The following is a 129,728-nucleotide window of genomic DNA, read 5'->3' on the forward strand; positions in this document are numbered from 1 at the left end:
GGTGGAGAGGTTGTAGAGAGACTGGAACACTTACACACTATTGCTGGGAATGTAAAATGGTACAACCACTTTGGAAATCGATTTGGCACTTCCTCAAAAAGCTAGCAATAGAAGTATCATACGATCCAGCTATCCAGCTCCTTGGAATATATCCTAGAGAAATAAGAGCCGTCACACGAATAGATATACGCACACCCATGTTCACTGCAGTGCTCTTCACAATAGCAAAAAGATGGAAACAACCTAGACGCCCATCAACAGATGAATGGATAAACAAACTATGGTACGTACACACCGTGGAGTATTATGCAATGATAAAGAACAATGATGAAGCCGTGAAACATAACATGGAGGAAGCTGGAACTTATTATGCTGAGTGAACTTAGTCAATCACAGAAAGACAAATATTGTATAAGACCACTATTATAAGAACTCAAGAAAAGGTTTAAACACAGAAGAAAACATTCTTTGATGGTTAGGAGGGTGGGAGAGGGAGGGTTATTTACTGACTAGATAGTAGATAAGAATTATCTTAGGTGAAGGGAAGGACAGCACACACTACAGGGGAACTCAGCATAACTGGACTAAACCAAAGCTAAGAAGTTTCCTGAATACAATCGAACACTTTGAGGCACAAAGTAGCAGCGGTAGGGGTCTGGGGACTATGCTTTCAGGGGACATCTAAATCAATTGGCATAACAAAGCTTATTAAGAATATATTCTGCATCCTACTTTGGTGAGTAGCGTCTGGGGTCTTAAAAGCTTGCAAGCGGCCATCTAAGATGCATCAATTGGTCCCAACCACCTAGAGTAAAGGAGAATGAAGAATACCAAAGACACAAGGAAAGTATTAGCCCAACAGACAGAAAGGGCCACGTAAACCAGAGACTTCTCAGTCTGAGATCAGAAGAACTAGATGGTGCCTGGGTACCACCAATGACCGCCCTGACACGGAGCACAACAGAGAGTCCCAGATGGAGCAGGAGAAAGATGGGGTGCAGAACTCAAATTCTAGTAAGAAGACCAGGCTTAATGGTCTGACCAAGACTGGAGGAACCCCGGAAAGCATCACCCTTGGATTCTCTATCAGCCCAGAACTAAAACAATTTCCGAGGCCAACTCTTCAGACAGGGATTGGACTGGACTGTGGGACATAAAGTGATACTCGTAAGGAATGTGCCTCTTAGCTCAAGTAGATACAAGAGGCTAAACGGGCAGCTTCTGTCCGGAGGTGAGATGGAAAGGCAGAGAGGGTTAGGAGCTGGTTGAATGAACATGGGAATCAGGGGTGGAAAGAGGAGTGCTGTCACAGTATGGGGAGAGCAATTAGAGTCACATAACAATGTACATATGAATTTTTGTATGGGAAAAAAAATGGTCTCTCTTTTTTTAATTAGTATTTTTTTATAACTAGCGAAGCTGAACTCGCCCCATGTTTGTAAGCATTTGTATTCCCTACCCTTGAGTCATAAGCTGATGTACTTTGCACTTTTGTCTGTTGTAGACTTAATATTTTCTTATCCATTTGAATGAGCACATTATATGGTAAACATTTTTTACCCTTTTCCACAATATTTAAAAACACCAAAGGTTTAAAAAAATTCATCATCAAATTTATTGATTTGTTCTTTTGGAATTTATAGTTACTTTTACATTTAGAAAGATATCTTATTTCCAACACCAGAAAAATATTGATATATATGATTTTCTAAATTTACACTAAGCCCTTTAATCCATCATGAATATATTTTATAAAGTAAATTTCTAAATTAATGTTGTTTATTTTTTCCAAATAGTTAACAATTGTTCCAACACCATTTACCGGAGTATTTATCCCTTCTCCATTAATTTGTGTAGCATGGTTTATGCTATATTAAATTACTACCGATTTAGGGTTAATTTCTGAACTATCCTATTTGCCAATTCAGTCATCTTTTTTGTATTATTATATGTTATTTTCAGAGCAAATTATAACTTCTTTGAAAAAAGGGATTGGGTCTTACTGACCCTAGTAGTTTCTATAGGACCTATCACTTTACACACAGTAAATGTTCAATAAATATTTACATATTTATTAAATGAATGTTTAAATTAAATTTCCTGTGACTAACTTACAAAGAATTTCCTTACTATGTTAAAAGGTCACATTCTTCAAGGTGAAACGTGAAGTAATTTTGAAATTGGAGAAGGGGGCTGAGAATGGCAGTATTCCAAATGTAAAAATTCCATGTGAATTTGATTAGAATAATTTAAATTTTATAGTGACTTCATTCTCCAGAGGCTATGTGATCATGAGAAAATGCTGAGAGGGAGAATTTTAGTTGTCAGCTCACTCTGAGTTGTTAAAGTTCAGAAAGGCCTTCAGCTGTGTAACGATGTGCAATTCGGTCCACATACCATGGTGGCTCAACAGATGAACTATGTCAATGGTGAAATGTTGTCTTTATAGTGTCTGCTGATACCTCTATTTGAGAGAACCAGCTGTGGGCCCTTAACAGGCTGTACAGCTAGAGTCTTAAACACTAAAGCAATAACATTCAAAACTTGTTACATCTACATTTACTCTCCTGAATACATTTAACTTTCAACAAAATAAATACTAAATATAAGGCAGAATTAAATATGTTGTCCCTGTCATGTACAATTAAGTGAAACTTTCATATAGTTGTATATCAAACTGTACATGGATGACTTCAGGCTGAAAAGACTGCGGAACAATTTGGTTTGATTAAGGAGATAGAAAACTAGAATGTCACAAAGAATGCTAGGATTACATTCTTCTATATAAAGACATGCTCACTACATTTATTAATGCGAGTAAAGAATTGTATAGTTACCAGAAAAGGAAAGCTATGTATTCAACAAAACCAATGATATTCGATGTTATTTTTGTGCCAATAGTCAAGTCTTGAAATAAATATTCATGTATTTTCTAAGTTGTTTATATTGTGATACTTAAAAAATCCAAATTACCATTGCAAAAGCCCTTGGGATAATACATGGTAGACTCGAACATGTCTCATTGGTGATCTCTCCTGTGATTCTCATGATCATCTTATTTGGGAGCTATTTTAATATCTTCATTGAATAAATTAGTAAACCAAGGCCCAGGGATGTTAAATACCTTGCTGGTGATTCTACAGCTACCAAGTAGCAGATTGAAATTTAGTTTTTTCAGACTCCAGAGCCCTTGAGCTTTTTATTCTTTGGCTTGCCTTAAAGCTAGACAAGAATAGAATTCAAATCCACAGAGGTTAGATTAGTCATATTTATTACTTGTTTTAGTTTAGGATCCCCCAGAAGAGGAGCCTGAGACAAGGAAACAAACACCAGGGGCGACAGGGCAATGAGGGAGCAAAAGGTGGCCAATGAAGGATATGACTGAATCTAGTTGTCACTGTGGGCAACTGCAGCTTACTCCTACAGGGGAACTTGGGCAAAAGGGGTTCAGTGTTACTCGAAAACGTGGTATGTGACACTATCACTCCTTGAACTGTTTGAGACTGGTCCAGGATGAAGTATGTACAAAAATTAAAAGTACTTAGAAACTTTTATAGCAACTTGATATGTCTTTGGCCTAAAGATAATTTGAGAAGTACTAATATAGAATACAAGGTTCAAAGTGATTCCACACAAGGAGCAAGAGTTTCTCATCAGGTCAGTGTTCCTAGGTGGTGCAAAAGTTTAACATGTACGTCTGCTAACTAAAAGGTTGGCGGTTTGAGTCCACCCAGAGGTGCTTTAGAAGAAAGACCTGGCGATCCAATTCTGAAAAAATCAGCCACTGAAAATCCTATGGAGCACAATTCTACTCTGATACACACGAGGTCACCATAAATTGGAAACCACTCGACAGCAACTGATTTCCCATCAGGTCAGGTCAGTCTTTGGTTAAGACAGCTTCCAGCAGCGTTCATTCCCTAGCACTTCTAGCTGTGTGCAATGATGTGGTGAGCCTAGAGTGGCATGGGAAGGTCACTAATAGAGTCTGCTACAAATCTGATAAAGAATTTCACAAGCTAAGAAATGAATTCAAACACCATCTCATGTCTATAATCATTCTGATAATGAGTTACAAGCTAAATAAGCATTAGTTTGCTGTGTGCTATGAAAGGAAAATAGAAAGCTACGATTAGACTATCCACACATAAAATGTTTCCTTCAGTAGTAACCCTGTAGGTAAGGAATACTGCCAACCAAAGCATCTGCTAGTGGTCAGAGTAGATAAATTAAAGCAGTATCATTATTCGAAATCCAATTGTAATGCAAAGCAGGTTACCTAAGGAAACCAGGATAAGGAATAATAAACATTTGTCAGTTTATGGGGCTCCCTTTATCAAACTAAGACAATTATGTTTTATCTTATTGGAAAATAGTCTTACACTTTACAGCGGGAACTAAAACAAGACCTGCACCTTCACCATCTCCACCCCTAGAAACCTAGGGTACTGGCATGTGACTTAGGTTCAGGAAATTAAGACATTCCCAAGCAGAATTCTGAATCTTGAGCAGGTGGCCTGAAGATGAAACAATGGTTAGAACACATTCTTGTCTGCTGGCCACTTAGTCCTACTGGTTTACCTCCCTAGGTTTCTGGCCTGATTCAATCTTGTCTCTCAGCCTCCTGCTGATTCTGAGCTCTCAATTTCCTTCCAATAAATTCTTTTTTTTTTTTTAAACTTATGACAGCTACAGTCTGACTCTCCTGCTTGGAACCATATCATAGATATGAGGTAGTCGAGAAGAATCAGAGCCGTACTCAGTAACCCCCTTGAAGAAGTTAAGTTGCTCTCCTCACCTATTCAGGACTCAGTTACCACATTTGCAAAATGTGCTTCATGGAAAATAAGTCTGTGAGATAGTCCCTAAATAAAGGGTTCTCCATTTGCAGAATCCAATTGCACATTGGCCTATTTAAGTTTCTGCAAATTCCTCCAGTAAAGGATTTAGTTTAACTTTCACCCAGCACTTCCCAGACTTAACCATGGAAGTCTTGTTTCAGAAAATATTAACATCTCATAGAATTAATTATCCAGAGAATATCTTGGGAAGACCTGTGTGTGCCAGTTCATTTTTCTTTGAAATGTACCTGACACTGGAGTCTGTCATCAAGCACTCCTTAGGCTTTTGGGGATTCTCAGTATTAACCTATGAAAGCAGGGGTTCTTAAACTTCAGTGTATAAGACTCATTTAAGATCTGCTGGGGACTGCACCAGATCTACTAATTCAGAACATCCAGGAATATCAGTTAATCTGACTCACTCCATAGGTGATTGTGTTGCAGGGAGTCTTCAGTACAGAGTATGGGAGACATTATGTACTACTTCAGTGAAAAGTACTTTTTAGTGGTTCTGTTCTTTTTCATGGGAAGTAACTAGAAGCTATAGTCATAATAATACATCCTTCCCTCTGACCTGAGCATTCATCAACTCCTAAGAACTGTAGATGAAGCAAGGTCATAGAAAACTTGAAAACACCCATTTAAAGCCTATTGAATCTCTGACCTCAACTTTAGAAAAATATAATATTAAAAGTCGAATATGGCTTTAGCCACAACCATGAGGTCAGCAAGGAACCTATGATGCAATAATTAAGCACTTGCTGCTAACTGAAAGGTCAGTGATTCAAACCCACCAGTGGCTCTGAGGAAGAAAAGACCTGGCGATCTGCTCCTGTAAAGATTTACAGCCTAGGAAACCCTACGGGGTAGTTCTACTCTGTCATATATAATTGCTATAAGTCAAAATCAACTCTATGGCACACAACAGCATAAGGTCAGCAGATCCCTGGGTGGCACAAATGGTTTGCGCTTGACTACTAACCTGAAGGTTAGCAGTTCGAATCCACTGGGCCACAAATCAAAGGCCTGGCAATCTGCTTCTATAAAGATTACAACCAAGAAAACTCTATGGAGCAGTTCTACTCTATAAAAAATGGGGTTGCCATCCACTTGACAGCAACAGGTTTTTTTTTTGGTTTGTTTGTTTATAAGGTCAGTAATTTGGACAAAATCTAGTTAAAAGTCTGAGTACTCAATTGAAGGAACAGTCTCAAATGTCTCTCTGGCTCCCACTATCTGCCTATAGTTTATTCATTTCTCATTATAAACTGGATTAGTGAGAAATCAAGGTTTAAAGAGTAGGGAAGAAACAAGTCATCTGATTTTATGACTTATTAGCAACTCAAAGAGTTTAATAATAGAAAGCTGGAATGAATAACTAAAATGTTATTTTTAGACCGTGAATTTCATTTGCTCTCATTAGCACAAATGAGGAAAAGTTAGCTGTCAGAAATTTCAAAACAAGACAGTAGAACACACCAGAAATACAAGAATTAATCAAGTCACCATCTTTTGAAACATTTCTTTCTGTTAGAATTTTTCAGGTAATATGATGAAGGAAACAATGTTGCATTACTTTTCAATATCCTACGTATTTTCTTACAGGAAAAAGGATGGGTTATATGACTAGTAACATTTATTGGAAAAAAACAAACTTTTTGTTGCTGAGTCACTAGTTACATTTTTGGTAAGAAAACCCTATAGATGGTTTGCCGGGTTTCAGGAGAATTCACCTTTTCCTTTACAGCCCAAAATGCACAAATAATTTGTCTATAAATAACTTGTAGACATCACAGTCTCACATCAAGAATATTCTGTCATATGTTATTTCTACAACTAGAATTGCAACCTCTTTACTACTGGGAAGTGATGATAAATGGCACCATGCTTATTCTTCTATTCTCCATAAAACTGGTATCCTGACATGTATCTACATGGGCCTCATGTAACAAAAGATAAAGTCTTTCTATTTGAGGGGCTTCAGAACTTCCTGAAACAGACTTATAAATTTTATAAACATCATTTTAGTCCTCTTGCTGCATAGCTGGAGCTCTGGTGGCACAACGGTTAAGAGCTCAGCTGCCAACCAGAAGGTCAGCAGTTCAAATCCACTAGCTGCTCCTTGAAAACCCTACCGGGCAGTTCTACCCTGTCGTGTAGATTTGCTATGAGTTGGAATCAACTTGACAGCAATGCATTTTAGCTCAGTATATACAATATATCAACAACTAACAATATTAAAAATAACTAGTTGCTGTCAAGATGATTCCAACTCATGGCAGTCCCATGTCTGTCAGAGTAGAACTGTGCTCCATAGAGTTTTCAATGGCTAAATAATTTTTTGAAAATAGATCACCAGACCTTCTTCCAAGGCACATCTGGCTGGACTCACACCTCCAACCTTTCAGTTAGCAGCCAAGTGCTTCAACCATTTGCAACACCCAGGCACTCCATCTTAACAACATAAAATTACAAAAATCAATGCACACCTCTTCAATTTCACAAAACACATCCATATTATTTTAATAAGCTTCTATTTTACTGAATACTGTCATTCTTATCTGCAATCCAGCATCAAGAGTTAGATTTAGAAATATGTCATGAAACTCTGACGTGATAGTCACTTTGTAGTGTAGAGTAGACTTCCACACACATCACAATGACCTTGTTTGTTTACTGCAGCACTGTACCATCTCCAGGGTAACTAGGTATCTGAGGTCTGTGGAACAACCTCTGAAAAATATAGTACATGTTGCCCCATTAAAGAATCACTAACCAGCGCTTGTATGTGTTCATTTTGTGCTCAAATTTTCAAGTCCGTAAATCAGAATCAACTTGATGGGAATTGGTTTTTTAATATTGTTAGGTATTGATATATCTGTATACGGAGCTAAAACATCCTCATTTCTCATCCCAGCCACTTTCCAGGCCCTTCACTTTCAGACCACCAAAAACAAAACCATAACAGTTCAGACATGGAACTAAGGAAAGAAACAAATAATGAGGCTGAGTTGGATTAAATCCTGTTTAGAGTACATTGCCTGTTGTGTTAATTGTGTTTTTTACAAGTGTCAGTTTTTAAATTTTGGATCATGCCTTTGGTCTTTGAAAATGACCTGCTTTGTAGATCCAGGGGTCTTTTAATTTTCCAACTGGGCTCCTGGTTTGCTTAGCTAATTCTGTGGGCTCCAGTGTGCAGTCCACACCTGAAAAAGGGGGAGTTTTCATGTTGTGGATAATTAACCAGGTACTTTCCATTCACTCAGTTAACAATTAGAAAACAGAAAGAAAAAAAGAAAGCTCCTCCTACTTGTTTTTTTCCTCCAAATATGGAGATGGAAACTATTAAACAAATAAGAAGGGAAACTCCTGCATATTTCACTTGAGTCGACTGGTATGATACCTGCCAAGAGGCAAATGACCTACCCATGAGGTGGGCTAGGCTGCTACAGGAGAAATGAGGGGTCAGACTTCACCATGGAGAACCGCTTCTGCCCCTAGAGGAAAAAGAGAACCATCACTCAGTGTTTGAAAGCCTTGTCTGCAATCCGGCGGGAGAGGGGGCTGGGTTCCTTCCCTAGGCCTAGAGCGGTAGTGACGGGACCCGAGGAGGCGCGCTGCGTCCCAGACAGCTGCTCGGCACAGCACCCACTCCCCGATTGTGCCTAAATTTCTGAGCTGCAAGCAGGCAGAAGTGCCCTCCCATCTCCTCCTTAGCGTCTCTCTTCCCGTTCCGCCGCCGTCTGTAACTGCTTTGTTCCATTTATTGGGAAGGTGACGCTTAAGGTCAGACGACGCATTGTAGCAAAAGCTCGGAGCCACCACTAGACTCTGGGAAGAGTAAAGCTGTGGAGCCCATGGCTAAGGCACCGAGTCGAGAAGGAGCCGTGAGAAGTCTCGGGCCAGCAACTCTGGTTACAGCTCCTGCGGACTCGCCTAACTTTCCAAGGGCTGGGGGGACACCGGACAGCCTTGGGTTGGGACAGAGGTCGAGCTCCTAACTTCAAGTAAAGTGGGCAGCTTGCTCCCCAGGAGCGGAGGGTGTTGGGGGCGGGGAGAGGCCCCCGGACTCCACTTAGTATGCAGCAGCTGCAAGGCAGTGAGTAGCGCCGAAAAGGAGCGCGCAGCCGGGGGGTGAGAGGTTGGGGTTTGCGCGCAGCTGCCACTCGTGCTGAACGCGTCTCTACACCCGCTAGGCGAGCGTTGGGGTGCAAGGATTCGGGGGAGGATAAGAAACTGAACCCGGAGTGCGATTCCTGTTGCGCGGCTACGCATCAGGAGTTCTTGCGAACGATGAGAATGGCAACTATCAGAGCCAAGGGGGGAGAAAAAGAGCTAGAGTGTGCAAAACAAAGAGCGAATGTGGGCCGCGGTGACTTCATACCTCACCAATGTCCCGCCCACGCTGCTCCGAGCTGTAGCTGCTCTGCCGCCTGGGCCGCCGGTAGCGTGGGGCGGTTTCCTAGCAACTCCCGGCCAGGAGTGCGCCCAGCTAGGCTCTCGTTGAGAGACCCCCGGGAGGCCGCGGCAGGACCACTCCTCCTCCGCCCATCGCCGGCCTTCCCTCCCTCGCATCCTCGCCGGGTGCGCCCCAGAACGCGCCAGCTGCCCAGGCTCTCTGGGTGGCGGGACGCCCGAGCCGTGCACTGGAGCCAAGAGGACGAGGGCACGCAACCCCCGCCCCGCGAGGCCGGGCGCCTGCACCCGCGCGGAACCTCCCCTCCAGCGCTCGCGGCCGTCCACTCCACTCCCGGCCGAGTAGGGAGCGGCGATGTTTCGCGCGGTCCACGCAGGAGCCAACGGGCGCTTCTAGGGCGCTCCTGGAGCCACCTCCCCCGGCTGCTGGCACCCCAAGCTTCCTCCCTCGTCAGCCAGGACGCTGCCACCTCGTCTTTGCACGCGGCTCCGCTGACGAAGCTGCAAAGCTGCAACTAAGTGGAGCTAGCCTCCCTGCCCACCTGTGGAAGAAGCTCCCGCTTATTGATGCGCCATCGACTTTTTTTTCCTCTTCAGCCTCGCCAGCGTCCCCTCCCACAGAAACAGCATCACTCAGTGAATGTACATTAGGGTGGTTTTTCCCCCCAGCTTCGGGCTTTGTTTGGATTTGATTGTGTTTGGCTTTTTGCTAAGCTGATTTATGCAGCAGAAGCCCCACCGGCTGGAAAGAAACAAAAGCTCTTTTCTTTGTCCGGGAGCGGGTTGCGGAGCCCTCCCTCGCGTCGCCCCCGCGGGGCATCGGCCATCTGAGGAGGTGCTGCTCGTGAAGACAGTGGGACCCGCGGTGCCGAGCTGGGAGGGCCGCGGGGGCCCTGAGATGCCGAGGGGTGTCCAGGCCCGCGTACCTGCACCGGGAGCTCCGAGCCGCGGGGTCCGCCTGCTGGGCCTGCGGGAAACGTCCTAGCGAGACTCGGCCCGCGGGCCCCGAGGTGCGCCCGGGAGGCGCGAGCACGCGCCCCGAAAGCAGCGAGGCGGCGGGCGCGGTGCGAGCGACTGTGCATTATGTGTCGCTGGGCCCTGGCTTTTTTTACCGCCGCATTTGTCTGCCTGCAAAACTGCCGGCGAGGTCCTGCCCAGGCTCTTCGGACGGCCTGGGTGTTTTCACTTGTTCTTGGACTGAGCCAAAGTGGTAAGTTTTTTTGCTTTTTTGTTTTTCCCCCTTCTGTTACCCAAAGGGTGTCACGAAATTGCTGTCTGGCTAGAGCATCCTGGCCAGGTAAAGTTGTCGGTGTCAGCGTCGGTCTCCCAAAGAACTTTAGAGGAACAGGTATGTGGCAGGTCTTCGTTCGCAGGCTGCCCCAGGGAGGCCAAGTGTCAAGCATTTCCGCCCCAGAGTGATAGCAGTAACTAATTAAACGAGAAGACACTATGTGCTCCCTAACAAGGGTGTTGGGGAAGCGAAATAATAAAGGAGTTTGGAAGGGAGGAGGAGATAGGCTTACTTAGAGAAACCAGTGTAGGGATTCCACTCCATCCTTAAGGGCATTGTCTGTAGAGAATATATTCTCCGTCTTTCTAGTATTTGGGTCCACTAACCATTAACTTGCATTTGACTCGAGGCTATGGATAAAGTAGTTGGAATGGAAATGAGTCTTCCATTTCTAAGTCCATGAAAGAATAGGATGCAGCATACAAGTTTCTTCTACCATAGTGCTTAGCTTGAATGAATTAAAACACGAGGCATATTCTTGCTTTAAATCATCATCTTTTCAGATTTTTAAAAACTTTCCTAATTAGCCCCTCAGTGAGCTCAATCTCTGAGACTGAGAAACAGAGAGAATCCTGAACTAGGATTGACCTTCTGTCCAGGCAGGCCACTTCTGTCAGAATTACCTTGGGTTTGGAGAGGTTAAACTTTATTGTCTTCATCTGTAAAATGGGGATAATAATACTTGCACTCCCTAAATCACAAAAGGAAGCTCAAGTCAAATAGTGTATAAAAAGGTGTTTGGAGGATTTGCAGGGCTTTGTTCGAAAGAAGTAAAACGTACAATAATTAAGAGTAATGATCAATTTAGGATGAGTTCTCACTGGTTTTAAACATAGGTCAGACATTTATTTTTTGCAGTACAGTGATTATTGCCATACTTTTTTTTTTTTTTTTTGATTTACCTTATCTGTGTTTGGTGGTCACTGAGTCCTTACATTTTATTACAGACTGTCTCTGACCTCTCTGGTTCTAGGAGAGTTTAACTAATAATTGTACTTGTTTTGTAGACTAAAATTTACTCCTACGCTTTGAATTGATGTGCCAGGTTTCAGCCTGAAGCTAATTACAACAGTCAAGTCATAACCTTGTAAAAAAGGGTTTATAATGGAAACACCAAGCTAGCTTCACTTAATTGTTGCATATATAATTGTCTAATATTTGTTTCAGGGAGATTTACCTAGCTATGTGAAACCCTGGCAATTAGAGTAAATTTTTATGTTGTGGTTATTTTTGGCTTATATGTTGATTTCAAAATAAGTGAAACATAGAGCAAAGGAAAAAATAACATTCACTATCAATTATCTCTTAAATGGAACATGTATTTGTTGCAGCAGATTTTTTCCACAGAGTAAAATTCCATCCTGTTTCATAAATTAATGACAAAGTGTTTTTCTAGATTTAATAAACACATATACACATAATAACAAAATGATGAAGATCTGTCAGCGGGTATATTTTGTTTCTAAAAGGTAGGCAAAGGACAAAAAGCCCTACTTACTTTTAGAATTTGCTAATAATAGTAATAAGTTGTTTTTAATATCATTGTGTTTTGTAAATATTAATCAATCTCTCATGTAGTAGCACTGTGTTCCCATCAAGTGAATATAACTGATTTGAAGCAAATATTATGAATGGGCCCTGCACCTGCAGTCATGAAAAGAGAATGGTTATCTAAAATCAGAACAAGGCATCCTTTTCCCAGTCTCTGTCAATATGCAAATATTTCTGATGTATTCTGGTTTACACTGCAGTTAAAAACATGCAAAAAATTTAAATTATAGCCAATACAACTCAGAAAATTAGAGATCAGCGTAAACTGTTGTACTTTAGTGATACAGCTACAAGTCTTAAATTATATGTCTGCACAGTGCAAATTAGATGCTTAAAGCAGAATAGAAATTTAGGTATCAGTTACAAAGGAAATCTTGTTCCCTTGCTCAGTAGTTTACACCGAGGAAATGTTGAGGGCAATAAAGCCATACAAAAGGAAACTTAGAGTGCCCAAGAACAACAGAACTTTAATTTTGAAGTAGGATTTATAGGCCCCAAATACATAGTGAACATTTAATAATAAATGTGTAGTGAACAGGGGGTGCTATGAATAAAATAACTTTGTGGTGTAGAAAAAAATCATACGAGTTTGCTTTTCAACTTTCCCTGTGGAAATTACCAACAATGAGAGAAAAAAATAACACAATAAAATGGTTAAATGAGTAACTGGAAAACACTAAAGAATACCTAGCTGGTTAACATTTAAAGAGTTAATGCAGCAAATCAGTTGCTTCCACTGTTGCCTGATTTGAAAGATTAAAAATCTTTGTTACCTAAATTGTTACATAGAAATACAAGAGTGACAAAGTTCAAAGGTTACCATTTCTTTATAAAAGTGGTAATTATTATCACAATGAAATTTCACCTTCTGTGTATAATCAACTGTTTATTCTTTTCAGTAATAATCAAATGGGTTAGCATTGTTCTGTGGCTATAGCACATCTTTACCTCAAAACATGTTTCATAGCATAGAGAGCATAAGAGCAACAAAACTTCGGGTTTAATTTTTGAAGTGGGGTTTATCGGCCCTGTTCAGAATTGTTTATGTTTACCTAAAGTGAAAGGTTGTTTAAAAGAACCAAGACTTCATTTAAAAAAAAAATTCAGTCCTTCAAACTATTTGCCTGAATAGACATCCAGATTACTTTTATCTTAAAGCAACTGAGACACTTTCTGATCAGTTAAGAAGTCATCTATTCTTGCACAGTATATGAAAGTCAGGTAGCTGACATGATTTGGGAAATGCCAGAGAGATATCTGTGCCCCAGAATAGTTCCTTCACCTGTTACCAAATTATCTGAATAATTTCATCATTTAATTAATTTCTTTGCGTTAAGCACAATATTGACCTTATGTTTTGTTTGTTTGTTTGAATGTTGTATTATGGAAATTTTTAAGCAGAGAGAATGGTATAAGGAACAGCCATGTACCCATCACCTGGCTTCATCAGCTATCAATTCATGGCCAACTTCTTCCCTTTCTGCCCCTCCCAGTTCCTTTCCTTCTCTCAACTGGATTTTTTTAAAGTAAATCCCTCATGTCATTTTATCCTAAAATATTTCAGTAACTAGAAATACCACTAGAGGAGAAATATGCTGTTATTAATCCCACAACATGAATATTTCTATTTGATCACTTTCAGTAGAAATTTTGTTGTTAGCTGTTGTTGGGGTCAGCTCTGACTCATGATGACCTTACATACAACAGAACAAAACACTGCCCCCCCACCTACGTCATCCTCACCGTTGCTAACAGTATCAGTCCATCTCAGCAAGGGTCTCCCTCTCCTTCGCTGGCCCTCTATTCCATCAAACATGACATTCTCCTTTCTTGGTTGATCCCTCCTAATGATGTGTCCAAAGCAACTGAGTCAATCAAGATTCTGTTGTGATCCATACAGCTTTCATTGACTAAATTTTGGAAGTAGATTGTAAGCCTTTCTTCCCAATCTGTCTTAGTCTGGAAGCTTTGCTGAAACCTGTCCACCACAGGTGACCCTGATGGTATTTGAAATACCAGTGGCATAGCTTCCAGCATCACAGCAACTTGCAAGCCACCACAGTGCAACAAACTGACAGGTGGTGAAGTAGAAATTTAGGACCACACGGAGGATTGCAGAAGAGAGGGAGTCACGGAATGACAAAGATACAACTTCAACCATTCTGTCATGGTTCCATTAAAAAAATATTTTTCTTAAAAGTATGCACATGTAACAGCTTTTTGGTATGCATGTATATTAAGAAGAAAAAATAATATGAATAAGTCTTCTTACCCAGACGAACATTAATTTCTTTATCCCAAATGGAATCACAGAAAATATACCTTGTTTTAAGTTTCAGTTTTAAGGATTGTTCCTTTAAAACATCCCTTAAGATTTCATCATCAGTTTTTTCTCTTCTCTACTGGATCATTTAGATCAATATCTATACATGGTATAATATCTTCTATTTCTCACTCTCTTTAAGAGTGAAAGCCCTTGAAAGAGTTGTTCATACTTGCTGTCTCCAATTCTCCTTCTCCCCTTCTCTCTGAACTCATAGCAGTCAGGCTTTCTTTATCACCTTGGCAGTCACACAGATCTTGTTAAGATCATAGTGACCTTCCCATTGCCAAATGTGGTGGTCAGTTCTTAACCTTCATCTCGCCTGTCCTATCGTCTGTGAGTGAATGGACATTGTGGACCACTCCCTCCTTTGAAACACTTCTTTTAGCTTTCTGGACACCATGCTGTCTTGGCCTAATCTTCTTCATCTCTGATGCTGGTTCTTCCTCATCCAAATGTAGGAGGGGCCCAAGATTCAGTCCTTGGACTTTCTCTTCCAGTGCATATTCAGTCCTCAGGTGAACTGATGTAGTCTTCGATCTTAAATACCATTTCTGTGTTGACCAAACCAACCCCGTTGCTGTAATCTTATGGAATATCCTTGCGTGGCATGAACGGTTTGCATTTGGCTGCTAATCAAAAGGTTGGCTTTTTTAATTTACTCAGAGGTGCCTCAGAAGAAAGTCCTGGTGATCTACTTATGAAAAAGCAGCCATCAAAAACCCTATGGAGCACAGATGTTCCCACAGAGGGAAGGATACAGATTTGTGAATTAGAAGCATGGTTAAAGCATACTTTGTGTTGAATCCCCAGAGACTCTCAGCATACTTTAAATGTTCCTCACTATGGATGTTTTCATATCATAGTGAGAATGAGGAGAGAAGACATGTGGCTTTACAGGAGTAACCTGGATGGAATTGTGGACGGAACTCCCACAGTATTTCCAATGTGCTACAGATGTATATGACTTGTGGTTATGAGAGAGAAAGAAAGAGAAAGAGACTGACCTGCTAATTAGCTGGTAACCAGTCAGTTTAGTCAGAAATACTCAGTGGGACCAAGTCATGGTACATGAGTCAGATCATTGACCAACACGGGCTCGTCACATCCCTAGCTACTTGGAGCTCTTCTATAACTTAATGCCCCACATTGTTTCATATACTCATATTACTTTTATTACACACATTTTTACTAAGGTAGGCATTCCTTGGGCTGTTAAATATTTTTACTGATTAGCCATGTCTAGCAGTATTGGTCATTTAGAGTGTGGGATTTCTAGTATATGCTAGTCTAAAGGCATATACTGCTACACTTTCTTCAGGCAGCAGTTTGATGCTAAGGGATCAAAGGCTCAGTTCTAAGCAATGGGAATGCAGCAGAAAGTAAAACAAAGTCCCTGTTCGCTTGACACGTACATTATAACTGAGGAGAACAAATCTGTATATATGCACATATATGTGTATATCTATTGTATTTTACGCAAATAACGTGCTCCTTCTACATTTGTTTGCCAACTGCGCCCTCCCACTGTGAGTTATTTTTTGTAAGTGCTGCTATGCCAAATTTTTCTTTACAAAAGTACTTTGCAGAGGAGAGTACAGTTGGCAAACAAATGTAGAAGGCACATGTTATTTGGGTAAAAATATGTATAAGTGTGTATATGTATGTAATTTATTAGCAATTAAAAGAAGAAATTAAATAGAGTGAGGGGTCATAAATTAATGTGAGGAGCCTGGAGATCACCTTTCACCCAAATAATAGACCAGCCTGTAACATAAACAATAACACCCATGAGGAAAGCGCTCCTTAGAACAATCACCTATATGAGACCAAAAGGGCAATATCTGCCCCAAAACAAAGATGAGAAGACAGGAAGGGTCAGGAAAACTAGATGAATGGAAGTGGGAATCCCAGGGTGGTAATGGTGAGAGAGTTGACACATTGCAGATATTGCAACCAATATCATGGAACAATTTGTATATAAATTATTGACTGGGAAACTAATTTGCTCTATAAACTTTCACCTAAAGCACAAAAAAATGTTCAAAAAGAAAAGAACAATAATAATTAAAAAAAAAACAGGAAGTGGGGCAAATCCTCCTCCTCCAAAAAAGAAATTAATGTGAAGGGGACAGGCTGCTATTTTATACGGATGATCAGAACCGATCATCCTGATAAAGTTAAATTCTTCAGGTTAAACTTCATTAAGCTCCTTCATTAAACTTCAAACATTAAACTTCTTCAACTTTTACTTTCCACAGTCCACTTAAGGAATTTCGTGATCTTTCCTATAGTTTGCTGTGGAGTTGATTTTGATTCATGGCTACCCTGTGTGTGCTCCATAGGGTTTTCAGTGGATGATTTTTTGGAAGTAGATCTTCAAACCTTTCTTCCCAGGTGCCTCTGGGTGGACTTACACCTCGAATCTTTCTGTTAGCAGCTGAGCACGTTAACCACTTGCACCATCCAGGGACTCCATTTGAAGAAAAAGTCCCCATAAAATCCAGGTAATTGTTCTGCTGATTTAGAGTAACCAAGAGGTAGTTTTTGAAAAGGAAGTAGGTCACATATAAGATCCAGTCACTGTGGCAGAACCCTCTAATCCCTACAGCCTTTCTTCCATTTGTACCGCGCAGGGACTCCTCCTATAGTTTAACTTCCGGAAAAAGAAAAAAAAAGTTCCATTAGGATTTCCAGGTTAATAAGGTACTAGGAATTTTATTCTCCTTTGCTATTTTTGTTGTTTTTAGCCGCCATCGAGATGGCAATGGACTTAGTCAGCCCTGACACGTGGCTACCCAAGGTCATTACATTCTCACTTAGGGCTAGGTAGAAAAGAGTTTTAAGGCAGGGGAGGGGTGACAAGATGATAACTGCGTGGGTGATATGAGGTAAGAGATTTTCTTAACATTGACTCTTTGTCCTGGAGAGTTCCTGAAATCTATCTCCTTCTTTCAAGATATAATGCACTGCAGTAGAGAAGGCTCAAATTATCTTTTCATTTTATGTGCTTCCTAACCAGCCTGTCATTTCAAATCTTTGTCCACATTTTAACTCTTCATTCAAAACTTTTCCATAGTTCCCATTTTCTTTAGGCCTGTAGGCTGACATACAGAGCCCTTCCAGAGCACGCCTCCCCACTAGCCCTCTTTTGGGTGCCTTCCAGTGGTTTCGAAGGCTCATAGTGATCTCATGTGTCAGAGTAGAACTGCCCCATAGGATTTCCTAGGCTATAGATCTTTATGGGAGCAGATCACCAGGTGTTTCTCCTGTGGAGCTGCTGGATAGATTCTAAGGACCAACCTTTCAGTTAGCAGCCCAGTGCTTAACCTTTGCACCACCAACAGCACCCTGCCCCACCAGCCCTCTGGGGAATGTTTATGTGCTGTCTCCCCAACAGCCTGTGATCTGAGAGGAGAAACTGCCTGTTGTTTCTGTATTTCCAAAGCCTGATACATAGCAGATTCTATTAAATTATTTGAAGCGACTTAATGAATAAGGTGAGGACAGCAGTGAACAGTTTCACATTGGACAGCTAAGCAAATAAGCCCCATTCAGCTCTAATCCTGACCAGAATTTGAATTTAGGGAAATATATTTTTATTTTAAAAATGGATTCCACTATAAAAGGTTTAACGCTATAAAACACACTTATTTCTGCTTTCCCAGTTCAGAAAGTAGGTGCTTGCCCTTGTAGGCCAACCTTTGGCAGAGATAAAAAGTAGAGACTTAGCGTTCTTTAATCTTCTTGTAAAATCTGTATTACTTTAGAAATTTCTGTGACAGCTATCGTTTTCATTGTTGGTAGGTAATTAATCAAAAATAATTCTTTACCCTAAGTGTGTATGTTAAGATAGATTTCTATTCAGATTACAGAAACTAGAATTGATAGTAATTTTTAACTAAATACTGAAAATAATTATAAAAAGACAAAGTTTTGTAGTCTATTTCATCCCTTATTCTACTCATTGTGATTTCTTACAGCACCTGCTGCTTTGTGACAGGCGCTATACTGGGTTCTGGAGTTAAAAGAATAACAGTAGTTAACATTTGCATAGTATTTTCCGTATGCCAGGTACTCTTATGGACATATGGTATGAAAATATATCCTTTAATGCTCACAACTCTCTGAGGTATTTACTGTGATTTTCCCATTTTGCAGTTCAGCAAACCACTTAAAGAGCTGTTGTGTAACTTTTTCAAGATCTCTTAGCTAATAAGTGGTAGAACCAGAATTTAAATCTGTGTGGTTTGACTCCATGGCCTGCATTCTCAATGACCTTGAGAATAGAATAATAGGCCGTCTTCCTGGGTAAGAGGGTCCTCCGCTCTGGGCTTTGGAGGGTCTGCTCTGAGCCATAAAGAGTCTGTCACCCTCTTCTAGATCACCTCCGGAATTTTCTGCACAGAAAGGCCGACTTTCAGGGCCTTCCCCCTGCAGGCAGACGGTGCTACCTATGTGCCAAATCCCAGGTGAGAGTGGGAAGGGTCTGCTGATCCAGGGAAAGTAAACAGAGCTTGAACATGCAGGACAGAGTGTTCTGCAGGTCAGTGACAGGCTCCTTGCAGTGCAGGATGGAGCTGGAGTGGGGAGAGAAGAGGGCAGACCACGGGCTAACGGGAAAATGCTTCACACACCACCAGTTTCCCATCCAGAAAGCTAAGGAGGCTGACAATCTAAATTCAGACCTATCCTTCTAGGCCATTATGAGTACATGTTTATCAAGATATAGGACGATAGAATTTATTTTACTTAACAGTTTCTTAGCCTGGTTTGTAACTTTAAAATATTTATTCTTAGTACGCCACCACAATTGGTACTTTTGCTCTTGGCCCTGAAAAAGAGGCAGACTTGTCTAGAAATTCAGTTATTAATGGAGTGGGGATGGAGGAGCAAACAAAGCACCAGAGACTACCTCATAAGGAGAATTACCTCATGTCAAGGTGCTTTTCTATGTTAGTAGCTAAATCCCTTTGGGTAGGCTCCAAGATGTATATAGATATTTCACTGCATTCTATCTTCTTGCAAACAGGGTTATAGTGAGAGTCTGGTGGATGCATATTCTTAATTTACTTTTACTTTTTATTTCCCTCTATTAACTTAAACATGTCCCAGCAAAGAACACTCTACTGACATGAATAAACCAAATTGGGTTAAATTATTCAGCTGGCATATATTTAATATCTATAAGTGAGTGAATATGTATAAAAAACACTGTCATACTGGCTTCCCACCACTTGTCTGTCAGTTTGTCATATTTCAGATACCAGTAGGGTCACACATGGTGAACAGTCTTCAGTGGAGCTTCCAGATTAAAAAAGTCAAGAAGAAGGACCTGGTGGTCTACTTTTGAAAAAATTGGCCGGTGAAAACCTTATGAGTAGCAGTGGAACATTGTCTGATATAGTGCCAGAAGATAAGCCCCTCAGTTTGGAAGGCACTTAAAATACGACTGGGTAAGAGCTGCTTCCTCAAAGTAGAGTCGACCTTAATGACGTGGATGAAGTAAAGCTTTCGAGACCTTTATTTGCTAATACGGCATTACTCAAAATGAAAAGATACAGCTTTAAATATTTATTAATAGTCACAATATGGAATGTAAGAGGTATGAATCTAGGAAATTTGAAAGTCGTCAAAAATGAAATGGAATGCTTGAAGATCGATATCCTAGGCGTTAGTGACCTGAAATGGACTGGTATTGGCCATTTTGAATCATGCAATCATATGGTATGCTATGCCAGGAATGACAAAGAGGAATGTCATTGCATTCATTGTCAAAAAGAACATTTCAAGATCTATCCTGAAGTACAACTCTGTCAGTGATGGAATTATATCCATACACCCACAAGAAAGACCAGTTAATACAACTGTTATTCAGATTTATGCACCAATTACTAATGCCAAAGATGAAAAAATTGAAGATTTTTACCAACTTCTGCAGTCTGAAATTGAGCAAACATTTAAACAAGATGCACGGATAATTACTGGTAATTGGAGTGGGAAAATTGGAAACAAAGAGGAAGGATCAGTAGTTGTAAAATATGGCCTACGTGATAGAAAAGACACCAGAGATCACAAGACAGAATTTTGCAGGACTAGTGACCCATTCATTGGAAATACCTTTTCAACAACACAAATGGTGACTATACACATGAACCTCACCAGATGGAACACACACAAATCAAATCAACTACATCTGTGGAAAGAGATGATGGAGAAGCTCAATATCATCAGTCAGAACAAGGGCAGGGGCCAACTATGGAACAAACTATCAATTGCTCATATGTGAGTTCAAGTTGAGGCTGAAGAAAATGCAAACAAGTCCACGGGAGCCAAAGTATGACCTAGAGTATGTCTCACCTGAATTTAGAGACCATCTCAAGAATAGATTTGATGTCCTGAACACTAATGACTAAAGACCGGATGAGTTGTGGGATGACATCAAGGACATCATACATGAAGAAAGCAAAAGCTCATTAAAAAGACAGAAAAGGCCAAAATGGATGTCAGTAGAGACTCTGAAACTTGCTGTTGAACATCAAGTAGCTAAAGCAAATGGAAGAAATGTAAAAGAGCTGAACAGAAGATTTCAAAGGGCAGCTCGAGAAGACAGAGTATTATAATGAAATGTTCAAAGACCTAAAGATAGAAAACCAAAAGGGAAGAACACACTCGACATTTCTCAAACTGAAAGAACTGAAGAAAAAATTCAAGCCTCAAGTTGCAATATTGAAGGATTCTGGGGGGGGAGGGGAATATTAAAGAAGGCAGGAAGCATCAAAAGAAGATGGAAGGAATACACAGAGTCACTGTACCCAAACAAATTGGTCAACATTCAGCCATTTCAGGAGGTAGCATATGATCAAGAGTTGATGGTATTGAAGGAAGAAGTTCAGGCTGCATTGAAGGCAGTGGAAAAAACAAGGCTCCAGGAATTGACGGACTACCAATCGAGATGTTTCAGTAAATGGATGCAGTGCTGGAAGTGTTCATTGATCTATGCTAAGGAATTTGGAAGACAGCTACCTGGCCAGTGGACTGGAAGAGATCCATATTTGTGCCCATTCCAAAGAAAAGTGATCCAACAGAATGCAGAAATTATCGAACAGTATCATTAATATCACACAGAAGTAAAATTTTATTGAAGATAATTTAAAAACGATTGCAGCAGTACATCTACAGGGAACTACCAGAAATTCAAACTGGATTCAGAAGTGGATGTGCAAAGAGAGATATCATTGCTGATGTCAGGTGGATCTTTGCTGAAAGCAGAGAATAACAGAATAATGTTTACCTGTGTTTTATTGACTATGCAAAGGCATTCTAGTGTGTAGATCATAACAAATTATGGATAATATTGCAAATAATTGGAATTCCAGAACACTTAGTTGTGCTCATGTGGCACCCATACATAGACCAAGAGGCAGTCATTCAAACAAAACAAAGGGATACTGTGTGGTTTAAATTCAGGAGAGGTATGCATCAGAGTTGTATCCTTTCACCGTATTTATCTGTATGCTGAGCAAATAGTCTGAGAAGCTGGACTATATGAAGAAGAATGTGGCATCAGAATTAGACAGACTAATTAGCAACCTGCGATATGCAAATGACATAACTTTGCTTGGTGAAAGTGAAGAGGACTTGAAGCACTTACTGATGACAATCAGAGACTACAGCGTTCAATATGGATTTCACCTCAACATAAAGAAAAAAAAATCTTGATAACTGGACCAATAAGCAGCATCATGATAAATGGAGAAAAGATTGAAGTTGTCAAGGATTTCATTTTACTTGGACCCACAATCAATGCCCATGGAAGCAACAGTCAAGAAATCAAACGACACATTGCATTGGGCAAATCTGCTGTAAAAGACCTCTTTAAAGTGTTGAAAAGCAAAGATGTCACTCTGAGGACTAAGGTGCACCTTACCCAAGCCGTGGTATTTTCAGTCTCCTCATATACATGCAAAAGCTGGACAATGAATAAGAAAGACTGAAGAAAAACGGATGCATTTGAATTGTGTTGGCAAAGAATATTGAATATACCATGCACTGTCAAAAGAATGAACAAATTTGTGTTGGAAGAAGTGTAGCCAGAATGCTTCTTACTAGGAAAGATGGCAAGACTTTGTCTCAAGTACTTTGGACATGTTATCAGGAAGAGGAGAAGGGTATCATCCTTGGTAAAGTATAGAGTCAGCAAAAAAGAAGACCCTCAATGACATGGATTGGCCCAGTGGCTGCAATGATAGGCTCAAGCATAACAACGATTGAGAGGATGGCACAGGACCAGGCAGTGTTTTTGTTCTGTTGTATATAGGGTCGCTATGAGTCAGAACAGACTTGATGGCACCTAACAACAACATACTGGCTTCATGAACTAAAAGGATTTTTTCAGTTCAGAAACAATCTTAAAGTGACCTTCTTTCTCCTTTCACAGTAAGTTAATTAGTATAATTTACATATCAAAGATAAATATAATGAAAGTCAAAATGGTCATTATTGGGATTTTATAATTTAATTACTATAATTTTACCTTTTAACAAGAGTGCTGAGATTAATGCTTGCTAAGAAATTACTAACATTAAGCAGACGCAGTGTTGAAATTATCTTTCTTGAGTTATTTTGAAAGATTCTCAACTAAAATTAGTTTAGAAAATAAGAATAACATGATTAAGTTAAATTTACAGTGTTATAGTAGTCTTATCAGATCTATACAATTAATATGATATTAAAGAATGCTTTTATTTTGGGTGATGTTATTCAAAAGTACTAAAAGTTCATATTAAACTATATTTATATACATACGTATATAAATATATATATATATATGTAAATATAAAATCTTAAAAAGTGACCTTTCATGCTGACTTCATGAACCAGGTGTCATTACAATAGTGGTTTTGGAGATGTGTTATCACTCTTACTCTGGTAGTTGGTTGTTACTCTTGCTTTTTAGTTGAAAAATACTGCTACATTTGTTGAAGACAGTGTCCATTGCTGTTCTTTATCATTATTGGTACAGTTTGATTATTCTATGGAATTACACAAATGGTACAGAAAAAGGAATGAGAACAAGGGTGACTGTCAAGGGCTAATTCCAGCCAAAGTCCAAGGGAGAGACTGAATTTGGAAGTGGAGAGAAGGGTCAGTAATGAAGACAGTAGGATGGATGACCACAAACAATTCAGGTCTGAAGACATGTGCCAAATGTTTCTTATTGTTATGTGACCTGTGCAGTGGCTTTGGACCCAACTTTCTTTTAGAATAGGAAGGGTTGATATTTCACAACGTGCTGATTTACCAGTGGTAAAATGCAGCCACAGCTGAGAGTACTGTCCTGCAAGTTCATATGGTACCAGAGTTTTTTCCTTGGTATTGAACCACAAAGACTTTCCCAAATACAAGCATCTTTTCTAATTTCAATGGAGGCCACAAATTTAATCTAATTCACCTGTAATTGTTGCAGGTACTAGGTAGGGGAAGAGGCTAGATGGAAAGTTATGGTCAAAATGAGTTTTAAGATATTGTGAGGATGAACAAAGAAAATAATTAATAGAAAATAATTCAAGATTCTACAGGAACTGGTTTGACAGTAAGTACCTTAAGGAGTGCCAAGTGAGGGAATGTCTCTCCAGATTGCTAGGAGGCCAGGCTGGCTTTGCCTAGTGATGTCAGTTATTGATTGACTGTAGCAGAACAAACAACACAAGAAGTTTCAAGGTGGGCAAGAATTCTGTAGAACTGGCTGTTCCAGTTGGAAACAAAGAACTCATTGTAGTAGAACTGTATTACTGGCAGAAAAATGCCCTCGTCGGTCTCTTTCTTATTACAAGGAGTACCTCCCAAAGTATTACTCCATGGTCTTTTTGTGCATTTGATTTGGATTTTTAGTGGTGAATTGAAAGCAAAAGAAGCAGAATGTACAAAAGAGGACTCTCTAGAAGTAGTAGATGGGGCCCAAGTTCCAAGAGAATTCATCTGGATGATGGTGGCACTAAAAAAAAAAAAAAAAAACAAGAAAGGAGTCACAGTTTCAGGCATCTTGAGTTTTGGTTTAAAAGGTCAATCGTTTTAGTGCCAGAGCCCTAAGGTGAGAGCCAGGGTATATAATGACAGTAGCCTGATCTCTAAGATTGTTAATGGAAATACGAGGACTAATTGTTCACAGAATATAGCATGTTTGGTGCTTGTGAAGAATCCAAGGCCATGTGATTCTCTGATAGGACTGTGATGGGTAAGAGAAGGGGACGGAGCTCCTGAGCATGCACCTGTGCCCTCCTGAAGGCAGCATAGCACAACTGGAGGATGAATCCAATTCCCTATGTCACAGTGCACGTGGTGTTAATGGACCTTTCCAGAGCTGACCCTTGGCTACTTGGAGGTCAGCATAGCATTGAGAACAGAGACCACCTTTCTCTGAGAACAGGGGCTACAGGTTGGATTATCTGCTGATGGACTTGTTGGGGCAGGGATTCACTTACGGACATTATGAAAAGAGTCAGGTATCAAGGCTTTTTGACAAATTCTGCATCCCAGAGATTTGTTTAATTTTAAAGTAAAAAAAAAAAAAAAAAAAGACAAATGCTGCCTCTAACTGAATTACTTGGCAGTGTAGAAACATTTGTTCAGTTAGAACTATCACTGGATGCTACATCCCTTCTCCCTAACCAGGACAGACTTCTCAACTACTGCTCAGACAGCATGGAGTTCTTTCTCCTGCACTGGGTAATTATCATTCTCTTTGGGTTTATTTTTTTTCTTTCAGCCCACGTGTGGAATGAGTTTTTCTGGCCCTTTGGCCAAACTAGATGCTTCTAACCCAGTGTTAAAGAACATTAAGCTACAGAGTACACCAGAATTGAAGATTCAAGGTCTAGAAAGCTGCCATCATTGCAGAGGACCTGTTAACTGGTCAGTCCACTTTAGAAAAATCCCAAGAAATTTTTAATTACCTAAACTTTTTTTTTTTTTTTTTTGAAGAATCTTTTCTTTATCTTCAGTTTTGGAACTATTTATGGTGCAGTTCTACTCTGTCCTATAGGGTTGCTATGAGTTGGAATTGACTTTGGTTTTATTTTTTTTTTTTTTTTTTTTTTTTTTGAAGCCCGCCCTCCAGCATAGTGTTACTCATATACCTGAATTTTCTACACAGGATTTGGGTTCCCAAAAACTTTACCCTGAATAGAGCAAACTCACCTTTCTAGAGCTTTGACAATGTTGTGAAGTAAGTGGCCCAGGATGATATAAATGAGTTGATTATACAAGGCCAGGTTGTTGGGTGTTATCTAGATATACAGTCATCTCTCCATCAAGATCACAGGAGATCCTGGGAGACTGGTAGGGAATTCCAATACAGATGAGAAGGTATTACCAAGAACGTATATACCCATAGTATATTTAGGAAAATCTCTTCCATTCATCCCCTTTCTAAATTGTTGGAGTGCAGTGGTGAAGCATGGAGGAAACCTGGGTGCCCCAGGGTTGTCCAGGAGGCAAGGAATCAATGACCTCAGGTACTCATGCTGCATTGTGAGAACATGGAAGTCTAGGAAACGCAGAGAGGGTTTGGAGTCTGTTTGTCGTTTAAAGCAGAGCCTTCCAGTCCTGGAGGGGTACATAAACTTAGCTACCTCTACATGTGCAGTGGATGTGCAATATGGGTCTGACACAGTGGAGAGACACTCCATAGCCTCAGTTATGATAAGTAGTGCTTAGTCTTGGTTCTCTAGAGGAGCAAAACCAGTGGAGTATAAATACAAATACATATAGATTTACTTTAAGGAAATGACTAACACAGTTGTGGTGGCTAGCAAGTCCCAAATTCATGGGTCAGGTGGAAAGCTAAAGACTTCTGCTAGCTCATGTGGTTGCAGGGGCTGATGAGCCCAAAATCTGAAGGTCAGAAGGCAGGCTGAAGACTTCTGCAGGCTACTTCCCAAGAACCAGAGTTCAGGTGATGAGAAGAGTGTAGGGTCAAGAGAGGGAGAAAGATTGTGCATGCATATCTTGCCAGAACGTCCATTTATATACTGGAGGCAGGTCACACCCCCGAGGAGACTCCCTTTTCAACTGATTGACTGATCACACCAGATTACATCATGGAGGTGATTGTATATTACATTACATTATGGAAAAGCAATCAGTCCAGTGTTTGCCAAACCACTGAGAATCATAGCCTAGTTAACACATAACATTAACTATCAAAAGGGGTAACTCCTGTATTTTCCATCCAAATAGGATTTGATTGTATTTTTAAAAAGGCAGCTTGGGGTCTCTAGCAGAAATGTCTAGGTGTGGAGCCTGAAATGGGTACTTCAGGTGTTGGAAGACAAAGGAGATCTGAGGTCCCAGGGGAAACTGACTAGAAAGCAGAGGGGTTCAGGTATCAAAGATTAGACCTGGGGTGTTGTATGTTGGGGATGATTTAATTTCTCTGAACAGATCAGTACTGTCTCAGTCTGCTTTTACTGATTCAACAGGATGGGCTGACTCTCAATAGCAACCTAACAATACTGTGTGATTTTTAACAGACAGCATATATTTGGGAGCCAGACAAAACAGACATGCAATCATGTAATAAAAAGATCCAGGAAATTCTTCAAGGAAGTTTCTCTGACCCTCTCATCATCCTTCTCTGTCTCCCCTTTAGGTGGCATACTCCTGTTATCTGCTTCCATAGTACCCAAGCCTGTTTCTTTTCATAGCAGACTACTTAAAGTTCTGTCTCAAGTCAGTATTTGCTGTTACTCTGTAAGCTTCACATGGGAAGGTACCCTATGCCTGAGACCCTGCACACTATCATGGCTTGTTATGGATTGGATTGTGTTCCCCAAAAATGTATATCAACTTGGCTAGGCCATAATTCTCAGTACTGTGTGGTTGTCTTCCATTTTGTGATATGATGTGATTATCCGATGTGTTATAAATCCTAATCTCTATGATGTTAATGAGGCAAGATTAGAGGCAGTTATGTTAATGAGGCAGGACTCAATCTACAGGATTAAGTTGTATTTTGAATCAGTCTCTTTTGAGATACAAAAGAGGGAATCAAGCAGAGAGGAGAAGGTCCTAATTACCACCAAAAATGAAGAGCCAGGAGTGGAGTGTGTCCTTTGAACCTGGGGTCCCTGCACTGAGAAGCTCCTATATCAGGGGAAGATCGATGACAAGGACTTTCCCGGGAGCCGACAGAGACAGAAGGCCTTCCCCTGGAGTGGGTGCCCTGAATTTGGACTTCTAGCCTCTTAGACTGTGAGAGAATAAATTTTTATTTGTTAAAGCCATCCACTTTATTTCTGTTGTACAACAGAACGAAACACTGCCCAGTCCTGTGCCATCCTCACAATCATTGCTATGTTTGAGCCTATCATTGAAGCCACTGTGTCAGTCTATCTCGTTGAGAGTCTTCCTCCTTTTTGCTGACCTTCTGCTTTATCAGGTGTGATGTCCTTCTCTAGAGACTAGTCCCTCCTGATAACATATCCAAATTACGTGAGATGTCCCACCATCCTTGATTCTAAGCAGCATTCTGGCTGTACTGCTTCCAAGACAGATTTGTTCATTCTTCTGGCAGTCCATGGTATAGTCAGTGTTTTTCACCATAATTCAAATGCATCAATTCTTCTTCAGTCTTCCTTATTCATTGTCCAGGTTTCACATGCATATGAGGAGACTGAAAATACCATCACTTGGTTCAGGTGCACCTTAGTCCTCAAAGTGACATCTTTTCTTCTGAATACTTTAAAGAGGTCTTTTGCAGCAGATTTGCCCAGTGCAATCATTGTTTGATTTCTTGATTGCTGCTTCCAAGTAAAATGAAATCCCTGGCAGCTTCAGTATTTTCTCCATTTATCATGATGTTGCTTATTGGTCCAGTTGTGAGGATTTTTGTTTTCTTTATGTTGAAGTGTAATCTATACTGAAGACTGTAGTCTTTGGTCTTTGTCAGCTTCCAGCACCACAGCAACATGCAAGCCACCAGTGTGACAAACAGACACACGAGTGGTGGTCATGACTTATGGCAGGTGTTAAATAATTGTCAAAAAAACTCATGGATAGATGGATTCCATAAAAATTACTATAACTTCAAATTTCTTTAAGAAGTGGAGTTTTCCACTCTCTATTCCCAGATGATAATGCCTTTCCTCTTTTGACCTGTATCCTCTTTGCCCATGCTCTTCCTTGTAATCAGGAAATATTTTAATAATACTAATTGAGCTGCCCAGGAGAAAGTGAAACACAGTTATAATAAAACCTTGGTTTCCTAGAGTGCAAGTGAAAGGTGGTGATTTATTTAACTAAATTCCATGACCGTTCGTATTCTGACTCTTTCTTTTGAAAATCTTTTTAAGTTGTATTTGTACAACTTCCTGTCTTGGTAAGTACATCATTCAAACTTTCTTTCAGATTTGAGGAACTTGCAAAGACTCACAGTTACCATTTGATCAGTAAGTCAAAAGGTATTGCCCAAGCACCTACTCTGTGTATTTGGCATTGTGCTTGATGTGGGAACATAGAAGTATGACATCATATAGATGGCATGGATGACCTTGGGGAACTGTGTGAGCCCACATACAATTAGTGATGTGGGGCTGAAGTCGGGGGTCTAGGTCATTAGTGCTGCTGGGTTTTCTAGTTCTTCTGAATCAGAGGGTGTGGAGATCAAATATGTCCTAATGCCAAGACAGGATCTCGAAATCTCTTCTAAATAGCTAGCTGGTTTTACTTTTTGAAAGGGTAGGCCCTTTGGCTGAGAATTACAGTGGAGAGCCCTGATTAACTAAATTTTCCAACTACTTAGATTTTACTATATATGAGATTCACCTTTTTAGGCATAGTATATTCTTAAAGATTGCCTCGAGTTGCATCAACATAAGGCAGGTTCCAGGATGTGTATCCTGGACCTTAATGGTACACATGATTGCTTGCATTTTTTCAGCTCCTAGCCAAAAAAAAAGCCTTCACTAACCACCCTATTTAAAATTGCACCACCTCCCCAGCCCTCCTCACCCCCGTCACAGGTTTGTTTTTCTCTATAGAAGGTGGGAAGAACAAATGGACTGGAGACAGAAGATTGTTGGTGTCTGGAACCTGAAAGCAGTGAGTTAAATTGAAAGAGAGGAGGTGGTGGTCAGAAAGCATGATATAAATTGAGATTATATAGGAATTGCAGATACTGGTAATTACAAGGTCTAAAGCTATGACCACAGAAGCAAGTAGCTGAAATAAGTGGAGGACAAAATCACTGGAGGAGAAGAGAGCAAAGAACTGAAGTATCTGAGTAGGTACTGAAATTGCCAAAAATTGAAATACGAGTAATGTTGGAGAGAGTCATAGTAAGCCAGGAGTCAAAATCATATAAAAAATTAGAAAGCATAAGCCTGGGGTCAGTAGATGCTTACAACAGTTGAGGATAGTAGGTGCTATAACCTGAACTTAGGAGTATCAAAATGGGGAGTTTTTTAGGGACAAGGGAGAGAGAATGCTCTGTAAATGGGAATGAGAAATAAGGAAGACACTTAACTACCTCTAGGTCCAGTGCCACAAGGGTCGCGGTAGAAAAATCAGTCATTACTCTTGAGATCAGCAGGGGAAGCAGTGTCCTCAGGGGAGAGCCAGGTTTCTGTGACAGCAAAAAGGTAAAGGAAACATTCAGAGAGGAGTTGCAGTATAGGGAATTCTTCTGGAAATGGACTTTGAATTTCCAAGGGCTGAGGGGCTTGTTATTGGAAAGGAGTGGAAGATGAGGAGAGAAGAGGGATTGTGCAGAGCCTTATAGGGATTAGAGTATGTGTGGGAAATAAGGGGGCTCTGGGAGGCCTGGACTTCTAGTAGGGGCTGACATATACAGGGATGAATGAGATTCATCTTTTTGAACTCAAGGTAGATAGTGGTAGTGAGGCTGTGAATGGTGGGGTGGGGGTTTGGGGGTTTCTTGTTGGTACCAACAGAAGGAGAGGAAGGACTGAGGAAACAAACCTGACTTAGTTCTAGTGTGAGGGGCTCACTGTACCCCATCTCTTGCCAAGAAGAGTGGGGCTTTCTTTGGGTGTCTTGGACCACCCTTGATCCCAGATGATGGAGCTGATTACATGAGGAAACTTTCCAAACTACCAAACCAGGTATAAATTAAACCTTGTCTCCTCCCTCAAGCAATTTGCTTTTTGATAAATAAATTTACACGTGTGTGTATTTGTATATGCACTAACACATATACACACATCCATATACGTATAAAACCCGCTGCCATCAAATTGATTCCGACTCATAGTGACCCTGTAGTACAGAGCAGAACTGACCCATAGAGTTTCCAAGGCTGTAATCTTCATGGAAGCCGACTGCCACATCTTTTTCCCACAGAGCAGCTGGTGGATTTGAATCCACCTTTCGGTTAGCAGCCGAGTGCTTTAACCACTGTGCCACTAGAGCTCCTTCCATTTACATATACACACACAAATAACCAAATAACATAGATACAGATAACTAAAATAGAGTGCAAAACATAAGAATCAGGGAAAGTTCTATAAGGTTTCCAAAAGAGAGATGACCTTCACCTGCAGTGAGCAGGGAGGGTTTCATAGCAGGGATGTTTTATAAGTAAGATAAGAGTCTAAGTTGGACTCAGAAGGATGAGCAGGATGGTAACGGGAATGCGGGGGATGGTTCTGCAGGCAGAGAGAGAGGGTGTACATTTTAGCTGTGGCATCAGGGAAGAGAGAAGTGAAAGAGCACTATAGAGTTACAAATAGGTAGTTTTTTTTTTAACTTTCCTATTCAAGTGGTGAAGGAGCCCTGGTGGCACAGTGGTTAAGCACTCAGCTGCTAACCACAAGTTTGGTGGTTCGAACCCACCAGCTGCTCTGCGGGAGAATGATGTGGCAGTCGGGAAAAATGTGGCGTTCTGCTTCGGTAAAGATTACAGCCTTGGAAACTGTGAGGCAGTTCTGCTGTCACATGGGGTTGCTATGAGTCGGAATCGAGTGGTGATAAATCATCAAACTTTATGTTTGTTTGTTTAGTAAGTTAGTAACGTGATCAGACCGTATCAGGAAGCAAATCTAGCAACAGTGTGTGTAATATTTAATGGTGGATGCCAGAAGTAAGAGACTATGAAGAAGTTGTTACAGTAATCCAGACAATAAGTAATGTCGGCCTAAACGATTAAGCACTTGGCTGCTAACCTAAAGGTTGGTGGTTTATACCCACCCAGGAGCTCTTCAAGAGAAAGACCTGGTGATGAGCTTCTGTAAAGATTACAGCATAGAAAACCCTATGGAGCAGTTCCACTTTGTTACACGGGCTTGTTATTATAAGTCACAATCCACTCAACAGCACCCAACAACAACAACAAACTAGGGTGAGGAGTCCCTGGATGGTGCCAACAGTTAAGCACTCAGGTACTAACCAAAAGACTGGCAGTTTGAATTTACCCAGAGACTCCTGGGAAGAAAGATCTGGCAGTCTACTTCTGAAAGATCACAGCCATTGAAGACCCCATGGAGCACAGTTCTACTCTGAAACACTGGGGTTGCCATGAGTCATAATCAACTCAGCAGCAACTAGTTAAACTACAGTAGTTGATGGGAGTGGAAAGAGAGATGAATGATAAAGATACTGAGGTAAAAGCAAAAAGTCTTGATGACTGACAGGTTGTTGGGGTCGAGGTAGAAGGAAAGATCAAGGCTGACCATCAAGATTTAAATCAGAACAACTAAGAAAATAGGTCAGTCAAGTCAGGAAGAGTTACTCGTGGATAGGAGCATGATTTTTATCTGAGAATTGTAGGTTTTGAACTTCCAGCAGGAATCTAAGTGGGATGTCCATCACAGAGTTGAACTGAAGATACTAATTTGGTGGTCATCTGCAAGAAGATGAGACTTAAAGCCTTGGGAGTGCATGAAGTCATCAAGGTGTGGAGTTTAGAAAGAGATGTGAAAATAGCAAAAGACATAAAAGGAGTAGTTGGGGGAATGTGAGAAATGATGGAGTGCCAACTCACTGTTAAAATGAAGAGGACATTTAAACATTGTTAAATGCTGGTTGCTAAAGAAGACAATTCTTATTTGCCTCTGAGTGAGCAATTCATTGGACAGATAGAGGAAATCATCTTGTTAAGGAAGAAAATTCTTCTTCTGCCAAAAAGAGAACAGACAACAATTGTGAGTTGAAAAAAAGGAAAGTTACTTATATATTCTAAATAATGTTAGAGGTAAGGTTAGGGTCATTGCTCAAGTGTGAGCTCTTGGTGGAAGTGCTTGGGGATTTGAAAAGAAATATTTAAAGTAGTAACTGTGAGAAAATACGATGAAAAGTCAACAAGAGGTGAATAAAATAAGGTTACGCTGCCAGAAGCTAGCTGAGGTGAGAAAGGAATTTGGAGGAAACCAAATCCTTAATAGGCTCTTGACAGTCTCCCATAAAGGCAGCTTCAAATACAAGACCTGAGCTGTCGCTTAGGATACATACACCACCCTCTTTGTATCTGACCTACTTCTGTTTATTTTCAACGTCATGTTTACAGTTTTTGGCTCAGTAGTCTGCTTTCTGTCCCATCTTCTGGCTCCTCTTGAATCTGTTACTCTTTCTGCTTCTCTTCTGTCTTTTGGGCCTAAGAACTCATTCATGGTTTCTTGATCCATTGGGCCCCTATAGCTAGCTCATGAGAATTTCCTGCTGTAGTCCCTGGCCCCAGGGATTCTCAACTGTTCTGCCCATGGTGGAGGAAGTGAAGTGTGGGGGTGATTTGGGGATTTCAGATAGCATAGATGATTTCATGGAATCAGATGGGGCAGAAAACCATGAGAAAGGTGGTGAATACTTTGTAAAATTTAGGAAAGTGTCTAGTGATGATAACAAAGATGGATAGGGGCATATTAAATAAGAGCTGTAGACTTTGAAAGAATAGAGGTTGGTAAGTGTTGGAAGGTGGGGAGTGGTAAATAACTCTTTAAGTAGCCAGTGAGAGCAAGGAGAATATTAAAGCATTGTGCTGAAGATTTTCCAAAGAAATTATGAACTATGGAGAAAGCTGAGTTTGGTGAAAGGGAAGACATAGCTAGACCATTTTGGAAAATGTGGAGAATACGGAACAAGAATTTCATAGGATAATATGGACTACAGTTCATAGTATAGTATCAGTATAAAATTTCCTTTATTCACCAACTCCATTGTGGTTTTATGGAATCCCTGACTGGGTAGTGGAAACGGTTAATGCATTCGGTTGCTAATGGAAGGTCGAGCCACCCAGAGGCAGCTTGAAAGAAAGGTCTGGTGTTCTACTTCCAAAAAATCCACTATTGAGACCCTATGGAGCAGAGCTCTACTGTGGCACACATGGGGTCACCACGAGTTGGAATCCACTTGATGACAACTAGTTATTGTGGTTTTATAAAAGAATATCCTTGTTCTTAGGAAATAACACGCTGAAGAACTATCAGGTAAAGGGACATAATATATGCAACCTGTGTGCCAATGAGTGAGGAAGAAAGAGAGTGAATGATAAAGCAAATCGTGGCAGAATGTGAAAACTTGTAGAATCTGTGTAAAGGGTGTAGTAGAGGTATTCGTACTACTGTTGCAACTTTCATGTTAATTTAAAATTATTTCAAAAAATTTTTTGTTTAAATTCATGGAGCATCATGGTAATGCATACAGGAATGGGCAGTGGTAGAATGAGCCCAGCAAAAATGAGGACTGAACTGCATAGGGGTGCCAAGGGTGTTAATGATGGATAAGAAGGAAGGCCTTATTCTTAGGTCAAAAAAAATTGCTGCGAACTTCGTACAGACCATGTTTGAACTTACGCATTATGAATTTGAGCATCGTACTTAATCACTTTTAGTCACAAGTTTTCTCCTCTTTTAAATAGAAATAAATAATAGTATCTGCCTAATAAAGTTATTAGACTAATAGATACACATGTAAAGAACTTAGCATTGTATTTAGTAAACAATAAGCAATAAAATACTGGTCTTATAATTTTTAATAAATAAGACCTTAATAAGTTGTTAAATAGAACGAAAGGAAGTTTTTACACTAAGAAGACAGATTGTGATCTGGAGTGAATTGGTAGAATTGACCTGTTCCAAGGCCAGTGGAATTATTAGTTTGATAATATACGACTCTATAAATTTACATGCTCGACTTCTGGATGTTAGTTCTATCACTTTCACAAGGGATAGCAGGGGATGAGCTAATGATTTCTCTCCAAAACTCTGCCTCACTGCCTTCTAGGTCAGGTGGTTCTCTTAGTCAATAAAGTAAAAGGTCATTAACTGTTTCTTCAGTCAGGAGCGTTCTGAAAGGTAAGGGACTGTGACATTAAAAAAAAAACAATGCTACCCATATTAACGCCATTTAAAAGATTATGGGCATTTCTCATTACAGGATTTTATCTTGGCAAATGCATACTTAAAATGTCTACTTGTACTCCTAAATCAGTAATTGGCCTGATGTATTGAAAGAAGTACCAGGCCAAATTTCAGTCAGTGAAATTAAAGTGAACAATTACTAATTGAAGTAATTTAAGGTAATTTAAGAATTACAAGGAGCCCTGGTGCTACAGTGGTTAAAGCATTTGGCTGCTAAACAAAAGGTCATGCAGTTTAAATCTACCAGCTGCTTCTCAGGAGAAAGATGTGGAAGTCTGCTTCCATAAGGATTCACAGCCTTGGAAACCGTATGGGACAGTGCTTCTCTGACCTATAGGATCACTAGGAGTCGGAACCAACTCGACAACAACTCCACAGGTTTTTAAGAATTACAGGAAGATAAATATCTCATATAAGATACAACTAGGTGAAATTGTTTCATTATAATTTAGTACTTCCTTTTCCCTTATTCCAAAAATAAAATGAATTTTGGAAAAGACACTGAAAACTTCAGTATCTTTTCTAAAATTCGCTATATTATAAATTGTACCTTAAACTATTCCCATAAACTAACAGACTTATACGTGCAGTAAAGCAAATGCTCTCCACCGATAATACCATTTTACCTCCTAGTCCACATTTTAAAGTGTTTTTGTAGCACAGTGGATGAACACAACTCTGGTAAAGAAGAGGAGCCTTTTCCCTACCTCATTGATGAGGAAGCAGAGCCTCCTGGGCAAATTTAAATCATGAAGCCAAAGGCAGAGTTAGGACAAGAACAAGTTGCCTTCTTCCCTGTTCCAGATTTGGGTTCCAGGGCAGAACTGGAACTTCACAAGTGGAAAGACAACTACAAACACTGTTTCATGAGTCTCTGCCTAATTAGCATGCAGCCCCAGAGCCTGGAGCCTTCCCCTGGCAAGAAGTTGGGGAAACACTGTTGTAAAAGGAGAAGCAATCCCTCTGCTGAGGAAGTGCCAACCAATCTGATTCAGGCTCACTCTATCTGGGGTTTTTGCATTAAAACTCAGAGTTTCCTGGTGCGTGGAAATCAAATGAATTTTGAAAAGGGCACTGAAGTATTTAGGGAGGTCTTTGGCACTGAGGATAGAAAATAAGCCTACTGGGGAGAATCTTAACACCCTCATCTTTAGCCTGGAAAAGTGAAATTACTTCAGCACTGATGACAGGAAATGTTATGACATACTACTTGTATTAAAGAGTTATCTTGAGCTACGTCGGAATTGTTTAGTCATTACTTAAGGACTGATAATACTACTAATTAGCAGAGGTTTCCAATCATGCTTTGCTATATTTGTCTTTTTTTGTATTATTCTCTATGCCATATGGAATAGTGTTTAAGAGAGAAGGCTGTATAGTTAGAACTGGGTCCAAAGTTGTTCTCTTATTGTCTTTGTGACTCTGAGATGAGACATAGCCTTATGCTTTAGTTCCCCATCTGTAAAATGGGCAGAGGAGTGCTTTCTTCATAGTATTTTTGTAAGGTTTCAATGAGATAATGCATATAAATTGTTTGGCCTAGGACCAGTCAAGTAAGTAATCAAGAGTAATCACTTAATAGATATTTATTTTTTATTTTCCCTCATTTTATCCTGTTGTATGAATGGATTTGATTTTCAAGAGTCAAGGATAAATATACATACCTTTTTTAGTCTTTGAAATATAATTACAGATCTAACAAATTCTAAGTGAACTAAAATTTACTTTGGGTTTTAATTTTTTTTTTCTTGGAACAAAATTCCTTACAGGGTGTTGCTTTGCTGCTCTAATCGAGTACGTACCTGCAATGTGTGACTTCAGATTTAAAAGATAAAATGTAGAAAATAAGTTCCTACAATCCTGAGGCATTTTTTACCTCCTTCACCATGGCATTTGAGATTTTGACATTAATAACAATTTTTTGTATTTTGTTTTTTTCTAAATGAGGGAAAGGAAATTCATACCTGCCAAGAGTTGGAGAGGAAAATAGGAAGAGCCCCTGGCACTCCAGTGTGCTAGACTGAAAACATTATTTAGGAGAACAGAGTGGGAAACCGGTGAATATTTTGGCTTTTATTAAAAGGGAGTATGCCTCATAAACAGGACAGTTGGAATGTATGGAAAAGTTCCAGTTAAAACAAGACACAAAGCACATGACTAATATGGCTTTTCCAAGTTAGACAAATGCAGCTTTAACCAGAATTTGCCTCAGAGGGGCCTCTGGAGCCCTCCTTGAATCTTGAGATTTTGATCTGTTTTGAAGTTCCGCGTCGCAAGGAGGAAAGCCCTACAAAGCGATTCTGTGTTTTCAACCCCTATCTTTCTTCTTGAGTTTCTCTCACTTTCTCACAGATTCCTACCAGGTGTGTCAGAAGACAAACTGATGTGCTAAGGTAAATAAGCAACTGCAAAATTGAATTATATCCTCTTGAGGAATTATTCTTGTTGTATGTTGAATGACTGGCCCACCAAGAGAAACCTCATTGTCTAGGAAATAATATGAACTGCAAAGTTATTTTCACATGAAAATGATAAATATTCTTTATGCTCATTCATCCACTTCCCAGGTCAAAGAATATATGTCAATATACAGATACGATATAATCTAAAAACAATAAAAAAAAATTGTTGTTTCACCTATCCTTTAAAACCAGCTTAGGCCCACCTTTAAATGAAGATATTCTTCCTCCATCACTAATTTATGGCCTCTTCTGCCTCGTCTCACATTTCCTGTAACCTCAGCATGAATGCCCTTGCTTATTGCTTTTATTTCTTATTCTATGTCACCAAAATACTGGGCATTTAAAGTGACCATAGGCCACAGTTTGCTCAGGGAGTTCCAGTTTACACCTGTTGCACCAATATAACTAATAGAGCCCAGTTTCAAATTAAGAAATGATTTAGTGTGGAGTGTACTTATATGTCCTCCGAATGTATGCTTCAGTCAGGACTTTTTCAAAACAAAGTTGATTACAATGTGTGTAATCGAATCACAGTGAAAAGTGACCAGCCTTCTTGTGACGGCCCATTTCAACACAAATGAGAGTCATCAGTGGCTTCACAATGGTTCTTCTTGTAAATTCCATCATGAACTAGAACTATGGTTTATGCCATCCTCATGTCGGGATTGCCCTAAACAGGGCAGGGCAAACTGATGGAATGTGGAGGCATTGCCTTAACATTTCTTAACCTGCCCAAGGTTGAAAGTGGCCTTTTAAATTTTTTTTTTCCCTTTTCCAGTCCAGAAACCTTTATGTTCACATAAAACCCTGTTGTAATCACATGAATTTTTTTACTATGTTGAAACTTGTCCCTGAAACATAAGGATTACATATAATAAGAGCCTAATAAACCTGGTTAAGTAGAAGCAAAATATAACTGTTTTTTCCTAACACTGGCATTATAAGGAAGTTCTGCTCAGTAAGGAATTACTCAACTTTATAGGAGTAAGAAATATTTGTTGAATTCAGATCTGAGCAATGAGGAAAAAAAATAGGGAATTTGGTGTCTTTGCATCTGATAATGGTAGCATTACGAAGTGCTGCTTCAACTCAGTATCATTCAGTCATATATCCAGAGGACTTCTTTAGAAAGAAACTAGCCTTGCTTTAAAATAAATCAGCAGACTTATACAATATTCCAAAAAAAAAAAAAAAATCCGTTGCTGTTGAGTCGATTCCAACTTGTAGCAACCCTGTAGGACAGAGTAGAACTGCCCCATAGGGTTTCCAAGGACTGGCTGGTGGATTCGAACTGTCAGCCTTTTGTTTAGCAGCTGAACTCTTAATGACTGTGCCACCAGGGCTCCATACAGTATTAGAAGACCAAATAAATGTAAAGGAAAAAAAAAAGGAAATAGTCACTATAGATGTGTTTGGATTTGTTTTTTTTTTTCAGGTTTGGAGGCGTCAAAGTGAATCATCCAGATGTGTATCATTAATTAAGCATAGATATATTACCTTTTGCAATAAATAGGTTTTAGAAATAAAGACTATTTAAAAATGTAAGTAATTAAGAGCTATGAAATCCTTAGGAATTAAACTGCCATGTTAGCCTCAACTTAGAATATCATTTGCTCACTACACATTTATTAATGTGTACATGGGTGGTGCAAGCGTTAAGTGCTCGGCTACTATCGGGAAGACTGGTAGTTCAAATCCACCCAGAGGCAGCTTGGAAGAAGGCCTGGCTATCTACTCTGGAAAAAAAGTCAGCCATTGAAAATGCTACTCTGAAACACATGGGGTCACCATGAGTTGGAATTGACTTGAAGGCAACTGGTCGGTACCATGTGCTAGGCTTGGGCACTGGAAATACAAAGAAAATGTGTCTAAGCACCTGTCTTCCAGGAACAAAGAATCTAATATTTCAGCTTCCCAAAGGAAAAACAAGTGAATAAAACATGAAAACATACATCTCTTCAGCATGGATGGTCTACTTCATATAAAGTAATGTTATGCTTTGCACTTCTTTAAAAACTTTCACATTAATGCTGCTCAAATATTTCTTATTAATTTATATTTTATAACTAGGATAAAAATTTATCAGTTAGGAATTGTGTTCCTTTGCTAGTAAGAGGGCCTTTAAAAGTGGCTTAAGTAACGTTGGAGTTAACTTCCCTCTTATATCAGAAGCAGTTCTGAGAAGCAACCCAGAGTGTGTACATTGACTTCACAGTGCTGTGAGTGGCCTGAGCCCCCTTTATGTCCACCATTCTTAGCAATGACTTCCTTGAGAAAGGCTCCCTCAGGTCTGAGGATAGCTGCTGCAAATCTAGACATCATAATCCATGTTCCAGGCAGGAAAAAGCAGAACAAGCATAGGGTCAAAAGGAGCCTTCCAGCTGAATTAGCCCTCTTGAGAAGCTTTCACAGAAGCCCTGATCTCCAACTTCTGCCTCCATCCCAATCATCAGAACTAGTCCAAGGATCACCATTATTGCAAGAGTGACTGGGAAATGGGACATTTCAATTTTTCTCAGTGCCATCAAAACTAGGATACTGTTTGTAAAGAAGTATGGGTAGGTAAATAGCAATCTCTGCCACAAAACTCTAATCATTTATCATGCTCTGGGGTACATCATTGTAGTACACGATGCTGGCACCCCACCCAAATTCCTCTTACAGGGTTGGTACACTCATCCTGACTCCTCTGAGTTCTGGCTGTTAATGGCTCATAGCTGTCCTCTTCTCTGAAGAATTGCCCTCTGCTACAGGGAGCCACCTTGCTCAGAGATGCCTGGGAGGTTACCCCTCCCTGCCTACACTTACCATTACCAGGTTATCCACAACCAATAACTGACTGATATGTGGGAATAAAATCCCTCAAGATGGGACAACTTTGTGGTGCCGTTTTTGCTCCAAGTTCTGGGTGGGCTCAGACAGAGACCAGATTTCACCTACACCAACATCCTTGCTTAGTATCCTGCCCTGTCCTGTCCTTCTTCCCTCACTTCCCTTCTCCTCCGTAAATCACTTGCCAAGAATCTCCATCTCAGGTTCTGCCTCAGGGGAACCAAGACAATTATTTTTTCTTAAAATGTCGTCATTTCCTCACCCTTCCTCCTGAGGCACTAGAAGAATTGAATGTAATCATACCGCCTCCTTTTCTCCAAATACACCCTTTAGGGTATCAAGCCCAAACACTGGAAAAGTTAATATGTAAAGAAAGAAAGGAACCCAAACTGTATTTTTTGTTGTTTGCTAGACAGAAATACTGGTGTATGTTTTTTTCAAGTGAAATTAGAGGCAAAATTATTTAGGCAAAATGGTTTCCCCCATAAAGATAACTCATTTCCATTTCCATGGGTTAAATGTGTATTTGCTACAAGTTTGAAGCAAACAGTGTGGCAGAGACAGAAGAGAAGAATTTGCCAGACTATGCAGGGAGCTGCTGCTAAAGAGCAGTATTTTCTGAATGTATAATTTAGTAGCAAACTACAAATAGTAAAGTGAGTTTTTCAACTACTTCTATATGGACACAGTTGAAATATACATTTCTGGAGTAAAAATTACTTTAGTAGCTGAAGTTTTGTCACAGTTGTATTATAATTGTTATTACCTAAGCAGTCCTACTTCTTTATTTCAACAGTAAAATTATGTATCATATATTCAGAATACTAAATAAAACTGAAAAAATATTGTTAAATAAAGAGTGCTGTTTTGTATTATGTATATATGAAGTCCAAGGATAACCCTAGGGGAAAAAGCACTAGATGTAGCTGTCCTGTGTGCTTTCTCCACTTTTTTGCAGTCCTGTCTATGGCATGAACTTCCTCGTACTACGTCCTCTCTAGCTTTTCATAGTGTCCCTATTCACATCTACCTTTCCCAAAGAGCACCCGGTGCTTTCTACTTGTCTCCCATGGCCCTTTACTTAACAACCATTAAAATTTAACTGACTTTTGTTTTGTATCCTATACCTTTATTTTCAGAGAAGTAGGCCTAACCACCTACCGCCTATATTTTTGTAGAGGTTTTCAGGAAACAATTAAAACTTGGAATACCTGCACAATGGCAAGTGATTAGAGCACCAATTTATTTCTTCATTTCAATTTTTAAATCAAATGATCCCCATTTCCATCAAGTCGATTCCGACTCATAGCAACCCTGTAGGATGGAGTAGAGCTGTCCCATAGGGTTTCCAAGGCTGTAATCTTTAGGGAAGCAGACTACCACATCTGTCACAGAGTGGCTGGTGGGTTCGAACCACCTGCATTTCAGTTAGCAGCCGATCACTTTGCCACTGCGCCACCAGGGCTCCTCAAATCAAATAATACCATATGTGAAATCTCTGTGTAAAAATAGAACTTTCAATAATCAGATAATGTATTTGAAAGATGTCTATAACATTTACATAACTATAGTATACATCTTGAACAAGGAAGCCACAAAGTTATACCCTAAACTTTACTCTGTGTGCTCAATTTGCCTGGATTTGACTGTTATCAAAGTAGAATATGTGTTCATTATAACAGTGTTTACTTTGTTCTTTTTAAAGGAAGTAGCTTTATGTATCCATGTTTAATTTAATTTGTATTGTAAATGCAATTAGGAAAGGGATACTTCCTGGAAAAAAATGCATTTCTCACAAATCATTCCATCTAGGAGTAACATGAGAATCTAGAATGATTGATTCTGATTATCAGGTACTACAATTTTTATCAATTTTACTTGATTCTTCTTCCAAAAGAACTGTGGATTTCCTTTAAATGTTGTTGTGTAGACTTTAGGGCTGAAAATCGCTAGAAGTGTTTCTTAAAACTGTCATTTGATCTGATCATTTGACTTACTGGAAGATTCTAATATAAACATTGAACCTTTTATTGTCTGTGTGTGTGTGTGTTTTTTTCGGGGGGATGAGGGGTATTATCTTTCTCTTCTCACCTATATAGACTAAAAGTTCTCAAAATAAGATGAATCAACTACACAGTCATGACATAAGTGAGTGTCCTAAATAAGTAGTTTCCTGATTTTTGTGTATGCTAACCTGTTGATGATGGGTATTTATCACACTTTATGACAGATGGTTACTAGAGGTCATTTCACATGCGTCATAAACATTTAGTTCTGGGAAGTAATTAAATAAATTATTCAGCTTAAGTTAATGTTCATGTTAGAAAGTATAAAAAACGTTAAAATGTTCTAAGAAGATTTTCAGTGATTCAGAATTTCAGTAATACCAAAACTGTGTTTGTAATAGGCTGAACTGTTGTGTATATATTTGACCTAATTGGCTTTTAAGATTCATTTTGAAATAAATAAATGCAGTGATATTTTTTATTTAGGAGCTATATTTTTAAAATTTTATTTTATCTTTATGTCCCAAGGATGTTTTTTTAAGACAATCATTTACAACAAATTTAAATACAAATAGCATTTTCTTTTTTTGAACCTATAACTACACACACACGCACACACGCATATATGTACATATGCATACAAATGGGTATACGTATAATTCATTATATTAATTATAATATCATTGTAACAGTTCCATTTATTTAGTGCTTATATGCTTTAGGAGCCCTGGTGGCACAGTGGTTAAGAGCTTGTCTGCTAACCAAAAGGTCAGCAGTTCGAATCCACGAGCTGCTCCTTGGAAACCCTAGGGGGCAGCTCTGCTCTGTCTTATAGGTTGCTATAGGTTGGAATCGACTCTACAGCAATGGGTTTGGCTTGGTTTTTGTATGCCTTAAGGACTACAGTTGGCATGCTTTGCCACACTTCATTCTCATGTCAGTATTTTGATATAGGTATAGCTAATCCTGTGTTAAGGAGTCCCTGGATGGAGCAAACATTTAAGCACTTGACTGTTAACCGAAAGGTTGGCGGTTCGAAATCACCCAGAGGCACCTCAGAAGACAGGCCTGGCAATCTGCTTCCAAAAGGTCACATCCTTGAAAACCCTATGGAGCAGTTCTACTCTGCACACATGGAATCGCCATAGTCGGAGTCAACTCCATGGCAACTAGCAACAACAACTTTGCGTTACAGTGAAGGAAATGAACCCAGAGAATTTAAGTAACTAACCTAAGGGCACAAAGCTAGTGAGTAGCAGTGCTGTGGAAGTTTGTTCCTATAACCATGTAGTAACACTACCTCATCACATTTGTTGCTTCCAGTTGTAACATAATGAGAAAAAGTAAGACTCTCAGCCCATGCTCATAGATAAATAGAATAATTTAGAATGTACACACTTACTGCCAATACGATTTTAAATCCTCTACTAGTTTCTATCAAGGCAGCACATTCTTTAATGGCATGGGATTTTGTGAGACACTGAGGACTAGAGTAAATCAAAAAAGCAGTATCTAAAGATAAGTGGTTTAAAACATTATTAGTCTGCTTCCATTGGCTTAAGAGTTTCCATTAAGATCCATAGTTTCCTTTAGGAGCCATAAAAATTATCCTTAATAAAAATCCAATGCTAGAGCATAAAGAATAAGGTTCTTAATGCAAAATCACTGGACAAATAGCTGAACAAGTGGCTCCTGCAGTTGTAGAGTGGGAAGAAGAACCACTCAGGCATAGCCTTGAATGAGGTGTCAGCAACAGGGGTTACTAGGAAGCCACCACAGGAAAGCAGCCTTTGCGTGATGTTGAATCGGGAATGGGACAACAAATGGACGGAGTTAATGGACCTGGACCCTGATGACAAAGTGCAGGTCTCTGTAAACAACAGTCGTGCGTTGATGGGTATGCAGTGTAAAAAAGACTTCTGCTCACACCAAAGATTATGTGTGTGTGTGTGTGTGTGAGAGAGAGAGAGAGGAGATTCCTAACAAGTGCTGGCTAATAGAACCCATAGTAGCATGACCGTTCAGTGTAAAGAGTTGCTATAATGGGTATGATATTTGTGTTTTAGTTATTTTACTTACTTGAATATTTTGAAATTAAAAAGAAAATCCTGCTGCCCGAAGTGTATCTGGCTTGTCTTCCGTGAAGTCTAACCATGACACTGTCCAGCAATAATATTTGACACTGTTCCCAGGAAGCTCAATTTATGGTCTTTTTCCAGTTCTGCAGAACTGTAAGGTCTACCTCCTCTGTATCCATTTATGGGATCATTTTTCTTGTAGTTATGTAGATTCTGAGAAATGTCAGCCCTGGAACCTGGGTAGTATTGACAGGACCAAAGTCCCTATCGTTCTCAGTCATCATCCTTAGGTATCTAAAGTTTAGAACCGAGGTTGGCACTACAGCTTTTTGAAGACAACAGAAAGCAAAACACAAAGAAACAAGGATTTTTGGTTGTCAATTCATTATTTACCACATGTGCTGAGGAAGTAGAAGCCTGACCTGAGCTTGGATCTAGGTCAACTTAGGACAGAGTCAGAGACCATTAGTAACAAAGAGCATATCACAGACTCTGCAGCTTTCTTTCCAGGAGACTGCCAGCTTCACTGCCAGTGCACAAGTCCTACCTGTTGAGTTAAAGGCTTGGGCACATCTCAGCTGAAACCAGGCTTCATTCCGCGTTCCAGATGGGTCAAGGTTGAGTAGGTAAAGGTTAAGTTGCGTCTGCAAATGTGCTTCATTTCTAAAGCTAAACTCGTTTTCTTTCTGGGAACAAAAGCTAAAAAGGTCATTCACACTTGTGAATATTTCAGGAATAAGCAAGTTTTACAGTTTTGCAGGCTAAGCCAGATGGAAGGTTTTTAGACTAGAGAGTTTTCACAGTTAGGTGAAGGAGGGCCACAGGCAGAGCCAAGCTGGTAGCAAACAGAGCTTGAGACATTAGCCACATTTTTAGTCCTTGGAATTCTAGGCCAGGTCTGGAAAGGTCAGTGAAGAAGTTTTGGGTAATGTATAGAAGAAGTGTATATAAAGCCAAGCCAAGGTAGAAGGGAACACAGACAGGAAATAATAGAGCATCAGAGGTATTCGAAAAGGGTGGTTTTGTTTTAACCCATTGGTTTTCCAGTAAAATACAGGATGGTGTGCTCACTACCACCCTAGTTAAGGCTACTCTGCAATGTTTTTTCCCCTGTAGTGGCTCTTTGGAGCCCTGGTGGCACAGTGGTTAAGAGCTATGGCTACTAACCAAAAGGTCGGCAGTTCGAATCCACCAGCTGCTCCTCGGAAAATCTATGGGGCAGTTCTACTCTGTCCTGTAGGGTGACTGTGAGTCAGAGTCGACAGCAACAGGATTTTAGTGCCTCTTTCCTCCTTCCCACTGTCTACATGCACCCCCATGCCTCCTCCAGGTCAGGACTGTTTTTACTCTTTATTCCAGAATGTTGGGGAAAATTGAGACAGAGAGAAGTAAAAGAGAGACCAATTGGGTGGAGGTAGCCAGAGATTATGTGGGCTCTATCCCCTTTAAAACCACCGTGTCCATGCATGACTGTGCGCGCACACACACACACACACATACACACAAACCTGCATACTTTTCTGTTATGTCTGTTACTTTTTTTTTTTTAAATAGATAAACACAGATTAAAAGAAATAAAGTGAGACAGCAAAGAGAGATAGGTTTTATTGCCTCTGGGAAGCCATACTTAAATATGCCCTCTTCCCTATCCCTGCTCATCCCCCTAAAGCAGAGTGAGAAGCTCCTTCTCCTGTGGTGCCACAGTTCCTTGGTGATACCGCTCTTGTAGCATTTGCCATACTGTATTTTATTGTCTGCGTAGGTGGTCCTGTTCTCACTTGCACGGTGAACTGCTTATGACCAGGATATCCCGTGTCCTTGGGACATTTCATAGTAAAGGACAGACTGTAGGAGGGATGTGGTTGTTTCGCTAAAAACTCATGATAAGATAATATTCATTCTGTATGATATTGTATGTGTTTAAGCCTATAATGATGAGCCTCTTTTTAAGGGTATAAGTAGTCAGTGGCTAGGAGGAATAAAGGGAAATAGTTTCCAGGCACAACTATGTTATTCAAATATGACAGCTAAGTGCGGGAATCTGTGGAAAAATTAATTGGTCAAGATCTTACAGTGATCTAGTCTGAGAAATTAAATTAGGGTAACTAAAACAACTCACCTGTTTTAACTACTTTACTTCTAAAATAATCTTGCCATTACACCTGGTTCTGGTATCCTTCAATGCAGAATAATCAATGTTAAGATGATCAGAATTCTAAAGTTAGTTACTTTATATACCCATTAAGAATGTATCTCAAAGTTCATTCACTATGACTCAACATGACTCAACTTTATATGTTGAAAATGATGTCTGTATGTGACTATTTTTACAGTAAAAACTCTATAACCAAAAATACCTACTTGGTTCAGATAATATTAAGTACAACAAAATTTCGACATACTAAAAATATTTGGAGACTCCCATACTATTGCAGCAGAATTCCAGCCAAACCCAAAAATCTAACTAAAGTCACATTTTCATCACTCTCATTTCCCCCCAACCTTATGAAACCAAATAAGAAGAGCTATCCAGAAAATGCTGGATCATTTGGAATGTGCAGATTAACTCTTCCCAAAGCAATCACACATTTTTTTGTGGTGTTGTTAGGTGCCGTTGAGTCAGTTCCAACTAATAGGGACCCTGTTTACAACAGAACTAAACACTGCCCGGTCCTGCACCATCCTCACGATCATTGTTATGCTTGAGCCCATTGTTGCAGCCACTGTCATTCCATCTCGTTGAAGGTCTACCTCTTTTCCACTCACTCTACCAAGCATGTCGTCCTTCTCTAGGGACTGATCCCTCCTGATAACCTGTCCAAAGTATGTTAAAGCTGTTGTTGGCATTATTTCAGGTTTCAAAATATGTTTTGGTCTAGAACTGTATACACTGCCCAGTGTGAGACTAAACCAGTAATACTTCGTTTTATACTCCATTGCAGAAGACAATAGATGTGCGGATTCGAATGCAGCATCCTGTGCCAAGTGCCTTGCGCTGGGTCCGGAATGTGGATGGTGTGCTCAAGAGGTGTGCCTTTTTTTCTCCTGCTTTTTCCCTCTTTTCCTCACAGTTGACCTTCTCTGTAGCATGATTTCATTTCCCTAACACGCTGTGCCTTGAAGATGCTTCAGAAAAAAGGTACTGCTGAACATCAGGAAAATTTTATTTGGTTTTATGGTTGGAAACAGTGCATCTGGCTGAATATAAAATATAACCTTTTTATTAGGAAAATTATGGTAATTTTGAAATGAAGTGCAAACCATTTTATGTTTTCCATCTGTTCTATAGAGAGAATTGGCAAACACAGATAGTAACTTTTGATAGTTCAACAGGCTTTGGTGTGAAATTCTTGTTGCAGCTTGAGGCATTAGGTTATTGTCCAAGTTGGATCATTGTTTCGTACTTGCTTATAAAGAAAAGCGAGATAATTTATTGGTTCATTTCATTTGCTTTATTTGAAATACTTGGGGGTAAATGACTGACTGTTCCATAACACTGTACATTAATCCATTTGTTACTTGTGGAAAATGGGATGCTTTTCTTTTGCCATGTGACCTCATTCATGAGACATCATGTATATTTACAATTCTGTGGAATGGAGAATCATTCAAAAACGTATATTGTCCAAAATTAGTGTTTTTGTATTCTAGCAAGAGAAACATTTCAATGATCATCTTCTTAGTAAAAAGATTAGAATGCTTTCTTTCATTCTTGGCCCTAGATGTTCTCTGAGGTTTTTTTTCCTTTTGTTGGTCATTTCCAGTGAGAACTAACCGTATATAATAAATTGCACTGAAAAAGCCATCTCCTGACTTGAGGTTTCTTCATTTATGAGCTTGCCCGTATAATTTTGCATTTGCTTGTGTGGCTGTGGGTATCAGAGCCCTTTTGCTTGATGTGGAGGAAGCTCTCTAGCTTTCCCCACTGAGCCCACCACTTCAGCTCAAGAACTGCTTGCCATCATATGTCCTACCTCTCTTGTTACTGATTGCCCTGTTGTATCCCCCAGGAGGAAAAAGAAAGCTGACAAGAAGCAAAGGCTGGTGGACATCACTTTCTTTAGTAAATCAAGGCAGGATAGAGACAGGGAAGGAGCTCAAGAACAGTAGCCATGTCTGGAAGTAAGCTTCTCTCTTACTGATGTTCTGCAGGATCCCTGGATGTACTCTGGGTTCTACCAGTGGGAAAATCTGATGTCACTCATGAAGTAGGCAGTGCTTTGCCAGAGTCCATGGAATCAGGCACTATCATAGAGAGGACAGTTCTAGAATATCTGGATTCGATCCCATCACTCCCTGTGAGCCAAATGACCAGACTGAATTCACTCTACAGTCTGAGCCTCCCTTTCCTCATCTATGAAAACTTGAGTTTGGAGTTTACTTACAGGTTTTTCTCTGTCAAGAATGCTTCATGACTTCTTGTTTCCTGATCCCAAACAAGTGCTCCATTTTGGACTTTTACTCTATCACTAAGGAAGATCCCTAGAGCCCTGAAGTTTGTGCCAGCTGCTAACTACTTCAATGAGGGTAGTGTGGAGGGACTTTCAAAAAGGATTCAGAAACCCAGTTGTCAGCCAGATGTCATATACCAGCTGTGTAGAAAATCAGCTTCTGGAGGTAGAGAAGCCCTTCCCCATCTCTCACTGTAACTGGCATAAAAAATCTGGAGTCATAGCTCTGGGAGTAGCAGTACTAGCCCTGCCAGGGGAGGAGGGTTTTTGAGTATTCAGAGGAACAAGTGGTCAAATGGAATGAGTAAGCCGAGGGGAAGAGGGGTGGCTGCCAGAGCAAAGAAAGCAAGCCTGTGTCCACTGTTGGTCAGATCCTTCCAATGGGACCCCAGGGAAAACATGGGGAAATTCACTTGGCTGTTCACATCCCAAAATGCTCTTCTGTGTAGTACAGTGCAGTCCAATATGGGTGTTGAGAAAACAGGCTCTGAAGTGAAACTGATCTAGGTTCAAATCCCAGTTTCACTAGTTTCTAGCTATAAATATGTTAAGTTACTTGACTACTGTGAACTTGGTTTTCCTTATCTCTAAAATGGAAATAATAATTGGACCTACTTCAGAGTGTTGTGAAAATTAAATAATATATGGGAAGAATTTGGCACACAAGTAATGCTTAAGAAATGGGAGTGTTATTATGCAGGACTTTAGTGAGAATCTGAAGCAACTTATTCAGGTTTAGGGAACCAAGACTGTGTGAAGAATACAATCCCAAGGTTAAAACTCAGACACGGTCCTCATCATGAACAGAAGGAGCTGTCCACTCCCACTGGCTGACCTGACATCATCGAGAGGAAGAGTGTAATGATTAATTTTGAAAATCACCCACTATTTAGGAACAGATGCAAATGATGTCTTATTTCTCACCCAGGAAGGATGAAAGAGCAATGAAGGAAGGGGCAGTTTTTCTCTGCTCATGATTAGAACAGATAAGCAGTAACAAAATAAGCCTGGCTTGTATAATTTTCAAAGCTGGTTAAAAGTAAAAGACCACAAGACAACTCAAGCAGGGTATATTCAGTTTGCTTCCATTCTTACGTAAAATGTTAATCTGCTGTTCCATTTACTTGGCCTTCTCTTTCCCTCCATAGTATATAAAAGTAATTGGAAAACCATTAGAACAGAAAAAACCTTACTGAAACAACCTAGTTTAATTCCTCATGTTCCTTTTCTAACGTATGTGAAAGAAATGGCAAGTTCTGAAGAATTCTCTTCCTCTCCAGACTGATACATGTGGTTCAGGGTGTGATTGCATGGCCAGAAGTTTAGAAGACAGCCTTGGAGCATAATTGTACTAAAATATAATATGAAGAGCATTCTCTGTTAAAAGGGAACGTTTTAGTTTGCTAGTACTGCTATAATAAAAATACCACAAGCAGGTGGCTTTAATGAACCCAAATGTATTCTCTCATAGAAGTCTGAATTCGAGGCACCAACTCTAGAGGAAGGCTCTCTGTGTCCACTCTGGGGGACAGTCCTTGTCTCAGCTTCTCTAGTGTTCTTCTCACATTCCTTGGAGATCTCCACATGGCATCTATCTTACTCCCATTCCTGCTTGCTTCTCTCTGTGTCTAATCTGATCTTTTTATATCTCAAAAGTCATTAGGTTTACGAAACACCCTTCTCTGATATGGCCTCATTAACATAACAAGAGAACTCTATTCCCAAATGGGATTACATCCACAGGTATAGGAGTTAGAATTCCAACATATATTTTGGGAGAAATAATTCAATCCATATCAGGGAAGATGATAGAATTCTTTTGTTTCTGTGCAGGTTGCCAATTTTGGAAGCTGGAAGGACTCAGAAATGAGTATAAGAAAAAAATTTCTTAGTCATATCCCTAGATTATTATATTAAATGGATAAAGAAATAATTGGTGAAAAGCCAACCGGAGTAACTCCAACCTGGGCTTTTCATTCTCAGATAGGTTTTCCATGCAGAAAGTTGGAGTATGACTTTGCTTCTGTGTTTCTTGTAGGAAAGTAAAACATAAGAAGTAGAAGAAATTACAGTGACACCCACCCATTGCCATCGAGTCAATTCCGACTCATAGCGACCCAAATACCAAAAATTAAAAGGGTGTGGTTTCAAATTACTTCTCTTTTATACAAAGTAGAAAGTAGGCCACAGTGGGCAGGGGCAGCATTCCATTCTTTATTTTGATTCCACAGTCTTTTATTCCATTTTCAAACCTAATTGTCAAATTGGCAATATTTTTCTAACTTAGTTTTTACAGTGGGGTAAAAAGAGCCATGCTGATTCAGATGTTGCAAAATAATTGAGACTATTTTGCCTGTTTCAGCAAAACTATTTGACATTTAAAGGTCAAATGGCATAGCTTAATGTATACTTTCCGTGAATTAATTGCTGCTTTTTCATTCTGAATACATAAATAATACAATCCATGACTGGAAAAAAAAATTCAGAGCTATTTGTACTTTATTTCTATTCTATGATTTAATGTCTTGGGGTTTTTACATCTTTGGCATGTCATTTGAGACATAATTGGGCAAACAGGTACCAAGCCTTACCAGTGACCAGTTGCCATGAGTTGCTTCCAACTCATGGCAATCCCATGTGTATCAGAGTAGAACTGTGCTCCATAGGATTTTCAATAACTGATTTTTTGGAGGTAGATCACCAGGCCTTTCTTCTGAGTTGCATCTGGGTAAACTCAAACCTTTACTTAGCAGCCAAGTGCATTAACCATTTGCACCACCCAAGGACTCATCAAGCCTTAAGCACCCTCAGTATTCTTCAGGCTGAAAGAGAGGTGTGGCGCCTCCACCTAGCCTGAAGCTCTCAGGAGGGTTGTGACACATACTCAGCTGGCTTATATGCCACCTTTCTCTTAGGAACTCCAAATTTATAAACTAAATCTCACATTCACAACCTCTAAGTTTTATGGGGAGACAGGATAACTTTGGGTACAAGAAAGTAAGACTTTCAAAACGTTAAAGTTCAGGCTGCAATCTAGACGCATGGTTAAGAGCAAAGCAAATTGAACTTCTCCGTTTCCGTGAAGTCATTCACGAAATGACACCTGAAAATCTTGATTGAAGAAGAAGGTCACATTTCCTTTTGTCTCATAATGATAGCTCTAAGTGTGTTCCACACTTTAAATCATAGATAAACAAACTTTTTTTCTGTGATGGGCCACAGAGTAAAATTTTAGACTTTGTGGACCACATGCCGTCTCTGTCACATGTTCTTCTACTTCTTTTCTAATTTTTTTTTAGAGCCCTTCAAAAATGTAAAAAACCATTCTTAGTTCACAGGTCATACAAAAACAGGCTATGGCCTGAACTTGCTTCGTTGATCCTAGTTTGCCAACTCCTGCTCTAAATGGAGAGAGGAATTAAAATCCTTATATGAATGTTTTGGTTTTTTTGTTTTTTCTTTTTTTCTTTTTATCGTGCTTTAGGTGAAAGTTCACAGTGAAAGTTAATTTCAAAAATTCATACATATATTGTTATATGACATTGGATGCAATCCCTACAATTTAACAGCATGCTCCCCCTTTCCACCCTGGCTTCCGTGTATCCATTCATCCAGTTCCTGTCCCTTCCTTCCTTCTCGTCTTGCTTTTGAACAGGAATATTTAGTCTCCTATACTTCATTGAACTAAGAAGCACATTCCTCACACATGTTAATTTTTTGTTTTATAGGTCTATCTAATCTTTGTCTGAAAAGTGGGCTTTGAGAGTGGTTTCAGTTCTGAGTTAGCAGAGTGTCTGGGGGCCATAGTCTTGGGAGATCTCCAGTCTCTGTCAGACCAGTAAGTCTGGTCTTTTTTCGTGAATTTTGAATTCTGTTCTACATTTTCCTCCCAGACAGAAGGGGAGAAGAATGTATGAATTTTTTTATATTGCTTACCACCATTCTATCTAATTTCTCACTGGTGCCAGGGATGTCCGTGTTCATAATCAGTGACCTCATATTCAGCTCTCATGTCCCCTTAAGCATGATAATCCCTTTTCTCCATATCCTTATGATACTCTGTGCTTCCCTAAAGTTTAATGCCCATTACAGTTACATTTATTTGCTCAATGACTGAATTCACAGTGGTCTGTTGGTTCTTTGATGACAGGGTCTCTGTGTGTCTTGCCATATTCTGTGTCCTCAGCACCTAACAAATTATTGGCCCTGAGTAAGTATTTAGTCAACATTTTTTTGCCTGAATGATTAATTGATTGGAAATCCAACTCTCTGAGTCAGCTGAACTAAAGGAGGAATAAATGGATGCCAGCTCAAAATAGCCACTGCTAGGAAGATTCATGAGCAAATATCCAGCTAACGTGGAAAACAAATATCCCAAATCAGTCAAGCCAACATTATATATAATAAAACATATGTCTATACTTTTAATGAATTTCCCTTGTTTAGGAACAAAACTGAATGGTAACATGGAAAGTAAAAATACCAATTTTTCCCAGCCAGAATAAATTAAATTTTAAGCTTGCTTCATTGATCCAAATTTATTGGATAGACATTGGATAACTATCAACTAACCAATGTGGAATGACAGTGAAATTTTTTAGATTCAGTTGCAAATTGAGGAGAATTACAGCTGCAATCGGATTTCTTCCTGCTTATTACCATACCAGCATCTTATTTGGATTATTTGATTATTTACAGGCTCTTCTGTATATGAGAAGTTGGGAGATTTTTTTGGTCTAAGAAATATAGATTTACAATTCATTCTCTTATGAATTTTCAGTACTTAATTAGGCATGTGACTTCCAAGGGCTAACACTCATATTCCAAACATAACAGTCCATAATAAAAATACCAGTTGGGTTCTTTGAGAACTGAGGCTCGCATTTGGAACCACTGAAAGGTCTATTTTGACTAAATTTCCTTTTGGAGCAGTCTTCTCAAAGTAAAATATTTAGAAAGAATTAAGTTGGTGTAATTTTACAGTGATCAGTTAACAGCATTTAAAATGCTTGATTTAAATATACTCTTTAATAATTCATTTTCCCTTTTTTTAAATAAGATTTAGAAATTAAAGTTGTATTTAAGGCAGATTTTCCAGTTTGCTCAGTGGAAATATGCAGCTATTCTGGACAGTTCCATAATTTGTGCAATACTGGAAGATGGCTTCTTTGTAATATTTGTTATCTGGTTTTCTTTGGTTACAATTGAGATGATATACACTATGAAAGTCAGTGACTTTGCTTCTTTTAAACAGGTTTTCATTTTAGGTGGATCAAGGAGTGAACGTTGTGATATTGTTTCCAATTTAATAAGCAAAGGCTGCTCAGTTGATGCGATAGAATACCCATCTGTGCGTGTAATACCAACTGGAAATGAAATTAATACCCAGGTGACACCAGGAGAAGTGTCAATCCAGCTGCATCCAGGTTTGATGATTTTCAAATAATCCTCTTATAAATCTTTATTCAAAATTATACTTCATTCTAGTTGTTCATATTTAATTTTATGTGGCAGGCAGTATTGTTGGAGTAGAAATAACAGTGGGCTCAGAATCAAGAAGTCAGAATTCTAGTCTTTATATTGTACCACTAGGTCCCTGGGTGGCACAAATGGTTAAGGGTTGGACTACTAGCCGAAACGTTGGCAGTTCAAAACCACCCAGAGTCTTCTCAGGAGATAGGCCTGGCTATCTGCTTCTGAAAGATTACGGCCTTGAAACCCCTATAGAGCAGTTCTATTTTGCATGCCTGGGATTGCCATGAGTCAGCCTAGACTCGACAGCAACGAACAATAGCAACAATGTACTAGCTAGCTGTGTGACTTGGACACTCTCTGCAAATCTGACCACACTACATTATAATTGTTTACAGACCTGACTACATTGCAGTATAATTGTGTTCCCACTCCACTGCCAGCTCTGGGAGAAAGGGAACAGGTTTTATTCTATCTCGTTTCTCTAGTGCCTAGCAGAGTGCTGGCACATAGTCAACACTCATAAATGTTTGTTAACTTGATTGGTTGATTTATTAATTACTAGGAGATATGTGTTGAATGAGGTCCTTAGATCCGTTGTGATGAACTTTTAAGCACAAAAATAAAATACAAAATTTTCATAATTACCTTAGACTGCTTTGTGATGTCCCCTGAGATTAACACACACCTTTCCTCTTTTGGAAACGCTGGTGGCGTAGTGGTTAAGAGCTATGGCTGCTAACCAAAAGGTCAGCAGTTTGAATCCACCAGATGCTCCTTGGAAACCCTATGGGGCAGTTCTACTCCTGTAAGTCAGAATCAACTCGATGGCAAAGGGTTTGGGGTTGTTTTTTTTTTTTTTTTTTTTTGGTTTTTTCCTTTTCCTTCCCTTGCTTCCCCTTCCATCGCAGTGTATTCCCCTTGCTTCCCCTTCCATCGCAGTGTATTCCCCAGTGTGGCACATTTGTAGACTTCTCAAAAGTAATCATTTTCCTACAATACTAGAAAATTCCAGTGTACAAACTACACATAGCAAGATAAGCCCAGGTGCACAAATATGGGTATGCACCATTCAACTAGACGGATTTAGTTTAAAGCCATATGCCATTGGTTTCAGGCCTTCGTTATTTCATTCTGGGTGGTCTTGTCCTGTCATTAAGTTTTTAAGTAACCATTCTTGACACATACCCCTCCCCATTCCAAAGCTAAGCTATTTCTTCCAGACGCTTTGATTACCGGAAAAACAACGTCTGTTTCTTTCTTGGCCCTAGGCATGTTCCCAGTTTCCAATTAAAACTGCTCCTCACCATATAAAACAATTACACATCACAGTATGTACCCCTCACCAAGAGCAAGAGTTGGAAATGGTTCTGCAAAAATGAAAGTAATTAGGTTCATAAGATTATGGCTCTTGCCACCTCCTGTTGCAAAAAATTATAGTGTGGTTAGTGTGTATGTAAATTTACATGCTCTTGTTCACCCAATCCTAAATCAGTGCGTTCACTAGATTCTTCCCTTAGATTTTCCTATAATTACACAAACATTTCCCTTGCACATCCATCCTGTTAAGATGTTTGCCCAACCATCTTTAATGATTTTTTTTTTCTTCTTCCTGTTATTCTAATAGATTCATTATCCTAGTTTTAATCATTTAGATAAGCCTACCTGGATCTTCTGAAACTGGTTCTAAAATCTCCATTTTTTTATACATTTTTATTTTTTTAACATCATCATCCAGGGCCTTCCCCATTGTTCATCCACAAGATTCTCCAGGGTCTTAACACAAGGCCATGTCCCCTTTCAGGCTATATCGACATCAAGCAATACTGCACCTATACCAACCAGTTGCCGTTTAGTGGATTCCAATTCATGGTGACCCATGTGTGTCAGAGTAGAACTGTGTTCCACCAGGTTTTCAGTGGCTGATTTTTGGAAGTAGTCACCAGGTCTGTTTTTGAGGCACCTCTGAGTGTACTTGAACTGTCAACCTTTTGGTTAGCAGCCAAGTGCATTAATTGTTTGTTTGCACTGCTCAGGGACTCCAGTAGACATCTATAACTTGACCATATTTCAGCTTTCTCACTCAAACTAGTCTGAGATCACTTTATTCTTATCTGATAAAAATTCACAACCTTAAATGTGGCATCTAATACAATTTTATTTTTCATCAATTTTTTATTACATCATACACTGACTAAATTTTTAAAGGAATATGCTGTTGTTGTTACATACCATCGAGTTGGTTCTGACTCATAGTAACCTTGTATATAACAGAACAAAACACTGCCCGGTCCTGTGCCATGCTCACAATCATTGCTATATTTTAGTCCATTGTTGCAGCCACTGTGTCAATCCAACTCATTGAGGGTCTAACTCTCTTTTACTGACCCTGTACTTTACCAAGCATGATGTCCTTCTCCAGGGACTGGTTGTTCCTAACAACATGTCCAAAGTATGTGAGACAAAGGCTCACCATCCTTGCCCTTAAGGAGCGTTCTAGCTATATTTCTTACAAGATAGATTTGTTCCTTCTTCTGGCAGTCCATGGTATATTCAGTATTCTTTGCCAACTCCATAATTCAAATGTGTTAATTCTTCTTTGGTCTTCCTTATTCATTGTCCAGCTTTTGCATGTATATGAAGCGATTGAAAAATACCATGGATTAGATCAGGTGCACCCTAGTCCTCAAAGTGACGTCTTTGCTTTTTAACACTTTAAAGAGGTCTTTTGCAACACATTTGCCCAATGCAGTATGTCATTTGATTTCTTGACTGCTGCTTCTATGGTGTTGATTGTGGATCCAAGTAAAACGAAATCTTTGACAACTCCAGCGTTCTCTCCATTTATCATGATGTTGCTTAATATTAGTTGGACTGTATTTTAAATCAAATATTTTAAACGAGATTGAAAAAATTGACATTATTTTTTACTTTTTATTTCCTCAACTGTATCTTTTTTTTTTTTTTCTTATTTTTACCTATTAATCTTATGGAATATAATAACAGAAATAGATGACCGATACAAGTTAACATTCCCCAAGAATGCTGAAAATTAAGTCCTTAATAAGTAGAGAAGGTAATTATCTAGTTCTGCTTCACAAGTAATAAAATATATGTGAGAAGAATTAGTATAACCTATACTTCACTAATTCAAGAAAAATTTCAAATTTTATTTATTTTAATAGTTTAAAGGAGTCCTTTAATTTAGTAGAGCATATTTTAACATTTAAGATTTTTGAGGTCTACCATACTCTTCCTTAATTCAAAACATTTAAAAATACAGTAAAAAAGAGAAATCCCCACATTTCTTACCTTAGCCCCTGGCACACATCCTCCATTTTATCTCCCACAGAAATTCAGAAGTGGGCTAGAGTCCATTCCTTGCTGTTTTGAACTAGGCTATCTTATTTTCAGGACTTCTCCTTCCCCTTCTCAATTATAATGAATAGAAATTGGCTTCTCCTCCTACATTTTTTCATGTTTTCTTCATATTTCAGTTTCACCTCATGCAGAAAAGTTTTTAATTATCTTTTCTTAATATCTAATCATTTCTTTGTTGTAGCCAATTCATCAGGGATGCTCACACCTTTGTCTGAGCAGTTTACAAACTCATTCTAACTCTTAATTCTTTGGTCTACTCAGTCATCACCTTTCCTCCAAGTCCTCTTGGCTATTCTGTGTCAAAGGCTCAGTTCTTCATTTAGAGGTTAACTGAAGGACATAAGGATCCTAGCCTTTAGGATCTGAAAAGGTATGAGGGTGAAGCTTTCCAGGAGATAACACAGTGACAGTATAAACATTCTGAGGCTAGGTGATGTTCTTTTTTCCTCAAGTAGAGAAATTCTATGTAAGCTCTCACAGCAAACACTGTGGGAAAGAAGTCATAGCTATTAGCTTCCTAGTTTGGTAAATATGTGGGTGTTATGAAATGCTGTACCAAAATGTATATCACATGCACTTTCATGTAGATATAGATAACATTTATTGAATTGATTATGTGTGTGCAAAATCCAGAGGCTTCAAAGGTGAATAAACATAATTCTTATCCTAAAGTTGCTTAGAATCTAGTAGTAGTAATAATTACTAACATATATGTATTTACTGTATACCTAGTACTGTGCTAAATGTTTTACAAAGATTATCTCAATTAGTAGCTCTTAGAAGTGAGCCCTGGTGGAGCAGTGGTTAAAGTGCTTGGCTGCTAACCAAAAGATCAGCAGTTAGAACCCACCAGAAGCTCAACGGGAGAAAAATGTGGCAGTCTGCTTCTATAAAGATTTACAGCCTTGGAAACCCTATGGGGCAGTTTCTACTCTGTCCTATAGGGTCACTATGAGTCTGAGTCAACTCAACGGCAGTGGGTTTTTTTTTTTTTTTAAGTAGCTCTCAGTGACTAAAAGAAGGTAAAGATGCATAGTCTGGAATCTCATAATAATGTGGTAAGCACCATAATGTAACTATGATCCAGTTGCCATGAAAGCACAGAGGAGAGATGTTTAGCCCAGTCTAGGGAGGAGCAGATAACTGAGAAATGTCTTAAAGTTGTAGTTAGCTGCAGAAGAGGACGCTACAGGCAGAGACAAAAACATAAGCTCGGCAGGAGAATGGATTTGTGTAACTTATGTAGGGAAGTTTGATGTGCTAGAATAAGAGATACAGATAGAAGCAAGATTATGGAGCTATCTATCACATTAAATACTTGGACATTAGCCATCTGATGGAGAGTTACTGACAAATTTTAAGCAGGGGGTGACAAGCAATTCTGAGTTTTCGGAAGATCAACTTAGTGACATAGATAGTGACTGCAGGAAAATGAGACTGGAGTAGAAGACAAATGAAGAGCCTATGGAAATAATCCAAGCAAAGGACAAGAAAGAGTGGTGAGGAAGGGAACATATTCGTATGGTGGTGGTGTTGTTAGGTGCCATCAAGTCAGTCCCGACTAATAGCGACCCTATGTACAACTGAACAAAAAATTGCTCAGTCCTTGTTCTGCTGCTGTTCGTAAGGTTTTCACGGGCCAATTTTGTCAGAAAAAGTCCTAGTCTGTCTTAGTCTGGAAGCTCCACTGAAACCTTTCCACCATGAGTGACCCTGCTGGTATTTTAAATACTGGTGACATAGCTTCCAGCATCACAGCAACATGCAAGCCACCACAGTGTGACAAACTGACAGGTGAGTGGTGCTGCTATGGTGTGGCATACTAAAATGAGTTTTCTGTGGCTATATCTAACTTGATAAACAAAATAAAGAAATAGACTGAGGACTAAATTATCAGAACAGATTCCCAAACTTCAAACCCTGTAGGATGTCAACAGTAATTAGTTGAGGCACAGTGTTAAAATTAACCTGATTCTGCCTTATGTTGGAAATGCTACATGCATAAAGTGGGGGGAAAAAAAACTGGAGAAAAAAATGTTATTGTCAGCCAAACACTGTAGTTGGTTATAACTATTTTCCTCACAGTTGACCTTATCAATCATTACCTATGTTCAGTGGTAGGAATTGACTCTCTAATGTAGAGAGAGAAAAAAAAGACCTAAGATGGGTGAGATAATATAATTTGAATCCCAGAATAAAAGGAAAAATTAGATTACCATGATAATTGGACAGTTTAAAGCTATTCCCATAAGCACACACCCAAATACATTCTTCCCATTTACCTGTACTCCAGAAATAGAAAGCTATTGAAAAGAATGAAGTCTTTGCACCATGGCAACAGAGTACCTGAACAGGAAAAGACTGAGTTATCACCCATTTCATTTCCCATTGTAGCAGATGACTTCGTTTACTTCCTGTGATGAATAAAGAAAGATACCAGAGACACAAATTAAGTCACCATTACCCTTTATCTTCATACTCAAAATCCCCAAGATGACAAGACCAGCTATAATTAACTTTTGTGAAAGATAAAATGGCACATTGTCTTCAGTATTCCCCCATTAACATTTAGTTTAAATGTTAACCCATGTTACCTTACAACCGAACCTATTTAGATAGTACACTCCAGGCCAAGTTGTCTATATAACAATGTTATTGAATATAACTAAACATAAGCCTAAGAAACTTGCCTCCCAGAGAAGTTTTCTCCCTTGTATACAATTATCCAATCCAAAAAAAAAAACAAAACAAAAACCCATTGCTGTTGAGTTGATTCCGACTAATAGTGACCCTATAGGACAGAGTAGAACTGCCCTATAGGGTTTCCATCGAGTGCCTGGTGGATTTGAACTGCTGACGTTTTGGTTAGCAGCTGTAGCTCTTAACCACTATGCCATCAGGATTTCCAGCTAATCCAAAGGCAACTTGAAAACATATCGTGGAGAGTGTCTCAAACTCACGAGCAAGCCCTAGCAATCCAAGCTTGGTCCCTTCAATTTCCTCCCTAACAAGGAGACTGGGACTTGGGATCAGCCTATCCAGGGCTACCTACCTAGAGCTGGCTACTCAAAGCTAGATCCTTACAGGGAACTCAGGTACTTTGCAGCTTAAAAGTAGTGATTACTGTTCTCTCCAGCAATAACTAAAAGCCTGTGCATGGAAAGATTTCCTTTTCCTCTTTTGTGAAAACTTGTTTTGTTGAGGCCTCTGTTTTTGCCAGGATCTTCAACTGGCCCCAGTACTTGTGCCAGGGCCAGCATTTCTGTCATCCAAAACTAAGCTACAGAGTACATACACTCTCAAACCCTGACCATTTGGCAAGGCTTCCTCACATCCATCTTCTTTGCTGAGGCCAGGAGACCAGAGTTTGCTTGCTAGGGTCTGAGCAGCCCAGGTCTGTTGAGGGCCCCTATGTGACTGGCATTTGGTTGTAGCTCCCTGAATAGCTTAGGTCTCCAAGGACTGTGCCTTTGTTGATACTGCACAGACTCTGCCTCTTTGCTGAGGTCACCAAACTGCCTGTTTACTGAGACACCTGCACAATATGCTGAATATCCAGCGCGTTTAGTTTCGACTCTGTGAAAACAGAAAGCCGCCATCTTTTAACAGAGTTGCTGCTATGACCCACCAAGACAAAAGACACATCCGACTGGGGCCTAAGGCTTTCAGCCATATCAGTCTTATGTCTAAGTCACAACAGTTAAAAACCAACTACAAAATTTGTAAAAAAAAAAAAAAAAAGCAACAAAAAAACAGCTTATGGCTCAAACATATCTCTACACACTGCCAAGATCAAAATGCTAAAACACACATTCAGGTCTCTCCGCATGGACAGCACCCCAGTTCTGCTCACATTCTGCTTCTGTTTCTCATTCATCTGGGCCTGTGCACCAGATCCTAACAGTCTCTTGAATTCAACTTCACCCAAATGATAGAACTTGTGCACAGGGACAGGCCTCTTCATTAGACTCGAGGAAACAGAGAAGACTATATGCTCTCTGGAGGCAGCCTAGCTCCTAAAGGAAAGGGCTGAGAGAGTGAGCTGGGCTAGGCTAAGCATGCCCCAGTTGTCCTTTGAAATTTTTGGCCAGAAAGCTAAGAATGCTACACTAATGGAGTTTGCGCCACAGAAAGGCAAATTAGGAATGAGTAATAGCCTCTTACCCCCATAATTATTACTGTATATTTAGTAAAACCTTATTACTTTGAATACATTGGGTAGGTAATCTGACTGAAAAACATCTGATTTATAAAATAACTTCAAAGAAAGTATTACTACTTTTAAGCACATTAAGACTGAAAATATGTTTTGGTAAATTAGAGAGTGTCTATAATAAGTAGATCAGACGGTAAATCGTTTATACAAATTGGTGTTTATTTTAAAAAAACTTTTTTTTCCACTCAAAACATCATTCTCCAAGAACACATAATTAATGGCTTATGAAACATTTACTTTATTGATTAAAAAAGTATAACTAAAAATCCTAAATTGCCTGGATTTAAATGGATTCTCTTTCACCATATATTTTAAATTAAAAACAGCATTACCAACTATGTAGGGTGCAAGGAGAATAACCCAGGTCGTTGTCTCAAACAGTGATGGGCACAGCTAAACAAAACTATATTGCAGATACTGTTGTCCCTGGAGTTTTCCCCACATTCCTCTCTTCTCATACAGTTCTTTTCCCAGAGCTAGTGACTCTATGATCCTTCTTCAACATATTTTTATTGAGCACCGAGTATGTGTTGGACAAAGGCTGTCCTGTATGTTCCTTAAGTCCCCAATTTGGCAATCCTGGGTACTGTTCTTTAAAACACTGTCTCATTTCTTCTTTCAGCTAATTTTTGGGAATTTTCTCAAGTAATTCGTGAGGTACTAATTATTTTCAATAGCTTGATGTACTACCCAGTACCAGAGTTTTTACATCTGGTAGGTAAATATGCATTAACCCAAAAGAATAAATTTACCACTGCATCCAATAAGCGGTAATTTTCTTAAGGTACCTTTCTGGTTTTCCTTGAATCACTCTACAAACACAGCCACCTATTCAAGATGCTGCTTGCTGTTTTATGCTGTGATTTTCTAGATACCAAGGGAAATACAGGTTCATATGAGGATAAATATATTTCATGTTACATTTATATTGAGCTGATCCATCTGTTACTATCTGATCTGCAGAATTGGGGGGAATGCATTGCAGATATTGGAGACTAATGAATTGGTATGCTTTTCAAATTGCCTTAAAACTATTCCAGAATATTCCTCATTTCATTCATTATGAAATTTGTGGTATCTGTTCTAGATGCTAACACGTGCCTGATTCATTGACAGCTTATCTTGAGATGTTGAAATGAAGACTATATGATTTTTTCCTTTCTTTGAACTAGGAGCTGAAGCTAATTTTATGTTGAAAATTCATCCTCTGAAGAAATACCCTGTGGATCTTTATTATCTAGTTGATGTCTCAGCATCGATGCATAATAATATAGAAAAATTAAATTCTGTTGGAAATGATTTATCTAGAAAAATGTCATTTTTCTCCCTTGACTTCCGCCTTGGATTTGGCTCATATGTTGATAAAACAGTCTCACCATACATCAGCATCCACCCAGAAAGGATTCATAATCAGTGCAGGTATCTAGTGTTTGATGTGGATTTCAGATTGCTAAATGAATTTTTCTTCTCTTGTAAATTCTCACTTGTTTTGTTTCATATAAAGAACATATAAAATTTTGTATTTTTGTCGTATTAGAGTCTAAAATATTTGGAGGAGGAGAAATGTTTCTATCTGAAAACTTGTGAGATTATAGCTTGAATTTTTTATTATATATTTCTTCAAATATTGGTCATTCAGTTTTTTTTTTTAAAACTTTATATAATATTAGTAACTGTATAAAATATCAGCAATTAGATTGTCACATATATAATTATTCCTTTGGAAATTCTGCATTTCTCCTTTTTGAATGCTCCAAATTTGTGGAATTAATATTTGTTGCATTTTAAAGTATTTATTTATCTTGCCAGTATTCCATCTATATTTCCATGACTTTATTGTGATTGTGTTATAATTATGTTGCTTATACCTGACAACAAAGAAGGCTCAGCTGCCGCATGGAGAGTAGGTCAAAGGATGAGAATTTGACTGCTTAGAAGGAATACTTTTTCTTGTCATGTTAGGTCTGATCCTAAATATCACGTGCTCCACCATGAAAGAACTGACCTTAAAATATGTTTCTCACACACTATTATCACTAGCTTGCTAAATTTTCTGAGAGAAATAATGGCGTATAATTCTTTCTTCCTAAAACATTTTATTTTAACATGTTCTTTCCTGCTTCCATAAATTGCCCAGGTCACCTTACAGTACCTATTCCAATTTACCAAAACAACTCTGCTCTCTGCTGTACCAGAACAGAGACTGATTCATCTCCTAATGGAGCTTCTGAGTCTTCGCTGGAATGTAAATGCACCAAAGGAGTGATTCTCACTTTCTAGAATATCATGAAGTTCACAAAACAATTTAAATAAATTATTTTCATTCCTCAATAATTCCATGCCAAGCATCATTTTTAAAATCTGTGCAATATTTTTCAAAAATCAAACAATAGTATGGTGTTTTAACTAAATTCCCAAAATATTTTCCTAAAAGTGTTTGTCAGCTGTTCAGTGGTCAAAAATGATAGGGAATCACTATAAACTCTTATTCCTTCTTGAAGACAGTGCATATTAGTGTATGAAAAGCTCTTATGTGTCCTGTATTAGAGAAATTTTCTTTTTTAGTAAAGCAAAAAGAAAGTTTATAATCTGTATTTTTTGAACAGCAGTTCCTTAGGTTCCTCTTTCCTACTTACAAAGAACTATTCACCAATATTAAACTTCTTTCTGATTTTATAAAGTACAAATTTTCCCTTTGTAAAATGTCCTTTGCAAAATAATGGATTCCCTTCTAATGCCAACCGTAGAACTTTACTGTTAGTAATATTCTGGAACTTTGAAGGAGGCACAGCAAAATGGAATTTGCGTCTTTTCTCTTCTCATGTAGTGACTATAATTTAGACTGCATGCCTCCCCACGGGTACATTCATGTGCTGTCTTTGACGGAGAACATCACTGAGTTTGAAAAAGCAGTTCACAGACAGAAGATCTCTGGAAATATAGACACACCAGAAGGAGGTTTTGATGCCATGCTTCAGGCAGCCGTCTGTGAGGTAAAAAGTTTCACGTTTTTGAGTGTTTGCTCAGATGCACAACTCTGAAAGAATTTAGAATTTTTATTTTCTTTTCTATTTTCAGAATAGCATAAAAGAATGAATTCCTCTCTTATCTCTTATTAGTCACAATGTTATTCATTTTGGTATGTGTTTGGGGCAGAGGGGCTAAATTGGGTGAGGGATATAAACAGAAAGAGACAAAAGGGAAAGAATAACTTATGCATGTGGGAAATCCTTTCCAAAAGGGCTTCTCTCTTCATGCACCACCCTCCAGGGAGGGACCAGAAACAGCCTAGTCATACCACCTTGGGTGCCTGCTCTCAGGAAGCCTGGCTTCTTCCTCCTCCAGAGGAACACTGGAAATCTCTGGCCGGGAGCTAGTGTGGGTGAATGGCTGGTATTAAATAGAGGACATGCAATTAAAAATTAATGCCACTTCTGCAGCAGCACTGGATTCATGCACATCATTCCCGCTTGACTTAATGTTTGTTAACTCGAAGTGATGTTTACTGGAAGGTAAAGACCACAGTACAGATCTACGTTATTGTACAAGGTCTAATTCCATGTTTGTTCTAAGAGTCATATTGGATGGCGAAAAGAAGCTAAAAGATTGCTGTTGGTGATGACAGATCAGACATCTCATCTTGCTCTTGATAGCAAATTGGCGGGCATAGTGGTGCCAAACGACGGGAACTGCCATATGAAAAACAACGTCTATGTCAAGTCCACAAGCATGGTAATGTCGCATTAGCCCTTAGTAGTTATGGCTCTTTTGGTTAAAGTATAAGTTTAAACTGGCAATTTGGCTGTTCTTGTACCAAGAAATTACTTAAAGGAGCAAGCTAGAGAGCCAGGATAAGCCATGACTGAGAGATATGGAACAATCCCATTTATAAATGCTAATCAGTATACACAATGCTAAAAGACTTTCACAGTATCTGGTAGTTGACTCTTTGATGTGCTACAAAACACTCCATGAAAATAAAAGTGATACAAAGGCTACTTTTTATGCACTTGAGAGAGCTTCCAAGGTTAAAAAAAAAAAAAAAAAAAGTATGTCCTTGCTTTATACAAATAAACTAGTTCTACAGCGTTGGTATCTACAAACATATTAAGGAGTAGTAAGAAAAGTGTACCAGGCTTGAGAAATCCTCACAATGCAATCGGTAGAAACTAAAAGGAGATGAAAAAAATTAGTAGGATGAGTAGGCAGGATTTCTATACTCTGCCTCATTCCTTCCCCCTAAAAACTTATTGATGTGTAGAATGTACTTTGAAATTGGTGGCTGTCTGGATTGCTTCCTGAGGGTTAGAGTAAGGTATGAATCATATGCTTAAATACGGTCTCCCAGAACCACATCTTCTCAACATTGCTAATTCTAGATGTAGAAAACCAACTGTACAAAGCATCATTTTGTTTCTGATGCTGATACTTGTTTATACATTTATGCGAGTATATGACACAGAAATTCCCAAACTTCTTCAGTTTGTGGTGCCCTTAGTGTGTTTAATTTTTCCGTAGTGCCTGTAGACCAAAAAACATGCTTAACAGTTCTGTTTATTAAGTAGTTAGGTTCAAATAAGTCAATAAATATTATGTACTAAGAATAGTGGCCAGTTAAAAAAAATAATGCACATGTATGTGTGTTTGTGTGTGTATTTATGTCATTCTTAAATAATCATAATAACTTGCTAACGGGAGCTTCCCAAATCTTGGAATCAGATTGGACATCACCACGCTCATTTCCTATTCTACATTGATTTCCACACTGTTCTTGTTTATCAGAACACTCTCTAAAGACTCAGCTTTGCAAACATACGATATCCTCTAAAGAAATATAGTTGAATCTAATGTTAAAACTGTGAACTACCTCCAGCTAGTTGTTCCTGGCAGGTATTGAATTTCACTGTGTTTCCCTTCAAAATTTAAGATCTTTTGTGGCACCCTTCTGAGTTCGCTACGGTAGCCTGGGGCACCTCAGCACACAGTTTGGTAACTGCACTCTTAGAAGCACATAAGTGATACTGGAATTTGTATGTTTCCCCTGTGAAACATTTAAATAGATCAATAGTTAATCTGGAACACCCTCCCAGACATGTTTTACCACATAAAGCAAGTTCAAACCTTGGTGGGTTTAGCTTCTTGGAAGCAATCTCAAAGTGTAAAGATTTTTTAAAGGTAATTAGAGTTTGAATGGAAAAATCTAGGATTCGGAGTTATCCCAGTAGTGTCATTCCGTTTGCTAATTCCCTCCCACTCGGCCACGTTTCACTTTGACAGACCCATCCGCTCCAGCTTTGTCATTTCATACTATCATTAACTTACTTCTATTTAACCTCTTTTAATCTGAAGTGGAGTTCGAATTTAATTATTGGGGAGTGGAGGCAGAAACAGGATGAACTATTCTACTATGAGACCAGGAGAAATTTTCTTTTTAAAGAAAATAATAATCATGTTATTCTCGAATTGCATTATTCTTCTGAAGTTTTGCCAAGTCACTGATGTTATCTCTCTATAACTGTATTTGAGAGAGTGTTGTTGCTTAGATCTAGGGAGTATTCCTTAAGCAACGAAATGCCCTCATAATTTTAGACATGTATCATGTCATAGAATCTTATGAAAATAAATTATAAATCTGGTGGAATTTTGGCAGTTGTTGGGTTCTTATGACACCAGGAATTTGGATAGTCTGTCATGAACTGCTTTTTTCCTTTTTGAGCATTGTTCCACTTCTTTAAAAGAATGAACCTCCCAAATGTCACTGGTGTGGTGTATTGAGTAAACCAACAAACAGTGCATTTGTTAATACCTTAGGAGAATAATTTTATTTCAGTTATCCCAGGTGTGTACTTTAAGTGGTTCCTCTTCCTAAAAATGGTCACTCCCTTCATTTTGGGGAAAATTACCTTAAAACAAAAGAAGTTGAAGTATTTTTATTGATAACCTGTGCCATGCATTTATATAGACAAGATGTGCCACAGCCCTGGCAACTCCTATGTCTAAGGCTACCCTGACCCTGACTCTAAGCATATTTAGTCCTCCCTTTCTTATTTGACTGTAACAGAGGAATTGTATAAGTTGAACAAGCATAAGTAATCAAACACTCTGTTTCCTAACTTATCTCTAGCAGCCAATACAAGTAATATTGAATGGTATCTGAGCTTCTTGATCCAAGATTCTTTGGTTATTTTATGTATTAAAGAAAATAATTGATAACAGAAATTTTATATTTCTAAGTTACATGGACCAGAATTCTACTGCATGTATGCATAGCCATTTCATGAAGGTCAGTGTGAATCCCAGAATAATAGCAACTACCACTTTTTTTTTTTTTTAATATTTATTAACCAAAAACACTGTAGCAAACACATTGGATACAGTATCAAATTTATCCTTCCAACAACTCTATAAGGTAGTCATAATTATCCTCCTTTTATAAATAGAAAAACTGAAGGTCAGAAGGGTTAAGTCAGTTGCCTGAGGACATATAGCTAAAAAGTGGCTGAACTAGGGCTCAATCCGGTTCAGTCTTCTGTCAAAATCTACATTCTTACTGCTTTGCCACACACTGTCTCAACTGAAACGTTGAAGAAACTGAGCAATGATACAGTGATATTCTTGGTGAAATTGCTCATCTAACTTTTTAGTTGCTGTCTTACTTACAACTTAAAGACAAAATAAACCATAAATTACAAAACCAAATATTATTAAAAGTTATATGTGTGTGCGTGTGCGTGTATTACACTGTTGAGTAAATTACACATTTTCCACAACTTTTTCTTTAAGATCAAGTAAGTACTGGAATGAAAGCTTAGTAACATATTTTTATCATTTATCCAATAATAATGGCAGTTTAAATATGTCATTCTTTTTAAAATGATAGGTGTTACTATGAAAGTTATTAATTACATAAAGATAGGTTATCAATTCTGAGGATCTGGAATTTCACTGTATCTCCCCAACCCAGCTCCTTCAGGGTCATTTTCACCCTCAGTCAGAGTCCTGTGTCACCACCCAGCCTTCCTTACAACCATTCACCTCACCCATGGCAGATGCAGAGAGCACTCCGAGTCTTCAGTAACAGTGAATGGGGACCAAGGGGCACCATGTGGGAGTAGTGCACAGGGTATCCAGTGAACCCTTATTAATGGGATTTTCAGGTGTTAGTATGACTCTCGGTCTTGGATAAAGAGATTCAAATAGGCAAGATCATACCCTACTCTACTCCTAATTGTATTTATGAGCTTAGGCATGATGTTTCTTTCTCTACACAGACCTCTACTGAGGTCACTAGTGTGACCTCATAACATCATAGTCAGTGATTCTTCCCTCCTCTTATCATACACCTCCTTAGAATTCTCTTACTGCTAGCTTCATGACTCATTGCTTTTCCTCCAACCTCATTTGGATAGACTAAACCAAAGGAAAAAAAAATAAAACCCATTGCCATCAAGTCATTTCTGACTCAGACCCTATAAGACAAAGTAGAACTGCTTCATAGGGTTTCCAAATAGAAGCTGATGGATTCAAACTGCCAACCTTTTGGTTAGCAGCCAATCTCTTAACCACTGCACTACCAGGGCTCTTTGGATAGACTAGTTGGACTTTAAACTAGACTAGGATAACCAGCATAAATGATTGAGGCAGAATTACGGGTCATATTAACCATTACTAACCATTATTAACCAAACTATAACCATGGGAAAAACAGTCAATATTGTGCTACTTCTCATATAATTTTATTTAACATGTACTTGTTTTATAGTAACTGATTTGGAAAGCTTTCTTGTTACCATGTATCTCAACTACATGGAATTATATTCAGTTTATCCAGAACAACATAACTCTGCTACCTGAGTTAAACTTTTATAAAGTTATTATAATTATTGCAGTTATGGTTTTCGTCAGCAATAAATATTTCTGACATCTTCAAAGTCTGGAAGACTCATTTATAATTAATGCTGATATCAGACAGCATTCCATTTAAGGAGATAATTTTAACCTTTTAGTAAAGAGGTTTGTTCTACAAACAATATTTCGTTTGATTTTTTTAATTGAAAGCAAAAATTGCATGCAGAATCACCTGTACTGGGCTCCAAATAGCCTAGCAATTTTTTTATAGTGCTTCCAAAATGAGTGAAAATTATGAATTGCAGAAGTGGCACAATAAAAACAAATTTGATGAAACCATTTATCAACTGGAATGTGCTAATGTCTTGATTAAATCATATTTAAGCAGAATACTTTTTATTGCCACTTTTGTTGAAAAATCTTACAAAAATGATTAGTCCATGCCCCTCCTTCAGTAAATAGAATATCATGATTACAGTTGATACTATATTTGGCAGGAGCCACAAACTCAAATGCCTTCAGGGACTAGGCAAGAAGAGTAAGTAAGTGGGTCAGGTCAAACAAAGCATATCCGAGAGCCTAACATGTAACCTTTGCTAATGGCTTCCGAATGTCTTTTATTAAACAGTCTTTATTAAAATCTGTCTTTTATTAAGCAGCCTTGTAGTGTCTGGCCCTTTACATTTATGTAACACCACCCAACATTGCAGTAAGCCCCCTACAACAAAGAATTGGTATTTGTTGTTGTTAGGTGCCATCGAGTTGGTTCCAACTCATAGCAACTCAAAGAGTTATCCGGCGCAAAATGCCAGTAGTGTTGAAGTTGAGAAACCCTGGTCTATGCGATATTACTATTACCTCCATTTTATAAGTGAGAAACCAAGGCACTAAAAGGATCAGAACCTTGTCTGCAGTCACACAGCCATATGCAGAAGTGCCTGCAGTGATGCCAACCAGTGTGGCATCAGGACATGAGCCCCTACACACCACTAACCTGGGACTAATAATTACAGAATGATAAGTGAAAGCCTTTACACATACCCAAGCCACTTAGTCTCCACCACACTCTGAGAGGTACATACTGGTATTCATACCTGTTTTGCAGATATGGAAACTGGGAGCCAGAGAGGTTAAGACACTTGCTTATTGTTACATAGCTAGTAACTGCAGAGTCAGGAGCTGAAGCCCCAGGTTGCCTGTTTCCAGAGCCCCTGCTCTTGGTACCGTACTGCCACTGTGTTAGTGGTTCTCAAGAAGGGGCAATTTTACTCCCTGGAGACATTTGAAAAGGTCTGGAGACATACTTGGTTGTCACAACTCGGGGGGAGGGAGGTGCTACTGGCGTCTACTGGGAAGAGGCCAGGGATGCTGCTAAACATCCTACAATGCACAGGACAGCCCCCACAACAAAGACTTATCAGGCCCAAGATGCCAGTAGGGCTGAAGTTGAGAAACCCTGTTCTATGTGATTATCACTTTGCAGCCATGTAGATATAAACCAGGCATTTGGGGTAGACATGCACTGACAGCACATTGCTTAAAGTTTTCATCTCCAAATAAATCTCTACTATCAGGTGGCTTTTATGTTATTTGCCTCTCCTCTGAAAAGTGAAATGAAAAAAAAAAAAAAATCCAGATAATTGAGTATTTTAATTAACCATTTTTTTTAAAAAAAAAAAAAAGGTTCTTATGATATTCACTACTAAAAATTCTATAGATCTAATAAATTTTTGTTGTGAATCTCATTTTATGAAGAGAGTCTGAATTGAAACACTTCTTTTTTCTCCACCTACGTCTGCACATTATTAAAATTCTACTGTACATCCCTACACAGTTATCTCTTTGACCGAAATTGCTCCCGATGAATCTTTCTTACCTCCTCTTCTCTTCTGACATTTACAAGTTACTTCCCACAGGTCACAGAGAAGGTGTCAGTGAAGAAGAAAAATGAAAAAGGAATCCCTTTGCCCTTAATTACTTAGCAGCTGTCTTGGCACCTTTTGTTCGGTTTTCCCTTTTGCCCCTGAAATGTCTGTTACCACTATTAATTATTTTCAGAGTTTAGAGAAACAATATGTAATGGATTAGAAAGAGGGGGAGTTGGACTTAAGGGGCAGTGACGTCACCAGAGCAGGCCAGCTGGCTGAGAGGGAGTGTGTCCTCCTGCTGGTGAAGAAGACATAAAAGATAAAACACTTAAAAGATAATGTGCTTCATGGTGGAAAGGGGGAGGGGTTCCAGCAGTGGCCATTACTCCACAGCTCTGCTGTCAACAGTGGTTTATTTAAACATCTGTTATACATTTGTAATTTTAAAAATCTACTTCTAGGTTCTTGGAACTTTTTTAAGCAGTTTTCTTTCTAGGGTTCAAAAAAATATGTCCTTTCAGCTTAAAAATCCAGCTGACCTTCTTAATGAGCTTTTGGCCAAAACAAGAACTTTCTAGAGTTTAATTTTATGTACTTTTGGTCAATGTGACTTCCTGTTCTTGAAAGGGGGAGAAGGATTAATAATGCTTGTGTTTTGGATTGTTCTTTAAAAATCAATTTTATGATGAGTTAAGTATAAACTGGTTAAAAACATACGGATTAAATTTTCCTTAAAATGTAAATGGTTTTAAAAATTAAGAGGGAAGAGTGCTTAGCCAACTGTGATTACTTTTTGTCTAAGCAAAGGCATGTGAAAAGTAGTTGCTGCCGTTAGAAAAAAAAATTCCCAATACTCTTCCTTTTCTTGTTCTCATTAATTTCCTGAAACCATACAAACTATCATAAACCTATTTTTAGATTATATACTTTACTAGGAACAAGGCATAAAAATAGATCTGGTAGAATTTATAATGTATTTTATTTTAAGAGGATTTAATTCTATTTTTAAAAACGGCTCTGGGCAGGACTTTTCTTATGCTAACCCAAGTGGTAACTTACTTTTATATCAGATTTAAAAGCAATTTGTGAAAATTTGATTTGTTTCTATCACAACATTAAAGATTATCATAGAAATAAAAGGGATATTTGTTATGCTTGCTTACATTAGTGATTAACATAAAATAGTAAGCACATATAAAGCCTTACATTGTGTATATAAATTTAATATGTGGGCCATGAAATTAGGGTGTAAGTGAAACTAGTAAATTTATTACTAAGTTCACGTAGTTACGTAAATACAGAGATGTTACCCAAGATGGTCTGGCAAAATTTGTACTTAAAGAAAACAATTCACATTGGAGAGTGAAAGGGAGAGCAAAAACTACAAGGTAATTTGAACTTCAATCACATGATACTAATTAGGATCAGTTCTAATTGATTAGTCCTTGGTTAATGCAGTTAGGAACCAAAGAATAGGCAGAGACATACTGCAAGTGAAGCATGACATAATCTCTGAGTTGTTATTTGAGATCATCACTTTGATTTATAGAAGAGCATTTCTAGAAATGAAAAAGAGAGTGTTAGGTCTAACTGTATATAACTTTAGATGGCAATTTCCATAGTTGTCAGATTTCTCATATTTTCTAAACTAAATTTCATTCCCCTTCCCTACTCAAGCTCAGCTTTCTCATTACTACAAAGAATGCCATAGTTGGCTGTACATAAATTTTATTTATTGGAGTAAAACAAGCTTATATCATAGGACAAAAAGATTAAGTATAGTGATAATAAATTGAAATATCTATAACCTGTACATTGTAGAAGCAGTTGGAAATAAAAATCAAAATAATTGCTATTATTTTTGAATACCTACTATACACAGAAGGAGCCATGGTGTCACAATGGTTCCGCACTCGGCTGCTGACCAAAAGGTTGGCAGTTCAAACCCACCCAGCAGCTCTGTAGGAGAAAAACCTGGCAATCTGCTTCTGTAAAAATTACAGCCAAGAAAACCCTACAGGATAGTCCTACTTTGTCACATGGGGTCACTATGAGTCAGAGTTGGGTCATTTGATGGCACCCAACAACAACTATATGCAAAGAACTGTACTAAATAATTCATATACATTATCATTATCTTTTTAATCTTCCCAGCAATCATGGAAGGTAGATGATATCATTCCCATTTTATAGAGGATGGAAGTGTAGTAGAATTTTTTTTTGTGAATTCTGGCAAATCTGGCATTCGAGTACAGGGTGTTCTGCTTCTAAATAGTTTATACCTGTATTTCAATGTTATTGAATTTTGCCTCAGAACGTGATTGTCCGTAAATGTGTCTTTATTTCTAAAAAGTACATTATTTTTCAATTACATCACTTTGATGCCAATGTTTATCTAAAGAAATGCTGAACATTTTTTGTACTATGTTGAATTCTGCCGTCTTTTTTCTTAAGTTATAAGTTTTTCTGGTGCTCTTAACTATGAAATATCTACAGTATATTGCTTGTTTTGTTTTAAAGAGTTTAAGTGCCTCTAGATAAACCATAAAACTTCCCAAGAACATACATTGTTAAATATGTCATATGGTTTTCTTAATAATAGATGTTTGGATATGTGTGGATTGAACTACTAAATCTCACCTCCTTCCTTATTTCATTATCTGTTACAGGAACATCCCTCACTAGGCCAACTTTCAGAAAAATTAATAGACAACAACATCAATGTCATTTTTGCAGTTCAAGGGAAGCAGTTTCATTGGTATAAGGTATGTTCATTCCCAAAACACAAAGATTAAAACATTTACATTGATAGGTGAAATTAGGACAGTTCTCAGAAGCACTGATAAGAATTCTAGAGTTATTGTCCTTTGTTGTATAATCTAAGTTTAATACTGCACTGACTGATGTATGTAATATAATGTCTTTATTTAGCATTAAAGTATAAATTTCATTTGTTTCTTGAGCATCTTGAACCAAGTGTGGACACTAAATGCTGTTGGAGAATTATATTCATTACATGGGGCACAGACTGATAACTCAAGTTAGTACTGACTGTTAAAATAATGGAGAAGACTTTTATCAGGTGAAAACTAGCTCATGTACCATTCCTACACTTTCATGTCCAGTGGCTTGTTTATGCACTGGTCCTTGGGTATATCTTTATAAACTGGTTAAGGTTGGGGAATATCATCTTAATTTTCAATAGCACCAACATACCTAGATGTGGTCTAGGTCATACTGTAAAGAAACAAGCAAGGTTATGTCATCTGCATATCACAGGTTGTTAATGAGTCTTCCTCCAATCCTGATGCCCCATTCTTCTTTATATAGTCCAGCTTCTTGGATTATTTGCTCAACATACAGATTGAATAGGTATGGTGAAAGGATACAATCCTGATGCACACTTTCCCTGATTTTAAACCACAGACATATCCCCTTGTTCTGCTCAAATGACTGCCTCTTGGTCTATGTACAGGTTCTGCATGAGTACAATTAAGTGTTCTGCAATTTCCGTTCTTCAGAATGTTATCCATAATTTGTTATGATCCACACAGTCAAATGCATTTGCATAGTCAATAAAACAGAGGTAAACATCTTTCTGGTATTCTCTGCTTTCAGCCAAGGTCCATCTGATATCAGCAGTGATATCCTTCATTCCACATCCTCTTCTGAATCTGGCTTGAATTTCTGGCAGTTCCCTGTCAGTAATTACTGCAACCATTTTTGAATTATCTTCAGAAACTTTTACTTGCCTGTGATATTAATGATATTGTTTGATAATATCTGCATTCTGTTGGATCACCTTTCTTTGGAATGAGCATAGGTATGGATCTCTTCTAGTCCATTGGCCAGGTAGCTGCCTTTCAGATTTCTTGGCATAGGCAAGTGAGCGCTTCCCCATCTGTTTGTGGAAACATCTCAGTTGGTATTCGGTCAATTCCGGGAGACTTGTTTTTCACCAGTGCCTTCAGTGCAGCTTGAACTTCTTCCTTCAGTACCGTCGGCTCTTGATCATATGTTACCTCCTAGAATGTGTGAACATTGACCAGTTCTTATTGATACAATGACTCTGTGTATTCCTTCCATCATTTTTCGATGCTTCCTGCATCCTTCAATATTTTGCCTTAGGATCCTTCAATATTGCAGCTAGGGGCTTGAATTTTTTCTTCAGTTCTTTCGGCTTGAGAAATGCTGAACATGTTCTTCCCTTTTGATTTTCTAACTCCAGTTTTTGTGCAGATTTCGTTATAATACTTTACTTTGTCTTTTCAAGCCGCCCTTTGAAATCTTCTGTTCAGCTCCTTTACTTCATCACTGCCTCTATTCTCTTTAGCTACTCAGTGTTCAAGAGCAAGTTTCAGAGTCTCTTCTGACATCCATTTTGGTCTTTTCTTTCTTTCTTCTTATTTTAATGACCTTTTGCTTTCTTCATGTATGTCATCCCACAACTTGTCTTTGGTCCTTAGTGTTCAGTGCATCAAATCTAATCTTGAGATGGTCTCTAAATCCAGGTAGGATATCCTCAAGGTTGTACTTTGGCACTCGTGGACTTGTTCTAATTTTCTTCCTCTCCAACGTGAACTTGCATGTGAGCAATTGATGATCTGTTCCACAGTCGGCCCCTGGCCTTGTTCTGACTGATGATATTGAGTTTCTCCATCGTCTCTTTCCACAGATGTAATCGATTTGATTCCTGTGTATTCCATCTGGCAAGGTCCAAGTGTACAGTCACCATTTATGTTATTGAAGCAAGGTATTTCCAATAAAAGGGTCACTGGTCTCGCAAAATTCTATCATGCAATCTCTGGCATCATTTCTATCACCAAAGTCATATTTTCCAACTACCGATCCTTCTTGTTTGTTTCCAACTTTTGCATTCCAATCACCGGTAATTATCAATGCGTCTTGATTGCATGTTGATCAGTTTCAGACTGCAGAAGTTGATAAAAATCTTCAATGTCTTTCTCTTTGGCCTTAGTGGTTGGTGCGTAAATTTGAATAATAGTGTTAACTGGTCTTCCCTGTAGGCATATGGATATTATCGTATCACTGACAGCATTGTACTTCAGGATAGATCTTGAAATGATCTTTTTGGCAATGTATACAACACTGTTCTTCTTCAGTTTGTCATTCCCAGCATAGTAAAACATATGATTGTTGTTGTTGTTAGGTGCTGTTAAATCGGTTCCAACTTATAGCGATCCTATACAGTAGACCATGTGACTGTCCAATTCATAATGACCAATACCAGTCCATTTCAGCTCACTAATGCGTAGAATATCCATCTTCAAGCATTCCATTTTGTATTTTACAACTTCCAATTTTCTTAGATTGATACTTCATACATTCTATGTTCTGACTATTAATGGATGTTTGCAGCTATTTCTTGTCATTTTGAGTCATGCCACACCAGCAAATGAAGGTCACAAAAATTTTACTCCATCCACATCATTAAGGTCGACTTTACTTTGAGGAGGCAGCTCTTCCCTAGTCATATTTTGAGTGCCTTCCAACCTGAGGGGCTCATCTTCCAGCACTATATAAGACAATGTTCCACTGCTATTCATAAGATTTTCACTGGCCAATTTTTAGAAGTAGATCACCAGGTCCATCTTCCTCATCTGTGTTAGTCTGGAAGCTCCACTGAGACCTGTCACCTAGGGTGACCCTGAAATACCAGTGGCTTAGCTTCCAGCATCACAGCAACACACAAGCCCCCCCACAGTACGACAAACTGACAGAGGAGTGGTGGAATAAAATATAATATACCCTTTTTAAAGATAAGGAAGCACATTTAGGGACTTTAAATACTTGCCCAAAATTTCCTAACAACCCAAATTTTGTGCTTTTAACCTCTAAACAAATAATTGACTCAAAATTTTGTGCCACATTTATAGCTTTTGCCTTCACTTTTTCTGCTGTTTATTATTCTTAATGGTATTATTAACTCTAGTAGTTTCTCCCTGCCCCTTTTTGAAATTTGCCACTGACTGATGAATCATAAAATCGGGTTTATTATTATTTGCATTGTGTGCAAAGTAAGAACCAACAGGCTCTGGAAATCTGAAAAGCTGTCTTACAATTCCCTTGTATGCCCAGGAATATTGCTGCCCAGAGATCTTTTTTATTAGTCACCTTTTATCTAGGTTGTAAAAACCTACTAACAAATCTCCCAAATCTATCCTCCACCTGACTGCCAGAATGATCTATTTAAATCACAAGTGTGACCCCAGTACTCCATCACTTAAAATACTCCAGTGTTTCCCTCTGACTTAGAATATCAGGCCCGTAATCTGGCGTATGAAGCCATCTGACCCCTGCTTACCTCTCTGGCCTCATCCCTCACTATTCCCTGCCTGTCACTTGTCCCTCCAGAGGTGTCTGTAAATTCCATTACACACACACACTCGCCAGGCTGTTTCTTTCCTCTGTTCCTTTCTTCTTGCTCCCTACCTCCTATGCCTGGATGCCTTTCACCCTCATTACCCAGTTAACTCTTAAAAACCAAGTGCCACTGAGTTGATTTCAACTCATGGTGACCCCGTGTGTGTCAGAGTAGAACTGTGCTCCATAGGGTTTTCTTTTCTTTTTCCTCATAAGGTTTTCACTGGCTGGTTTTTTCTGAAGTGGATTGCCAAGGCTTTCTTCTGAGATGACTCTGGGTGGACTTGGACCACCAGCCTTTCAGTTAGCAGCCGAGCCTAGTTAACCATTTGCATCACCCAGAGACTTGTTGTTGTTAGTTGTCGTCAAGTCAGTTCCAATTCAAGTGACCCCGTATGTACAGAGTACAACTGCTCCATGGGCTTTTCAAGGTTGTGACCTTTCTGAAACAGATCGCCAGGCCTGTCTCCTGAGCCATCTCTGGGTGAGTTCAAATCACCAATCTTTCGGCTAGTAGTCAAGTACTTAACCATTTTCGACACCAGGGACTCCTTACTTATCCTTAAGTCAAAGCTCAGAGTCATCTTCAGCAAGAAAACATCCCAGACAAACTTCCTCAACCCCTCAAACTCTTGCTGGATATCCCTCTCATTAGGATCGGTTCGTATGTCTACTTTGTTTTGTGAAATTATCGTTTATATACTTGTGAGATCTTGAAGGATGGAAGCTATGTTATCTAGCAATTTAGCATCTCCAAAGTGGTATGCAATAGGTGCCTAATAAGGGTTTGATAAAGAAATTTTAAAAATCTATAAGTTATATATTTTCCTTATGACCCGAGAGATCAAATTGTTTGTGTCTAATAGGTCCCTGAGTGGCACAAATGGTTTGCATTTGGCTGCTAACTGAAAGGTTGGCAGTTTGAACACACCCAGCAGCTCCACAGAAGAAAGCCCTGTCAATCTGCTTCCGTAAAGATTACCGCCAAGAAAACCCTGTGAAGCTCAGTTCTACTCTGTAACACATGAGGTCACCATGAGTTGAAATCAACTTGATGGCAGCTGGTTTGCTTTTTTTGGATGAAGGGTGAAATGAGTGAATAAATGGATTGAAGGACTTTTCATAATCTCATTCCTTATAAATATTCATTCTTCACTGTAGTCATTCTGGTCTGTTCTCAGTTCTTACTATGTCTACAACTCAGATAAATCTTTGTACCTTCATTCATTCTCATTTTCTCCCTAGGAATACTGAAAATCTTCTCCATAATTGTTTGGTACCATCCTCCATCAAGAACACCTGCTTCATGAAGCTTCCAATAATTATGTCATTTCCTCTGATTTAGGCCAACATGTCCTAAAGGTCAACCCAGAGGCAGTAGTCCTGTAATATAGATATATATATATACACACACACATATACATGTAATGTGAGAAAAGTATTCTGTAATCAATGAAGTATTGGGCAATGCTTCATTAAATAATGTTAAATTATTTCCAAATTGCAGGACTTCTCAGAACCTTTAGTATGCAAGTATGCATTTTGAGTCTCTTAATAGAAGAAAACACATGCAGAAGTTCCCAAGCATATTTGCCTTCAGAAGCCTTTTTATGTTTAACATCTCTTGGAACTACTTTCCATGGAAGAGACTTTGGGAAACGCTGGTCTGTAGTTTGATTGGATTTTTAGATCAGCCTGTAATTTGTGCATGCACACACACTCCTGCACATGTGCATACACATATACAGCACACACTACCATTGCAAATATGTATGCTTTAGCTGCTTTAGGTTGCTTATATTTTTCTTATTTCTTATATTTTTGTTTAATATTTCACCTTTTACTTATCACTATAAAAATATTTGATATTTGTTGATTGCTGAACCATGGTATACTCTTGTCATTATGTAAATGTAATTGATATGTTTTATAGGATCTTCTACCACTCTTGCCTGGCACCATTGCTGGTCAAATAGAATCAAAGGCTGCAAACCTCAATAATTTGGTAGTAGAAGCCTATCAGGTATGTATATTAGACCCAATTTTTTAGAAAATAAACTTTTAACTCCAATTTCCTGTGGCAGAGTATAAACTAGTGCCATATCATCTTGAGAGGAGTGGTGGAAAGACCATTAGATTAGGAACCAGGAACCTAGGGTTTAATCCTGGCTCTACCACTCACAAGGAGCCCTGGTGGTATAGTGGTTAAGTGCTGGGCTGCTAACTGGAAGTGGTTCGAATCCAGCAGCCACTGCGTGGGAGAAAGATGTGGAAGTCTGCTTCTGTAAAGATTGCAGCCTTGAAAACCCTATAGGGAAATTCTGCTCTGCCCTATAGAATCACTATGAGCTGGAATCAACTTGCCAGCAATGGGTTTGGCTTTGTTTTTGGTTTTGTTTTGGTTTGTTTTTTCTGCTACTCACTAGCCATAAGGTTTTGGCAAAGTCATTCTACCTTTCTCTGCTTAGTTTTATCATTGACAATAAACTCAGGTTGGTCTGGAAGCTACCTAAATTTTCTTTCCAATCTAATGCTCAGTGAATCACCCGGTCATAACTATAGAATATACCTTTTAACCAAGACATTTCATAATGTCCCAAATCGTAAAGTAAGAAAACCACATTGTTATTTAAAGAAACAAGTAGTCAGAGAAGAGGAACTATCTGGGCAATACAGATTACTAGGAGGACTCTGTTGGGGGCTCCTAGGCTAAACACTTAATTGATCAATCAGTTATCTTAGCGGTTTTATCAAACTAGTTTGATTTTTAAAATCACCTCAATAGATACACTATTTTATTGAATTGGCAGTCATATGCCGTCACCAGTCTTACGAACAAGGGATACATAAAAGCAAAGAATTTAAAGCCACATCTGCTAGCTCCACCTGGATCACAGCTGAAATAGATTCTCTCTGTTAAGATGTTGTAAAAATAATGACTCATCGTATTAACTCTACCACGAACCAGCCCCTTTCCACACATGACCTCATTTAATCCTCACAGCCGACTTAGAAGGCAGGTGTTATTACTCCCATTGTGTATTTGCAGAAATGGAAGGTAGGAGAAATTAAGCAGTTTACTTAGTAGAAGCAGGAGTGAAACCCAAATGTATCTGAACTCCAGACTGCAGGTGTTTCCTCCTTTGTGATACCATCCTTTTTTTAAACATGATGCCAAAAGATGTGCGTTATTCTACCTTGAATTTATGGGCCACTGGTAAAGTCCCACTTCCCAAAATTGTTTCTGATTCTCTTCCTGACACAGTAGTAGTGTTTAATAATGTAAACAATAGCCAAAGCGTCACAAAAAACCCCAGGCTTCTTCTCCTTTAATTTTCTCCAGGCAGCACCTGCCTTGAACTTGGGTACAAAAGGGAAAGGAAGTAGACAGAGGATAGAAAATGAAGAACTTGTTTAAACGTTTTTTCTTTTAAAAGAAAAATAAATCTTACTCAATTTTTTCGGCCAAGGAATTTTTCTGTGTCAGAAAACCACATTGGGTGAAATAAGGAGGGGCATCTTAAGTTACGTTTCTTTCGCATGACTACAAAAGAACATTAGGACTAGGACAGCTTCTTATCAAGCAAAATCATATGCAAATGTAATTCATTCTTCTTAATAGTTTGTTCCCAAGAATATTCACAGTTAGAAAGGAGCTTACAGTGTTAGAAGTCTCCCTAAATTTTTAAAGTATGAACCCACTTATTGGCCCAAGCAAGGTATATAAATTAACAAAATTTTACTGTGTATCAAACTGCCCCAAGGGAAGGGAAGGCCCTTGAGACAGTACCATTTGGCTTCATGTTCTTTGTTGTCTAGAATACATATGTGATGCCTTAGCCCATCATATTTCTGATTAAACTTAAGCAATGGGAAAATACTACTAAGTCCCACAAAAATTTACTCTGGCTATTAATCTCTTTAGGTTGGGATTCTGTTATTGTTTTTTATATGTCTATATTTTCAAAATTCTTCTGAAATTTTCATTTTGTCTTCACAGTCCGACAAAAACAGTTCATAATTCATTAAAGAATTCTATATCAGAAAAACATATTTCTTCTCCTGTACCTGTTAAATATTGAAAAAGAAGCTTAAGATTGTGTCTGGGATTTCATTTCTAAATCCCAAAACTGGGCAAAATTTTGAGAGATCTGACTTCACGCTCTGCTTGAAAAACATGGCCTAACCAGCTTAAGGTCTTAAGAAAAGCAGCGTTTCAGAAGGGCAAGCTGAGGATGCTCATTGGGTTAGGTATTTCCTCCTTACTTGTCATACTATTGCTACTACTACTGCTGCTGCTACTGCCAGTTACCACGGAGTTGATTACAACTCATGGCGACCCCATGAGTGTCAGAATAGAACCTGCTCCACAGGGATTTCATTGGCTGATTTTTTGGAAGTAGATTGCCAAACCTGTCTTCCAAGGTGCCTCTGGGTGGACTCAAACCTCCAGCCTTTCAGTTAGCAGCTAAGCAGGTTAACCATTTGCACCACCCAGGGACTCCTCTGACCTGTCATACTATCACCATATTGGCAGTGTTTGTATACCATTGGACATTTCTATTGGTTTGCAGAAATTATTCAATTAAGTGATTCAAGTATACTTAGCTCTCTGGGAGATTAAAAAAAAAAATGTGGTTGACATCATCCAATCTAATCCAAATATAATTCATGAATTTAAGGAAAGTACCTGTTCAAAAGATTTACTTTCATAATTCTGTTATCAATTAATAATATTTAAGCACATGACTCTTTGTGGATTATGCTTTTGAAGAAATTACACAAGTAAGGAATTAGAAACCATTGGAAATTATTTTTTCTTCATACTCTGCTACTCACTCTCTTGCCTTAGGTACATAACTAGTTATTTCCCCTTCCTTTTGTCATACTGTAATGGCTTGTGTGTTGCTATGATACCAGAAGCTATGCCACCAGTATTTCAAACACCAGCAAGGTCACCCATGATGGATAGATTTCAGTGGAACTTCCAGATTAAGACAGACTAGGGAAAAAGACCTGGCTATTTACTTCCAAAAATTAGCAAATGAAAAACCTATGGATCACAACAGAATATTGTCCGATATAGTGCTGAAAGATTAATATCCTGGCTTGGAAGGCACTAAATAGTGGCCGCAACAATGAACTCCCACATGCCACTGATCGTGAACATAGTGCAGGACCAGGCAACATCTTGTTACACTGTACGTAGTGTCACCGTGGGTTGGAGCCAACACAACAGCAACTAACAACAATAAAAAGTATTTGAAACTGAAATGTTTCTTTAGCAGCTGTAAATGTTAGAGGCATGTCCCATATTTTAAGCTGTCAAGATATCCCCTCTTTAATGATATATATGTTCTTAGTGTTTTATTTAAACCTGTCATAAAATTTAAGTATTATTGGATTTAAAACAAACAAAAAAATACAGTGATTATTGTTGTAACACAGGCTGCATGAAAAATGCTTTTGAAGTTACCAGAATACACAGTCATGGAAATATGTGCAAAGATAGAGCAACTTAAGTGCAGCTTTTCAGCACTTAAGCACTTCTTTTTGTGTGTGTGTGCTTTAGGTGAAAGTTTACGGAGCAAATTAATTTCTTGTTAAACAATTAATACACAAAGTGTTTTGTAACATTGATTGCCAATTCCACAATGTGTCAGCACTCTCCCGTTCTCCACCCCGGATTCCCTCTTTCCTTTCGTCCACTTTTCCTGTCCCTTCCTGCCTTCTTGTCTTTGCTTTTGGGCTGGTGTGCCCATTTAGTCTCGTGTACATGATTGAACTGTGAAGCATGTTCTTTACGTGTATTATTGTTTGCCCTATAGACCTGTCTAATCTTTGGCTGAAGGGTGAACCTCGGGAGTGACTTCAGTACTGAGTTAAAAAGGTGTCTGGGGGCCATATTCTTAGGTTTCTCCAGTCTCCGTCAGACCAGCAAGTCTGGTGGGGTTTTTTTGTTCTGTATTTTGTGAATTTGAATTTTGTTCTGCATTTTTTTCCCACTCTGTCCGGGACCCTCTATTGTGATCCCTGTCAGAGCAGTTGATGGTGGTAGCCGAGCACCATCTAGTTGTTCTGATTAAGTATTTCTTATTTATTTGAAATATAACAGGGTCATTATGTGGCAACAATGTTTTTATTCACCCTTTTTAGAGACAGACTTTCTTTGATTTAGTTAAAAATTAAATCTACAAGAAGTTAATAAGCTTGACTCTGTTTTGTTGCTTACATTTGAAATCACTTTACTATGTAATTTTAAAAAATGATGTCTTTGCAGAAACTTATTTCAGAAGTGAAAGTTCAATTGGAAAACCAGGTACAAGGCGTCTATTTTAACATTACTGCCATCTGTCCAGATGGGTCCAGAAAGCCAGGCACAGATGGATGCAGAAACGTGACAAGCAATGACGAAGTATGTGGTGCGCGTTTTTCCCATTTTAAATTAACTAAGTTGTTTGGCATCAAACCATTCTGAAAAACTTTACTTACTACTGCTTTGCCAGGGATCTTATTTAGACTTCAAAGTAACTTTCCGTCTCTTCTGAAAGTTCCTACTTGTTTTAACTCTGTTGACTCTTCACTAAACCCTCTCAAGTTTAAATAAATAAACATGTACATATTATAGTAAATACCAGTTACTTTACTTTAAACTTGGGCGCAGTGGTGGTTCAGTGTAGAATTCTTGCCTTCTATGCAGAAGACCAAGGTTCGATTCCCAGCCAGTGTATCTCAGTGCAGCCACCACCTGTCTGTCAGTGGAGGCTTCTGTGTTGCTATGATGCTTAACAGGTTTCAGTGGAGCTTCTAGGCTAAGACAAAGTAGGAAGAAAGGCCTGGCAGTGTATTTCCAAAAATCAGCCAACGAAAACCTTATGATCACAACGGTCCGATCTCATTGTGAACAACCTTATGATCACAACGGTCCGATCTCATTGTGAACAGGGACACCATGAGTCAGGGGCTGACATGACAGCAGCTAACAACAACTTTAAACTTAGATGTCATAGTTAGTACAGATTAAGAAATCACACATCCTCAGCCAAGTAGTGTTTATAATTATGATGATGATAATACCTTTTTGGTTTCAAGTCTGAAAATTCTTGGCATAACCAGAATATTGAAGATAATAGCACAGAAAAGAAGGGGGGTGCGGGTGGGAGTGATGGAGCAAGTGGATGAAGGCTGAGAATTCCAAAATCTTTCACTTTGTGATTGCCCTGATAGGGAAAGGTGGGGAAATTTTTTAAGAACAATAATAAAAGGAAGAATGGCCATTAGTTAACTAAAAAGGGATGAGATGTGATTGAAAAGAGAGGCCCAGATTGTAGCAATATGAGGAAATAGGACCAGGAAAAATAGGAATTCTCCCAGGATCAGCACAATAGAGAATAAACACCCAGAAATGAGCCTTTAACGGGGATACTTACAGGGCAAAGTGATTTTCAGGAGTCATTTACCTCTTGAGGCATCACTGCCTCATTTCTAAATGAACGACTTAGAGTAGAAGATTCCTAAATTCCTTGCTTCCACCTATAAAGTTGCATGGTGTTACTGTTTTTTTGAATGTCATACTATAGAGAAAGAGAAAAAGAGTTGTTGAAATATTCTAAGACTGAATTAAAATAAAAATCTTCTTTCTCTTCAGTTAGAATATATTTTTCGCTCTTGAGAAGTTGAGAATTTGCGGGTAGTATAGTTGTTCCAACAAGCTGTATATTTTTTAAAAACAATTACTGCAAGTTTCTAATTCTGTAGTCTCCTCTATAATCACTTGCTGGATTTCTTTCAAAAGACATCATATACCAGTTCACAAAATACACATTTGATTTCCATTAAATATAGAGAAAACTTTGTACTAGCAAAAGTTAGCCGTGAGTTTCTTAAAAAGGCTTATTCTCTTAGAAGTAGTTACTTCTTGCAAAATCTGAGTTTTGGCAAAAGGGTTTTCCTTGGTTCTTACATTTTTTTTCTTTTTGTTTGTCTACATCCCTTTTTTCTCCTCGCTTTCAACCAAGCAGTGTAAACAGTTCGACTGTCAGGAATAGTCATGTGTCCTCTTAATTATATAAACCCATGTTTTGCTCCACTATTAATATTGGCAGTGACCGCATTATCCTACACATCTGTTAATTCTTAACAGTCTTAAAGACAAAACAATTTCAAGTAGAACACCAACTGTACTGATTTTAATATTATGAGACTGCCTCTAATTCCTCATGCGTACATATATAAGCCTAAATATAGGACTTTTATATCATGTTTTGCATGTAAATATATTTAATATATATTTTTAAATTTTAACAGATCTCAGTCTAGCATGAAGGGAAAAAAAAAACAGCACCCAACTTTCTTATTTGCCAGTCTCTGAAGGCAGTAAGATGAATCAACAAATACAAATAAACATTAAACCAATATTGTGTTGTTAAAAAATGAAATAAAGAAAAATTTGACAGGAGGAAGAAACTACAAATTCATATGGTTGTTAGGTGCTGTCAAGTCGATTCTGACTGATGGCGACCCTACGAACAACAGAACGAAATGCTGCCCGGTCCTGTGCCATCCTCGCCATCATTGCTATGGTTGAGCCCATTGTTGCAGCCACCTTTTCAATCCAAACTCATTAAGGGTCCTCCTTTTTTTGTTGACCCTCTATCAAATTCATGAGGGAAACCAATTTTTGCCAGCCCAGCCCCTTAGTTCTAGACTAACATTTCCCACTAAGACAAATTTATGACATTGTATTGAGGTTTTAAGATCTGAGAATGAGAGTCCCAAACCTTTTTCCCTTGAGCAGTATCAAAAGAAGTCTCCTGTTTTCTTCCACGGACAACCCATATAAAGTAAAACTTGGCCCTAAAACTTTACTTGGGCCTTTAGAAAATGGAACAAGATTAAAAACTGATCATTTGAACATCTCATCTAGGTGTTGTTAACCAATACAGGGGCAGTCCTTTACTTCAGCTTATCAGATCTAACCTTAGTGACAGAGACTCAATAATCCCAGAGTTTAAGGACTGAATCCAGAAGACAGTCTATTCTTTCTCAGGTTTGCTAGGAAATTGATTCAAGACATAAATTAATCATCAGAGGTAGAGTAGACACTGCAAATAAGTTTGTACTCACCCAAGTTCATTTAAAAGTATAATATAGATGATTAGCAATCATTACATCCTTTAACTCTCTAAATCATTAATTAGAAAATAAATGACATTAAAACGGGTTGTAATGTCTATATGAAAGGGATTGCATTGCTTGTATAATTTAGAAATATAATTGATTTCTCTAAGATGATATATTATTGATTCTAAATATTAACAGATGTACTATTGGAAATAACAAGAATTAAGGCATGTAAATATATTTCCTTTCTCCCCTTAACTTTAGGTTCTTTTCAATGTGACAATTACAATGAAAAAATGTGATGTCACAGGAGGAAAAAGCTATGCGATAATCAAGCCTATTGGTTTCAATGAAACCACTAAAATTCATATACATAGAAACTGCAGCTGTCAGTGTGATGACAGCAGAGAACCTAAAGGAAAATGTGTAGATGAAACTTTTTTGGATACTAACTGTTTCCAGTGTGATGACAATAAATGTAATTTTGATGAAGATCAGTTTCCTTCCGAGAGTTGCAAGTCACACAAGGATCAACCTGTTTGCAGCGGTCGAGGAGTTTGTCTTTGTGGGAGATGTTTATGTCACAAAACTAAGCTTGGAAAAGTGTATGGAAAATACTGCGAAAAGGATGACTTTTCTTGTCCATATCACCTTGGAAATCTGTGTGCTGGTGAGTGTAAAGATATACATGCAGGGTTTTTTTTTTTTTTCACTTTTTTTTAATTGTAAAAATATAGATAATAAAACATGTCTTTTCAGCATTTTATACATGTAGTTTTACTAGACACAATTACATTTGCATATGCATTAAAATATCTTTAAATCACATCTTTACAGTTATCAACACTGAATCTAAATTTATTATTCAAAGTCCTATAGTCTGTGAAATAAACGCATGGCAATAGATCAGGGCTTCAAACCAGCTCAAACCAGTTTCATCTTGAAGCAAAACCAGAAGAGGCATGAATGTTTAAAATTTGGGTGATCTACAATGATAACTGGATTGACAAAAGTTATGAGTCAAAGCCCTGGAATGGGAGACACAGAAGAGGCACAGTGAGTCCTTTCAGGAGCCTGATGCATGAGATTGGATTATCGGCAGGACTGTGGAGAGCAATACACATTTGAAGCGGCACGGTGGGCCGCCATCTTTGAGTGGGACACCAATTTTTTGACTCTGCTCAAAATCCGATGAGGCAAGAGATTTGGTTGCTATGCAATGGGTACGCTGCCCTTGTTTTCTAAGAGGGGGATTAAGTTTCTAGCAGGGTTTCCACCCATAATTTTTCCCATTCAGATTGTCATTCTGGTTCACCCAGATTTTGAACATTCAGGTCTGTTCCAGTTTTGCTTCCTCGGCCATGGCTGAACCAGGAAGAACCAGTTCAAAGCCCTACAACAGATACATAGCCCAAAATATCTCATATTTAAAATTTATCTAATTTTGTACAGGCAACATGTAAAAACTAAAGAGCAAAAATTAATTGTTATTCTCATGTGTTCCTTGACTTTGGAAAGATATATACCAGAAAAGGAAATTACTGACCATAACTGATAGGTTTTTTGTAATCAATGTGTTTCTCTAGAAGGATCTGATTCATTATGATAAATGCTCTCTCCCTCCAGCTTGCTCAAGGCTTTCATTTCTTTCAGGGTGATGGAAAATGAGCTATAAAAAAATACTTTTCATTCGTTGGAAAATTCTAAATGCATTATTATTTATGATATTGTAAGTTTGTAATAATTTAAACTTCTCCAGTTTATTTTTGGAACACTGCCGGTAACAGAATTGTCAAAGGACAATATTCTTGAAGTAAATACTAGTTTAGTAAGTAATCTAGAAGATAAGTCTCTGAGGCTACACACAAATGAAAAAAAAAGAAATAAAATAAAATATCATGATTACTGTTTGGCTAATTAAGTTTACTGCCACCTAGAGGTTAGATTCCAGAAAATCTGTGCAACGTCTGAAAATTAATACAAAATATTGTTTTTAAATGAATTAAATAAAATGGTTGTCATCACCCTTCTGTGATAACATTTCTGTTGACAATGTGCTAAATCCACGTATTGTGAAAACACCTTTTTAGTGTTTGCATTTAAGTCTACAAGTATTGATTTATTAAAGAACTGAAATAGTTTCATTTTCATTAGTGTATGGAAAGTAACAGACCTATAAAAAATATTCTATTCTTGTGTAAGCTAAAAATTTGGCCTATATCACTTATACCTAAATATGTCATGGCAGGTTGTCTTCTTATCCTGTTATAAACAGAGAATATACTCCAAACATTTATTCAGCTGTACCTGGAATCATAGGTAGGATGGATTATAGATGACTTTACAACAAATTAGCAATTGTCTGTTTTTTAGAGCTAATCTCATTTGGAATGAGAAAGAAAATAATTCTGAGAACATTGCCCACTGCTGTCAATTTCTCAATGAAATTTGATATACATTGAGAATCCCAGTCTCTGTTTATAGTGAAATATCAACAAAATCAATGTATCGCCATTTTGTACAATTCTAATACTAGTGACCCACAGGCAGTTGAGAATCTGCTTTGAATTTTTTGTGCAGAAGTGGCAAACTAATACTGACCCACATTTTTCTCCACTAATCTCCTTTGGGACTAAAAACACAGGTTCTCCGGTCAGCTGGCTAGGATTAGGCACACAGGCCTGGCAGACATTTATTTGTCTTGGGCCTCATTAGTTTTACACTTTAGCCAGTTGAGCTGAATCTAACAGTAGATTCCACGGAATAATTACCCTGTGAGGTGCTCAGCAGTAAACGGAAGGATGGAGAGGCCGAGGAAAGGAATGAAGAGAGGGAGGGAAAAAAAGGAGAGAGAGATGGAGGAAGGGAGGTAAGCAGGGAGGGAAGAAGGCCTGTGGCCAGATAAACTTGACAAACACTATATAACCCTGGAAAATACCGCCCGCCATTGAAGATTTATAATTCACATTAGCATATTAAATTTTGGACATTTCCTGCAGACTAAAATCCATTTAACTATGCCATTTAATGAATTTAACCATTTAACCAGTGTTTCCACAATTTCTCTGACCACATAAACATCCTCCACCAACACTGTGCTTTCTCTTTTCCATTTAGCATCTAATAACAGCTCACCGCGTACATTACGACATGCTCCCCTGACCTAATAAATAATGTACTGGGCATCTGAAAGGATTTGCTCAACTTCACAGAATACCTTTTCTTTAAACATGACACTAACAGAACTGAAGCTTCATGGTCTTCAAAGTTATCCCAGGCATCAGCAATAACAAAGACTTACATTATGAAAAGAGTAAATTATGGAAGCCATCAGTTGCATGCCCTTCTTTTTCTGATTTAAAGTCAGACAATTGACATTACTCCAGCCTCTGTAGCTTCTTTATACTTGTGTGTTTTTAATTTAAAACAGTGTACAGTGATGTTCCAATAGTCAGGCAGCAGCCGCAGCAGGGGCTGACTTCACACTTGTCAGCACCATATATTAGCATCGGGAGATTATCTACATTAGAACAGCTTTGACCATAGACACTTGTAAAGCTGGTGTTTATGTCAGGCAAGTAGAACATAATGCTGCTTCCATTCACTGGACTGTCAGTGTGTTTTCGTGGAGACCGGAGGGAATGCACGTTTGGAAACTCTTCACAAAGTCAATGGCCCCAATAACTTAGGTCCTGGAGTGTCTCTGTTGCAGGTCATGGAGAGTGTGAAGCTGGCAGATGTCAGTGCTACAGTGGCTGGGAAGGGGATTGGTGCCAGTGCCCATCAGCATCAACCCAACACTGCATCAACTCAAAGGGCCAAGTATGCAGTGGGAGAGGCACCTGTGTGTGTGGCAGGTGCGAGTGTACTGATCCCAGGAGCATCGGCCGTTTCTGTGAATACTGCCCCACGTGTAACACAGCCTGCAATGAAAACTGGTACGTTTTCTCTGATCTCAAACATATGTAAAGCATACCCGCCTATTAGTTGTGTTGGTTCTTTCCTGTTCTGCCTTCCTAAATCTTGGAAGTTTCTAGGTCTTTTCATTTAGATAAAGTTTAATCATCTTGCTAAGAAAGAGTGGGAAGTTTTAGAAATTAGAAAACATGAGTTCTAATCTTTGGCCACTGGATACCCGTGAGATCATCAAAATTTATGTAGGCAGTCACTACCTTAGCTGTTTTGAAATAGCTCTTTAAAATTAGGGGCTGCCTGCTTTGTAGCTGACCATGAATTAGTTGTGTCCCCCAGGACAAAAATTGAAATTTTCTGTGCCTCAGTCTCCTCGTATGAAAAGTGAGGATAATTATATCTCACTTCAGTTCTGTGAACAAATTAAACTAGTTAATCCATGTTTTTAAGAAAATCCTTGTACTTGGTGCATAATAATAATTTGGGAGCCCTGATGGCGCAGTGGTTAAGAGCTACAGTGAGCTATGGCTGCTAACCAAAAGATCAGCAGTTCAAATCCACCAGCCGCCTCTTGGAAACCCTATGAGGCAGTTCTGCTCTGTCGTCTAGTGTTGCTTTGAGCCAGAATCAACTTGATGGCAATGGCTTTTTTTTTTTTTTTTAAAGATGAAGAATGCTGGTAGCTATGAAGCGCTCTAGGAATAAGTGATTGTCATGTATTGAATTGTGTCCCCCCAAAATGTCTGTCAATTTGGCTGGATTATGATTCCCCATATTGTATGAGTGTCTACCATTTTGTCATCTGATGTGATTCCCCTATGTGTTGTATGTTCTATCACTATGATGTAATATGGATTAGCGGCAGTTAAAGCGATGAGATCTACAAGATTAGATAGTGTCTTAGGCCAATCTCTTTTGAGATATAAAAGAGAGAAGCAAGAAGAGAGACATGGAGATTTCATACCACCAAGAGAGCAGTGCTTGGAGCAGGGCGCGTCCTTTGAACCTGAGGTTCCTGCACTGAGATGCTCCCAGACCAAGGGAAGACTGATGACAAGAACTTTCCTCCACAGCCGACAGAGAAAGCCTTCCCCTGGAGCTGGTGCCCTGAATTTGGACTTGTAGCCTACCAGACTGTGAGAGAATAAACTTCTCTTTGTTAAAGCCATCCACTTGTGGTATTTCTGTTATAGCAGCACTAGATGACTAAGATAGAATTTGGTACTGAGAGTGGGGCGCTGCCTAAAATGTGGAAGCGGTTTTGAAACTGTGAATGGCTACAGTAGCAGCAGTGGCAGAGGACCAGCAGCAGCAGAGAACCTGCAGCAGCAGAGAAGCGGCAGCGGCCGAGAACCAGTAGAAGCAGAAACAGAAGCACGAGATGGCACTGGAGCCGACCCACGGAGCGAGAGAGCTTAGTGCCTGTGCGCGGGAGGCTTCCTAGTGGAGTGGGGTGCCTCTGGGCACTTATCGGTGGAGCTACAGAGCTTTGGAACACTTGCCCCAGCAGGGCAGATGCGGACATGAGGCCTGAGAGCCAAGAGGCCACAGGAAGCAGAAGCTGAAAAGTCGAGGAATACAAGAAGCCACGCTGCCTCATCTCAAAAGGTATGGCCATGACCTCTGGGGTTTCAAAGGGTGGAGCCATGGCCTCTGGTGTTTCTAAAGTTGGAGTCACCACTCAGCTAGATTAGGAGAATGGTGCGCCTGAAGCCGAGGGAGCAGAGTTGCCATCCCAGTGGGCCTGATAGGCAGAGCTGAAGACCAGGGCTGAGGGGCCTCTACTCAGAATCCAGAGAGCGTGGCCAATACCTAGAGTCTGGAGGGCAGGGCTACTGTGTAAGTGGTCTCAGAAAACAGAGGATTATTTTCAAGCCTTGAGGGCTAATGTAATGTGTTCTGACTTGCTTGGTGCCTGTTATGCCTTCTTTCCCTCCAGTTTCACCCATTTGTAATGGAAATGTCTAGCTTGTGCCTGCCTGTTGCACCATTGTACTTTGGAAGCAGATAATTTGTATTCTAGATTTCACAGATGAGGAAGAATTTTTGGATTTTGGACTTGGAGTTCATTTAAGGCTTTTGCTATGATATGATGGGGTGAATATGTTTTACATATGGCAAGGACATGAATTTTGGGGGGCCAAAGGGTGAAATGTCATGAATTGAATTGTATCTCCCAAAAATGTCTGTCAACTTGGCTGGGTTATGATTCCCAGTATTGTATGATTGTCTACCATTTTGTCATCTGATGTGATTTCCCTATGTGTTGTATATTTGATCACTCTGATATAATAAGGTGGATTAGTGGCAGTTAGATTGATGAGATCTACAAGATTAGATAGTGTCTTAAGCCAGTCTCTTTTGAGATATAAAGGGGAGGTGAACAGAGAGACATGAGGACCACCAAGAAAGCAGTGTTGGGAGCAGAGTGCATCCTTTGGACCTGAGGTTCCTGTGCTGAGATGCTCCCAGACCACGGGAAGACTGATGACAAGGACCTTCCTCCGGAGCTGACAGAGAGAGAAAGCCTTCTGCTGGAGCCAGCACTCTGAATTTGGACTTGTAGCCTACTAGACTGTGAGAGAATAAACTTCCCTGTGTTAAAGCCATCCACTTGTGGTATTTCTGTTATAGCAGCACTAGATGACTAAGACAGTGATATGTGAATGAAAGGCCATGTGTTAAATGGTGACATTATTTTGTGCCCATAACGAATTTTCTAGTAACAGCTGCAATCCACTCAAATACAGACCACCACTCTAAACATCAGTGTGCCTTCTAATTTGTGTTAATCAATTTTTCTAAAGACGCTTAACTTTCTCATATTGGTAGCTCAAGTAATTTTTTAAATTTATGTATAGTAATTTATTTATTTCATTTTAAATGCAGTACTAAAACATGGAGCTATTTCTAATAAAAACATATCATTGCTGAATTTTTCTAGTAGTATCATAATATTAATCTTCTAAAACACCTATACAATTAACTAGTTAATTTGTGGTAAGAGTATCTTATCATTTCCTAGATATTTTATTCTCAATACAATGAAATCATTATTTTGATTTTCTATATTATTAAAATATGTTAAGTTGCTAGAATGTAACTTTGTTATGGTATTAAATTCAACCAAGATTACAAATAAATTGCATAGCTCTCTTTCCTAGTTTTACAGGGCTGTTGTCCTAAAGCAGTACTTTATTTTGTTAGTTTATTTCTCTCTGAACAATATTACAGGCTACAACCTTTTTAAAGAATAAATGTTTTTACTTCTGTCCTCCCTTACAGGAATTGTCTGCAATGCCTTCACCCTCACAATCTCTCTGAAGCTATACTTGATCAGTGTAAAATCTCATGTGCTCTCATGGAACAGCATTCTGTGGACCAAACATCAGGTAAACCAAAGCTTAATAATCAAAGCACTGAAGAGTATCTGTAGTAGATCCCATTCCCCCAAAGGGATCCATAATTAACCATTATAAAAAATAGACTAAACCAAAACCCACTGCCGTCTAGTTGATTCCGACTCATAGCAACCCTACAGGACAAAGTGGAACTAACTGTTCCCGTGCGGTTTCCAAGGCCATAAATCTTTATGAAAGCAGACTGCCACATCTTTCTTCCAGGGCGTAGCTGGTGGGTTCGAACCACTGACATTTCTGTTAGCATCTGAGCACTTTAACCACTGTGCCACCAGGGCTCCAAAAAAAGGGGGTGGGGGCTAGCTTCAATTTTTTAAATCTCCTAAAGATGGTACTCTGTATAACCAAGCATACTTGCCACAGGTCAGCTGAGTTGTTAGGTCTTCCATCTTAATTATGCAGCTAAATTCCCATGTATGTCCATGGAAGGGCATCCAAATGGATTGACTAGGAGGCCTCAGCGAACCAAGAATATGAGTTCCCCATGTAGAGCCATTTTGACATTATAGACCAATCAATGGAGCCATAATATTCCTTCATAACCTAAACTTGTTTCAAGATCTGACCTTCCTCTTGTGAAACCAACATTGATTTTCATGCTTCAGTTGAAGCCAAAAGATTCTAAGTAACAACAATCTGCTATTGAAAAATATGTAACTTCAAAGGACCTCTTCTTCCAAGAATTTTTTTATTTTGATATAAATAGGGTTTAGGGTTGAATGGTTATAAATGTGGCACAATGGAAAAGGTATGGAACTTTTAGTCTGAAGACCTTGACTTAAGACATGTCCCTTAACAGTATTAGTTAAGAAATATTTGGCCTCCTACAAAACTTCTTTGAACCTCAGTTTCCTCATCTATAAAGTGGAGATAATAATTTTTAAAAAGCCAGTTGCCATCAAGTAGATTCCAACTCAAGGTGACCTCATGTGTGTCAAAGTAGAACTGTGCCCTATAGTGTTTTCAGTGGCTGATTTTTCAGAAATAGATCACCAGGCCTTCTTCTGAGGTGCCTCTGGATGGACTTGGAACTTCCAGCCTTTCAGTTAACAGCTGAACAAATTAACCATTTGTACCACCCAGGGACAAAGAGAATAATACCAACCCCAAAGGGGTGTATGTGAGTAAATGAGCCAGTGAACACAAAAGAAGTATGTAAACTATAAGGTGATGTATAAGTGGGGGAAACATGTGACATCTCTGCTCATAGACTGTTTTTAGACAAAGTTCATTAGAACCCAAAAAGCCAGCACTCCACTTTTCAATGGGGTATTGAACTATACCTGAATTAGAAATTAAGCTTGAAAGTATGTCTTCATTGAAAACATGTCTACCGTTACTATTATTTCAAGTCTTTCCTCCAACCTATAAGAATAATTTCAGCTCTTAGGTAGATTGCACAGAAGAATAAACTTTCCTCAAAGTTGTGTTTCCTTTTTCCCTCATATTCACACTGATCTTAGACCGTAATGAATTTGGCTCTGAAAAGAGCCCCAGGTGCAGCCAGCTGGGACTGCAGCAATCACTACAGAAAGCCAAGTGCCTTTTCTAATAAATAGGGCCCTTACTATCAACATGTCATTTATTAGGTTAAGTAAACAAACCTACTCTGATGTAAGTGTTGTTACAAAAATATTCCCTTAAAGCTCCTTAGTAAAGGCCCTTTCCTGACCCATATCAAGAAAAGAGGCAGGGACCAGGGTTAAATGTTTAGCCATCTATAACAACATTGAAAATGTGCACAGATTTGAGCCCCGAAAGTGTCCTCTAGTCTAACCCATTAGAATTATTTGTAAAATGTATCAGTGTGTTTTCAATCACCTCATATGCATGCAAAAGCTGGACAGTGAATAAGGAAGACTGAAGACGAATTGATGCATTTGAATTATGGTGTTGGAAAAGTATATTGAGTATACCATGGACTACCAGAAGAACGAACAAATCTGTCTTGGAAGAAGTACAGCCAGAATGCTCCTTAGAAGCAAGGATGGCGAGACTTCATCGCATGTACTTTTGACGTGTTATCAGAAGGGACCAGTCCCTGGAGAAGGACGTCATGCTTGGTCAATTAGAAGGTGAACAAAAAAAGAGGAATACTCTCAACAAGATAGATTGACACAGTGGCTGCAACAATGGGCAAACGTAACAGTGATTGTGAGGATGACGCAGGACTGGGCAGTGTTCCATTCTGTTGTGTGTGGTGTTGCTATGAGTCTGAACCGACTCGACGGCACCTAAAAACAACAATAACATTAAAAATGTGCACAAATTTAAGTCCTGAAAGTGTCCCCTGGACTAACCCATTAGAAATATTTCTAAAATGTATCAGTAGCTAGGGAGCTCCCCTCCCTTCATTACTATTGTGCAAGGAGAAGAAAGGGCACTTACTAACCACTTCTATTATCCATCCACTTAATCACTCTTAAGGGGCATTCTTCTGGTCTTTCTGGCTAAGCTCCCACCAAGCCAGAAGTCAGTAAGTGGGATCACGCCACATGTCCTCTCTGAGGATCTGTTTTAGCTGATTGAGTAGTTGTAAGTCAGCCAAGGGAAATGACACAGTCTGTCGGGATGCAAGGCATGCATGTCAGTGAATGAACCTGAAAGTCGCTGTGGAAGATGCGCAGGTCGCCACATTTGGCTGGGGAAGCTTGGATTCTCTCTCTGTGTGATCTGTAACCAAGGGAGCCACTCACTTGCGTTCAGTGCTGCCATTCCAATTTTTAGCCCTCAGTCCTCCCTTGGGCCTTTCTTCCAGGGAACCTTATTGCTGACCAAAAGCAAATTTGGCTCTATTACCATAAGTCTTCCCCCTTGGGGAGGATTCCTTGCCCTTGTCACTGTTCCTGGCTTATGCAACAACATCGTTGACCATCCTTGGGGATTCAGACCCAAATCACTCATGGTCAGGTGATGTTCTACTCTAATCCTTGGTGGGGGTCCAAGGAGATCTTTGTACACTTAGGGGAGATCCCCAGGATCTGCGAAGTGGGTGGAGGAATACACGCTTCTTCAGGCCACTAAGTGATTTTGTGAGTCTGAAGCAGCTGATGAGTTCTGTGGAATACTTGCATATTGTGCAATCATGTTCTGTTTAAATGAGGATAATGCGTCAGAGCCCTGTAGACTTTCCAGCTAGAGTTTGCCCAAAGTAGGGGGCTAAAACAGAGACCTAGCATGCCCCTCTTCTTCACACAGCATTTCTTTTACCAGCTCATAGTGATTTGTTCTTAAAAGAGTACACAGTGGAGTTTTTAAAGGCAAAATAGAATAGATTTGGCTAATAGGAAAGTAAAAGTAAATTAATAAAAATTGAGGAGATTTGTGTTTTTTCCCAAGTTGGACACTCCTAGATTCTGAAGTAGCCATGTGTAATAATAAGGAAAATGTGCAGTGTAATTTCAAAGGAAATATTTACTCATCTATTAGAGTTGTACTGATTTTAGCTTCTGCAGATGTTTATTTTCCATTACTGGTGTACAGCAAATGAATAGAGCAAAACAAGAGAAACATATGCTAATGCCCAGAGCTGTTACCAAAAAAAAACAAAAAAAGTTACATCCCATTTTCCACTTAGTGATCAACAATACACACCACAAAATCTGTCCCTCTGTCATAGATAGAATTATGTTTAGTTAAGGGATTTGTACATATTCCAGTTAATACAATTAAAGAATCAGGCTGCAGAGAGATAATCTTACCAAATGCCTTAATGGTGGCTATTCTCCAAAGGAGGGTTTCTGTGGAAAATATTTTAATAATAAATGTACAATAAAAATTAGAGCGTTTACTTTTTGAGTCAACAGTAATGGCAGTCCCCTGTTTTGAAGATGTAGATTCGCAAATATCTGTGGTCACAGTAATTGGTATGGTGAATATGGTTTACTTGTATAATCCTTTGGTTTACAGATTCCAATTTTTTCATCCATTTGTTTGTTTGCTTCATTACAGAATGCTTCTCTAGTCCGAGCTATTTGAGAATATTTTTCATCATCTTTATAGTAACATTTTTGATTGGGTTGCTTAAAGTCCTTATCATCAGACAGGTGATACTACAATGGAATAGTAATAAAATTAAGTCCTCGGCAGATTTTAGAGGGCCAGCCTCAAAAAAGGTTAGTGAATTTAAAAAGACAAAGAATTGCTATCAGTATGTTACTGTCTAGTTGTAACATTTCGGTCTTTAGTTACTACTAATATTCCTTCTCCATCAGGATAAGCTGATTCTGCATAGTGTTTGCACAAGAGCAGTGACCTACCGACGTGAGAAGCCTGAAGAAATAAAAATAGATATCAGCAAATTCAATGCTCATGAAACTTTCAGGTGCAACTTCTAAAGAAGATAAAAAGTACTTTGTGAGAAACTGGACGTTTAACAATTGCTCCTAAAAGTTATAATTTTAAAAGTCACAGGAGGAGTCAAAATGTTCAAGGTCATGCCAAGTTGCTGGTTGTATACTCGAATGAAGACTGACAGCATCCTCATCTTAATGTGACTCACCTAGCTGCTGAAATTTTCAGAGAAAAATGTGTCTTACTACTGACTAGTGTCGTCGTAGCACTTTACTGTAATATATAACTTATTTAGATCAGCATAGAATGTAGATCATCTGAAGAGCACTGATTACACTTTACAGGTACCTGCCATTCCTAGCTTCCCAGAGAGAGACAATGCTGTGAGAATGTCAGCATTTTGTCACTACAAGGGTACAGTATTTCCTGCACTGAACATGTCGATGGAAAAAAGAAAATCAGTTATACTAATTTTGCCAAACACTTCAGCAATTGATAGTGAATAGGCAAGAACAGCTAGAGGAATAAATGGTGAGTGTTTCACTTGTTCAAGAATTGAACAAATAGAATCTTAATCTAACAGGACAGAAAGTTGCTTTTGAAACTGTAGGTTCATGCATGTGTGTTTATGTTTTCTTTTTTTTTTTTTTTAAATAAGATGGATACTAACTCCAATCTTCTCTCCTCTTTGTCTTTATATTTGGTTCTTCTTTCTTACAGGATGAGTTTATATATGTCACAGATGACTGGACTAAATAAGTGCTAAGTTACTACTGCCATAAAAACCTAATAATAATACAATGTCACTTTATTAGAATACTGGTTTTTAAAGCTGAATATTTAATAAGGGACGCTGTAAATTATCGGCAAAACCTGAATCGATTCATTGTTTGTGGATGTGGCGTTTTGTACCTTCTTACCTGGTGGACTGGATAAATTATTTCACCAGTTCACTTATCTGATCAGTAAGCTGAAATTCATAAGACATGTAGAAACTCTGCCGTCAAGCAAAGTGCCACACTTTTGAATGAATTGTCTTAGATTTTTCACCCCAAATAGATATCAACATTTCTCCAATTAAAAGCTATATTATTTTTGTCCTTCAGTGCAGCCTTAGGACAATATTTCCTGATTCACCCCATCTCACCAGAATCCATGGGAGTATAAAATTGGAGGATGGTAGAAGATATCTTAGAAATAAGCTAATTCACCTTTTGGTTAGAGAACTGAGACTCAGAAAGTTTCAATTGTTTGTCCATAAACACCCAAGTGATAAGTAGCAGCATTAGAAAAGGGCGTCTGTCATATTGCCAGGCCAGTGTTCATCGCACATATCATGCTACCTCTTGAATCTTTAAAATATTGAATTGGACAAGTATTTTCAAAGTGATTTACTGAAATCTTAAGTATGAGCATGTGAAAGTTTCAAAACAAAGTAGAAAAGAGCGATTCAGAGTGAATTACCCATAACCAACTTCCAGCCTTTTGTGATAATCAAGACCAAGAGACTGCAGCATGGCACAACTCTAGGGGAACCTATTCACACTGTAGTTTGAGTCAACAACACTCCCTACTCTCCCGGAGTGATGCAGTGCTCAACCCTAAAACTTGATAGAGAGGCAGGAAGCTTCTGACTCTTCTTCAATGGAAACTTCTTTACAATTACCATATCCCTGTTGACTTGTTAAATCTGACTTTATTGGATAGCAGTCCAACAGTCCTGTGTACAATACAGAGCTGTGCCTATGAGAACAAAGGAATCTATTTAAAATATCTTCTTATAATTAATTTCCCAGATTTGCTGTCTTCCATCACTTGAATTAATCAAAGTGCTAGGTATTTGCATCTTAATGAAGACTAGCACCCACCCCATATTCTACCCTGAAGAGGAGTGAAAAGCTTGTAATAAATTGTTCTGGAGCCAACAAACACAGAAACTCCACTAGCTGTCTCCCACAGCCAAGCAATTGTAATGCTAAATTGAACTGCATTTCCTTCCTGAAATGAGAGACTGGGGACATTGACATGATTCAGTACTGTGACTAGCTTGTGTAAGAAACCTTTAATCACCAAGGATAATGTAAAACTCACATTTTGCAGCCCACCTATCACACACAGCATCTTTTTGAAAAAGAAAAATAAATGGATGCCTGATAACCCCATGAAAGGAAAAATTAGAATAGATCCATTAATTTAAATGCTGACAATTTATAAAATGAGTATTGCAATGTTCATAAAATAATTTCCATATGGAATAAATTATTCAAAAAAGCATAAAAAAATGAAACCCTGAAAAATCCAGGCTTCGTATCTTTTACACCTTCATTAGTTTGCACTAACTTTATGATGGGCCAAGGCTGTTATCATTGTAAGGTACAAACTTCCTGATAGGCATTTCAATGCTAGATGATGATTGTAGCTATGCTTGTGATGTCTTGCGCTCCCTTTTTACTTAATGATCTAATTCTTAAAGATTTTAGTGCTTGTATTTTACTTGAATCATTCATGTTTTCCTGTGTAATGGTTTGTAAGAAGAGAATTAATATTTGACTAGTTAGAATTAATTTAAAAGAGAAGAGAAAACAGGGTATTCTTAGATTAAGTAATTTATGTAAATAGAGCCTATTTTCGACTAATATAACAAGAGGAGCCTTTTGAGATTCATTGATATTAAACACAATTAATGAAATTTTAAACTGTTAACAAAATCAAGAACTTGAATAACACTTTTGATATGACAGCATTTTTGTGCTGTAAAGTATGTAATGATATAGAAGTGTGTCATATATACACTACAATGTAACTATGCATTTTATTTCTGTGGGGACATATTTATACTGCAGAGCGTGTGCATTTATAAACATTTGATATATTTTTGGAAGTTTATTAATATTTATTAACCCATAGACATTCTGTGGAAGACTCAAAAATTCACTAAGGATCTGATTATGTTCTAAGTGTTCAATTCATCTTTGGCTTATAAAAATAATCTTCCCCCAAAAGAAAAAAAAAAACAAAAAACTATGGTTAAACAGAATCTCTGGAGGCAAATTTTTCAAAACTGAAAATATAAAGTTAGTGAATACATCAGAGGTGACAATTCACCAAAGAATAAATTCCAAATAGTTTTATAATATTTACTTAATCCCTACTGAACATATTTATATCTATGACAACAGGCATCCATGAGACACGAAAACATGGTTTTTATAGACTGAAATTTTCTCTCCTTACAAGTAAGCTTTTTTTTGTTTTGTTTTGTTTTAATTCCTCATGGTACTTGGTAGACTAGATAAGAGTCAACGTAAATATTGCCTTCCTTTCCTCACACCTGTTTCCATTTGCATATCCCAAGAGATTACCCTAAAGCTTCAAGCTCAGTAAGTTAAATTGTGAAAAATAGCTGAATTTAATAGTATGATGTTGTGTATTTTCAAACATCTTTTATTGATTTTAAAACTCATTTGACACTATACTCCTGAACAAAGACAGACCAATGAAAAACTAGTAATTTTAAATTTTCACAATTGTTTGAATTTCTTTCAGTTTTGAAAGATTCGTGATATATAAGTTTTCATGAAAGTCTCAAGTGAAATACAGCTTCTTGGGAGTTCAATCATGTACATATTGTATTCTGTTTATTTACTCTTAATATTTTATTTAAGACTATTCTTATCTGTATTGACCTTAAGAACTCTATTTCATGAGATGCAAACTGAGATATACTTTTTAAAGGAATATGGAACTAGCATTCTTTAGAATCATTCCTCTTTTCTTTCATAATTCTTCTATTGCAAATGTATTATGCATAATTGATTATACATACCCATATTCATATCTCATTGATTCTAGGACACCTACTTTTTCGATTTAATATCTCTGAAATTGTGATGTAACTTGCAATTGTTGGCATCTTAGATACAGTATTTAAAGTTGTGCATGAATAAATATTACACTAATTCATCTTTAAACACATGTCCATGTGTATAGGGGTATTCCTTTTCTTATAAATATTTGAGAATCCATTTATGACAACACGTGAAGCCAATTTTCAGTGCATCTGAATCACATACAATGCAAAATGGGGCCCAGAAGTCTTATATGAGCTCAGATCCTGCTGAGTTTTGGTTATAAAAGCTCTTTCAGGCTCTTGTTTATACTTCATGCTAGTGGCTGTGGTTTTCGCAAACCCTAAGTTAACTGACAGAAATAGGTAGGTATCCACCAGATTTGTTGACAACTTCTTATTCTTTCAGTTCCTTTCTAAGGGATTCTTTTATATGATCATCTCAGTTTTAAACAGAAAAACTGGAAAAAATATTACATAAAACCATCATAATTCGATTTTTCAGCATCTTAGATGTTTTATGCCAATGACAGGAGAAAAATATGATACAACCAATGCCTGCTGTGGAAAACAGCTTTTCTCTCAATCCTCCTACTTCTTTAATTTTATTTTTTTTTTAATCACTTCTGTTTTCTCATTTGATTTTTTTCTTGGCTCTGATAATTTTACCTTCAAGCCCATGTAATGACTATCATATAACTGCATATTTAAGTTATTTGAATTATTTGACACAATTATTCAGCCATCTGGGCAGCTGTTAATGAAATACCTGAGAGTAATAACACTACTCTTTTATCTACCTGGAATACTTTTCTGCATAAAATTTTTCTTTGTAAGTTAACTCTGTTAATCAGGTTTCTTGCCTCTGCAATCTACTTCTTAAGTTAAAAATGTCTTACACAACAATATAAAATACCACTGCAGTCTTCAAGGATGGGAAATATGTGATTTATGTAAAAACGTTTTGACTTTACACAATCCCACAGATATATATGATTTTGAAAAGAATTATACACAATGACAAGTATGGTATATAGATTATATTAAGAATATTGAGTATAAAATATTTTAATTCTAAATTATCAGAAGAAATAAATTTGCACACATTAATATAGAAATTCATTTTGCATATATTTAACATACTTTTAAAACTATTTTACATTTACCAGCTACTTCTTTAAAGTTTTTAAACCTCTGCAATAAATAAAAGTGTTTTTAAATTATCAATAACATTACTTTGTTTCACTTAACATGTACTGCCTTTGTAAAAACAAATTTAATATAGAATGTATTGTTAAATTAAAATATTTGAATATAAAATAGCTCTAAGAAAGAAGCAAATTCTCATTAAACATACTTCTTGTTATTTCCAGCTTTGAATTCTACATAAAGTTAAATTGACTTAAATAATATGAAAAATTGGTGAATATGATAACTTCACATAATATACGATGAACTGTTCATATAACTCTGATTGACTACTAACTTCTGTTTAATGTATTTATTGAAGAGCTGACACTGTAGTTTGTGAGATGTTTATTTTTCTAACAGAGCTTTTAACAGTTATGACAAGGCATTTAATTAATGCATCATTCTGTTTAAAAGTAAGTGTTAATATGAAATTTAATGTTTTGAAATAAAAATGTAAAGATCTAAGAATGCTCAGAATGCTTTTTTATTTACACAGTGTGCTACATGACCCTCTAAGCATGCAGATGACAGCACATTGTCAAATGGGATAAATGAATAATTTCTTTTATAAGGATCAGCACAAAGCTAGTACCTATGAGGCAGAGAGGTTAAAGATATCTCAAATGTGCAGCTTTTCCAAATTGCTATACCACTCCATCTCTAACATAAACTACTACTCCTCAGCACTCTCTCTCCTGTCTTTGGGTTCTGTAATTCACTGCAACGCCTCACTGAAATCACAACCGGTATCAAGGAAATAGCTCACGCGGTTGTGGAGGCTGGCAAGTCGGAAATCTGTGGGTCAGGCATAGGTTTCTCCTTACTCACATGGCTGCAGGTGCCAATGAACACAAATCATCAGGCCAGATGATAAGATGCTGGCTTACAAGTTTGCAGAAGCTGGTGAAATCAGGTCAGACGATAGACTGCTGGCCTCTCGGACTACAGAAGCTGGCAAATCCCAGAATCATCAGGACAGAAGGCAGGCCTCTGGCTCAAGTCTCAAGAACCAGAGGTCAGACAATGATTCGGGATCTACGTGTAGAGAGAGAACCCCACCAGAGAACCTACATATATACCTTGGATGCAGGCCACACACCAGGGAAGGGTATAAATTGAATAAGGGTGGGATTTGAGTCATGACCTCCTGCAGGGTTGTGACTCAGGATTCACCCCACACTAATCCTGCCTCAGTAACATATAGAGATTAGGATTTACAACACATAAAATGGAGGATCATTAGGATAATTACGTCAGATCACAAAATGGAGAACAACCATACAATACTGGGAATCATGGCCTAGCCAAATTGACGCATCACCCAACCATCACAGGTTCCATACACCTTATTTGCACAGTCCCACCCAGTCATTGTGTGTGAGTCTCAAAGACCGTGGCTAGAAAGGCCATATTAAATAATTCACTGTACCACATGGAGAAATGGAATAACATTCATCCATTGTCAGTGGTAGAAGCCATCACATATTTCCAAAAAGTTACTACTTCCAGAAAATGGTAGGGCCACTGATGAAGAGTGAGGCTATTTTAATAGTCCTATTTCCCGTTTGATAGCTGCCCAATAGTGGAAGCAGAAAGGGTATTCTAAGCCCAAGGAGCTGAAAGATTAGCTAAAAATTAAAGCAAACTTCTTCCACCTTCCAGAGAAGGCTACTATCACCTTGATACAGATTTAATGTATTCATGAAATTCAATTGTTTTGAAAGTCACACTTAAACAACTGAAATTTATCAAATAACCATGCATTGTGATTTCCCTTATTTGACCTAGGAGAGAGGATGAAGCAAAAGGGGGGTGGCACATAAAAAATTGAATAAGATATGTAGACAGATCCATTCCCTGTTCTTGAGGAACTTTTTATAGTTTGAAGGAAAAGGTATGTGTAGCACACCTTTAAATAGAAGGATTATCCTGGAGAGAGAGAATGGAAGCTATCAAGAGGGCTCATAAAGCCTTTTTTTTTTTTTTAATTTTTTGTATTGTGCCTTAGGTGAAAGTTTACAGTTTAAGTTAGTTTCTCATGCAAATGTTTATACACACATTATTGTCTTGCTGTCCCTATAATGTGACAAAAGACTCCTCCTTTCCACCCCAGATTTCCTGTGTCCATTCAACCAGCTCCTATCCCTTTCTGCCTTCTCATCTTGCCTCTGGACAGAAGCTGCCCATTTAATCTCGGGTCTCTACTCACATTCTTCACAAGTTTCATTTTATGTCTTCTAGTCCAGTCTATTCTTTATCTGATGAATTGGCTTCAGGAATGGTTTTAGTTCTGGGTTAACAGAGAGTCTGGGGGCCATGTCTTCTGGGGTTCCTCCAGTCTCAGTCAAACCATTAAGTCTGGTCTTTTTACTAGAATTTGAGTTCTGCACCCCACTTTTCTCCTGCTCCGTCAGGGACTCTCTGTTCTGTTCCCTGTCAGGGTGGTCATTGGTGGAAGCCAGGCACCATCTAGTTCTTCTGGTCTCAGGCTGATGGAGTCTCTGATTTATATGGCCCCTTTTGTCTCTTGGGCTAATATTTTCCTTGTGTCTTTAGTGTTCTTCATTCTTCTTTACTCCAGGTGAACTGGGACCAGTTGATGCATCTTAGATGGCCGCTCGCTAGCTTTTAAGACCCCAGACACCACTCGCCAAAGTGGGATGCAGAACATTTTCTTAATAAACTTTGTTATGCCAGTTGACCCAGATGTCCCCTGAAACCATGGTCCCCAGAATCCCGCCCCAGCTACACTGTCCCTCAAAGTGTTTTGTTGTGTTCAGGAAACTTCTTAGCTTTTGGTTTAGTCCAATTGTGCTGACTTCCCCTGTATTGTGTGTTGTCCTTCCCTTCACCTAAGATAATTCTTTTCTACTATCTAGTTAGAGAATTCCCCTCTCCCTCCCTCCCCACCCTTGTAACCATCAAAGAATGTTTTCTTCTGTGTTTAAACCTTTTCTTGAGTTCTTATAATAGTGGTCTCGTACAATATTTGTCCTTTTGAGACTGACTAATTTTACTCAGCATAATATCTTCCAGATTAATCCATGTTATGATATGTTTCACGGATTCATCATTGTTCTTTATGGCTGCTTAGTATTCCATTGTGTGAATATACCATAATTTGTTTATCCATTTGTCTGTTGATGGGCACCTAGGTTATTTCCATATTTTCGCAATTGTGAACAGTGCTGCAATGAACATGGGTGTGCATATATCTATTTGTGTGATGGCTTTTATTTCTCTAGGATATATTCCAAGAAGAGGGATTGCTGGATTGTATTGTACTTCTATTTCTAGCTTTTTAAGGAAGTGCCAAATCAATTTCCATTTTACATTCCCACCAGCAGTGTATAAGTGTTCCAGTCTTTCTGCAAACTCTCCAACATTTATTATTTTGTGTTTTTTGGATTAATGCTAGCCTTGTTGGGGTGAGATGGTGTCTTATTGTAGTTTTGATTTGCATTTCTCTAATGGCTAATGATCATGAACATCCCCTCATGTATCTGTTAGCTGCCTGAATGTCTTCTTTGGTGAAGTGCCTGTTCATATCCTTTGCCCATTTTTTAAATTGGGTTATTTATCTTTTTGTGGTTGACGTTTTGCAGTATCTTGTAGATTTTAGAGATTAGACCCTGATCAGATATGTCGTAGACAAAATTTTTTTCCCAGTGTGTAGGTTGTCTTTTTACTCTTTTGGTGAAGTCTTTTGATGAGCATAAGTGTTTGATTTTTAGGAGCTCCCAGTTATCTAGTTTCTCTTCTGGTGTTCGTGCATTGTTAGTTATGGTTTGTATTCTGTTTATGCCATGTATTGAGGCTCCTAGTGTTGTCCCTATTTTTTTCCATGACTTTCATCATTTTCAATTTTATAGTTAGGTCTTTGATCATTTTGAGTTAATTTTTGTGCATGGTGTGAGGTATGGGTCTTATTTCATTTTTTTGCAGATGGATATCCATTTACGCCAGCATCATTTGTTAAAGAAACTGTTTTTTCCTCATTTAATGGACATTGGGCCTTTGTCAAATACCAGCTGCTCATCCATGGATGAATTTATGTCTGGATGTTCAATCTGTTCCATTGGTCTATGTGTCTGTTGTACCAGTACCAGATTGTTTTGACTACTGTGGCAGTATAATAGGTTCTAAAATCAGGTAGTGTGAGGCCTCCCACTTTATTCTTCTTGAGTAATGTTTTACTTATTCAAGGCCACTTCCTTTTCCATATGAAGTTAGTTATGTGTTTCTCCATCTAGTTAAAAATTGTCCTTAGATTTTGGATAAGGATTGCATTGTATCTGTAGATTGCTTTGGGTAGAATTGACATTTCCACAATGTTGAGTCTTCCTATCCATGAGCAAGGTATGTTTTTCCACTTACCTAGGTCTCCTTTGGTTTCTTACAGCAGTGTCTTGTAGTTTTCATTGTATAGGTCTTTTACGTCTCTGGCTAGGTTTATTCCTAAATATTTTATCTTCTTGGGGGCTATTGTAAATGGTATTGATTTGGTGATTTCCTATTTGAGTTCTCTGTTGATGTAGAGGAATTCAACCGATTTTTGTATGTTTATCTCGTATCCTGATATTTTGCTGAAATCTTCTATTAGTTCCAATAGTTTTCTTGTGGATTCTTTGAGGTTTTCTGTGTATAAGATCATATCATCTGCAAATAGGGATATTTTTACTTCCTCCTTACCAATATGGATGCTCTTTATTTCTTTTTCTAGCCTAATTCCTCTGACTAGGACCTCCAGCACAATATAGAATAAGAGTGGTGATAAAGGGCATCCTTGTCTGGTTCCTTTTCTCAAGGGGAATGCATTCTGACTCTCTCCATTTAGGATGATGTTGACTGTTGGCTTTGTATAAATGTCCTTTATTATGTTGATGAATTTCCCTTCTATTACTGTTTTGCTGAGAGTTTTTGTCATGAATGGGTGTTGGACTTTGCCAAATGCCTTTTCTGCATTAATTGATAAGATCATGTCATTCTTGTCTTCTGTTTCATTTATCTGATGGATTACACTGATTGTTTTTCTAATATTGAATCATCCCTGCATACTGGTATGAATCCCACTTGGTCATGGTGAATTATTTTTTTGATATATTGTTGAATTCTATTGGCTAGAATTTTGCTGAGGATTTTTGCATCTATGTTTGTGAGGAATATTTGTCTCTAATTTTCTTTTTTTGTGTGTTGTCTTTACCTGGTTTTGGTATCAGGGTTATGCTGGCTTCATAGAATGAGTTTGGGAGTATTCCAGCCTTTTCTATGCCCTGAAATACCTTTAGTAGTAGTGGTGTTAACTTTTCTCTGAAAGTTTGGTAGAATTCTCCACCGAAGCTGTCAGAGCCAGGGCTTTTTTGTTGTTGTTGTTGGGAGTTTTTAAATTACTTTTTCAATCTTTTGTTATGGGTTTATTTAGTTGTTCTATCTATGTTTGTGTTGGTTTAGGTAGGTAGTGTGTTTCTAGAAATTTGCCTATTTCCTCTAGATTTTCAAATTTGTTATAGTTTTTCATAGTTTTCTGTTATGATTCTTTTAATTTCAGTTGGGCCTGTTGTGATATCACCCATCTCATTTCTTATTCAGGTTATTTGCTTCCTCCCCTGTGTTTCTTTTTTCAGTTTGGCCAGTGGTTTATTAATGTTGTTGATCTTTTCAAAGAACCAGCTTTTGGTCTTGTTAACTCTTTCAATTGTTTTTTTAATTCTCTGTTTCATTTAATTCTGCTCTAATTCTTATTATTTCCTTTCTTCTGGCAATTGAGGGCTTCATTTGCTGCTCTCTTTCTACTTGTTCCAGTTGTAGGGTTAATGTTTTAATTTTGGCCCTGTCTTCTTTTTGGATGTGTGTATTTATTGCTATAAATTGACCTCTGAGCACTGCTTTTGCTGTGTCTGAAAGGTTCTGGTAGGATGTGTTTTCATTCTCATTTGATTCTATGAATTTCTGTATTCCATCCTTAATTTCTTCTGTAACCCAGTAGTTTTTGAGCAAGCTATCATTCAGTTCCCATGTATTTGATTTTTTTTTTTTTTTCTTGCTTTTCCTGTTATTGATTTCTACTTTTTTGGCTTTATGGTCAGAACAGATATTTTGTAATATTTTGATGTTTTGGATTCTGTTAAGGCTTGCTTTGTGGCCTAATATGTGCTCTATTCTGGAAAACGTTCCATGTGCATTGGAAAAGAAAGTATACTTGGCTGCTGTTGGGGGGAGTGTTCTGTATATGTCTATGAGATCAAGTTGGTTGATTGTGGCTTTTAGATCTTCTGTATCTTTATTGAGCTTCTTTCTGGATGTTCTGTCCTTCACTGAAAGTGGTGTGTTGAAATCTTTACTGTTAATGATGGAGCTGTCTATTTCTCCTTTCAATGCTGTTAGAGTTTATTTTATAAATTTTGGTGCCCTGTTGTTGGGTGTGTAAATATTTATTATGGTTATGTCCTCCTGGTGTATTGACTCTTTACCATTATATAGTGTCCTTCCTTATCCTTTGTGGTGGATTTTGCTTTGAAGTTTATTTTGTCAGAGATTACTATTGCCAGTCTTGCTCTTTTCTGAGTGTTGTTTGCTTGATATATTTTTTCCCATCCTTTGAGTTTTAATTTATTTGTGTCTTTAAGTCTAAGGTGTGTCTCTTGTAGGCAGCATATAGACGGATGGTGTTTTTATCCATTCTGCCACTCTCTGTCTCTTTATTGGTGCATTCAGTTCATTTACATTCAGTGTTATTATTGATAGATATGAGTTAGCGCCGTCATTTTGATGTATTTTTTTGTATGTGTTAGTGACAGTTTCTTTGTTCCACTTAATTTTCTGTGCTGAGTCATTTTTCTGTATGTTTTTTCTTTTCTTGTTGTTGATTTTGTTATTTGCTGACTCTTTATATTTTTCTTGTCTTTTATTTTGAAGTATCAGATTGTTAGTTTCCTTTATGGCTACCTTAATATTTACTCCTATTTCTCTAAGTTTAAACCGATCTTTATTTCTTCCTCTCTGTATGAAAGATCAATGACTACATTTTTTTAGTCCCTCTTTTTTTGTTTTAATGTTGTCATCTTTTACATACTGATGTCTCTGTTTCTCTATTTTCTATGTTTTACCTTTGATTTATTTTCCTGACTTCCCTATCTGTGTTAATATCTGGTTGCTCTGTCCTGTGTTCTACTCTTGGGTTGTTATCTGATGTTATTTATTTTCTAACCCGAGGACTCCTTTTAGTATTTCTTGTAATTTTGGTTTGGTTTTTACAAATTCCCTAAACTTCTGTTTGTCTGGAAATGCTCTAATTTCACCATCATATTTGAGAGACAGTGTTGCTGGATATATAATTCTTGGCTGGCTGTTTTTTTCCTTTAAGGCTTTATATATGTCATCCTATTGCCTTCTTGCCTGCATGGTTTCTGCTAAGTAGTCTGAGCTTAGTCTTATTGACTCTCCTTTGTAGGTGACTTTTCGTTTATCCCTAGCTGCTCTTTAAATTCTCTGTTTATCTTTGGTTTTGGAAAGTTTGATTATAATATGTCTTGGTGACTTTCTTTTGGGATCTACCTTGTGTGGAGTTCGATGAGCATCTTGGATAGATAATGTCTCATCTTTCACAATATCAGGGACATTTTCTGCCAACAAATATCTTTAATAATTCTCTCTGTATTCTATGATATCCCCCCTTTCGCCATTCTGGTACTCCAATCATTCGTAGGTTATTCCTCTTGATAGAGTCCCACATAATTCTTAGGGTTTCTTCATTTTTTTTAATTCTTTTATCTGATGTTTCCTCAGATAAGTTGGTGTCAAGAGCTTTATCTTCAGTCTCACTAATTCTGAGTTCCATTGCCTCAATTCTGCTCCTATGAGTTTCTATTGAGTTGTCTAATTCTGAAATTTTATTGTTAATCTTTTGTATTTCTGTTTGCTGTCTCTCTATGGATTCTTGCAGCCAGTTAAATTTGTCATTATGCTCTTGAATAACCTCCTTAAGTTCCTCTATTGCTTTGTCTGTGCGTTCCTTGGTTTGTTCTGCATTTTGCCTGATCTCCTTCCTGATTTCTTAAAGAGTACTGTATATTAGTCTTTTGAATTCTACCTCTGGTGATTCCAAGAAGTTCTCTTCCTCTGGAAGGTTTTTTGATTCTTTGTTTTGGTGGTTTGCTGAAGCCATCATGGTCTGCCTCTTTATGTGATTTGATTTTAACTGTTGTCTCCGAGCCATCAATAAGTTATTATATTTATTCATTTTATGTTTGCTCCCTGTTTCCAGCTTCTTGTTTTGTTTTGTTTTGATATGCCCAAATAGGCTGCTCGTGTGAGCTAGTTTGATTATTGGTATCTTTGAAGTTCTCAGGTCCTGTCTCCTGGTGGCTAGATCTGTTACCAGGTACGTGAGCCCAAGAGTCTTTTTACTATTCTTGTGTGGGCCAAGCTCAGGTGTCCAGTTGTTGGTCACCAAATGAATGGTGCAGGCTCTCACCTACAGTCCCAGACAGGCAGGAGTGATTGGAGTAGGCACAGGTATCTTGCTGTAGCAGTGGGTCGTGCGCTGATCAAGGCAGGGGTCTGACTGCTGCCTCTGAGTGTCTTGGTGGAAGGCGTGTCCCTGTTCCCTAGAGCACATAGATAGGTGGGTTTTGCAACCAGACTATGGGCACCCAATGCTGTTGGCTGTAAGGACTTATTCTTGGACTCCTGCTGTGGGTAGCTCAGTGGAGTGGGTGGAGCCACCAATCCTCAGGCCCCTAATGTGGGTAGGTGAGGACACTGCTTAGTGGTCAGGGTGGTGTCAAATGTCATGAATCTGCCACTCCCCATTATAGCAGATATAGACGAAAATAGGCTTCAGGTATATACCCTGGTATACTGTGCTAATGAGGGCCTACACTGTTGAAATGGGCCCACACAGGTCTATGCAGGGGTGAAAGGCATACGAAGTCTGTGGACCCCTTATGCCTGTGCCTCGGTAAAGGGGCTGTGCCTGCCCTGAGTTCCTGGCTTAGGGTTGCTGGCAGATTATTTTTTTTCTGTTTGTTAATTTGTTCCCTCGCCAAAGCTGGAAGAATGGCTCAGGGAGCGAGATGAGTCCTACTTCTGGCCCAGGGAGTGCAGTAATCTCTGAAAGCAAACCCGGCACCTAGAACAGAGCTGGGGGGGAGCAGTAAATTGGAGAGCGGTATTTCCCAAAAGGAGGAGCTTTTTTTTTTTTTTTTTATCTGCACTGTAGGTTAGACATTTGTACTTATCTTTCACCAGTCGAGTGCTATTTCTCACTGATTCTGGAGGTTTGAGCTGACTCTCCACCACTCGGTCTCTCCTGATGTGGAAAATGCATCCAGGGTGCCACTGTTTGCCTCACCATTCGCGTCAGCCAATCCAGCCTGCAGGGTACTGGTTCCCACCAGGTCAGGTCTGGCAACTCCTCCCTGCTTCTGAACTGTCTCTTCCTCCCCCTGACACTCAGTCCAATTCCTTAACCTCGTTTTTGATGTTCCGGGTGCCTAAATTGTCATATATAATTGATTCACTTGTTTTTCGTGTCTTTATTGTAAGAGGGACCATACAAAGCATCTTACTACTCTGCCATCTTGGCACCGCCCTCCACAAAGCCTTTATTTTTGAGAAGTCATCCCAACTGGGCTTGGGCTGAAGTCTTGCAGTCTCAGAATCCTGATTTTGTTATGATTCTTCCTCCTCTCTTTAGTACCAGGACTCCACCTCCTCAGTTTCAAGAGAGTACACAGCTGAGACTTAAATTTCCCAACTTCTTTGCAGCTAAATGTGGTTACAGGACTAAATGTTGGCCATTGTGACAGGAGAGGAAATGATAGTGTGACCCCAGGTCTCACTTTCTCTTCCCCTCCCCCTCTTCCTGTTGTTTGGGACAACTGGAGCAGATGTCTTGATGAAGGAAGCTCGGTGCTGAAATTTTCAGCCTTGGACCAAGGAAGGATTCACACCTAGACCTATTTTTCTTTCCATAAGTAACTGATCATATGTATTGTGAGGATAGATTTTACTAGCTCAACTATCAGAGGTTAACCTTTGCTCCCATTCAGTGCAAAACACACGCAATACATAAAGTTGAGGAGCTGATATATGTGCACAAATATTGCACAGGAGAAAAATGAGAAGATATTAGAAATGACAGACAAAATGCCAGGTTTACTCAGATGCACACGTCAGGCTGAGGCATAAGAGAAAGCCCGTGGAGGAAACCACATTTGGCCTCAGCCTCAGAGGAAAGGTGAGTTGGACATGCAGAAACGGAAGTGAAGGGGTTCTAGGGGAAGGGCAAAGCATGACCAAAACCAGGGAAGAGTGAGGACTCCGTTCAACAACATTGGTATCTTGTTGAGATACAGCATTGGATAATGAAAGACAGTAACCTGCAGGTGCTAGTTATGGAGAGCCTGATTTCCAGGCTAAAAAGTTTGAGCTTTGGTTACTAGGAAAGGACAATCCTCTGAAGTTTGTGCACAGAAAAGTGATATATTTGGAATTGAATATGGTTGGTATATAGTCATATAAATATAATTTTTAATTAAACATTAAATTTCATACCCTCTAGTGCTAAATTTAGGAGCCCTGGTTGTGCAGTGGTTAAGTGCTTGGCTGCTAACCAAAAGGTCAGCAGTTTGAACCCACCAGCCGCTCTGCAAGAGAAAGATGTGACAGTCAGCTTCTCTAAAGATTCATCATCTCGGAAACCCAATGGGGCAGTTCTACTCTGCACACATGAGGTCACCAAGTGTCAGAATCAACTTGACGGCAACTAACAACAACACATTCATTGAGAAAAGAATGCACAGGATGTGATACCAAATATCAAACCTTGGTAACAACCTACATGTTCAACAAGAGGAGACTGGTTACATGAATTGTTTTTGAATGGAACAGATACGCGTGTTTATAATGGTAGAGAAGAAGGAGAGAGTATAGAGGAAAATGTTTATGCTGGGAAGATTTGTGTGATTGCACTGTAAAATAGGAGGGCAATCCAAATTGTGACAAGCAGGTCAGGGAAGTGAGCTTGGAGACTTTTTATGAGGAAGTTAAGGTCTAGACAAAAGTTGAAAGGGAGGGAATATGAGCTACTGTGCAAGGAAGACTTGAGAGAACTTGGGTACTGGCTGGATATAGGTAATAAGGAAAGGAGTTAGTCAGACGGGAATCCGATGCCAGCTCCGAAAGTTACGGCAGACTTCTATCCAAACTGGACAAAACTCCCAACCTAGTCTCACAGACTAATCCATAATTTTAGACTAAATTCTAACTTCATCAAAATATTTGTCCAGTCATATCTAAAACTGGGAAATGGTAGAGTATGTCAATGATCATGCTTTCAAATATTATCAAAATAAACTCAATTGAAAGACAGGCAAGTTCCTCTTTTAATGTAAGTATCCATATATGAATATTTTGATCATAATATTCACGGAAGCATTGGCAGGCTGCAAGAGAAAAACCAGTGGTGCCTTGTCTTTCAACTTGGCAACCCTTAAGCACATATTTGGGCTGGTAAATTATTTAGTTCTCAGCCCAGTGCTGTTTAGACTTCTTCCAGCAAATTGCCTTAAGTTCTCAAATATTTATAGATTAGAGTGGTGATAGGGAAACTGTCTTTATTGAGGTTTGGCATACTGTATGCTGTTTTTCCTTTGTTATGACTACAAAATTCATTCTAACCATCATTAAAGTCTTAAAAGATAATTATCCATTTAAGAATGTCTTAATTTGCCATTAACAAGTACTTTTTTTTTTTTTTTTTTTTTTTGCTTTTTCCCCAATTGAATACTGGATAACCTATAAGTCAGTGGTTTTCCCAAAGAGTTATTCTTTGACTAGCAACATCAGCATCTCCTGGGAACTTGAAAGAAATGCAAATTCTTGGGCCCTAGCCCAGACTTTCTGAATCAGAAACTGGGAATGGGGTACAGCAATCTGTGTTTTAAATCGTTACCCAAGTAATTATGATGCCTTTCAAACTTTGAGAACTATTTCCATACAGAGTGAAAACTAGTATCAAAAGACCATAACCATAAGTTTTACTCACCAATGCACCTAGACAAGAGCCTGGATCATAGCAGGAAAAAAAAAAAAAACCAAGAACTTGTTGTCATGGAGTTGACTGTAACTCATAGCAACCCCATGTGTTATAGAGTAGAACTGCACCATAGGGTTTTCTTGGCTGAAAGATTGGCAGTTCAAACCCACCAGCCGCTTCACTGGAGAATAGACCTGGTGATCCACTCCTGTAAAGATTACAATCTAGGAAACCCTATGGGGAAGTTCTACTCTGTCTTACAAGCTCACTATGAGTTGGAATCAAGTCAATGGCACAAAACAACAACAATATTTACAGAAGCATATTGCCAGACCTTTCTTCTGCAGCACTGCTGGGAGGGTTTGAACTGCCAACCTTTAGATTAGTAGACTAGTGTAAACCTTTTGTGCCACCCAGAGACCTTGGAACATAACAAGTACTCAATAAATAAATGTTGAATGAGTCAATGATTTTCCATTTTCTCTGAGCCCCTTAGACATGTCCCTGACAAAATATAGTGCTCAAAATTTGTCATTTGTTAGAGTTAAAAGGAAAGTAAGTCATAAAATAATTGCATGTCATGTTGTTTTAAAAAAAATGAACTTTACTTCATTACTTTCTAAAAACAGCTTAAAGTCTCCAGTGTACATAGAGGCCTACATGAAACATTGTGCCAAAGGCTGGTCTTCATTTTTCTCTCACTGAAACCGTTTATATTTTCCTCAAATCTAAATTCATGTAGTTTTATTTGTGATATAGTAGCAGTTCTCTATCACTGCTATAGCTCATAGGGAAATTCCTAAATGGGTCTGTTAAGTTTCCTCTTGGTCAAAGGACTAGATTCTTTCTTCATACTTTGTATGCAACTTCTCTCTCCCCTCTGTTCAAAAGTAGTTGAGTGTCCAGGTCTATAGTTCAGTGCGTAGTGCATCAGGTCTTAAAAGCAGCCGTCCAAGGTACAACAATTGGTCTCTATTTGCCTGGAGCAGCAGAGGAAGCTGGAGGGTCAAGAACTGGAGGAGGAACTGGAATACATGTACAATTACCTCCATGAACAACTGCCTCATTTGCCATGAGACCAAAGGAATCAGATGGTATCCAGCTACCATTACTGAACATTTTCGTCAAAGATTTTACAGAAGAATCCTGATCAGAAGGGGGAAATGCAGAACAGAATTTCAAATTCTCATGGAATTCAGGGACTTTCTGGATCTACTGAGGCTGGATGACTCCCAAAACTATTGCCCTGAGTAAAGCTTTAAACCTTAAACTGAAACTATCCCCTGATGTCATCTTTAAATCAAGCAATAGTTTAGCTTAATTTGAAAAGAGTGTCTTTTAAAGAAATATCTATATGAAATCAAATTGACAACAGCAACTTGAAAGGTTAGATGAGAACCTTAGAGGGTAATGAGCTTTTGTTGATGATGGTGAAACAATTCAGAAACGAATATCAAGAAAGGTGGTATAACTTGAAGAATGTAACCAATGTCACTGAACTGTACTTATAGAAATGGTGGAATTGATGTATGTTTTGCTGTGCATATCTTCACCAAAAATTTTAAAAAGAAAAAAAGTGTCCAGGTCTGTTGGTTATCTGTAGGAATGCAAGGAAGACAGCCACACCCACAACCTCTTCGCTGGAGTAGTAAGTCCTGTTTCTCTCTCCCATTTTAAAGAATCCACATTTGTTTACTGTTTTTATCTTAGGTCTAAGTCATGCTTTCTTCCTTGCCTTAAACCCAATTTTATCTGATCTTCAGAAAAGAAAAGATTGTTCTGTATTCATACATTCAAATTTTTCTCTCTTCCACTAAATTTTTCTCTTATTTTATTAATATTTCTGCTTTAGTGTTGGCTTGAAAAAGGGTAAATGAGTATCAGGGTACCAATGAATAGAAAAAGGGAAGGGAAATAAAAGGTGGAATCAATCTAAATGTTCATCAACAGATTAATAGTTAAACAAAAAGTGGTAAATACATGCAACGGAATGTTACTCAAAAATAAAGAGAAATGAAGTCCTGATACATGCTACGACATGGATGAAACTTGAAAAATATGCTTAGTGAAGTTAGTTACAAAAAGGCAAATACTGTATGATCCCACTTATATGAAATATCAGAATAGGCAAATGTATAGAGATCAAAGTTTATTTGTGGTTACCAGGAGTGGAGTGGGAGGGAAGGGGGAAAGGGAAGTCATTACTTAGGTGACACTGAACTTCTGTTAAGGGTGATGGGAAAATCAGGCAGTGGATATGGGTGAAGGTTGCACAATATGATGAATGTAATCAATGTCACTGAATTTGTACATGTGAAAAATGTTGAAAAGCCAAACCTTGTGTTATATTCTTTGTTTGCCACAATTAAAAAAAAAAAAAAACATGTTTAAAAAAGGGAAGGGAGATATATGCAAATGTATATGGAAGGGTCAATCACACACAAACAATAAGTGAACATCAATGAAAAATGAAAAAGAGTGTGCTTCCCATTACTCCAAAAACAGAACCAGCTCAGAAGTTGGGAGATGAACTGCCAGTATATATGTATATATGTATAGAGCCTTGGTGGTGCAGTGGTTAAGAGCTCAGCTGTTAACCAAAAGGTCAGCAGTTTGAATCTACCAGCTGTTCTTTGGAAACTATGGGGCAGTTCTACTCTGTCCTATAGAGTTGCTATGAGTCAGAATTGACTCAACAGCAATGGATTTGGTTTGGTTTTATATATATATGTGTGTGTGTGTGTGTGTATATATATTTATGTATATATATGTGTATATATATATGTATGTATGTATTTTTTTCTTTTGGAGCAGGAGAACTTCTTGGACTGATGGAAAGTATAAATCTAAAAAGCAGAGACTTGACAACTTAATTCTCCATGCACTTCCACCTGGAAGATAGTATCAAAGATCTTAATATGTTAGGTTTTTTATCAACTGTGATTTCTGTGTATGTTCCATTTTTCTAGCAATCTGCTAAATGAAGAATAGGCCAGTGCATAATTTAAGATATAAATTGTTTTAGTGCAGGGTTCTATCTTGTCTTACAAGTTGTTTATTGTTTAGCTAGAGAGAGTACTGGCCATTCTTTTTTCATATTTAGTGGCTAAAACTGAAATAAGAAATGAAAACTTCAATTTCTATGGGCAAAAAAAAAAAAAAAAATGACAGTTTTTAAAACCTAAATTTCAAGGTTGTTTTTCAGTATTTAGATCAAAAAAAGTAAATAAGTGATTATATGACCCAAATATAAAGTTACATCAAAATTGAAAATAACAAGATGACAAATAAATATTCAGCAATAAGAAATGGGATAAATATTTTATATTCAGATAGTAGAATATTGTATAACTGTCAAAATATCTTATTTTAGAAGAATATTGAATAACCTGGGAAATATTAATGGTATAATGATAAATAAAACTCCAGAACAAACTGTATTGTATATACAGAATTTTTAAAACAATAAGGGGATATCTCAAAATATTAGTTATGGTTATCTCTTGAGGGCTGGATTTATCTTTGTTGTTTTTGTGCTTTCTACAGAATCTAAATTTCCTTAGTTTCTAAAGGAAGGAAGACTTTTGGCTCATGGTGTTCTTCTTCTCTTCTAAGGCATTCTGTCTAGTTGGGTTGTAATCTGCCTTCCCTCAGCCTCCATATGCAATGCCATTACCTTTCCCGCTACTTCCCCTTCTCTTTTCTAGTTCTCCAGGACTGTGATTCTCCAAGTGTAGTCCAGGGAAGAATATTTCCACTAGTAGCAGATAATAGAGAGTACATCACTTCTTTACAGTCATTCGGAAAAGTGTAATAATGAAGAAAATGGTAAGAGGAACTTAAATCACTCTACATTACAAAACGGCCAAGAATTTAACATACCACATCCTCAAAAAAAAATAATACTACTTTTGGAAAACTAAGTGTCTTTTCTCACTGGATGGGTTAATTAAAGTATAATTTGAAATTGAATAAATATGTACCATTTTCTTCTTTTCAAATATCAGAATCATAACATCAGAGTCTTCTCAGGAATGACTTTGGATATAATTTACAGACCTCTCTTCCCTGACCAGATATCCTGAAAAAAACAAAAACATGTCGATTGAAAACATTTGCAATTATACTGTTCAATAGTGCGTTTTGAAAAACAAAATTATTGAAGTTTATATTTTGCTGCATTTAAAATTTATGAGATTACTTTGGATTAAAAACATTTATCTCATTCTACAGTGTTTTTTTTTTTTTTTTTGAAGATTGGTTACTTTTCAGTTGGCAATTTCCTAGGGTTCTTTTTGTTTGACTGAGAGTTTTTTCTCTTTCTCTCTCTTTTTAATAGAAATACAAAGAATTTTTTTAACATTTAAAATGACCACAATGCTACCCTTTTACCCTTGGATAAATTGTAAAAAGACCAATTATTAAGTTTCAGGTTTCATTGTCTTGTCCTCTGATGACATTGACTCCTTTTGGGAAAAAAAATTACGCAGAACTCTTTGAGTCAAAATTGGATGACTAGAATGATAACTATATATGCATCTTTTTAATTTCCTCTATTAATTAGTGATAAATATGTGACTTAAGTTTCTTCCTAGCTCCTCAGTCATTTAGTAAGAATATGCATACATCTTAGCTTTCTATTCTGATAATAGGTAGATAATGGTCTAATTAGTTGGTAATGATTTGAATTGAGTAGAATAGAAGCAGAAACCCACACAGTGCCAAAGAACTAAGGGAAAGTAAATGAGTTCTTAAAAATGGTGGTGAGTGAGGGCGTTAGTGAGTTTTCATGATCGGTGTGGGTGGTTCAAGAATAAGGGAGAGACAAGTGGTGAAGAAAATGTTACAGCAGGAAAAATCTCCACAATTTATATTCCAGCCCTTACACACACCCACACACACACACCCACACACACACACATTCACTCTGCATAAGATATCCTGTCAGTCATGACACAACTGGACAGGCACCTTTCGGATTTTTTTTCCCTTAGGTATAATTTACGTAAAATATTATAAAATTTAAGTCTTAAATTTACAACTTGTTGAGTTTTGACAAATGTATACACCCCTGTAACCATCACCTCAATTAAGATGTAGAATATTGCTGTCACTTCAGGAGGTTCATGCCCTTTCCCAGTCAATAAATCCTCTCCCCTTCTAGGCAACCACGGATTTCTCTTAGCATAACCAAACAGCTTTGTTGTTTTTACCTTCCCTCAGAATTAATAGCCCCTCACCTGACATTTGCCCAAACCCAATCTTCTCATAACAACACTAAAATGTGGAACATTTCACTAAACTCCATTTTCTTTTCTTTCTTTCTTTTTTTAGTCAGATTTATTGTAGTATAATTTATCTTACAGAAAAACACTCCTTTTAGGCATATACTTTAATGGATTTTGACAAACACATGTGGTCATGTTACCACTATCACAGTAGGATACAGAATATTTCCATCACCCCTGAAAGTTACGCATGCCCCTTTGTAGTCAATCTTCTTCCCCTGTCTCCAGCTCCTGGCAACCACTGATCTTATTTCTGTCCTGTTATGGATTGAATTGTCTCCCAAAAAGATGTGTTAACTTGTTTAGGCCATGATTCCCATTATTGTATGGTTATCCTCCATTTTGTGACCTGATGTATTTATCCTACATGTTGTAAATTCTAACCTCTATAATGGCCCAGTGGTTAAGAACTTGGCTGCTAACCAAAACGTCGGCAGTTCAAATCCACCAGCCACTCCAGGAAACCGTATGGGGCAGTTCTACTCTGTCCTATAGGGTCGCTCTGAGTTGGAATTGACTTGATGGCAACGGGTTTTGGTTATAATGCTAATGAGGCAGGATTAGAGGCAGTTGTGTTAATGAGGCAGGACTCAATCTACAGGATTAGGTTGTACCTCGAGTCAATGTCTTTTGAAATATAAAAGAGAGAGTTGAGCAGAGAGGAGAGGAAACACCTACCACCAAAAAAGAAGAGCTAGAAGCGAAACATGTCTTTTGGATGCAGGGTCCTTGTGCTGAGAAACTCCTAGACCCAGGGAAAGATTGATGACAAAGACCTTCTCCCAGAGCCAACAGAAAGAGAAAGCTTTTGCCTGGAGCTGGCACCCTGAATTCAGACTTCTAGCCTTCTAGACTGTGAGAGAATAAATTTCTGTTTGTGAAAGCCATCCACTTGTGTTTTTTTCCTTTATAGCAGCACTAGATAACTAAGACATGTCCCCATAGTTTTCCTTTTTCAGAATGTCATATAAGTTGACAGTATATAGTCTTTTGTGTATAGTTTCTTTCACTTAGCATAATGCTTTTGAGATTCAACCGTGTTTGCATATATGAGTAGTTCATTTTTACGACTCATTTGTAATATTCCACTGTATGGATATACCATAACTGGATTACTCAGTCACCAGTTAATGGACATTTGGGCTATTTCCAGTTTTCAGCAATTATGAGTAAAACTGCTATAAATATTCACATTAAGGTCTTTGCGTGGACATATGTTTTTATTTCTCTTGCTTAAATACCTAAAAGTAAGATTGCTATGTCAAATGGTAAGTGGATGGTTAACTTTATCAGAAATTACCAAACTGCTTTTGCAAAGTGACTATACGATTTTGCATTTCCATCTGCAATATATGAATGTTCCAGTTGCTCATTACAAAGTACATCCTTGCTACCTGTGATTGTTAAGGTTGTGTGTCAACTTGGCTGGGCCATGATTTCAGTGGTTCGGCAGTTCTGATGTAGTTTGGCAGTCATATAATGATGTAATCACCTCCATGATGAGATCTGATATAATGTGATCACCTCCATGATGGAATCTGTTGTGAGTAGCCTATCTGTTGAAAGGTAGTTTCCTTGGGGGTGTGGCCTGCATCCAGTATATTTGGACTTTCTGGCAAAGCTCACGGCCTTTTGCTCTGCTCTGGATCCTGCATTTGTCTGGTTAGCATCTAACCTCCAGTTCTTGGGACTTGGGCCAGCAGCCGCTGTCTGACCTGTAGATCTTGGGTTCATCAGCCCCTGCAGCTATGTGAGTCAGGAGAAGCCTCCAGCCTGAAGCCTGAAGCCTGATGCCTGACCCACAGACTTCGGACTTGCCAGACTCTACAACAGCATGAGCCATTTCCTTGAGATAAATCTCTCTCTCTCTACATGTATATATAGTATCTATCTATCTATCTATCTATCTATCTATCTATCTACGCTTCACTGGTTTTGCTTCTCTACAAAACTCAGCATAAGATGCTAGTACTTTGTAGTGCTGAGTTTTCAAGAACTATTCTAGTAGGTCTATCATAGTAGTTTTAATTTGTACCTCCCTGAGGAGTCCCAGGGTGGCACAAATGGTTAACGCTCAACTACTAGCCAAAAGGCTGCACCCATCCACACATACTTTGGAAGAAAGGCCTGGCAATCTACTTCTCAAAAATCATCCATATTGAAAACCCTATGGAGCACAGTTCTACTCTGACACATCTGAGTTCTCATGGGTCAGAGTAGACTTGATGACAACTGGTTTATTTATCTTATTATTATGTAAATAAAGGTAATATTTGTTCTTCCTTTTCAATCTGTATGGCTTTTATTTCTTTATCTTACCCTACTGCACTGTCTAGGGCCTCAAATACAATGTTGAATGACAGCAAACATCCTTGCATTGTTTCTAATATTAAGGTGAAATCTTTCAGTCTTTCACCATTAAATTAATAGCCATAGACTTTTTATAAATGAGAAAATTCTCTTCGGTTCTTACTTTGCTGAGAGTTCCTTTCATGATGCATGTTGAGTTTTGTCAAATGACTTTATTACATTTGTTGACATGATCAAATGTGTGTATGTGTGTTTTTAATCCTGTTGATTTGGTGACTTACATTGATTTGATTTTTGAATGTTGAACCAGCCCACCTGCTTTTAAAGACCCTCCATAATACAATCTTACTCTACATATCTGTATGTATACATCTGTATGAGCCCCGGTGGTGCAGTGGTTAAGAGCTATGGCGAGTTACAACTGCTAACCAAAAGGTCAGCAGTTCAAATCCATCAGTTGCTCCTTGGAAACCCTGTGGGGCAGTTCTACTCTGTCCTGTAGGGTTACTATGAGCAAGAATAGACTAGACAGCAATGGTTTCATTTTTGTTTATATGTATATTCGGAGCACCGGTGGTGCAGTGGTTAAGAGCTCAGCTGCTAAGCAAAAGGTGACTCTGCAGAAGAAAAGATCTGGCGATCTGCTTCTGTAAAAATTACAGCCTAGGAAACCCTATAGGGAAGTTCTACTCTGTCCTATAGGGTCGCTATGAGTCAGAATCGACCCAACACCACACAACAGTAACGTGTATTCAACATATTGCAATAGATGCAATTACAAACCCTAAAACTGTAGACCTCACTGTTCTGTTTGGCTGTAAGGCTATTTTCCCTCCACCAGTCCAGGTCCTGTCTTCCTTCAAGGCCAACTTTTAATTCCACCTCCTCCATGAAGCTTTCTCCAGTTACTTAAACTGTCTCCATGAGCCAACCATTTGGTCAGGAAAGCTCTTCTAATCCATTTGTTTATTAGCGAGAAGCCACGTCAAGAGGAGGAAGAAATTTCTAGGGAAGCCAAGAATCAGGGCAAGAGGGTTCTGGGGAGGCAGGACAACATAACATTAGAGTATTGCAATTGGTATTTTCCTTCTAGCATAAAACACAGGGAATTGCGTGTTCTAATTCTAGGGAGATTCCAGTGAAGTTATGCTCACAGCTAATCCTCCTTCCTCCCTTACTGCTCTTGGAACAAATCTTGAAGACTGTGCTCATTCTTTTTGCTGGAACTGCAGAGATAAAGAGAATCTCCTGTTTCTCCCAAAGCCTTTGTGAAAATAGATATGAAAATAAGGTAAAATGTTACATTTATTTATTCACCAAATACTCAGCAGTGCTCTGTATGAGACACTTTGCTAAGCTTTGTAGGGAATACAGAAATAACATCTATCTGACATCTCTGAATTTAAATTATTCATAATGTCCTGTACATACGTATCTTTTCTTGTGTGAAATCTCTATATTATAGTCTCCCTCCCCAGACACATACACCATGGAAAATTGTTATTCAATATACAAGTACTAAAATATTTTGGTGATATAAACACGTTATTACCATCAACTTAGCACTGTTTTGCATAGTTTGATGCAATCAATTTCATTATTAAACAATCCTGCAATATAATCTTTAACTTTTAAAACTCGTTTTGAATATTTTCTCAATAATCTTTGGATAGAAAGTCTGTTTAAAATATAGCAAACGGCTTTTCATTATTATTATTTTTTTAAAGCACCTTAATGAAAGCCAGCTTTTAGAATTAAAAAAATACGGGAGCTCTGAAGAGTGCAGCTTTTGGCACTGTCAGCATTTCCTGTGATGAAACTGGCACCTGTTTTTATGGGAGTATTTTGCCCTATTCTTTCGGACATTTTCATCTTTTGGCCTTAATAACAGTCTCCAGATGATTATTAGATTACCTGGATAAGGAACTTCCAATTGATAAATATTCCTTTTTAAAATTTATTTGCCTTGGTGTGGCAGACATACTACAGAGTAACTGCCTGGGAAAAGAGAAATTGCCAAATGTTAGATTAGCACCACCCCCCTCTCGGATCAGAATCTAAGACACAGCCATAAAACTTTGGTGATTTCCATGATCCAAAGTGAAAAACAAAGAAGCAAGTCTTATACTGTAAATGATAGCGGGGATTTTTCTCCCTTATATTAGAACTCAGTTAATTAAAGATCAGCTGGAATTTAGATCACTCAATGGTCAGAATCCACTGTAAGACCTGAACAGAAAACACGAGGCAATTGCAGTGGGAATTAGTAAACTAGGATACTTGATGGATCTAGTTTTATGTGCTACCCACCATCAGATTCTGTATGCAAGTCTTAATTCCACACTGAACAATGTAGGAGCCATCTGCCTGAGAAAGTCTGTATTTTCCTTTCTTCTATTCTCTAATACTCTGATTTTTGGTATGTTTGTCTACTTAAATCTTATCAACCTAAACAAATTATTAGTTCTAGAGCAGATGGTGGTGCAATGGTTAAGTGCTCAGTTGCTAACCAAAAGTTTGGTGGTTCGAACCCAACCAGCGGCTTCATGGGAGAAAGACCATAAAGATTACAGCCGAGAAAACCCTATGGAGCAGTTCTACTCTGTCACATGGGGTCACTATGAATCAGAATCAACTCAATTTCCCAATTAACAGCACAGATGTAATCGGTAAGAGCATAAACAGCATAATACATCTTATAAAACAAATGTTTTAGAAAGTATACAACTATGTGAAGAGTTTTCTTCATTACCTGCCTATAAATCATCTTTTTGTCAGTTTGCCATTGACTATTAACCTAAAGGTTGCTGGTGCCAACCCACCCAGCAGCACCATGGAAGAAAGGCTTGATAATCTGCTTCTGTAAATATTACAGCCAAGAAAACCCTATGTAGTAGTTTTACTCTGTAACACATGCGGTCTTCATGAGTTGGAATTGACTCCATGCCAGTGGGTTTGGTTTTTGATCCCAATTTATGTTTACTGCAACTTATACTCTGCTTAAAATTTATCTATGTCTAACATAGCTCACAAGTTACTAATTTACTCACTATCTATGCTTAACACATACTCTATATAATAAAGTTAGTAAAGCATCACTTTGTGTATATCATTTAATATCTGCTCCTAACATTAAAAATCAGTCAAGAACATCATAATTCCTAAAAGGGAAGTAGGCATAATGGTAAACCGACAGGGTCCCTCTTTTGCACAATGTGAAGCACAATGTCGTATATTCTAGTAAATAATGCCCCAGACGGTGCATCCGTGGCCCTGAAACCTGCAACCTGTAACTTTGGCTAGTGTTAGTTTGGGCTCTCCCAGAAGCCGACCCCAAGACAAAGATTCAAGTGCAGGTTGAATTTGGGAGGTGATCCCAAGAAGCACCCGATGGAGAGTGAGGGATTCAAACAGCAAACTGGAAACAATAAAGAGTGCACCATCAAACCGTTTGCCGCCGTGGGTAACTGGATCTTAAAACTGCCAGGAAATCTAGGAGTCAGTGTAGATAGACCTCTTTCCTCAGTTACCCACCGGAGGGGTGAGGAGTTGGAGATTTTATGTACCAACTCCCATCAGTCATTGGTTGAACGCTGCTCAACGCAGTGTAAATTCTCCAGCTCTTGCAGCTGGGCGCTGGAGGCGGAACTGGCTTCAGCAGCCAGATGACGCCCTGGGGCAGTTGCATGGGGGCGTGTTGTGTATTAACAATAGAGGGGCACCAAGAGGATTGGGGCGGGGACAGGCAGCTTCTGCTCCAGTTGGTAAACAGAAATGCCCTGAGTCAGAATTAATGTTGAATAAATTGTGAATTATGGGGAGTCTGCAGGAATGTGTCTCCTGTGACTTCCGTGCAGGAAATTTGAATACTGACTAGTGTATTTCGGGACTGTATCCTGATCTGTTCTGTCTACTCTTGCGCTACTGCACTATTTTAATCATGATGGCCATGCCTTTTGTTGTTCTGAAACAAATCCCTCTTTTTTATATTTAAGAATGTTTTTAGCTGCTCTCATTCTTTCCGATAAAATTCAGAGTGTGCATCAAGCACAACTCTATCAATAATAGTATTAAGATTTAAAAAATTAATTTAGTAAGAATTGACCTCTTAAAAACAAAAGCAGTCTTTCTGTGCAGATCTATATTTTATCACTTCGTATATTCAACTCTTATGCCTCTAAGTACATTTTTGCAACTTTATTCTCAGGTCATGCAGATGTTTTGGAGGATTATTCCTGAGTATGTTATAAGGCTTTCTCTATGGTAGTCGATATAGAGTATCCCAACCCATCCCCCACTCCTCATTATATTTTTTAAGTAGATAAAAATTGTGTATAAGAAAACTATTGATTTTTGTAAATTTTTCTTATTATATTCAATCTATTTTTTTTATTCTAAACTTTTTCTATTAGTTTTCTTGTGCTTTCTAGGTTATATAATCAAATCATCTGCAAAAATGAGGATCATCTCTTCTGCCTTCTTGAAATTCTATCATTAAATGTATATTCCTTTGAATCAAAGTATTGACCCTAGGTTACTCTTCAGGGAAAGCAGGGACATATTTGGCATTTGTTAGTCATTATTAACTTATTAGTGTAAATCCACTAATCGCATCCTTTATAAGACGATATCTAATTAAGATAACGTATCAACAAGGAGAGGAGAGAATATACTGGAGAAAGAAAAGGCTGGGGGTTGTTTCTAGGCCTGTGGAATTTGGATATGAACAAAGCTTGTCTGGGGAATTGCCAAAGAAGAAGCCTTCAGTTTTGCAGGGACGATTAGGGAGGGCCCTGATCTGTAGTGGCCTTCCCAGTTATCAATCTGGACTTTTCCCAGGTCTCCATCTAGCTACTGCTTCCACTCAATGACAAGAAAGAACAGAGTGAGAAATGCTTTCACAGGAGGTTGGCTCAATACCTACACATTTCCTGAATTGCCAAGGGCTCCCTGGTGGTGCAGTGGTTAAAAGTGCTTGGCTGCTAACCAAAAGGTCAGCAGTTCAAACCTGCCAGCTGCTCCAGGGAAGAAAAATGTGGCAGTCTGCTTTCCTTGGAAACCCTCTGGGGCAGTTCGCCCTATAGGGTCACTATGAGCTGAAATCCACCCAACAGCAGTGGGTTTTTTGGTTTGCATGCTAGGGATGTGAAGTGTGAAATATTCTGTAACAGAGCCCTGGTGGCACAGTGGTTAAGAGCTCGGCAGCTAACCAAAAGATCGGCCGTTCAAATCCACCAGCCTCTCCTCGGAAACCCTGTGGGGCAGTTCTGCTGTGTCCTATAAGGTCACTATGAGTCGGAATCATCTCAATGGCAATGGATTTGAATTTTTTTTTTTTGGATTATGAAACAGTTTACTATGTTTCTGGAGTGTGATAGCACTACAAAAATGAGTTTTATTGCATTTTACTCTAGTAAGTAGCCTAGGATATTGACTATTTTTTCAAAAAGTGAAGAAACAACATGACAAGATCACTTTAGATACAAGATTAGCAGCATTTCAAATAACTGGAAATGACTAGAATGAGGAAAGTTTACTATTCTGCAGATTAAGTGCCATATGGATAAAAATAAAGGAGTAAGGAAAGAAGAGACAGAAAGAAGAAAAGGAAAAAAAAATGAAAAAACTCTTACACAGCCAGTTATTTAAGTGATTTGTTTTCCAATGAAAGAGTAAGATCTAATTCTCACTTCTGTATTTTACTTTATGTTCTTTAATCAGCGTAGTTTTTTGTAAGCCATCTTTATGCATATATTTGAGGAAAATTTATTTTGGGGATGCTCCAGGTAGAAGTACCTTTCTGAATTCTAGAAGTTCTGAGGAAATTATTCCAAAAAAAAGCTAAATCAAACCCACTGCCAGCGAGTTGATTCAGACCTTGAGAATATATGAAGCCTTTGGTTGTCAAACGAAGCTCAAAAACTTGCTTTCAGACCCAGTGGCCCAAGACTTTTAAAAAAATTATTTGGAAATAGCTTCCATGATTATCTTTTTAATAAATGAAATTAGATTAACAAGCTAATGTTTTGGAAATGACTAGGCAGAAATTTTAAAATCCTAAATTCTAAAGCGGGAACTCTTATTTCTTAACTGGAACCAAGTGAGCACCATCTGTGATTTTTCTCATCCAGCAAAGTCAAACCCTTAAAATCCCATTTATTGTAGAATCTGTTTTTGGCGGGGGGGAGGGGGGTTGGGGGGTCAGAAAAGACATTAGTTAGCATTACACAAGTATTTAATTGTGAACATTCAAATTCAAAGCTCACAGTGAATAAATATCACTAAGTCTTAATCTTAAACTGCAATATATTAAATTTTGAAAATCTTTCAATGGACCCTACACAGTTCTTGTGCAAGTTGTCAGTTAACACAAAATGAGTTAGAATTTCAATCCTGACTTACTTTCAAAAAATCAGATTAGGAGACTCCGGCAAGATGGCGGTCTAGGCAGAAGCACCACGCCGTCCCTCCACAACAAAGATCCGAAAAACTAAGCCAAACAGAGAATCAACA

General features: G+C 38.3%; 1 protein-coding gene across 1 annotated transcript; it reads left to right on the top strand.

Moving 5' to 3' along the window:
• The first annotated feature begins 9,664 nt into the window (after nt 1–9,664).
• On the top strand, nt 9,665–99,380 carry ITGB8 (integrin subunit beta 8). The gene is made up of 14 exons (XM_004377439.1): nt 9,665–10,467; nt 47,115–47,200; nt 53,878–54,049; nt 62,865–63,111; nt 64,520–64,685; nt 65,266–65,424; nt 74,078–74,173; nt 79,726–79,815; nt 84,073–84,207; nt 87,180–87,585; nt 90,628–90,853; nt 94,113–94,219; nt 98,198–98,361; nt 98,461–99,380. Exons 1-14 carry the CDS (start codon nt 10,341–10,343, stop codon nt 98,581–98,583), a joined length of 2,304 nt encoding a protein of 767 aa, XP_004377496.1. The 5' UTR covers nt 9,665–10,340; the 3' UTR covers nt 98,584–99,380.
• Nucleotides 99,381–129,728: the final 30,348 nt, after the last annotated feature.

Source organism: Trichechus manatus, unplaced genomic scaffold (genome assembly GCF_000243295.1).
Source record: "Trichechus manatus latirostris isolate Lorelei unplaced genomic scaffold, TriManLat1.0 scaffold00050, whole genome shotgun sequence".
NCBI classification, from domain to species: Eukaryota; Metazoa; Chordata; class Mammalia; order Sirenia; family Trichechidae; genus Trichechus; species Trichechus manatus.

Excerpts from the sequence above, each read along its gene's own strand:
- ITGB8 (XM_004377439.1), top strand. The coding sequence starts at position 10,341 with ATGTGTCGCTGGGCCCTGGCTTTTTTTACCGCCGCATTTGTCTGCCTG. Across the intron at positions 47,201-53,877 it reads GTGGATGGTGTGCTCAAGAG|GTTTTCATTTTAGGTGGATC; the intron begins GTGTGCCTTTTT and ends TCTTTTAAACAG. Across the intron at positions 54,050-62,864 it reads GTCAATCCAGCTGCATCCAG|GAGCTGAAGCTAATTTTATG; the intron begins GTTTGATGATTT and ends TCTTTGAACTAG.